This window comes from Ictidomys tridecemlineatus, chromosome X, assembly GCF_052094955.1.
Source record: "Ictidomys tridecemlineatus isolate mIctTri1 chromosome X, mIctTri1.hap1, whole genome shotgun sequence".
NCBI lineage: Eukaryota > Metazoa > Chordata > Mammalia > Rodentia > Sciuridae > Ictidomys > Ictidomys tridecemlineatus.
The window spans coordinates 84301098-84410801 of record NC_135493.1 but is presented as its reverse complement, the minus strand read 5'-3'; the positions used below and the strand labels follow the sequence as shown (position 1 = coordinate 84410801).

General features: G+C 39.1%; 1 protein-coding gene, 1 non-coding gene and 1 pseudogene across 3 annotated transcripts; all 3 read right to left on the bottom strand.

Moving 5' to 3' along the window:
- Positions 1–2758: 2758 nt before the first annotated feature.
- Positions 2759–83717, bottom strand: LOC101964735 (RNA-binding protein 3 pseudogene; annotated as a pseudogene).
- A 6466-nt stretch (positions 83718–90183) lies between these two features.
- Positions 90184–97339, bottom strand: LOC101967732 (melanoma-associated antigen D4). 2 transcript variants are annotated; one of them, XM_005341368.4, is made up of 13 exons: positions 97184–97339; positions 95972–96212; positions 94901–95728; positions 94320–94523; positions 94162–94225; positions 93967–94046; positions 93524–93615; positions 92839–92918; positions 92713–92755; positions 92301–92363; positions 91224–91338; positions 90574–91004; positions 90184–90392 (listed from the first exon to the last, which is right to left on the bottom strand). In XM_005341368.4, exons 2-13 carry the CDS (start codon positions 96179–96181, stop codon positions 90383–90385), a joined length of 2220 nt encoding a protein of 739 aa, XP_005341425.1. In that variant the 5' UTR covers positions 96182–96212; positions 97184–97339; the 3' UTR covers positions 90184–90382. The 2 variants fall into 2 exon arrangements, with proteins under 2 accessions (XP_005341425.1, XP_077890936.1); XM_078034810.1 differs by lacking the exon at positions 90184–90392 and having other exon boundaries at positions 90570–91004.
- LOC144371803 (small nucleolar RNA SNORA11) lies at positions 91557–91685 on the bottom strand. The gene has a single exon (XR_013431932.1). It is a non-coding gene; the product is annotated as a small nucleolar RNA SNORA11 (small nucleolar RNA).
- Positions 97340–109704: the final 12365 nt, after the last annotated feature.

Genomic DNA, 109704 nt, shown 5'->3' with positions numbered 1-109704 from the left:
CTCATATTTCTTCATCAGCATTTTTAGCATGCAACTATTGTATGTATTTTGTTAGTTTAGACCTTTTCTTTGAAATAACTGTAAATGGTATTATTTTTAATTCCCATTTCCACATACTTGTTAGTAAATAGACAAGTGATTGATTTTTGTGTATTGAATTTATATCTCATGAACTTCCTAAAGTTAATAAGTTATGGTGGTGCAGGCCTGTTATTCCAGTGGCTCAGGAGGCTGAAGCAGGAGGATCACAAGTTCAAAGCCAGCCTCAGCAACTTAGTGAGGCCATGGGCAATGTTGTGAGACCTTGTCTCTAAATAAAACTAAATGGGCTCAGTTGTTAAGTGCCCCTGGGTTCAATCCCTGGTACCAAAATCAATAAATAAATAAATAAAAATTTAAGGATGAGCTTACTAAAGTCACTTATTAGTTATATGTGATGTCTTTTTTGCAGAATCCTATGATTGTTTCCTCTGGACAATCAGATTATCTGCAAATAAGGTCAGTTTTGTTTCTTCATTTCCAATCTGAACTTTTTTTGGTATCTTTTTATTGGGCGGGGGGAGGGTTCTTATTGCACTAGCTAGAATTTCCAGTACTGTGTTAAATCAGAATAATGAGAACAGATAACTTTGCATATTGTTAATAATGTGGAAATACTTCTGAATTTCCACATTTTAAGTATGACCTTAACTATAGGTGTTTTATGGATGCTCTTTATGAAGTTGAGGAAATGTTGCTCTATTCCTAGTTTTCTGAGAGATTTACTATTAATTGTTGTTGAATTTTGTCACACTTTATTTAACATCAGTAGATATGATTGTATGATTTTTCTTCTTTTAGCCTTTTTGTGAGTTTTTTATTATAGCAAAATGCACATGACATAAATTTTAGCATCTTCACTATTTTTAACAGTTCAATGGTGCTAATATATCCACTTTATTGTGCAACCTGTCTATAGAACCTGTCCATTTTGCAAAACTGAAATATTATATCCAATAAACAAATCTCCATTTTCCCCTTCTCTAGTCCATGGAAACAATTTATTTTCTGTATCTATGAACTTTGACATTCTAGATACCTCGTATAAGTTGTATTTTACACTGTTTATCTTCAAGGAACTGGATTTTTTCACTTAGCACAATGTCCTCCAGTTCATCCATGTTATTGAATAGTGTGATTTTCATCTTTTTAAAAGTTGAATAGTAGTTATTATTTTAAAAGCAGAATATCAATCCACCTTTTTTTTAAAGAGAGAGTGAGAGAGCGAGAGAGAGAGAGAGAGAGAGAGAAAGAAGAGAGAAAGAGGGAAATTTTTTTAATACCTATTTTTCAGTTTTCGGTGGACACATCTTTATTTTATGTGGCACTGAGGATGAACCTAGCGCCCCGCGCATGCCAGGTGAGCACGTTACCCCTTGAGCCACATCCCCAGCCCCAATCCATCGTATTTTTAAGGCTGCACAATACTCTATTTTATGAATGTACCATATTTTTATCCATTTATCTGTCATTCACATTTGAGTTTCTTCAACCTCTTAACTATTGCAAATAGTGCTACAATGAACATGGATATGCAAATATCTTTTTGAGACCCCGATTTGAATTCTTTTGGATATATAACCAGGAGTGAGAATTCTGAATCACATGGTAATTTTATTTTTAATTTTTTGAGGAGAAGCCATACTGTTTTCCACAGTAGTTGTACCATTTTACAATCACACCAGCAGTGTACAAGAGTTCCAATTTTTCCTCATCTTCAGCAGCACTTGTTATTTCCTTTTGTTATTGTTATTGTTTTGCATCGTAATATAATTGAGGTGATATTACATTCTGTCTTTTATTTGCATTCCCAGATTGATTAATGATGCTGAGCATCTTTCAAAATGCTTGTTGGACATTTGTATAACATTTTTGTAGAAATGTCCTTTCCAGTCCTTTGCTCACTTTTTAAATTGGGATAATTGATTCTTTTTGTGTGTTGTCTGGTTTTTATGAGAATGTGTGTGTGTGTGTGTGTGTGTGTGTGTGTGCACAGGTTTCATATTTTCAGTCAGTTCTGTGAAGGATATCCTAAACACTATATAAGTCACAAAAGAACATTTTTTCTTCCACTATTAAAATAATGACATTCACAAACAATTTTTTTAACCTTTATTTTATTTATTTATTTATATGTGGTGCTGAGGATTGAACCCATGGCCTTGCATGTGCTAGGTGACCACTCTATTGCTGAGCCACAACCCCAGCCCCTTCACAAACATTTTTAAGAAGCTTGTCTGCATCATCAGGGTGGTGATCTTGAATTTTAAGCAAAAGTATCACATTCTTGACACAGATTGCTTATAGGTACATTTGGAAATTGCTTTCTAGTCATGATAAACATTGTATACAAGTTTTAAAAATATCCCCACTTTAGCTTTAAAAAATTAGTTGGGTCAAACATTTTTTTTTCCAGAAGCAATGATATTGAGGACCCAAACTAAAAACCTAGTAAATGGAGAAATACCTGGTCTCAATAAATGTCCCAGAATTTGTCTTTAAATGAGAAAAAATTTATATGGAGCTTTTTAAATAATTTTGTAAGTAGCTTCTTTTAACAAGCTACCTTGGGAGCTCAATTCAAAATAGAAGTTGATGTACTAAAACAGATGTTTCAGTGCAGCTCCAAAAATCTTTATAAGTACAGCGATTTGGAAGGACAATCCTGGATCAGAAGTGTTATTCCTTGTGTATCTACTTTATGTGTGCATGCCTCAGCTTAGTTGTCATAATTGTTTCGGTAATTTCCTCCTGAGTAGTGGTCATAGCCACCCTGGCTCCTGCCACAGTAGTCTCGGGACCATCTGTATCCATATTCATAACCTCCAGGTCATCTGTCATACCTGCCATCCCCATACCCCTGGTCCCCACCACCTCTAGAATAGCTGTGACCATGATCTCTGGTGCCACGGGAAGATGTGCCTGGATGGTCCACATGGATCTGGCGATCATCCAGGGACTCTCCATTCATGGCTTTCATAGCATCTGAGGCATGTTCTGGGTTGGTGATGGTGATGAAGCCAAAAGCCTGGGATCACTGGGCCTCCTGGTCCTTGACAACAACCACCTCAGAAATAGGCCCAAAGGTCTTCAGGACCTGCTCATCATCAGTATTGAGGGTGAGCCCTCCCATGAAGAGCTTCCCTTCTTAAGAAGAGATGGCAGTGAATCTGAGTCCTGAAAATTAAAAAGTAAGAAAAGACAAGCTCTGAAGAGCAGGGAGAATAGGGCAAGTTATGGGATTTATTTATTTTGTTTATAACCCCCTTATTAGATATATGACTTGCAAATAGCTTCTTGCATTCTATGAATTTTCTTTTTTAAAATTTTTTTAGAGAGAATTTTTTTAATATGTATTTTTTAGTTTTCGGTGGACACAACATCTTTGTTTGTATGTGGTGCTGAGGATCGAACCTGGGCCGCACGCATGCCAGACGAGCACGCTACCACTTGAGCCACATCCCCAGCCCTATGAGTTTTCTTTTCACTCTGTTTATTTTGTCCTTTGTTGCACGAAAGTGTTTACATTTGATGTAGTGCCATTTGTCTATCCTTGATTTTGTTACCTGTACTTTTAGTGTCATAACCAAAAATTCATTGCCGAACTCAATGCCGTGAAACTTTTCTGCTATATTTTCTTCTAGGAGTTTTATATTTGGGGCGCTACCCTTAAGTACATTTGAATTGATTTTCATTCATGGTATATTATTAAGGGTTCAATTTCACTTATTTGCATATGGATATCCAGTTTTCCCAACACCATTTATTGAAGAAACTATCTTTTTTTCCAGTGAACAATCTTAGTATATTTGTTAAAGTTCATTTAGCCATGTATGTGAAGATTTGTCTCAGACTCTCTATTCTATTTCATTAGTTTCCATGTCTATCTTTATGCCACTACCACACCATTTTTTTAAGTTATTGTATTTTTTGAACCTTTATTTATTAATTTTTATGTGGTGCTGAGGATCAAACCCAATGCCTCACATATCCTAGTCAAGAGCTTTACCTCTGAACTATAACCATCGCCCCTACCACACTGTTTTGATTACTATAGCTTTGTAATAAATTTTGAAATCAGACAAGGTGAGTTTCCATCTTTGTTCTTCTTTTCCAAATTGTTTTGGCTATTTAGGGTCCCTTGAAATTCTACATGTAATTTATATATTTTTTTCTATTTCTGGAAAAATGCTGTTGGGATTATATTGAATCTATAAATCACTTTGAGTAATATTAACATCCTATCAATAATTAGTATTGACTTTATTCCATGAACACAAAAATCTTTCCATTTGTTTATGTCTATTTTTAGCCATTTTTTTTTAGTTTTCTTTCATCTCCTTGGTTAGGTCTGTTCCTAAGTATTTTACTTTTTTTTGATCATATTGTAAATGGAATTGTTTTCTTAATTTCTTTTTTGAATTGTCTATTGCTATTGTATAAAAATGCAGCTTATTTTTGTCAGTTGATTACATATCCTGCAACTTTGCTGAATTTATAGCAATCTGGCTAGAGCAGGCATTCTTGAAACCATATGGGCCTGTACTTTCTTCTTAGGGAGTCTTTAAGTTATAAATCATTTTCTTTAATCACTATAATACATATTTTTCTTGTTTTATCTCTTTTTTTGGTATCTCATTCTTCCAAGATTTTGTCCAGGTCTAAATTATAGATTTTATGAGCACTTGGGTTACTTGTTGGATTTTCTGTAATCCTCTATACACTTGTAGTGTAAAAAGTATAAAAAGGTGATGTTTCTTATTTCATTTTTTTGGGCTCATCCCATCTCTCCTCCCCACACAACTCTTATTTCATTCTTGGTATCTATTATTTATCTTTTTATTTTGTTAACTTTACTAACGCTTCATCATTTATTGATAATTTCAAAACACTAGCTTTTGATGCACTGATTTTCTAGATCATTTCCTTTGCGTGTGTGTGTGTGTGTGTGTTGCTGAGGATTGAGCCCAGGGCCTTGTACATGTGAGGCAAGCACTCTACCAACTGAGCCCCCATTTCCTATTTTTAATATTATTGTTTTCTATTCTTATCTCTATTATTTTCTTCCTTCTCCTTGCTTTATGTTTATTTTCTTCTTTTTCTAGTGGTTTGAGATAAAAAAAAATTAGGTCACTGATTTGAATTGTTCCTTTTAAAAAAAGTTTTAATTATTTTTAGAGGGGTACTGGGGATTGAACTCAGGGGCACTCGACCACTGAGCCACATCCCCATCCCTATTTTGTATTTTATTTAGAGACAGGGTCTCACTGAGTTGCTTAGCACCTCACCATTGCTGAGGTTGGCTTTGAATTTGCGATCCTGCTGCCTCAGCCTCCTGAGCCACTGGGATTACAGGCATGCACCACTATGCCTGGCTAAAACTTTTATTTTATTATTTACTTTTATGTGATGCTGAGTTTCGAACCCAGTGCCTCACACCTGGTAAGCAAGTGCTCTACCATTGAACTACAAACCTACCCCAATCTTTCATTTTTTTAATGTAAGCATTTAGAGTTAGAAACTTCCTGTTCTTCACTATTTTATTGTATTGCACATACATTGATTCTTTTGATTTCATTTTCATTCAGTTCTATGCATGTGTGTGTGTGTGTGTGTGTGTGTGTGTGTGTTTTGTAGATGGACACAATACCTTTGTTTTATTTATTTATTTTTATATGGTACTGAGGTTTGAACGCAGGACCTCACACATGCGAAATGAGCACTCTACCACTGAGCCACAACCCCAGCCCTCTATGTATATCTTTAAATTTCCTTTGAGACTTCTTTGATCTACTGATTATGCAGAAGTATGTTGTTCAATTTCTAAGAACATACAGATTTTGTTACTTATTATTAGTTCTATTTTTATGGTTAGAGAACATACTCTGTATAATGTTTTAGTGTTATTGAGATTTACCTTTAAGGCATGATTTATTCTGTTGAATTTTCCATGTGTTCTTGTAAAAAACATGTTTTCTGCTGTGTTTAGTGTAGTGTTCCCTCCCCCCACAGTTTATATATCAGTTATCTCATATTGGTTTATTATATTGTTCACTTATTTTACATCCTTGTAGATATTTTGCCTTGTAGTTGTATCTATTTTTAATTGCTTTTATGTTTTGAATACATGACAGTGGAATGCATCACAATTCTTATGACACATATAGAACACAAATTTTCATATCTCTGTTTGTAGTTGTATCTATTGCTGAGAGTGTACTTTTGAAGTCCCCTGGTACAATTTTGGATTTTTCTACTTCTCCTTTCTGCTCTATCAGTTTTTTTGAGGCTTCATTTGTTTGATGCATATGTGTTTAGGACCATAATTTCTTCCTGGTAATGGATGCTTTATCATTACTTAGTGTTCCACCACATCTCTAGTATTTTCCTTTGCTTTTTTTTCCTATTTTACCTGATAGTAACATCAACATGCCTGCTTTCTTTTTATTTATTTCTGCATTATATGTCACATTTCATACTTTCACCCAAAATATTCTTTGAATTTCCAGTGAATTTCCTTTTTTTCCTTGTAAGCCATTTTATTTTATTTTTTACTTTTAAATAAATTGTATTGTATTTAATGTATATACCATGATATTATGGGATATATAGATAGTAAAATGGCTACTATAATAAAACAAATTAACACACTCATAATCTCAAATAGGTTCCCATTTTTCTGGGTCTTTGTAACAAGAATAGTTAAAATCTGTTCATTTAGCAAAGATTTCAAATGCAACATCTCTCATTGTATATTAAGTCTGTAGACATGTTCATTCCCCATATCTGGCACTTTGCATCCTGTGGCCTACATACATCTCCCCATTTTCCCCATCCCTGCTCCTGCCTCTTTAATTTTTTTAAAAAATCCCCGCCCCCCTCTCTATATATATATATTTGATTTTGATAAAATTCCATATATCAGTAAGATAATGCATTATTTTTCTTCCTGTGCCTGGCTTATTTCACTTAGCAGAGGACCTTCCAGTTTTATCCACAGTGTATCATGGCAGGATCTCTTTATTCAAGACTGAATAATACTCATACTTTATCCATTCATCTGTTGACAGTCACTAAGGTTGTTTTCACTTTTTTGCTGTTATTAATAATGCTGCAAGGAACATAGGAGTACAAATATATTTCCAGGGTGATAATTTCATTTCCTTTGGGTATACAACCAAAAGATGTTTTCATGGGTCATAAAGTCATTCTATTTTTAATTTCTTTAGGAACCTGCATACTCTTTTCCATAAAGGCTGCACCAATCTAAATTCCTGCCAATAGTGTGCAAAGTTTACTTTTTCCACACTTTTTCCAACATTTGCTATCACTTGTCTTTTTGATAATAATCATTCTTACAGGTATGAGGTGATAGCTCATTGTGGGTTTGATGTGCGTATCCCTGGTAATTAGGGATGCTGAGCATTTCTTCATATGCCCGTTGGCCATTTCTGTGTCTTCCTTGGAGAAATGTCTATTCAGGTGCTTTGGCCAGTCTTTAATCAGCTTACTTGTTTTTCTGCTATTGCTTATATGGGCTCTTTATACATTTGGATATGAATCCCTTTTCAGATATCTGGTTTACACATATTTTCAACAAATCCATATGTTACCTCTTCATTTTGTTTATTATACCAAAGATGAGCCAGTGCTGATATGAAATCTGGACTTCAAATTATTGCCCTTTTTTGTCACTGGAGATTTGGGGCTCTGTCATAACTGCCCAGTATGACTCAACTAATGGTAAAATGTAGAGTTAGAGAAATAAAGAGACCCTGCTTCATTTTTGTGCCTGCCTGGGCTTCTTCCCAGCTATACCCTGAGGGATCTTCATTGAGAGGCACTGGGAGCTGACCCAGTGAACAATAAACCAGTTCTGTGGGTCTGAGTCTCCTCAGGGAAAAGACATGGGAATGAACAGAATGACTACTGTATAGGGTAGGAGTGGGGCATTCTTGTGTCCTCTGGATAAATACTAGCCCTACACTGCTACATTCTCCCTCATAATGACACATATTCTGATGACTCTCATTCTGTTGCAGATAGTGTACACACCCATCCAAATGTCATAACTCACCCTGAAATGCTATATGTATCCATTCAAATAGACCTACATTCAGTTGTTGAGCTGCCCCCATAGAGACAGCACTGAATATCTGCAGGCATGATTAGTGCACTCTATTTATGAATAGGTAAGTTTCTGTAATTCTTAAAATTTCAACCATCTAAAAAGTCATCTTTTACCTATTTTTCTTTCTGCGTTGTCTCCATTTGTTCCTTGAAATGTCTTTCTATTTGGCCTTTCTGGCATCTGCTCTCATTTTTTAGTTCATATAAGAATGTTACTGGTGGGGCTGGGGTTGTGACTCAGTGGTAGAGCGCTTGCCTAGCATGTGCCAGTCCCTGAGTTCGATCCTCAGCACCACATAAAAATAAATAAATAAATAAAGGTATTGTGTCCAACTATAACTAAAAAATAAATAATTTTTTAAAGAATGTCACCAATGCCCTTCTGCCTTCCTAGGGCTTATGATGATGCAAAAACAAGTCTACCAGCAACCTGAATAAGAAGACTGATTGTAGTGGTGGTGGGAGAAATTGATTGATAGGAAGTCTCCTGAATTCCAGTAGTTTTTCAATTCTTTGTCCTCTCTGTGTTTCTTGAAGCATCCTTATGCTGTTAAACCAGTTTCTGGTTCTTAATCTATTATTTCAGTAAGCAAGTTGTTCTCATTTAGACAGCATTTTATCTCTTAGTAGTTTGACCTTGACATTTACACTGTCCAGACAGCAAACACCTAGCAGGCAAAACTGTTGGTTTCTGCTATTTCTCAATTGTCTTAGTTACAGTTAGAATTGGACACTTTAGTTCATCATTTATAACTATTCCCACATCTCTATTTATTGACTTTCTTCACATACAATGTCATTTTATGTACCTCACATTTTACAATTTTGTTTAAATAGAAAACACACTCTTAGTCCTTTTGAGAAATAACTCTCAGCTCTCAGTAAGTTATGTATTTGAGATTCTGTCCTGTAATTTTGCTACTATTGTTGCTTGCACAAAAGATTACATTCTTAAAGGCTCACATTCACTGTTAATATAAGCATAGTCAAATAGGATGAATAAATTATCTATCAGTGGCTAGTTTTCAAGAGGACATATTTGGGATGATTTGTCTACCTCTGGAAAATAAAGCCTCTGTTCCCTTTAGTAAAATTGTATTCTTCTGCCATCATGAAATAAATCCACTACTCAGATCAAACCTATATCATATGGAACCATCACTCCAAATAAGCCTTAAAGTAAGTATTCTCTAATATGTGGTCAGAAAAGGAGAGTAGAAGAACCTCATGATAAAGATAAGATTGGTGCAATAAAGTGGTTTCAGGACAGGAGGCACTTTCCATTTTAGCTAATTTAAACACTCAAAGTCTTGCCTAAAATACTCCTTACCAGCCTTGTTAATAATCCTGGCTCACAGTGAATTATAACACATGATATTACCTGAGAAACATATAAAAGCCATTTTGTACCTTTGCATTAAGATTACCTTGTCTGATTGTTAATAGCTGTTAATATTTATTTGTGGCAAGGGACTAATTTTATCATTACTCCTGAATTTATGTTCCCTATTTAGTCGTTTCATTTTAATTTTTTAAATTGCAGTTGTACACAATACCTTTATTTTATTTATTTATTTTTATGGAGTGCTGAGGATTGAACCCAGTGCCTCATATGTGCTAGGTAAGCAGTCTATCACTGAGCCACAACCCCAGCCCTAGTAAATTCATTTTTATCTAATGAATTAAAATATCAGCAAGAATATCTTCCTAAGAGAGAGGATTAAATAACATCCCAGAGTCCTAGAAAAGGGCATGGATACTTCATCATGAAATATTTGAAACATTCCCAACAGAAACATTTAAGCAATGACAAATGCAGTAGTTGATACTATGCACTAAGTGAGAAAAGAGGCGCTACCACTTTTGTCCACTCCATAAAGTTCTGTCAGTATCAGTTTTGTAAAAGCATGCTCCTGCTAAAACTCTTTCAACATCTCCTGCAGGATAAACATAAAACTATGCCATGTGAGTTTTAAAGACTTGCTATGTTTTGATCAAACTACCTTAACAGCTCTATGTCTCTTCTTGTTCTTCTAAGAGCCATCACTCCCCCCTAAAACACCCACATCAACACAGAACTCTCTGTCCTTTTCAAAGTCACAAATGTATTCTCCCCTAAAGTCTCGGACTGTGCCAATTCTTGGTGACTTTGCTCTATGTTGCAGCCAATTTGGTGATTGCTTGTCCTAAATTGTCAGTGCTTTTTGATTGTTCACCCTGGAACCTGGGTAGGGGGATGGTGCGGGAACCACAGTGCTGTCCTTGGGTCAGGCAGAAAAGATCACCCTCTAAGTATCGCTGCTCCAGGCAGGGTTGGCAGCAGAACAATGGAACTTTCACTTATTTTTCCTGTGTGGGCCCTCTCTTTGGAAACATTATGTCTTTGGCTTCTAAATATTTCCAAATTGGGGAAATTGGACTCATCTCAACACCCCAAACATGGAAAACTTTATTAGGAACTTCCCATTGAAAGCCTCCCCGTCTGATTCTTTCTGTCTTAATATGAATTTCTCCTGGTCCCTGTTTTTGATGTTGTGTTTGTAATCTTCTATATTTCTTTAAGGCTTTTCAGTTCTATGTGGAAGGTGTTGGGGCAGAAAATTTAAGACAAGGTGCTAGGCAGGTAACATTACTTCCCTGCAGAACAGTTTGTATGGTAGATGAGGGCGAGTCCATTACCCCATTCCTTTCCCTCCCCTGCTCAGCTGCCCTGCTGGATAGTCTGAACCACTTTTTAATCTCCTAATTGGATGATAGGAGAGATGCCAAGGCCACCTCAGAGATATGAGGTGCCCTTGTTTTGGGTGGCTTATTGTTCTGCCTCTGAAAACCACAAACACTGATTTTTAGTCCCAGCACTAGGGCAGAAAAACAGGAAAGAGGAAGAAGGAAGTTTAGATTTAACAATGAACTAGAACAAGGTTTTTACATTACTCCCCAGAAAATGTTGTGCCTTAATTTTCTTCAATATATGTAAATTGAGAAATAGAAAAATAGGAAAAATAACTGATCGCACCAAAATTCTATATCATATGTTTGGGGGATATATATATATATATATATATATATATATATATATATATATATATACACTTGAGAAATAAGTGTGAATTACAAGCTTTTTATGATGAATGAAGGCTGAGGAATCTAGTCATCAGCAGATCAGTACTATAAATAATGCCAATAAAGTACTTCAGATTAAAGCAAAATGAAATCCAAAGAAATTTTGATCTGCAATGAGGAATAAAGAGCACCAGAAATGCTAAGTATAATATATTATCTTTTATTTTTATTGAATTATAAAAGAGAACAGATTATTTAAAGCAAAAAGAAACATTATTTAGGTGTCTGTAACAAATACTATGAAAAAATATACAACTGCAACCACACAATTGAGAGAAATGAATGGATTTTGAGTATTGTAATTGTATTATTTTTATGTGGAACGACATATGTTAACTCTACTACATTGTTATAAATTAATGATGCATGTGGTAACCCTTAAGCAACCACTAAAAATAACACAAAAATTATAGCTATAATACATTAAAGTGGAATACTAAAATGTTTAACCCAAATAAGTTAGTAATATGAAACAGGGAAATAATAAATGTGAAAAAAGTGAATACAAATTACAAATGATATTCTTAATCTCAATCACATACATAATTGTATTCAATAGAAATAGACAAACATTTGAGGCAGACATTATTAGACAGCTTAAGAAAGCAATACCAAACTATTTGCTGATGAAAAGAGAAGCACTTAAATATAAAAACCCAAATAGCTTGAAAATAGAATAATCGGAAAGCAAAATGTAAATCTAAGAATAATGTTGGGGCTATATAAATATCAACCTAACTTCAAGAAAAATAATATTGCAAGAGATAAAATGAGTAGCCATGAATAAAGTCTTCCTTGCTATGTTAAAAAACAGATAAATTGAGAAATTTCATAAAGTTAGCAGGTTAATAAATAATGACATTAAATATGTATGCACCTAAAATCAGTTCTCTGAAATTCAGAAATTTCAAATGCAGACAGTACTAAAGAGAGAAAGAGATACATTCACAATCACAATTGATGATGACCACCTCTCAGTAATTAATAGAAGAATGAAACAAAAAATCAGTAAGGAGTTAGAATATTTGGATAATGCTATCATCCAAATTAATATATTTGACATTTCATATAGCACTACATTTAACAACTGCAGAATTCATACTATTTTTAAGGGTACATGACATTCTCACAAAGGTTGATTTTATTATGGTCTGTGAATCGTGTCCAAAAATATAAAAATTTTGAAATCTTACACAATATATTCTCTGCCCCCAATTAAAAATCTTTAAATATGAAATATCTAGAAATACCTACAACCTCAATAGTTAAAAATGAAATAATATGCTCCTAAACAAAATATTAATCAAAGATGAAATCACAAGGGAAATGGAATATATTTTAACTGAATCTTATGTAATCACAACATATCAAAATATATGGGATACGGTAAGGTCAGTGCATGAAGAAAAACTTAGTCTTAAATGCTTATATTGAAAAAGCATAAAGTCTTATCAGTTATTTAAATGTCCACCTTCAAAAGCTAGCAAAACCAGAACAAATTAAGTCCAAGTAGAAGGAATGAAATAATGACAAGAACAAAAACAATTAGACTAGAAAACAGATCAAGAATATAAAAAATTAATAGTCAAAAGTTTGTTCTTTAAAAAGATTAATAAAATTTATATTTTCCTAGCAAGATTGACCAAGAAATAGAGAAAATCTCAAAATATCTAAAACAGGTATAAGAAAATATATGTCCCTACAGATTTTATAGATATTAAACGTTAAACTGGGGCTGAGGCTGCAGCTCAGTGGCAGAGTGCTTACCTAGCATGAGTGAGGCAAAGGGTTCAGTCTTCAGCACACATTAAAAAAATAAATAAAATAAAGGCATTCTGTCCATCTACAACTATAAATTTTCTTTAAAAGAAAAAGTTAAATCTATGTATGTTTTCTGGTCACAATGAAATTAAATTAGAAAGCAATATTATTATAATAATCAGTATTTCCTCTAAGAGTGGGAGATGCATTTCTTTCCTCACTTTTATGTCTTATTGGCCTTTGTACTAGTTGATCTGATTACTTATTACTTCAGTAGCAGAAAAGAGCATTGGGGAAAAGCATTGTGTGAATTGCCTGGCAGAAAGGGGTTAGGGAATGTCATAGAATTGGTAAACTGAGAGATGACATTGAGGACTATTATCTTTCTAGTATTGCAATGATATTTGGATGCATAGCTAAAACATACATATAATAGTGGGAAAAGTTACCAACTGGAGGTTCCTGACCAAATCTTACAAGGGACTTTCAACACTTAGGAAAGCTACAGTATGGCAAATCCCTCATCAATAAGATGTGGTTACAGCCTATTGTCATTAAGCGTCTTGACTATGAGTTAAGAAATGAGTTAATTCAATAATAGAGTAGGACTTGAAAACTAAGTCAATTGAGTAAAATTTGCTTGTCCTTTTCTCTCCCTTTTTCTATATCCCATGACATATGCAGGAGAAAGCAAGTGGCTAAAAGGGACAACAAAGGGGAGAGAATGTGCAATCTCTGACTTCTTCACCTCCTCCTACAAGTTATGAGATTGAAGTCACAGTCTGTTCTAGAATGACCTGAGCTAGGCAAGGAGATCTGAGATTCACAGTGTGTTCAAAAATAAAATTGTAAAATTAGTGAGACTGACTCATAAATATCAATATGAGATCATTCTAGTAACAATTTTACCAGCAAGTTATGGAATTTGGCCAAACCACACAAATGTGAAAGGAATATTTTCAACTTCACTAGATGGAGAGCGCCTACTGGAAAAAAATAGAATCATTTCATGTTTGTATTCCAATGAGTTGAGAATCCTTAATATAACCACTTGTAGTGGAGATGTGACTATCTCAGCTATTATTATACTTCCTGTTACTGTTCTGCTTGTTCCTCAATTTGCCCATTTATTTTGTCTGTGTTCTTAGTTGCCCATTTCACCTTCTCAATTTTTATTGTACTTCATAATCTCTTCTCTTCCTGATTTTTTTCACTCTTCCTTCTCTTGAGCTTTTATTCCATTTTCCCCTCATTCCCTTTCCTCTTGTCTTCTGCCTTATCCATACCTTTTCTTGGGGGTATATTGAACCTCTTCTTAGAATTCACCACATAATTTAGCAACAAGATTATGTCACCTTTGAGAGAAAATGAGGATACCAAATTGATAATTTGGCTAATCAGTAAACACAAACTAGTACTGTCTAAGGCAAACTGGGATTTGTGGTCATACTTGCTGTAACAAAGCCATATTTTACACAGACAGGTCAGATAGGCAGGGAAGATCAGTAAGAGAAAATGACTAAGCTCATTTCTGTAGGATGCGTAGGAGTTAGCTAGGTGAGGAACAGGGAGAGGTGAGTTACTGACCAAGCAAATGGGGATACAGACATTCTGAAGTGAGAAAGAAGGATGTTTTAATTAACTGGAGAAGGGGAAGAGTTGGCATGGACTGAGGCTACAGATGCAGATAGTGAGAAGCCAGATTAGGGAAGGAATAGAATAAAAGTGTTTCCAGAATATCTGCATGTAGTGAAGGGGAGATAGAATGAGGTTCTCTGTGAGGAATGAGACCAAAGTGCTAGATGACCTGCAACAAAGTTATACTTTCATAGTAAGCACAGGAATTTTATTCAGAATTGCAAGTCACAGGTCAATAAAAATATCACCATTTCTGGAGGTGCTTATATTCACAAAATTGCATCACCAGAGAAATGTATGGGTTCTTACTGAAGACCACTGATATTCTTACTGAATGAAATGACAGTGAGGGATGGAGAAGAGGAAAACAGAAGGAAGTTAGAGCCCTGCTCAAGCCACAGCTTTGCCAGAGTGAAGATTCTAATTGTAATGGGAAGGGAATGGGACACTCAAGTGGCAAAGTGACAGGATTTGATTTGCATCTTAAGAGGATTACTTTAGTTACCCTGTGGAGAACTGATTGTAGTAGAAAAAAAGATTTGAAGCACAGAGGCCATTTAAGAGACTCAATAAGCCAAGATAGAGACAATAGTGGCCTAAACCAGGATGGCAGAAAGGGAAAGATAATGGTATAAAATTGAGGTAGACAATTTAGGATTTGATGGTGGTTCAAATAGGGAAAGGGAATTAAGGAAAAGGAGTGGTGATGAGCAGCATGAGACTCTGAGTGCATTTGGGTGGTATTTGCTGAGTTGGAGAAGTCATGTGAAGCAAAATATAATGTTTGTGAGAAAGATATACCATAAAATGTCAGTTTCAGACATGTTGATTTTCAGAGTACCGAGATATCCAATTGCAGAATGGAGGTAGGCAATTGGATTTGGTCTAAAAGTTACAGGTTAAATCAGGACTGGAGATATAGAATTGAGAGCAGGAAACATATAAAATGGTGTTTCAGATCTCCTTTCCTGAGTCTGATCACGTCTCACTGCAGACACTTTACAGAGGAAGTGCTGAGGAAAAACAGGCAGTTGACAGGGGAGGTTGCTATGCAACAGATGAGGAAAGTCATCCAGCCAGGCAGAATTGATGTTGGCCCTTGGGGACCAAATGCTGCAGTCCTTCCTAGCATTAGCTTCCTTTCGTATGCAGGCTCCTGGCAGGAGCTGATGCCAGAACAAATGGGAAGTGTACAAAGATCTGCCTTGGATTCTGGCAAAGTATCAGTTCGGTTTGAGTCATCTCACATGTGTCTACGTTTTCTGGCTTTTTGAGCCTCTCCAGCCATCCTGGAAGCAGAGTAGCCTGTGTGTCCTTGAGCAGGACCCCATTTTCTGTGCTTCCCACTCTGCATACTGAGAAAGCAGGCTCAGAAGTCAAGTGACCCAAAGGGGTTCAGCTGCCAGGGACAGAGAAGCCAGGCACTCCATCTCTGGAATTCTGAAGCCCAGCCCAGCTTCTTTCTGCAAGACCACAGCTGTCTCAGGCCTCAGGCCTGGAAGGAAGCAGGAGGCCATTGACTCTGAAGCAGGGCTTGCCATGGCACAGACACACAAGTGCCTGACTTGTGTGTTCCGGGAAAACGTTGGGGGGCAGGGTGATGCTGTCACTCCTAGGAAAGAGTCTTGAGAGTGGGAGCAGAGAGAGGGCCCAGTGTAGGATCCAGTCCTACCACATAGAGCAGGCATGGTTCTGGGTCTTGAATGCAGAGCCTGAGCTTAGGCCTCCTGGAATGCAGCCCTTGCTTGTTTGGGGGCAGATGTAGGGGTGGGGGTGGTCTGTTTCTCAAATGGAGGAGGGAAGCTTGCCTTGGTCCCCAGGCCAGCACAAGCAGAACAGAGGCTTTGCATTCAGGAAAATCCATACCCAGATTTTGAATTTCTATTTACTGGCTCTGTGACCTTGTGTGGCCTATGCACCCTGTGTCTCAGCTTCCCTGGTCTATAAAATGGGGAGGCTCCCATCCACCTTCCAGGGCTGCACTGATCCTGCTGTGAGGTACAGCTGTGCCCTTCCCTCTTGCCTCTTTGAACTTGCAATCCTCCTGCCTCTGCCCTGTTTGAACTTGCAATCCTCTTGCCTCAGGCTCTTGGGTCGCTGGCATTACAGGCATGTGCCACATTGCCTGGCCAAAATAAAATAAAATAAAATAATATTTTCATGATATTAGGAGAGGGTGAGGGAAAAAATCAACATTTAAGGAATGAAATGAGACACCTTAGAGTCAAGCCAAGAGAGCAACTGTGGATGTAGTAAGGAAAAAGACAGTCACTCAACCAACACACAGCAAAATGCATCTATGGCTAAGTCCATACATAAAGCACTTCATAGGGTAAGGTGTGCGTATGGAGAGCCAGTTGGTGGTCACAGAAGTGTCACCCTCAAATCTTTGTTCTTCCTTTTCTTGACCCCAGGGATGAGGAGATGCACAGGAGGTGTTTGGTGTAGCACTTCGTCCAGACAGAAGCTCTCATAGAGGTCTCTTTAAGATATACAGCTGACTTTTAAACTAATCACCTTGTGGCAAGTCCTGTGATTACCATGTTTCAGGTTGTGGACATTGTGCAACTGTCCAGCCTCAGGAGGCTGATCCATGTCAATTGGACTCACATAATACTAAACATATAAAACAGAAGCTAATTATTTTACATATGCTCATTTTGAGTGACTGGTGCTGATTTGTGTGCACCTTGTTTTCTTTTTTATGTTTAATATTTTCAAAAAAATTTAGATGTCGGCAGACCTTTATTTTACTCATTTATTTATATGTGGTGCTGAGAATCAAACCCAGTGCCCCACACATGCTAGGTAAGCACACTACCACTGAACCACATCTCCAGCCCCATATTTAATATTGTTTAGCTGATAATTTTATTTCTTAATTTATCATATATATGACCCAGATTTTCAGAAATTCATGCATGCACATAGCAAAAAGTACTTCTTTGATAATCTTCCACACTTAAAAAAAATGTTACCTTGAATACTTACCTAAGAAGCAACAGGCATTAACTAAATTAATGCATAGATATTTTTATGTTAAGGTCACTATTTGATTTCTTTCCCAGATTGAAATCAAGTGAAAGTTGTTACCATCTCTTTACTATTTGTTGGCCAATCTTCAGATGCACTTTTTTTTCTAATAAAGGAAAATAGCTACAGGCAGCTTGAAGGCCTCAGTATCAGGGTGAGGGGTGTGGATTGCTCATCACTGTGGCTGGAATTCTTGTGTTCTGATTCTCCATATACACAGTCTCACAGGGAATTTCTGGTTACGAATGCCAGTGTTACTCTCAGCAGCCAGACCACTGAGATCTCATAGGCAGACTGCCTCAAAGGGACACATTGTTTAGCTGGTTGGATGCCCCCTTACAGATTCCATGCTGACCATTTCCTTTTGTTTTGGGAGGATATAGCAGGGATTGAACTCAGGGCACTCAACCACTGAGCCATATCCCCAGCCCTATTTTTTTCTTTGTATTTTATTTAAAGACAGGGTCTTATTGAGTTGCTTAGCGCCTCACTGTTTCTGAGTCTGGCTTTGAAATCACGATCCTCCTGCCTCAGCCTCCCAAGCTGCTGAGATTTCAGGTGTGTACCACCATGCTTGGCCAACCATTCCCTTTTGCCTGCACAGTCCTTTTTTAAATGGGATATAAAGTCACCTATTTGGTATTCATTTCAGTAGAGCCCGTCTTTCTCCACATGACAGTCTGGCCAGTTGGTGGACTGTCTTTTTCCTTTCCACATCCACAGTTGCTCTCTTGGCTTGACTCTAAGGTGTCTCATTTCATTCCTTAAATGTTGATTTTTTTTCTCCCTCACCCTCTCCTAATATCATGAAAAGATTATTTTATTTTGGCCAGGCAATGTGTCACATGCCTGTAATCCCAGCAACCCAAGAGGCTGAGGCAGGAGAATTGCAAGTTCAAAGCCAGCCTCGGCAACTTAGTGAGACCCTATCTCAAAATAATAATAAAAAGTGCTGAGGATGTGGCTCAGTTGTTAAGTGCGCCTTGGTTCAATCACTAGTAGCAAAATTTTTTTGGTTTTGTTTTGTGTCACAGCAGAAAAGTATTAAAGTATTTCAATTATGGATCCTCATTTTACAATTACATTATAAAAGAATCCCACATTTTGGATGTACAGATGTTTTCCAATTTTCACTATTGCATATGAAAAATCAATGTTTCTGTTCCTAAATATGAAAGTAAATCTCTGATTTTTCTTGCAGCTAATTCCTTAAAGTAGAATTATTGATATGCAATTATATGAACATTACTAAAAATCTGCATATATATTTCACTTCAGAATGGCTGTACTGATTTATAGTACTGCAGTTTTGTGTGAATGCTAGATTTATATCATCATCAACACTAACAACTATACTCTTTAAAATATGCCAATTCTATATTTGAAAAATTGATTTAATATTATTATACTTTAAAAATACCTTTACTCTCTTCTAATTATAGAAACAATTTATGCTTAGCCTAGAAAATTGGAAAATACATAAGGAAATGAAAAACAAAATAAAAGTCTATAATCTCACACCAATTTAATCACAGTTTAATATTTCATTTGCATTTATTTATTTATTTATTTCTCCTTGACTCCTTTCTTTTTATATCCATCATCCAACCAATCTGCCAAGAAAATATTTTGGTTCTATCTTCAAAATATATTTCCAGGCCTGGGGTTGTGGCTCAGTGGTAGAGCACTTGCCTAGGACACGTGAGGCACTAGGTTTGATCCTTAGCACCACATAAAAATAAATAAATAAAATTAAGATATTGTGTCCATCTACAACTAAAAAAATATTTAAAAAATATATTTCCAATTTGACCACTTCTTACCAATTCTACAGTTATCACTCTTATTCTAGCTACTATCGTTGTTTATGTGGACCATGAATAAAATCCTCTCACCCCGGGCTGCCCGCTTGTTTCTTGGCCAAGACAGTCTTCTCCTCACAGTGTTCATAGAAGATCCTGCTAAAATCTCATGTCACTCTTCTGCTCACAACCCTTCCATATCTCTTATCAAACTCAGAGAAAAATACAGTCTTCAGAGTGGTCTATAAAGTCCAACAGGACTTTGGCATCACATCTCTGACCTCATTGCCTCACCCTCTTGTTCACTCCACTACAGCCGCATTGGCTACCTTCCAGATCCTTAAATATACCAGGCTTGCTTCCACTTTAGGTGTTTGCTCAGCTGTTTCCATTGCCAGGAATACTTTTCTATAATATAGCTGCATGACTAATTCCCTCACAGTGAAGTATTTGCTCAAATAAGCACCCCATACTATTCTGATCCTCTTTGCTCTGTTCTATTTATCTTTCCCTTGTAACTCTTATTTTGTAATACACTATATATTTTAGTTCCTTTCCATGTTGGTTGTTTACAGAATGATTCCCCTAGTAGAAAATGAGATGCAAAAAAGCAGAGATAATTGGGATTTTTTTTTTTTGGTACCAGGGCTTGAACCCAGGGGAGTTTAACCACTATGCTATAACCCCAGTCATCTTTTTAATATATTATTTAAAGACAGGGTCTCACTGAGTTGCTTAGGGCCTTGCTAAGTTCTTGAGACTGACTTTGAACTTGCAATCCTCATGCCCCAGCCTTCTAAGCAACAGGGATTACAGGCATATGATACTTCACCCAGTTGTTTTTGTGTTTTGTTTTAGGTTTCCAAGGAACATTGAACAAGGACTGGGCACTCGGAAGACACTCCATAAATATTTGTTCTATCATCTATCTATCTATAATCTATCACTCATTCTACATCTCTATCATCTATCTGTATTAATAAATGCTTAAGAAAAGTAAAAAGTTCCTAGTGACCCTGCCTGAGCATAATATAAGGGGAACTCTTATTTTGTTGTTCTTTAAAGGATCAGAGTGGTGAGGGTAAAAAGGATTACACTACAGGGCGGGGGCTGGGGCTCAGTGGTAGAGCGCTTGCCTAGCATGTGTGAGGTACTGGGTTCAATCCTCAGCACCACATAAAAATAAAATAAAGGTATTGTGTCCACCTACAACTAAAAAATAAATGTCTTTTAAAAAGGTGTTACACTAGAAGTCATGGAGATGGTAGAAAGCTGTCTATGTGTTCAATGCAACTCCTTCCATTAAACTCCAAGGTCTTTAGTATATTTCACACATTCTCAAGAACTCTTGGGAATGAGTAGCTATTTTAGAGACTGAGGTTGGCATATGGGAAAAGGAGGAGTTGTGAGTTCAAGAGACATGAATCAAAAGAGAAGTTGATTCAAAGTGACATCAACAAGATTGCAGATTAGGCACTTGTTCCTTCATAGAGCAATAAATTTAACAATATATTAACTTGAATAATTCTGTGGGAACCGTAGGGACAAATCGAAAAGATCCAGCACCCAGGTCAATGAAAAACTGAGGAGGGATTCCAGCAAAGGTCTCAGAAAATTCCAGGATTTTGCACACCTATCTGTGCCCCTCCCCATACCTGGCACAGTGTGATATATCCAGGAGGAAACATGTCACAACAGAGCTCCTCTCTTAGGATGGAACAAAAGAGTGGACCATATGTCCAACATTCCTATTTGTCTGAGGGATGACCAAGGGATAGATTTCTGTCTTGCATTACTTAGAGTACTGACAACTGGTGGTAAAATTAGGAACCTCTGAAAACCGAGGAGAGAACTGGAGCATGTTAGAGCTTCAGTTCTGTAGGCAGACACCAAGGGGAGCAAGCAATAATGAGCTGAAATGAGGGACTGACATGTTGCTTGGGGAATCTGAAACACTTAAAAGCACTCGCAACAAGCCCAGAGAAGAATCCTCCCAATGGTTTCAGAAGTCCTAGAACCTCTTTTTAAAAAATCTTTATCATTTATTATTTTTATTTGGACAACATATAATCATTTATACAAAATGCCTACTATCCTAGAATCCCCTTTTATAATTTTATTTGATTTAAAAAAGAAGACAGCAAAATAACTCAGGTCACTAATACTGTATAAAAATGAAATTGATTAAACAGTTTCAAAGACCAGCAACTTACAGTATTAAAGACCATCCATTGTAAAAGAACATCTCTGTCTACCCAGAGTGATAATTTGCTAAATCTATCTGCAAACTGACAAAACTAATTGGTTTCTATAATTATAACAACCAAAATTCTACCTGGGCTTATTGTTAAAGGACTTGGTCTGCATGAAGGCAATATGTAACAACTGGAGGAGGGAGAAGTAGTTGTTTATTCAAACAGCCAATTCAAAAAAAATTGTAAGGAATACAAAGAAATATTGGAATATGTTTTAATAAAAGGAACAAAATAAAGTCACAAAAACTGACCATAAAGAAATGGGGACAAAAAAATTAAAATAACTGTCTTAAAAATAAAGCTAAAAGAAAATGCAACTACAAAAGCTAAACAAAATCAGGAAAGTTATGCATGAACAAAATGAAAATACCAACAAAATAGTAGGAACTATAAAAAAGAGCCATATGGAAATTATGGAGGTGAAAAATACAAAAACAGCTTAAAAATTCACTGAGGATTTAACAAAAGACTAAATCCAGCAGACGAAAAAAAAAAACTCAGGAATTGAATATGGGTCATTTAAACCTATTGAGAAAGAGGAGCAAAAAAATTGAATGATGAAAAATGAACAGATCCCAGGAGATTTTGGAATACTATTAAGCAGACCGATATATACATTATGGGAGCTAATGAAGGAGCTGGGGGAGCGGGGGAACGTGGAAAAGAGCTTATTTGAAGAAATAGTGGCCCTAAACTTCTTAAGTCTGAGAAAATAAGTGGACATGAAAATTCAGGAAGCTCAACAAATTTGAGAACAATTTCCCCCCTCAGTTTTTGTGTTCAAAATACAGAGAAGAGACCATGAGTTACTAGGTTCTCTTGAAGTTCTAGAAATTTATCAAAAAATGTAGAAAATACATATCAATATCATCTAAATGTCTGAAGTTCAAACTTAATATTAAGATGATGAAATATGGTTTACTTTTCCAATTTAATAATGAGAATATATGAGGATGTGGGAGATTCTCTTGAGCCCAGATATTCAAGGTCAGCCTGGAAAACCTAGTCATAAAATTTATGGATGATTTTTAAAGAATTCTTGACTTGGGCTGCGGATGTGGCTCAAGCGGTAGCGCGCTTGCCTGGCATGCGTGTGGCCCGGGTTCGATCTTCAGCACCACATACAACCACAGATGTTGTGTCCACCAATAACTGAAAAAAAAAATAAATAAAAAAGAATTCTTGACCTATTTATTATTGCTTTACATACCCAGAAAAACTTTTGATAAATGGATTGAAATTTTGACTAGTTCAAGTAGAACTTTTTTAAACATCATATACATACATGTATATATATATATATATATATATATATATAGTTGAGATTTCTCCACTTTATTTATATATTTGGTGCTGCACAATATTAGTTGTATTTAATGTACATTTAGTACTGTGTGTATATGTGTAGGAAGTTAATACTGTGTGATATCATTTTACATGTAGGTTCATATATCCATTACCACAGTGAGGATACAGAAGAGTTCCATCAACATGTGTCTCCAATACATTGTCTTTTTATAACCATGACCATTTTCTATCTCTCCACCTTAACCCCTAGCAATTGCATATATATATATATAGACAGCCATGGCAAGGAGAGGTGAATGTAAGTGCAACAGTCTCAGAGTTTCTCAAAGAAAAATGGAGCAATTATTATGGCCTCAGCATGTGCTATTAACAGTGGTCTTAGTGCACACTCTGGTTGTCCAAGATATTTTGGAGAAAAGGAGGTTGAAAGCAGGGAAAAGCACTGGAGAGTAAGGAAGGTACTGCATGCAGCTAAAAGGCAAGGCCTCTATCTGGGGAAGCAGAAAACAATTTCCTGGAGCCCTTGTCATCCCCACACTATGCACCCAGGATGAGACAATCACCAAGCTCCAGTTCCTACACCAGAACAAGAAAGAGGATATTCCATTACTGGAGATCAAACATTCCATTTCTGGCATGGATTTCTATGACTCCTTACTTTCAACGCATATTTTTTAAAAACAATACTGCATAGAACAATCATAAGTCCTGGTAGATTGAAGACTGTGATTTTGACTGAGTGACCTATTCACCAATGCATTAATCAAATATTTCTGGACCTCATATTATATAGGTGCAAGGTGACTTCACACACATCTCATGGAACTCATGGCCCAGTGTTCCAGGATGTTTGCTGCTTGGTTGTGGCACAGATTTGAATCATGTACCACCAGGACTGTGTCCAAGCACTGGGCTGGTTAAACACTATAGTTGTAGATAATTATAGATTCTGATGCTGTTTTAATAATCCAGAGAGATTCTGTATACTATTTACCCATATTTTTCATTAATAATCAATCTGCAAATCTATGGTCAATATCACAACCAGGGTATCGACATTGATGCAATCCACAGAACTTGTTCAGATTTCTCCACTTTATTTGTATATGTGGTACTGTACAATATTAGTTGTATTTAATGTACATATAGTACTGTGTGTGTATGTGTATGAATTTAGTACTGTGTGATATCATTTTACAAGTAGGTTCATTTTATCTATTACCACAGTGAGGATATAGAAGAGTTCCATCAACATGTGTCTCCAATACATTGTCTTTTTATAACCATGCCCATTTTCTACCTCCCCACCTTAACCCCTAGCAATTGCTTAGCTTTTGTACATTTCTACAGTTTTGTCATTTCAGGAAATTTATATACTTGCAATAACAGATTATGAAATCTTTGGAATGGGTTTTTAAAAATATTTATTTATAGATTTTAATTAATTATATATGAAAGTAGAATGCATTTTGATTCATTGTATGCAATTTCAGCACAACTTTTCATTTCTCTGGTTGTATACAATGTAGTGTCTCACCATATGTGCAATCATACATGTACCTAGGGTAATGATTCCACCATCTTTCCTGCCCTATGTCCCCTCTATTACCCTCCCTCTCCTTTGACCAATCAAAGTTCCTCCATTTTTCCCATGCCCCCCCCCCCCCATTATGGATCAGCATCCACTTATCAGAGAGAACATTTGGTCTTTAGGCTTTTGGGATTGGCTTACTTCACTTAGCATTATCTTCTCCAACTCTATCCATTTACCTGCAAATGCCAAAATTTTATTCTTTTTTAATGCTGAGTAATGTTGCATTGTGTATATATACCACAGTTTCTTTATCCATTCATCTATTGAAGGGCATCTAAGTTGGTTCCACAATTTAGCTATTGTGAATTGAGCTGCTATAAACATTGATGTGGCTGTTATCACTATAATATACTGATTTTAAGTCCTTTGGGTATAAACCAAGGAATGGGATAACTGGGTCAAGTGATGGTTCCATTCTAAGTTTTCTAAGAAATTTCCATACTGCTTTCCAGATTGGTTATACCATTTTTCATTCCCACCAGCAATGTTTGAGTGTGCCTTTCCCCCCACATCCTTGGCAACACTTATTGTTGCTTGTAATCTTGATGACTGTCATTCTGACTGGCATGAGATGAAATCTTAAGAGTAGTTTTGATTTGCATTTCTCTAATTATTAGAGATATTGAACATTTTTTCATATATACTTTTCTTAGAAGTGTCTGTTCAGCTCCTTAGCCCATTTATTGATTGGGTTGTTGGTTTTTAAAAAATTTTTGGTATTAAGTTTTTTGAGTTTTTTATATATCCTGGAGATTAGTGCTCTATCTGACATGTGTGTGGCAAAAATTTGCTCCCCAAATGTAGGCTCTCTCTTCTCCTCATTGATCGTTTCTTTTACTGAGAAGAAGCTTTTTAGTTTGAATCCATCCCATTTATTAATTCTTGATATTATTTCTTGTGCTTTAGGAATCTTGTTAAGGAAGTTGGGGCCTAATCCAACATGATGAAGATTTGGGCCTACTTTTTCCTCTATTAGGTGCAGGATCTGTGGTCTAATTTTTGGAATGGGCTTTTTCACTCACCAAAATGGTCTAGAGATAATTATTTAAGTTATGTGTGTCAATAGTTCATTTCATTATATCGCTGAACAGAAATATATTATAAGGATATACCACCATTTGTTTAACAATTTACCCAGCTTTAATTCCATGATTTGGCACTATAATTACTGCCTTGTAAATTTCTTTGCTTATCTCCTCCTTTATCAAATCACTTAATAAGACTGAAACCCTTCTTGAATTCTAATATTCTCAAGTTCCCTACTTGTACCTGAGCAGATGAATACTGCTTTTAATGAAACTGTGCAGTAATGCTGATGGTTCTTATTTAAAATTTATGACCATAGAGCTCCAATGGGAACTCAACACTTCTTCACAGTCCCACTTCAACTTCTAAGTAATTTCACATTGCCATTCCTGGAGAGGACAATTTAAAACCTTATCCTCTTTCCTCAAATTTCTAAACCCCCCTTCTCTCACATTTAGAGGAAATAACTTCACAAAAACTTGAGAAAATAGATAGAACTAAACCATTTATATAAAAATTATATAAACATTAAAAGAGTGCAAAGGTGATAAAAAGAAATATCTCATTTTCTTAATGCCCAATCTACCACCTCACCTGCATGAGTGCTTATGGATTTCACCTTTTTGGTTTTTTTAAAAAATTATTAATTATTGATGGACCTTTATTCATTTATTTGTTTATATGTGGTGCTGAGAATCGAACCCAGTGGCTCATACATGCTAGGCAAGCGTGCTACCACTGAGCCACAAAACCCCAGCCCACCTTTCTGGATTTTAAAAATATTTTTAGTCGTAAATGGACACAACTTATTTATTTATTTATTTATTTTTATGTGGTGCTGAGGATCAAATCCAGTGCCTCACATGTGCTAGGCAAATGCTCCACCACTGAGCTACAATCCAACCCCACATTTCTGTTTTGAAGAAGAGTCACTCCTGTTGCCTGTGGCCAACCCCTATCCCTGTGCTTTGTATTTCATCACATATTCCAGGTAGTATTACATTGTATTCATATTTTGTTTGTCCAGATGATACTTGGATAATTTCCAGTTTGGAGCCATGATGAGTAAAGCTTCTGTGAATACTTACATACAGGGGTTTGTATAGACTTACATTTTCATTTATGTTGGGTAAATACCTGAGAACTTCATTATAGTGGCACCCCCTCCTCCACAGAAAATCTTAATTAAGCTTCTCCATAAATCTTCAACATAATTGATCTTAGGACTATCAGCACAAGAATCTCTACAAAAGTGTTAAATGTAGTTAGATTTCTTATTTCCTGTTGCTCTCTCTTACTTGGCCTGGAAGAGATCAGCACTCCAGATGCTGGACACCCCGTTACTAGTTTTTCACAAATATTTATAGACTATCCAATATAAATGACAATATATATAATAGTTTATAGAAGTGTGCTTGCAAATGCAGAGTATAATAAGAAAAACAGATTCTTTTAACTAGGCCTCTGGCTTTTGGCTGGAGCTTCACAGAGATATTTACATTTCTAAGAGAAGAAGTTACCAATTGGGCTCCATGGTAACGGCTGTCAGGAGGAGGAAAGAAAGGGGAGAAGAAGCTCTCCTCTTCTCAACCTTTCTTTGATGGGTTAACTTGCCTAGAACTGTGAAGGAAAAAGCTGCTTTTATGTGAACTTCTGCAGACTGTGAACTTCTGAGCCCCTCCCCTTACACACTGGGTATAAAGTTCTGAAACTACTTGAACTTGGGGTTCAGGGGGATTGATTGATTACAGCAAAAGCTTTGTCCTCTGAATCTGGCTATAGCCAAATAAACCTGCTTCCTGTTCCTATTTGGTGTCTTGCCTCGTCTGTCCCCTGCAACAGTATAGTTTTATGATAAATGCTTCACAATTTAAGGTACTACCATACTGTTTTCTAAAGTGATTGCAACATTTTGCTTTCCTACCAGCAATGCATGAATGTATGAATCTTCAACACTTCATCTTCAGTCTTTATAATTAGAATCATTTGAATGGGTACGTAGGAGTTTGCTATTATGGTTTCCATTTGCCTTTCTCTGATGACTAAAGATGCTGGATGTCTAATCACACACTTATTGACCATGATTTCATTTCTTTTGTTCAAATGTCATGCCTATTTATTGAAAAGAATTTTTTAAAATATTTGAATTGCTTTAGATCCACAAAGAAGTTGTCAAGACAGTACAGAGTTGTCATGTTCTTGTGGTTTCCAGCACTTTTAATATCTCCAATTTTTATCCTGTATTTGTCACATTAGTAAGTGTTGAAATATTAACAAACTAAAATCAATATTTTGTTTGTATTTTACTAGTTTCTCTCTAATGACATTTTCTATCCTAGGATCCCATCTTGCACCCCATACTACATTCAGATTTTGTATATGCTCAGGGTACTCTGGACTAGTTTCTCAGACCTTCCATGAATTTGATGGCCATGACAACATTGAAGAGGATTCAATCTGGGTTTTTCTGATATTTTCTTCATGGTTAGTCTCTCCTCTTTAGTTACTTCTCACCCCTGCCAATCTTTTCACAAGAGCACTGTTAAGATGGTAGTAATGTGGAGGTAGGGAAGAGGGAGGTATTCTGAAGTGCTCTGATTAGGTCTCAGTGGGATTGTGCCCACTGTGACCTTCACAAATTCTTCTCAGCTTTTTTCCTTTTGTTTTTTATCGATGCATTAAAATTATATATAATAGTGGGATTCATTGAAAAATATTTGTGCATGCACATACAATAATTTGGTCAATTTCATTCCTCAGTACCTCAGATTCTTAGCTTTTTTATCCCTTAAGTGAGACAGAAAAATTAGTGGAAACTGGATATGGGTATTTCTTTTCCTCATAAGGATCAGTTATTTCCCTTAAGGGCAGATGAACAATAAAAAGCTCTGGGGATATTTCAACATGATTACTTTCCCCCTGGGCATATTTCAAAATGGTAACTTTTCTTGTATCACTGCTTGGAGCACTAGAGGATCTCTAATCTTCTCATGTGAAACTGGAAAGAATGCTGAGGTGGAACTCATCAAAGTGTGGAAATCCCTCTGCTCCTGGGCCCTGGAGAGTTTTTAACACACACACACACACACACACACACAAAATAGTCCACACTTAGCTTCCAGAAACTTGTCTTATAGTTGAAGTTTTCTTATTTATTCTTGGGTCCAGTGGCTTCTGTTCTTCAGATTTGTTGTTGGTGGTGTGTCCTATGACCTCTGTTAGCTGATGGGTCTAAAAAGAATTGTTAGTTTTATTAGGAGGGTAGTAAAGATGCCTTCCAAGTTCTTCACATAACAGAGTGAAGAAGGTTGACTTATTTTCCACCTTATTGAAGTGCACTTGAAGACAATTGACTTCTAAAATTTTATAATTGGATTAAGATCCACTATTTTGTAATATTTTTTGTTTACTTCATTTGTTTTCTGTTTGATTGCCTTCTTGTTCTACGTTTTCTGGTTTTAATCAGGCATGTTATGTGATTCCATTTAGTTTTCTCACTTACCATATTATTTATACTTCTTTTGTTAAGATTTTAGTGGTTGCTCTAGGGCTTACAATATATGTTTTTAAATAATTGAAGTCTTCCTTCCAATAAAACTGAAGTACTTTGTAGTGCTAGGCCTTATAACAGAGTGCTATAAATTTATTCTCTTTGGGTCACTTGTGACATTGCTGTTATTTATTTCACTTTTCCATATGCTATAAGCCTTCCACATATTTTTTACTATTATTGTTTTAAACATATGGTTATTTTTTAGAACAACAAAGATGAGAGATTAAATAATTTGTTTTACTTTTACTGCTTTTTAGACACTGTTTTTCTTTTTAGATATAATTTTCTAAATATATTGTATTATTTCTGACTGAGGGACTTTGTATAAAAATTTTCTTGCAGGGCCAGGCACAGTGGTGCACCCATGTAATCCCACCAGTTTTAGAGGCTGAGGCAGAAGGATTGAAATTTCAAGGTCAGCCTCAGGAATTTAGCAAGGCCCTAAGCAACTTAGTAAGAGCTTATCTCTAAATAACAAAAAATAAAAAGGGATGTGTGTGGCTTAGTGGGTTCAATCCCCGGTACCAATACCAAAAAACAAACAAACAAACAATAAATAAAACAAAACAAAAACCTTGCAGATATTGAATTCCAAATTTATGCTTTAAATTTCAACATTAACAAGATTTCATTCAACTGTTTTCTTGTTGACATTTGCTCTAGTTTGAATGCTTGTGTCATTCTTCCCAAATTCATGTTGGAACTTAATCTCCATTGCAATAATTTAAAAAGGTGTAACTTTTGGGAGATGAGTAGGTCATGAAGACTCTGCTCTCAGGAATGAATTAGTGCTCTTATAAAAGAGCTGTAGGAAGACCCTTCTGCCTTCTGCCATGGGAGGACACAGTGTTCCTCTTGCCTGGAGGATATAGCAACAAGGCACCACCATGGATGCTCTCATTAGATTCAGCACCTACAGGTTACCAGATCTTAAACTGTATGAAATAAATTTCTGTTCTTTATAAATCACCCACTATCATGTATTTTGTTATAGTAGCCCTAATAGACCAAGAAAACATTGTTTCTGAAAAAAAGTCACATATTATTCTTATTGGTCCTCTCTAGGTAAGGTATTTGCTAAATTTTGGCTTCCTTCAATATTTTCATTTTATGTTTATTTTTCTGCTTTTTAAATATGAAATGTTTAGGTAAGAATATGTGTGTGTATATATGTGTGTGTGTGTGTGTGTGTGTGTGTGTGTGTGTGTATATATATATAGAGAGAGAAGGTCCTTAAAATATATTTAAGTCTTTAAAAAGTAGGCAATATGCATAATTGGAAAGATGGAAATTATAAGGAAGAATCAAAAATAAATTTTCCAAATACGAATTCAACAACAGAAATGAAGAATGTTTTTATCAAGTTCATAAGTTGAATCCACAGAGTCAAGAATAGAGCTTCGTGAATGGATTTTACATATATACTTTTGTCATGTATTTTATGTTTTATTTTTTTCTTATTATTAAACGTTAAATATAGGGGCTGGGGTTGTGGCTCAGTGGTAGAGCACTTGCCTAGTATTTGTGAAGCACTGGGTTTGATCCTCAGCACCACATAAAAATAAATAAAATAAAGGTATTGTGTTCATCTACCACTTAAAAAAAAAGTTAAATAGAGGGCTGGGGCTGGGGCTCAGTGGTAGAGTGCTCACCTAGCATGTCTGAGGCACTAGGTTCAATCCTCACCACCACATAAAAAATAACTATAATAAATAAAGGTATAAAAAAGTGGTAAAATCAATTTGTTAAAAAAATGTTAAATATAACTAAGTGCTGTGGCACTGCCTGTGATCCCAGCAACTCAGGAGGCTGAGGCAGGAGGATCATGAGTTCAAAGCCAGCCGCAGCAACTTAGTGAGGCCTTCAGCAACTCAGTGAGACCCTGTCTCTAAATAAAATACAAAATAGGGCTGGGGATATGGCTTAGTGGTTGAGGGCCCCTGAGTTCAATCCCCAGTACAAAAAAAAATAAGTTAAATATAGACTTCTGGTTTCCAGTTTTGCAGGTAAGGAACATGGAAATCCATGCCCTCCTAACAAAATATAAAAAGCTGAATGGACTGAAAAATCAGCAACTATTCTTAGATCTGTAATATAAAGGAGGACACAGGGAAGCCATTGCCCCAAAGGTTAGAGAAATAGGCAGATAAATACAGGGAGTCGTGGCTTATAGGAGCAGAGACTAATGAGGAGCAAAAATGGCCACAGGAATCAGTGCTGGGATAACTGATAACTGAACATTTCTGGATGACAGATAATTGAACAATTGCTGGAGGTTCAGTGTTGACAAGACTTAGAATTGTAAACTTCAGGAGGACTGTGACAGGAGGCCATCATAGTATTGTTCAATTTATCCAGGAGCTCAACCATATTCCCACCCTGAATATTGGAGAAAAATACCCTCATGTGTCAAGCAAGTAGAGGACAAAAAGAACTATTATGAAATATGCCAGAAGGGAAAAAATTGCCTTCAGGAGAAACTAGTTTACCAGTTTTAACCTGCTGATGTTTTCAGAGACAAACTGACCCGGGGGAAGGGAAATACTCAACTCTATCCCACTCTACTCCAGCCATTCTGTCTTTCTTAAGGAGGCTGAATAACGGATAAACCCTTGTGAAATTCAAAGTCCAGAAGCATAGCCTTACTAAAGGATAGACCAAATCATATTTATTGACTGCTTCTCCCCTCTCCCACCTTACCACCACATTACTGAAGGCTTATTTATAGTGGTTTCTTTTATATGGTACATCATATTTGGTTATCAAGAGAAAAATCACAAGACATACCAAAAGGATAAAAAATAATTTGAAGAGATAGATCAAACATCAGAATGAGATATGGCAAGGGTTTTAGGAACACCAGACTGGGAAGTTAAAACAACTATGATTAATATGCTAAGAGTTGTAAAGGATAAATTAGACAGTGTTCAAGAACAGATGGGCTTACATTAACAGGGAGATGGAAATCCCAAGAAAGAATCTAAAAGAAATGTTGTAAATAAACACTGTAACAGAAATGAAGAATGCCTCTGATGGGCTCATTAGTAGACAAGATGCAGCTGAGGGAAGAATTGCTGAGCTTGAGAAAATATCAATAAAAACTCCCAAAATGTAAAAGCAAAGAGAACAAAGACTGAAAACCAAAACAAAAAGAAATATCCGAGAACTGTAGGACAATTACATCACATGTAATATATGCATAATAGGAATATAAGAAGGAGAAGACCAAGAGAAAGGGACAGATGAAATATTTGAAATAATAATGATTGGGAATTTATTGAAATTAATGCCAGATGCCAAACTAAAGATCCAGGAAGCTCAGAGAACACAAAGCAGGATAAATGCCAAAAAAAACTACGCCTAAGCATATCATAGTCAAACTAAAAAATTACAGATAAATAAAAAATCTTGAGATAAGTCAAGGTTTTTTTAAACACCTTGCTTAAATAAGAATCAAGAAAAGTTATATCCCATTTCTCCTTGGAAACTATACAAGCAAGAAGAGAGTGAAATATTTTTTAAAAAAAATATTTACTTTTTAGGTGTAGATGGACACAACACAATGCTTTTATTTTTATGTAGTGCTGAGGATCAAACCCAGGTCCCACCCATGCTAGGTGAGTGCTCTATCACTGAGCCACAATCCCAGCCCTGAGAGTGAAATATTTAAAGTATTAAGGGGAAGAAACTCACCAGCTTAGAATTCTATGCCCTGCAAACTTACCTCTCAAACATGAGGGGCAAATGAAGACTTTCTTAAATAAATAAAAATTTTCAGAATTTATTGTCAGTAGATCTGGCTTAAAAGCAATGTTAAAAGAAGTTTTTTAGAGAGAAGCAAAGTATATACCAGAAACTCATATCTACCTAAAGAAGTGAAGATCATCAACAAAGGAAAAGGTAGAGCTAAAAAAAAAAAAACAAAAAACCTTTTATTTTTCTTATTCCTGATTGATCTAATACATAACAGTTTTTTAAAAAAAGTTTAAAGCAACAATACATTAGATTATATGTTTATGTACATATCATATATATGCTTATATATGTAGATATAAGTTAAATTAATGGTATTATTCATAAAAGAAATGGGAGGGAAGTATTAAGAATATTTTGTTATTATGAGGTTCTCATGGTACCCATGGAAAGGGGACTTGGATTAGTTTTAGATGCATTCTAAAAAAGTCTAGGCCAATTATTTATTTCTTTACCATACATAATTAAGTATATCCAAAATAGTGAAAACAGGTATTTAAAAACACCAAATATTGTACAGCAGCATTCATAGCAATGCTGGTCATAATGACCAAATTATGGAATCAATGCAAACTCCCATCACCTGATGAATGTATAAACAAAATATGGTATAGCTCTACAATAGAATATTATTTGGCCATAAGAAAGAATGTAGGTTTTCTTTCATATATAGAGTCTAGGGGAAAAAAACTAGAAGATGAGATTAAGTTAAAAGGAAGACTACTGGAGAAGAGGAAAGGAATTAGGGGGCTGAAGGAAGGGTAAAGGGAGGTAATGGGGTGGAAATGATCAAAGTATATTATATGCATGTACAAATATGCCACAAGGGAATTCATTATGCTTAATTAATATACACTAATAAAAATAAAACTCATAACAGCAGTTCTTGAGCACAGGTAGATAAGTTTCCAACAAGATATAAAAATAAAGGATTGTAGTTCTAATGTATGATGTAGCATAGGCAAGCCTCAAAAACACATGCTAAATTAAAAAAAAAACAGACACAGATGCCACATATTGTGTAATTTCATTTGAAAGAAATACCTAGACTTGATAAATCTATAGGGACAGAGAGCAGATTAGTGGTTGCCAGGGACTAGGGGAGCAGCGAGGGGAGAAAGGAGAGTGATTGTTTAGTGGGTACATGGTTTTCTTTTGCTAAATGCCTCTGGATGGTATACTTTCAAAAGATTAATTGTATATTACGTGCATTTTTTTCAATAAAGTTTTTGATGAAAAATAATGAATTGTAAACAACATGTGACAAACCTAACTCCTGATTCTGCTACTACCAGATCTGCAGTTCTCATCTTTTACACTCTAGTTAATTGCAAATCCATCCTTCCATTTGCTCAGGCCAAAAATATTGCAGTCATCCTTGACTCTTACACTCCATATCTAATCCATAAGCAAATATCAAATTCCATTTCCAAATACAACCAGAATGTGACAAGGTCTCACCATTGCCAATTTAATGCTGTTGTCTAAACTACTTTAATCTTTTTGCTGGATTTTCACAATATCCTCCTAACTGACTTCAATCTTTCCATCTCTTCAGCCTTCAGTACAGCCACCATAGTGATCCTATTACAACATGTTACAGAGTAGAACTTTTCTCCTTGAATAATTTCCACATATTCAATAATTTCCCACATCTTTCAGAGAAAAAGTCAATGTCCTTACAGTAGTAACCTGCAAGGCTCTACATGGTCTGAAATACCCACAAATATCTGGCCTCATCTCTCTTTTTTCCCCCTCCATTCACATTACTTCATCTACACCACCTTTCTTGCTGCTGGTAGAACTACCAGATAGAGTTTATCTTCATTGAAATTACAGTTGATTTCCCTTTACCTAAAATATCCACCACAACCACCACCATCATTGCCACCACCCTCTGATATTCAAATGACTTTCTACTTTACCTCTATCTGTGATTTACCCAGATATCACTTACACTGCCAGGCCATGTCTCACAACTGTATCTAACATTGTAACCCCCAGAACTTTCGCAGCCTGCTTCCATGACTTATGTTCCTCCTTGGTGCATATCACCAGGAAAATATTATTTATTTAAATTTTTGTTTATCTTTTTCAAGCTCTACAAAGTCAGGTAGTTTTAATTATATCATTCATTACTATATTCCTGGCTTCTAAAACAGTTCTTGTTATACTATAGAAGGTCAGTAAACACTTGTTAAATGGGACTGGATAAATGATATCATATGTAGAATCTCCTAATGGTCATCTATCTGCACAATATGGTCCTATAATTCCTTATTTGCTGCAGGATCTCCTTGCAGGAAGCTCATCTGCCAATTCCTTGCTAAGTTTTATTCTTTCAACTGGGGAATAGTTGTTTTTTCACCTATCCTAGGAAACACAAGGACATCACCCCCACAGAAATCTCAATGATATTTATAATTATATGGTAAATAATTCCAAACAAAAGGGGTTTTGCCTTACCATAAATGACTCAGGAAGACCCATAGGATCAAGATCAGTGGTTTAGAGAGAAAATATAATGAGGAACACTATCAGAGGAAAATCTAGGCCTGCTAGCAGGTAGATATCATCCAGTATGTGTGTGTGTGTGTCTCTGTGTGTGTGTGTGTGTCTTGAGAATTAAGTGCAAAAATAGACAATAAATAATTTCTATAGAAGAAGCGTGATCTACATTTACAGATAACTAGCCAAATTCTAATTACAAATATATCCACAATGACAAAATTCAGAGCAAAGAAAGAATAGAGATCAAGAAACAGGACAAAAAGTCATGTTTGGACTGAGCAAGGAGTGACTGGAGAGGCAGGGATGTGTTTAATTCAAGTTAAGACAAATCCATTTGTGGTTTGAAAACAGCGGGAGACTAAGGCAATAGCCTAAGATATCTATATATCTTGAAACTGAGGGAAAATCTAAATAAGTCCTCTAGCTTCACTTTCTTTTAGTTACTTGCTTTTTTTTTTTACTTTAAAAATCACTAATTTTGAAGGTTTTGCAGCTAAGCAATATGTTATTGGTCTCCCACTAGCTTTGCTGTAGATAACACCTCTGCTGTGTGGGTTATGATGATAATAGTTGCCTAGGTTACTTTTCAAGGATTTAAAAGACATCTTTGTCAAAAGAATTGACTCTTCACTTGGGACTGGGAAAGTGTCTGATGGGTGACCTTTTGACACCAGGAAGTTGAAAACTCTATCCTCAAATCATACTAATGCTATCATATTCTAAACTTATTTTCAATAAAGATCCATGAAGTTTTATTCTGCCTGTTCAGATCCCTTATTACTTCACCTTCAATAACCTTTCCCCATCTCATAAATCACCCTGCTTCTCAAACCCTATCCCTGGGGAGGTGGATTTGAGCCTGGAGGCTTCCCCTCCATGCTCAGCCACCTTGTGACCTCTTTTTCTTTTGCAAAACATGTTGTCTCAGTGATTGGCATGCTGTGTGACAGGAAAAACAGGGCGAGTTTTGGTAAAAAAAAAATCTTACCTCTTAGACTATCTTAAATAAGATGCAGTTGGTTTCACTGATCACTCTCTTTGAGATTCAGGATTTGTCAGTTTAGAATCTATTTCCCTGCAGAAGTTACCTCAAAACGTCAAAGATTCACTGATTTCAGAATTGCGCTTTCCCAATAAAAATAAAATTGGCTGCATCTTCTTTCAAATAAAATTTCTTAGCAGAGGTAGCCCTAAATAAATTATAAATATGATTTAAAGTATAGTGAAAATGTAACATAATCATTGAAAGAAAAACTATGTGATGATTTTTAAATAATAAGGACCTTCACACCATCACAATACTCTGTGATCTCAGTCCAAATTAAATCCCAGTCTCATAGAAAAGATATTCTTTTCCCCCAAACCCACTATATCTACTCTGTTCCAGTCACACTGAGTCACTGTGCTAATCTGCTTAGGAAAAATGCTTGAGTATGCACACATGTGCAAATATGTCATAACTCTTGTAATGAACATTTCTATTGGGAGTTAGAATTGTGTGTGAGATAGTTTCTATTCTAGCTTGTATCTTAAATTTCACTTACTGTGTTTCTGCCATGAGTCAGATAAAGTTTCATTTTCCCTGGTAGCCTTTCACAGTTCTTTGCCTTGACCTGTCATCACAAGAAATAAAGATAATAGAGAAACATTTTTCCTCCCCTGTTCTTGGCCTGTACTCACCAAGTTTCCTGCCTAAGCTGAGTGACCCATTGGACATGAAAAAAAAAATGCTTATCAAATGTATATACAGAAACTTTTTGTAGTGGTGAGACCCTTTTCTCACCCTTTTGCCTACAGAGACTCAGGTAAGAAAACAGGAGTCCTGTGACAAAGGGGCCACTGAAATCAGAAAACAAGTGGAGTAGAGGAAGGGGATCAGGGAGAGGGTGGAGAACAAAAGGGGAGATAATGGGGAATTAAATTGACCTAATTTTGTTATATGCAGTATGAATATCACAATGAATTCCACGATTCTGTATAATTATAATCCAACAATGAAAATATTTTAAATGGCAAAATTTAATATTAATAATGGTAAATCTGTCAATACATTGAAATGCATTTATCAAAAGTAATTCTTGGGCTAGGGTTGTGGCTCAGTGGTAGATCACTCGCCTAGCATGTGTGAGGCCCTGGGTTTGATCCTCAGCACCACATAAAAATAAAATAAAGATATTGTGTCCATCTACAACTAAAAAATAAAATATTAAAAAGTAATTCTTGAAGAATTCAAAAACTGATGAAATTTTTAAAAGATCTAATAATAGCATGCTTCTTACAGTATTATATTGACAAAATCAATTCAGGAAAAAAAGACAATGTGAATATATCAATAAGAGTGTGGGGAACTCTGCTGATCTGCTCCCCAGTGAAAATGGTGACAACTATATATTATTTTTTAATATTTATCGAACCCAGTGCCTCACACATGCTAGGTGAGTGCTCTACCTCTGAGCCACAACCCCAGCCTGACAATTATTTTTTAAAATCAAATATTTGAATCATCTGAAAATGTTTCTAAGGCAAACAAATGAAGAGAAATCTATTCAAGAAAATCTATAAAAATTCAGAAAGCAAGTTGTGAGCCTCATGAAAATAGAAGTAAGAACAATGGAATTCAGGAAGGGGGATGAGAGGAAGCAAGAAAGGATGGGAAAGGTGGGGCAAAACAGCAGAATGAAATTAACCTAACTATGTCATGTACATACACAAACATCTCACAATGAATTCCACTTTTAAGCATTATAATGTACCAATTAAAAATAGATCAATAAAAAAAGCTGAAACAAGACTGATCCATACATCCTTCTTTCCAGTTCTTCAAGATGGTGACTCAACTCTACCTCTGCAAAACAAAGGGTTCATCCTCCTTCTAGCTTCCAGTTGGAAGTGTTTCTTCCCAGGAAAACTTCAACATTCTCACCCTTTCCCACTCTGTTACTGACACCGCAGAAAATGCAATTGTCCAGTTGCAACTTGAGGAGTAGGAACTTTCTTCTTCCATATAATTCCTACTTGTGGATTGGAGGCTCTACCTGGCGACCAGATAGCTCTTCCCCCCATTCTTGCAGTATTGGTTCCATAGCAAGAAAGGCAAGCTGAGAGGGTCCCAGGCTTTTGATTCCTTACCTCTTCATTAAGAACTCTGACATAAAGCTGGGCACGGTGGCACATGCCTATAATTCCAATAGCTCTAGAGGCTGAAGCAGGAGGATTATAGGTTCAAAGCCAGCCTCAGCAACTTAGGGAGGCCCTAAGTAACTTAGCAAGATCCTCTCTCAAAAACAAAAACAAAACAACAACAAACGGGCTGAGGATGTGCCTCAGTGGTAAAGTGCCCCTGGGTTTAATACCCAGTACCAAAAATTAAAAAAAAAAAAGAACTTCAACATAAAAAAATAACTCAACTCTTAGCTGGACATGGTGGCATACACTTGTAATTCTAGTTCCTCAGGACACTGAGGCAGGAGGATTGCCAAGTTTGAAGCAAGACTCAACAACTGAGTGAGACCCTGTTTCAAAATACAATTAGAAGGGCCAGGGATGTAGCTCATTAACAAAGTGCTCCTGGGTTAAATATCTCAGTACCAAAACAAACAAATAACAAAAAGTACCCAGTTCTTAGAGTGGAAGCTGTCAATGGGAAGCTTGTATAGTTCCCATTGCCCAGCCCCAGAACCTGGCTCAGAAATTGAGCCTGGGGGGAGAAACGTGTTATAAAACAGATAATTCCTAAACTCTACTCAGAAAAACTGACTTTATTTGAAACAGAGTGTAGGGGTGGTTAAGCCTAAAGGTACCCCCCAAGATCAGTGGAAATTGTGGTAGAAGGCAATAGGGAGGATAGTCGTGGATCCAATGTAGTAACAGTTCAGAGGCCACCTGGTTCCCTGAAAAGAACAAGAAAAAAACAACAAGAAAAGCCTTTTTGGAGTCAGAACAAATCCAAGCACCAACTTCAGAAACTATTCCATTGGAGGAGTTACAACTTGATTGGCTCTGTTTATAGAGGCAATTTATGCCCTAGGGCCTTATTGAAAACAATCTTGGAAATGCTGGCAATTATTCAAGTTTAAAAGTTTGAGTTTGCTCAGAGAAAAGAGAAGAGTCCTACTTGACTTACTGTTATCCAATTTATTATAGACATAATCAAAGATTTGCCCCTCTCTCTCTCCCAGAGGAACAACATCAGAGGCTAAATACTGTGTACCTGAGGGAACCAGACTTCACTAAAATAATCCAGCCAGTTACTCAATGTACCTCAAAAGTTCCCAAATAATTTGAACCTAAAGAAACATACATACTGGCCAATTATAATGAAAACTGGCAAAAGTCAAAGGCAAATAGAATTTAAAAAGCAACAATAAAAAAGCAATTCATCAACTACAAGGAAATCTCCTTAATACTATTAGACAATTTCTTGGAAGAAAAATATAAAGCTAGGAGAAAGTGAGATGATGTGTTGAAAGTGCTGAAAGAAAAAAAAAAACCTGCCGACCAAGTATACTGTGCCTGGAAATTCTAAAAATATGAATGCATGGTAACCTTCCTAGGCAAAAACTGAGGAAGTTCATAAACACTACATGTGCCTTACAAAAAGTGCAAACAGGAGATTTTCTTAGTTGAAATGAAAAGATGCTAAACAGCAGCATAAGAGTACATAAAAGTATAAAACTCAAGTGGTAAAGATAAATATGCAGATAATAGAAAATAAGTAATACTGGAATGGTGGTGTATATATCACTTTTAACCCTAGTGTAAAAAAGACAAAAGTATTAGCAATAACTATAGCAACAGAATTTGATTAATAGATACATAATATAATAAGAAGCAAATTGTGATGTAAATAACAAAATTTGTGGGACAGAAGTAAGACTAAAATTGGTTAATGGATACACAATATGAAGTATAATGTACAGAGTTTTTATTTTGCATTGAAGTTAAGTATTTATGGGTCCAAAACATACTGTTGTAACTATCAGAAGTTTTAAGCAAGCCTCATGGTAATCACAAAAATGTAACATACAGAAGATACAAAAAAGATAAAAAGAATGTGAGTACATCATTACAAAATATCATCAAAAACAAAGGTGAGAGAAAGAGAGAGAGAGAACAAAAAGGAATATAACATAGACATAAAAAATTAAAAATGGCAACAATTAGTCAACTCCTAACACTAATCACTTTAAACATAAGTGTAGTAAACCATTAGCCAAAAATATAGAGTCCAGATAGAGCTAGATGGCAGTTTAATAAGATCTTCTGGTGATCATATCTCCATAGACACAATAATTTGAATAGCTGTTCCTGCACCAAACTGTGAAGGAAGCCTGATACTCTCCTAGTTCATATTGAACAAGACACTAATAGTGAATTTGGGACAATCCTGGGCTTGGATTGCCCTCTAGTGCTGAAATAGTAGCAGCACACCAACAGCAGACTCAGGGCAAACCATGACTTAGTGTGCCTTCTACTGCTGAAATAATGGAAGTGACTAAAGGGAATAAGCAACTTGCTTAGAATTTCTAAAAGGCAAAAGCAAAGGCAGATTAGGAAAACTGGAATAAATACTTAATATTTCAATGCCCACAAAGTATCACATATCAATAAGAATTAAGAATTTTCAGTAAAAGATTATCTTACTTAACTGTGAAAAATTAAATGTCAGAAACTGAACAGATAGTAACCAGTGTGGGAGAACTCTGAGAGAGGAAATTTAAAACAGGAATTTTAAGGAAACAGTGAACTTGAAGAAAACACAGAGAAACAATTCAATACTCTAAAGAGAAGCTTAACAGAGAAATGTAAGCAGTTTTTAAAAATCAAACAGATATTCCTGAGCTGAAAATTACACTACATGAAAGTAAAAAGCTGATAGAAGGCATCAAGAATTGGATAGATCATGGGGCCGGGGTTGTGGCTCAGTGGTAGAGCACTTGCCTTGCACACGTGAGGCACTGGGTTCCATCCTCAGCACCACATACAATAAATAAATTAGTAAAACAAAGGTAATGTGTTCATGTTCAATTTTTCAAAAAATAAAAAAAGAATTGGATAGATCAAAGACAATATAGAATTATTGAGTTTGAAGAAAGGCTTATTAAAGTAAACAGCTGGAGGAGAAAAAGAGTAAAGGATGAAAAGGAGGTGCTTGGGTCATGGCTCAGTGGTAGAACGCTCGCCTGGCACATGCGAGACCCTGGGTTCAATCCTCAGCACCACATCAAAATAAATAAATAAAATGAAAGATAGTGTGTGCATCTAAAACTGAAAAACTTTTTTAAAAAAAGAATGAAAAGGAATAAATAAAATTTACAAGAAATTTGAGACAGCATTAAAAGAACAAATATCTGGGCTGGGGTTGTGGCTCAGTGGTAGAGCGCTTGCCTAGCATATGTGAGGCACTGGGTTGGTTCCTCAGCACCACATAAAATAAATAATAAAATAAAGGTATGCTATCCATCTATGACTACAAAATAAAAATTTTAAGAGAAGACAAATATCCAGATTATTGGAGTTCATAAGGGACTTGAGGATGCCTAAGAGGAAGAAAGCTTACTCAAAGAAATAATAACAGAAATTTCTCAAAGGTGAAAGAAAAAGAGGAAGATTCTCAAGGCTACAAGAGAAAAGAAACAAGCAATACACAAGGATTTCCTAAGTTCTGAGACAGAGGCTTTTCAGCAGAAACCTTAAAGGCCAGGAGAAAGCAGCATGAAATTTTCACTGGAAAAAAATGTTAACCAAGAGTATTGTATCCATAGGACTGGGGTTGTGGCTTGGTGGTAGAGCACTTGCACATGTGAGGCACTGAGTTTGATTCACATAAAATTAAATAAATGAAATGAAGATATTGTGTCCATCTACAACTAAAAATATAAAAAGGTATTGTATCCACCAAAGTTTTATTTTACAAATGAAGGAGATAAAAATACATTACTAGATGAACAAAAGCTGAAATAATATATCCTCACCAGATCTTTCCTACAAGAAATATTAAAGGGATTTTTTTCAAATGGACACAAAGGGATTTTAGTAAGTAAAAAGAAAACATCAGAATGTATAAAAATCACTGGTTAGAGTAACCATACAGACTCATTCAAGATGTTCTAGTGTTACAAACATGGAACATAAACAATTCATGTTTTAGGTGTGAAGACTATAAAACAAAACAAATTAATAACTACAGTGCTTTATTAAGAAGCAGTCTAGGGCTGGGGCTGGGGTTCAGTGGTAGAGTGCTTGCCTAGCATGTGTGAGGCCCTGGGTTCGATCCTCAGCACCACATGAAAATAAATAAAATAAAGATACTGTGTTCAACTACAACTAAAGAATAAATATTAAAAAAGAAGCAGTTAATACAGAAAGAAGTAAAATGGAATATCAAAGATTCAAAATGTTGGGAAGAATGCAAGTGGAAAGTATTCCCTTTTTTTTGGTTGAAAGAGGTAGCAGGGATTAAATTCAGGGGCACTCAACCACTGAGCCACACCCCCAGCCTTCTTTTGTATTTTATTAGAAACAGAGTCTCACTGAGTTGCTTAGTGCCTCACTTTTGCTGAGGCTGGCTTTGAACTTGCAATCCTCCTGTCTCAGTCTCCTGAGTCACTGGGATTATAGGTGTGTGCCACCTCACTGGACACAGGCCCCACATCTTAATGGTTTTACCACTTCCCAATGGCCCTAGAGGTTACTCACCAAGCTTTTAGGGATACAGGCCTTCTAGGGATATTCAAGATCCCAACTATAGCCATGTCTGTACTGAATAATACTGTATTGTACACTTAAAAATTGTTAAGATGGGGGCTGGGATTGTGGCTCAGTGGCAGAGCGCTTGCCACACACATATGAGGCACTGGGTTTGATCCTCAGTACCACGTAAAAATAAGTAAATAAAATAAAGGTATTGTGTCCATCTACAATTAAGTGTTATTCCTATAGAAAAGGAGGGGATGAAAGAAAACTTTGGGAAGTGATAGATATGTTTATATGTTTACTTTGATTATAATGATGGTTTCATGGTGTAAGCATATGTTCAAATGTATCAAATTGTATGTTAAATATTTGTGGGTTTTTTTGTATATTAAAAAATTTTCACACAACCACAGTAATCAAGATAGTGTAGTATTGCTGTAATTACTGACATACAGAACAATGGAACAGAATTAAGCTTCTTCATGAACAAAATAATTTTATTATTGCATTTCTAGTCATTTAAACCACAATTCTTATTTATATTCTTGATGACTGTCATTCTAATGGAGTGAGATGGGATCTCAATGTAGTTTTCATTTGCATTTCCTTGATTGCTAGGGATATTGAACGTTTTATGTATATTTGTTAGCCATTTGTGTTTCTTCTTTTGAGAAACATTTGTTAAGTTCTTTTGACATATACTGATTGGGTTGTTTGTTTTTATGGTGTTAAGTTTTTTGAGTGCCTTATATATTCTGGATATAAATAAAGCAGTACGGAGTTTTCTCAAAAGGCTAGGAATGAAACCATCAGGTTACCCAGATATCCCCCCTCCTTGGTATTTATACAAAAGAACTAAAATCAGCAATCTTTATAGTGATAAAGACACATAAATGTTTATAGTGACACAATTCACAGTATTTCAAGTTACAGAACCAGCCCAAGTGCCCATTAACAGATTAATGAATAAAGACAATGACACACACACAAATAAGCCATAAAGAAGTATGAAATTATGGCATCAGCTGGTAAATGAACAGATATGGAGAAATCATGGTAAGAGAAATAAGCCAGATTCAGAAAGCAAAGAGTTGAATGAATGTTTTCCTGTCATAGGCAGAAGCTAGAGAAAGCTAGGAAAAAAGGGGGAGTGGGGAATTCCATGAAAATAGAAGGGAGATTAGTGGAGCAGAGGATGGGGATTGAGGGGAGGGAGGAGGGACAGGAAAAGGGAGGAACTGCATAGTGAAATTGACCAAATGATGCTATGTACATATGTGAATATACCAAAGTGAATTATATATATATATATATATATACACACAACTATAAAGCACCAATTATGAAAAAATAAATAAAAAGGAGGAAGACCAGTAGAGTAGAGAAAGGAGAACAAGAGGAAGGAGGAGGGGAGGGAAAGGGGAAGTATTGGGAATTGAATGGAGCAAATTATATTAATTACAATTATGATTATGCCAAATTGAACCCCAATATTATGTATGACTATAATGCACTAATAATGCCACATACAAACAATCCTAAGAAATCAAAAATATGATCTGCAAATTTTATTCCTTTATATCTAAAAAATGGAAATAGAAATATTTGCCAATGGAAATCTTTTATATGGATGTTTATAGAAGAAATATTCACAGCAGTTACAAAGTAGAAATGTCCAAATTTCCATCAACTAATGAATGGATAAAACACATTCCTCAAAAATCTGGATTTGTTAGTCTAGAATAAACTTCATTACTCAGTCTGGATCTCATGAACTTCAAACCTGATTCTGTCATCCTTTGGACATTTCTGCTTTGGCAATCATTCATGCTCAATTTGACCATCCATAGTGCTGTATGCTATCAGTGTATCATTCATGAAGATTATGAAGCAAGACACTGTGGATCGTAATTTAACAAAGGTGCTGTCTCCAGTTCATTGGATCTTAACCTCTTACCATTTAAATTTTTAATTCCTACAGACAACCACTGTAATCTCTAGCATCTTTAAATTCTCTTGCTCATCATTTCCATCAGCATGCAATTATGTCTCACTATTTTCCATTTTATTTTATTTTTATATTTTTTAGTTGTAATACCTTTATTTTATTTATTTTTATGTGGTGCTGATGATCAAACCCAGTGCCTCATAGCATGCTAGGCAAGCACTCTACCACTGAGCTACAACTCCAGCCCACTTAAAATCCTGTCTTCTCCTGTACTCTATGAAAATTCATCTCAGTCTATGCAAACTCTTTTCTTTTATTTGAATATTAGATCATCTTCTACTAAACATCCTGTAGATGTTGATGTGTTCCAAGTTATAGTCCTGAACTCTCTTCTACATTTTTCTCTTTATGAAATGTCTTTTTCACTTTATGATTGTTCATAACACATCTTCCAACTCCTGTATAAGTCAGGGTTATTGGAAACAACAATAAAATATTCTAGGTCACTCAAATAAAATAGAATTTGATGCAAAGATATCAAATTGTTCACAAAGTCATCAGCGACCCCAAATTAAAAAGCAAGCAGGATCCATGCAAGGATGTAAGGTAAGATTCACACCTGAGGAAGAGTCTAGTAACAGTGTTACTCTGGCTAGCTGGTGATACTGACATTTGATCTATAATTCTGTTGTTGAATCCTTTGGGTTCCAAATATATACAATTTCTAAATTTTACCTAGGTTTTCAAAATCCTTAGCAAGTATATTCAGTGTGACAATCTATACTAGCTTCCAAAGACTGAGAGTGAGAATGCCTGGTTTAAGTGGGTTTCTGTTGTGGGAGATGAGGGTAATGTCTCTCATTATGATTTAGACAAAAGGTGAAACACTGTAAGTGTTTCAGATGCTTAGAATACTGAAAATAAAAGAATAAATGGAAATGGCCACAGCATTTGGAAATTTGTGTCTCTAACCCTGATCACTGCTTTGGGTTCAGACTTAGCATCTCAAAGTTAGCATAACTAAAGTTGAACTCATAATCCTCCCCTAAACAAAGCCAAATATGTAACATTTTGTCATCTTCCTGTCAGTAAAGCTACCACCCATCATCTCTGATATAAAGCCCAGATTACTTATTTTACCTTTATATCTTACATTAAATAAATCAGCATATCTTGTCAATTATGACTTGTAATACATCCATATTCTATTTCCACCACTCTCCATCTCCATGAGTCCCCTAGTTTATGCTGCCATGATTGTTCACAAAGTCAACATAAATTAGGAGATAATCAGCCTCCTAACTGAATTCCCTTGCTCTATTTTTTCCTCACTGCTTTTCATACTACAAAGTGACAATTTAAATCCAGGGTCATAGGATAACTCAGTTGCATAATTTCCACAATTGGCTTTCTATTTTAATTAGAACACAATCTAAATTCCTTGACATGGATAGCAAGACCATAAATGATCTGTCTCCTATCCAGTCTCTGATCTTATGTCATGGTTCTTCCATCTCCCCAATTGACCCTACTACCACCCATCGATTATTTTAACTATTGTCCAGTAACTCTGGCATTCTTTTAGGTCCCTGAAATTAGGCAAACCCTTTATCAATTTTTTTTCTATTGAATGCTTATCAATTTCATACCAGTGTAAAGTCAAAAAATCATAAATGAAACAACCAAAAGTCAGAGATTATTAATAGTGTGTAAGATAAGTGTATAGTTTCATTCTTTGGCATGCAGATGTCTAGTTACCTCAAAAACATTTATTGAAGGGACTACATCATGGTGTTTTCTTGGTTGCCTTGTCAAATAGTTGACCGTATGTTTTGGGGCTTATTTCTAGATCCTCCGTTCTGTTAAATTTGACTCTTTTTGTTCTTATTTCAGTACTGTTTTGACTACTATACTTTTGTAAAATAATTTAAAATCAGAAAGTGTGATGCTGGCAACTTTGTTTTTTTTCTTTTTAAAGATTATATTGTCTGTTTAAAGTCATTGTGATTCAATAAGAATTTAGAATTTTGTTCTATTTTTGTGAAATGTATGATTGGAATTTTGATAGAGATGGCATTGAATCTGTAGATTGCTTTGGATAATATGGAAACTTAAAATTTAAATCTTCTAATCTATGATCACAAATCATTTTTACATTTATTTGTGTGTTCTTCAATTTCTTTCATTGATGTTTTGTATTTTTTGGGTACAGATTTTTACTTACTTCGTTAAATTCATTCGTAAGTTTTTTATTATTTGATGCTATTTTTAATAGGATGGCTTTCTTGATTTCTGTTTTGGAGAGATTTCTATTGGTATAAAAAAATAAAACTGATATTTGTATGTTGATTTTTCATTCTGATTCCTTACTTTGTTTACTAGTTCTTTTTTTAATTGACATTTGATTTGCTCTTTGACCCAGTACTTATTCAAGAGTGTCTTATTTAGTTTCCATGCATATGTGAATTTTCCTATTTTCTTACTGTTTTAAATTTTTAATGTCATTCCATTGTGGTCAGAACAAATACTTGGCATGATTTTTTAAAATGTCTTTTTAAAATATTTTTTTTTAGTTGTAGTTAGACACAATACCTTTATTTATTTATTTTTATGTGGTGCTGAGGATTGAACTCAGTGCCTCACATGTGAGAGGCAAGCGCTCTACCACTGAGCCACAACCCCATCCCCTTGGCATGATTTTTGTGTGTGTGTGCTAAGGACTGAACCCAGGAATTATCTACCACTGAGCTCTTTTTGTAAAAAATGTTTTTATTAGTGCACTATAATTATAGCAGGGTTCATTTTGACATAATCATGAATGCATGGAATTTAATCCACTTCATTTCAGTCCCCAATGCATCCTCTTTCCCACCCCTCTTGCCTCCCTCTGTTACCCTTCCTCTACTCTACTGATCTTACTTCTATTTATTGATTATTTTTTATTTTGTTTTGAGACAGGGCCTCACTAAGTTGCAGATGCTGGTATCAAATTTATGATCCTCTTATCTCAGCCTCCAATGTATCTACTATTACAAGCATGTGCCTCTCTCACCCAGCTTAAATTTGATCTTAAATTCATTAATGTTCATTTTGCAACCTAACATGTAATCTCTTATGGGAAATATTCCATGTGCACTTGAGAAGAACATGCATTCTGCTGTCAGAAAAAAAGTTATATATCTATATTAGATATTATATGTATAGAAATATAGCTTATATAATATACATTATATATATGATCTATCTAACTCTACATATGTTTGTTTACTTCATATAGTTATTTAATACCATTACTTATTATTATTTTTTAATTAGATTCAATGTTTTCTTCTTTTTATTGTCTTTTCTCATTCTACTTCTCCCCCCTCACCCTTTTCTTTCTTTTTTTCTTTCTTTTTTTTTTTTGGTACTGGGGATTGAACCCGGAACAGTTAATCACTGAGTCACATTCCTGGCCCCTTTATTTTGAGACAGATTGTCCCTAAGATGCTGAGGCTGATCTTGAGTTTGTGATCCTTCTGACTCAGCCTCATGAGTCACAGGGACTATAGGCATGCACTACCATGCCCAGCTTTTTATTGTTTCTTGAAGTATAACATTTGAGATCCTTTCTTTGTAATGTAGGTATTTATCATTGTAAGCACCCTTCTTAGAACCGCTTTTACTGCATTTCATAGGTTTTATTTATTTGTCTGTTTTTGGTACCAAGGATTAAACTCAGGGGTGCTGAACCACTGAGCCACATCCACAGGCCCTTTTTTTATTTTGTAAAACAAGTTCTCACTAAGTTGCTCATAGCCTCATTAATTTGCTGAGGCTGGCTTTGAACTTGGGATAGTCCTGCTTCAGCCTTCCCAACTGCTGGGATTACAGGCATGTGCCACTGCAACTTGCTTGTATTTTATAAATTTTGATATGTTGCATTTTCATTTTCAATATGTGAAGATATTTTTAATCTCCTTTGTTATTTCTTCTTTTATACATTGATTATTAAGAAGCATGTTGCTTAATTTTCATGTATTTGTGAATTTTACGATTTTTTCCTGTTATGATTTCTGGTTTTGTACCAGTGTGGTTGGAAATGATATCTGATATGATTTCAATCTATTAAAACATGTTTTGTGCCACAACCTATGATTGCTCCTGTAGAATGCTCCATGTGTGAATGAGAAGAATATGTATTCTGCTGTAGTAGAATGGAATGCTCTGTGTGTGTCTTTTGGGTCCATTTAGCCTATAGTGTAGTTCAAGTTTAATGTTTCCTTATTGATTCTCAGGATGGACAACCTATCTATTATTACATGTCAGGTATTTAAGTCCTTTACTATTATTTATTACCATCTACTTTTCACTTTAGTTTTGTTGATTTGCCTATACCTTTAGATATCCCATTTTTGGTGCATGTATACTTACAATTGTTATACCTTCTTGATGTGTTGACCCTGTTATCATTATGTAGTAATAATATTTCTTTCCTTTTGACAGAAAGCCTGTTCTGACTGTTATCAGATAGCTACTCTTACTCTCTTTTGGGTTTGATTTGCCTGGAATATTTTTTCTATCCCTTCACTTAGGTCTACATATATTTTTAAAGCTGAATTGAGGCTCTTATAGGATATTGTTGGGTCTTTTAAAAAGTCTATTTAGCCACTTTATGTTTTTTTTTTCAGAATTGAATCCACTCATATTCCAGGTAACTATCAATGGGTGGGGACTTGTGATTGCCATTGGTTCATTATTTACAGCTTTTTGGGGATTCATTGTTCCTTTCTTCCCCTGTGGCTTTCTTCCTTCGTGATTAGATGAATTTTCTTACTGTAATGCTTTGATTCATTTCTCTTTGTCTTTTTAAAAATATATATTATAGATTTTCATTTTTGGTTTTCATGAGACTCATATAAAACATTCTGTTATACCTGTCTATTTTATTTTTACTTGGAAATGTCAAAGCTCTTTTAAAATTACAAATATTAACTCATGTTAATCATACAAATTAATGGCTTTCACTATATTTCCATACATTTGTATATTATATTTTAATTGTATCTATCCTCTCTACAAGCCAATTTTGCCCTTCCTTCTGTTGCCCCTCCTCTGAACCCTGACCCTCTTCTCTTTCCCTAATAGTTCTTCTACTTTCAGGCCATCTTTTTTCTTCTATCTTTACTTTTCTTTATTTTTAATCTCTTAGTTTCCACATATGAGAGAAAACATGACAGACTTGTTTTTCTGTGTCTGGCTTATGTTTCTGAACACAGTGATTTCCAGTTTAATTCATTTTTCTGCCAATGAGAGGCATCTATACTTCCTTATGGCAGAATAAAATTCCATTGTGCATACATGCCACATTTTCTTTATTCATTCATCCATTGATGGGTACCTAGATGATCCATAACTTTGCTATTATAAACAGTGGCACAATGAAGATAAGTATACAGATATATTTTTTTGTATATTGACTTCAGTTTCATTGTGTACACAGTAAAGAAAGCTATAGGTGGTAGTTCTATTGTTAGTTTTTTTAGGAACCTCCAAACTATTTTCCTAGAGGTTATACTAATTCACATTCCCACCAAAGTGTGTAAGGGTTCCTTTTCTCCATATTTCCAGGATTTTTAAATAATAGTGATTCTGACTGGGTAAGGAGGAATCTCAAGATACTTTTGATTTGCATTTCTCTGATGTCCAAAAATATTGAGCACTTTTTTCATATATTTATTAGACACTTTTATTTCTTCTTTGGGGAAAGGTCTGTTTGGGTCATTTTCTTTTTTGGGGGGTGGTGGTTCAGGGGATTGAACTCAGGGGCACTCAACCACTGAGACACATCCCCAGCCCTATTTTATATTTTATTTAGAGATAGGGTCTCACTGAGTTGCTTAGTGACTCACTGTTGCTGTGGCTGGCATTTAAATTTTAATCCTCCTGCCTCAGCCTCCATTTGTCTATTTTTTGATGAGATTCTTTTTTGTTGTTCTTGAGGATTTTTAAAATATATTATAGATATTAATCCTCTGCCAAATGAGAAGCTATCCAAGATTCTTTCACATTCTGTAGGATGTGTCTTTATCTGTTGATTGTTTTCTTTGCTGTGCACAATATTTAAAATTTAATGTAATCCAATTTGTCAATTCTCATTTTTGTTTCCTGAGCTATTGGAGTTCTATTCAGGGAATTATTCCCTGTTCCTACACCAAATCTTCAAGTGTTTGTTCTATGTTTTTCCTCTAAGGCTTTCAAAGTTTCAGACCTTACATTAAGCTATTTGATACATTTTCACTTGATTTTCTACAGGGCAAGAGATAAGGATCTGGGTTCAATTTTTTATATAGGCAGATGTCCAGTTTTCCCATAATTTTTTTGTGGAAGAGATTGTCTTTTCTCCCATACTTATTTTTGTCACAATTGTTGAGAATCTGATGGTTATATGTACATGGATTCATGGATTTATTTCTAGGTCCTCTATTGTATTTCATTGGCCTACTTATCTGTTTTGTGCCATGCTCTTTAATGCCATGCTATTTTTGTTATTAAGGCCTGTAGCATATTTTGAAATCCGATATTGTGATGCCTCTGACATTGATCTTTTGCTCAAGATTGTTTTGCTTATTCAGGTCTTTCATGGTTCCAAATAAAGTTAAAGATTTTTTTAAAAAATTCTGTGAAAAAAGAACATTAGTATTTTGATGGGGACTTCATTGAATCTATGGATTGCTTTTGGAATGTAGCCATTTTAACATTAATTCTCCCAATTCATGAACAAGGGCATTCTTTTCAAATTCTATTTTTAAAATATATTTTTTTACTTGTAGATGGACACAATACATTTATTTTATTTATTTATTTATTTATTTATTTTTAACTTCTTGACAATAGGTTACTTTATTCAGTTTTTAAAACATCAAATGACATGAATAAATATAAATGAAATTTGTTATTTCTATAGAAATCTGAGACTACTGCTACAGATAATTTTAGTTTGGCAAATTTTTACTTGGCAAAGTACTCCTTTAAGCTCTACATTTAACTAAGTTTAACTTTTAAAGTACAATTAACAATAATCACAGTTCTGCCAACCCAATTGAGTCAAATGTATGAAAGATGATATATCATGAGCTCTGTAATGTTTTGAACAATCAATAAGAAAAATGGAAAAAAATAAAAAAATAAAAAAAAATTAAAAAAAATAAATTTAAAGTACTGATATGAAGCAAATTCTGAAACATTGATCCACTCTTATTTTATTTATTTATTTTTATGTGGAACTGAGATTTGAACCCAGTGCTTCACATGTGCTAGGCAAGTGCTCTACCGCTGAGCTACAACTCCAGCTCTTTTTAAATTCTAGTGTTTTCCCCTTTGATTTCTTTATTCAGTTATTTATAAGTTTCATTGTAGATAGATTTCACCTCCTGGGTGTTTATGTATTTTCTGAGACTAATATGAATGGGACATAATAGTATATTTTAAGCTGATAATAATTTCAATCACATTCAAAACCTGCACTTTTACTCTCCCTCACAGTTTGTATGTTTTTTTTTTTAAGACTTACGCTTTTATTTACAGGAGGAAAATATTTACACTATTTCTTATATTCTACATTGAAGATGACTCAGATTATCTGTTTACCAATTGTTTTCAATTCTGATACTTTTCTCTTTTTAAAATTTGTACATTTTGTGTGTTTATGTTGTAATTTGAGTCTTTTTAATATTATGTTTTAGTTGTCAATAGATCTTTATTTTATTTATTCATATGTGATATTCCGAATAGAACCCAGGGCCTCACACATGCTTGTCAAGCACTCGTCCACTGAGTCACAACCCAGCCTTGCATCTTATTTTTATTTTTATTAGGGGACTGAACTCAGGGATGTCTTACCACCAAGACACAACCCCAGCCCTTTTAATTTTTTATTTAGAGAGAGGGTCTTGCTAAGTGGTTGAGGGTCTCACTAAATTACTGAGACTGGCTTTGAACCTGCAATCCTTCTGCCTCAGACTCCTAAGCAGCTGGGATTACAGATGTGTGCCACTGAGCCCAGTAATTTACACTTTTAACAATGTGTATTCCATACCAAGTAATAGTAGCCACAATTATTTTAATACTTTTGTGTATTTTTATACTAGAGATGTAGCAATTTACATACTTCCATTATTGTATTAGAATATTCCTGAATTTGAGCATAGATTTACTATAACCAGCACATGGAACATTCTCCAATATAGATCACATGTTAGGTCAAAAAAGAAGTATCAAAAAAGTTACAAAAATTGAAGTCATTTAAAGTATCTTTTTCAGTCACCATGGAAACTAGAATCAATAACTGCATGAAAACTGGAGAATTCACATAGTGAAAACTAGACAACAGTCTTGAAAAACCATTAGATCAAAGATGAAATAAACAAATTTAAATCTCAGTACAAACAAAAACAGGGTATTCCAAAACATTTGAGATGAAGTTGAGGCAGTATAATAAAGGAAATTTATACCAAGAAATGCTTATGTAAGAAAAGAAAAAAACCTCAAAAAGTATAACTTTCCAACTCAAGGAGATAGAGAAATAACGACAAACTGAGCCCAAAGTTAGTAGAAGGAAGGAAATACTAAAGATGATAACAGCAATAAATACAAAATTTCAAAATAGAAAAACACAACAAAACTAAAAACTAGGTGGTTTAAAAATCTACAAACCCTTTGCTGGACAGATGAGTTGAGAATTAAATCCTTAAATTTCAGAAATTAAACAGGAGGCATCACAGATGATGCCTCATGCTATGGTTTGAATATTTATATCTCATCCAATTCACGATGAAAGATTAAATGCCAAGGCAATAGTATTAAGGTGGGGCCCCCTTTGTGCAATATTGATGAGAATGCATCAATTACCAATTCAGTATTGATGAGAATTGGTAAGTTGTCACTATCCGCGTGACTCAGTTTTCCTGAACCAGATGATGAGGAGATTGGAAAGAAAACACAAAACTAGAAATAGCGGCCCACAGGGTTCAGGCCAACTCCAGAGAGGAGAAGATTGACCACGAGCAGGCGTGGGGGGGTTATTAGACAGGCTTTTCACATAAAAGGGATTCCATGTAAGAAAGTTACCTGAACACAGAACCGAGGTCAAAAGTTTGAATGGCCCAATTAGAGTCATCAGCTGGAGAACTCAATTCTCCACCCCAGGGTGGCTGGCTTCTGAACCCTGGGTCATGAACTCCAGGGGCAGCCACGGAATTTCCCCTTGAACAGGGCAGACTTCTTGGCACCTTTGCACCGAGAAATTAACAGGGGAGGTGTATTCACCACTCAATAGTAAGTAAGTCACTATGGGAAAGACCATGAAGATTCCTCAAAAAGTTCTAAATGAAAAAAAGTTATATGCAGCCTTCCAACTCCTGTGTATATAGCAAAAGGAATTTAAATTAGTATCTCAAAGAGACCAGCACCTTCATGTTGACTGCAGCATAATTCACAATAGTCAAGATATGGAAAAAAAAACCTGTTTATCAACAGATGAATGAATAAAGAAAATGTGGTAAATGTTATAAAATGGAGTATTATTCAGCCTTTAAAAAGTAGGCACTCCGGGGGAAAAAAAGGGGGGGTGGAGTGCTTGCCTTGCATGTGCGAGGCACTGAGTTCCATCTTCAGCACCACATAAAAAAAATGAATAAAATAAACGTATTGTGTCCAACTAAAACTAACAAAAATGTTTTAATAAACATAGGGGTAGAGTGCTTGCCTTGCATGTGCGAGGCACATGAGTTCCATCTTCAGCACCACATAAAAATAAATGAATAAAATAAACGTATTGTGTCCAATTAAAACTAATAAAAATATTTTAATAAACGTAGGCAACCTGCCATTTGCAAAAACGCAGACAAATTTGGAGGATATTATGACACATGAAATGAGTCAAATACAGAAAGAAAAATTTGCACGATCTCATTTACATGAGGAAGTTTTTAAGAAGTTCAACACCTAGTAACAGAGTATAAGAGTGGTTAACAGGGGCTGTGGAGTCAGATAAAAGGAAGTTGACCAAAGGGTACCAAAGTTCATTATTAAATGAGAAAATACTAGAGACCTAATGTACAGCATGATTAGTAAAAATGCTAGTAAACAATGTTGGAAGAATTGAAGTGTGCAAAGAGAGTAGAACTCAAGTGTTGTCAGCACAGAAAAGGCAACTATGTGATGTGATATTCTAATTAGCTTGATAGTTGCAAGCAATAAACCCGTATGTCACAACATGTACTTTCTGTCTCTGTTTCTGTTTATGTTTACATATGTATATATTATATATAATGTATCAATAACACCAACATAAACATAACAACACTAGGGAAAAAGCAAAATCAATTTTTATTCTTGGCCTAATTGGTCTACAGTCAGATCAGACGGTATGCAAGCATTAGTACTCTTGGCCACTGGGAGGGGAAGAGGTTTGTGCTTCCTCTGGCTGTGTGCTCCAGGGAGGGCTCCTTTTCAAAGCTCTTTCCTCAATCCTCCCTTGGAGGAAAGAAGACTGATATGACGGGTCAGAATCAAAAGTATTCTCTTCACATTCTTGATTGTTTCCTTTGCTGAGAAGAATATTTTTAGCTTCATACCATCCCGTGTATTGATTCTTGATTTTATTTCTTGCATCTCAGCAGTCTTGTTGAGGATGTCCATTCCTAAGCTGATATGATGGAGAGTTGGGCCTACATTTTCTTCAAGGAAGTATAGGTTCTCTGGTGTAATGCCTCGGTCCTTAACCCACTTTGTGTTGAGTCTTGGGTGGGGAAAGAGGGGTTTAATTTCATTTTGCTACATATAGATTTCCAGTTTTCCCAGCACCATTTGTTGAAGAGGCTATCTTTTTTTCCAATGTATGTTTATGTCATGTTTCTCTAGTATGAGGTAACTGTATGTATGTGGGTTTGTCTCCGTGTCTTCTATTATGTACCAATGTTCTACGTGTCTGCTTTGGTGCCAATATCATGCTATTTATGTTAATATCACTCAGTAATATAATTACCTCTGATATTGTCATGCCAACTGCTTCACTTTTCTCACTAATGATTGCTTTGGCTATTCTTGGCCTCTTATTCTTCCCAAAGAATTTGCCTTTTCTATTTCTATGCAAAACTCATTGGAATTTTAACAGGAACTGCATTCAATCTGTATAAAACTTTTGTTACTAGGGCCATTTGGACAGTATTAATTCTGCCTATCCAAGGACATGGGTGACCTTTTCATCTTCTAAGGTCTTCTTCAATTTCTTTCTTTAGTTTCCATTGCAGAGGGCTTTCACCTCTGTTGTTGAATGGATTCCCAAGTGTTTTATTTTTTGAGGCTATTGGGAGTGGGTAGTCCTCCTAATTGGTGTTTCAGCTGATTCATCATTGGTATGTAGGAAGGCAATTGATTTATGGAGGTGAATTTTATATCCTGCTACAATGCTGAAGCTGTTTATGAGTTCTGGAAGTCTTCTGGTGCCTTTTTCTGTGGCTTCTAAATATAGGATCCTGTCATTGGCAAATACAGGTAGTTCAAGCTCTTCTTTTCCTATTGAATCCCCTTAATTTCTTTCTTTTGCCTAATTGCTCTGGCTTGACTTTCAAGGATTATGTTGAATAAAAGTATTGAACAAAGGCACCCCTGTCTTGTTCCAGGTTTTGGAGGGAATACTTTCAGTTTTCCTCCATTTAGAATGATGCTGATCTTGGGATTAATATGTATAGCTTTTACAATATTGTGGTATGTTTCTATTATCCCTATTTTTTATTGTTTTGAACAGAGATGGATGCTCTATGTGGTCAAGTGCTTTTCCTGTATCTACTGAAGTAATCTTGTAATGATTCGCTTTAACTCTATTGATATGGGGAAAATATTGATGGATTTCTTTTGTGGAACCAACCTTACATCTCAGCAATGAACCCCACTTGATCACGGTGCAGTGTATTTTTAATGTGCTTTTGTAGGCAAAGGGAGAAAATCTTTCCCTCTTGCACCTCAGACAGAGCATTAATCTCCAGGATATATATACAAAACTCAAAAACCTTAACACTCCTCCAAAAATTTAGTAACCCAATCAATAAATGGGCAAAGGAACTGAACAGATGCTTCACAGAAGAGGAAATGCGAATGATCAACAAATACAACAAAAAACAGTTCAACATCTCTAGCAAGTAGAGAAATGCAAATTAAAACTACCCTCAGATTGCATCTCACTCTATTCAGAATGGCGACTATCAAGAATATGTTTTATCTTCTTGTTACAGTGATTTTGAAAAGAAAAAATAAATGAATACAAGCAACAAGAAATGTTAGAATGTGGAGAAAAAAAACGCACTTATACATTGCTGGTGGGACTGTAAATTGGTGCAACGACTCTGGTAAACAGTATGTACATTCCTCAAAGCACTAGAAATGGAACGATCATTTGACCCAGTTACACCTCTCCTAGGTATAGGGTATAGGGAGTTCAAATCAGCATCCTACAGTGACCCAGCCAAATCAATGTTTATAGCAGCTCAGTTAACAACAGCTAAATTATGGAAACAACCTAGGTGCCATTCAAAAGACAAATGGATAAAGAAAATGGGACACACACACACACACACACACACACACATATGCCAACACTGGAATATTATCCAACCATAAAAAATGACTTTACGGCGTTTGCTGATAAATGGATGGATCTGGAGACTATCATTACTATGTGAAATAGGCCAATTTCCCCAAACCCAAGATTGAAATGTTCTCTCTGATATGTGGATGCTACCAAACAACAAGGTGGCAAGGGGAAGAACAGAATTTCAGTAGATTAGACAAAGGGGAATGAAGGGAAGGGAGGGGAACAGGAATAGGAAAGTCAGTGGAATGAATTTACATTCATGTACATATAAAGAATAAACCACAATGAAGGTCAACATCATTTACACACAAATCTGGGATCCTATTAGAATAAGACATACTCCATGTTTGTATACATATGTCAAAATACACTCTACTGTCATGAATAGCTAAAAGAAACAACAAAAAGTGCATTATGAGAAGTACCACCTTTCATTCTAATATGACACCCATGCATGTAAAATACTTCCATGCTCTTCTCTATCACAACTTCAAAGCCGTAAGTGGAGCCACTGCCTACCTGTGAAACCTGGGTTCTTCTCACTGGAGAATTTTGGGCTCTGTTGCTCTTGAACACTGTGGCTCAGCTAGTGGAAAGTTGTAGGATTAGAAATTGGAAGAGATCCTGCTTCCTTCTTGGGGCATTCTCACAATCTCTTAACAAATAATAGTTTTATACTGTCAGATTATCACCACTGACCCCGCATATTTAGAAGTCTCTCAGTTATGGATTCCAAACATGAACACATAAGGCATATTAACAATAGTCAAGACATAGCCTCTACCTTATCTTTCGTACACAGATCAACCAAACATGCCTGAATACACCAGATGTTGATTTGCACAAGGGTTACCAATTGATGAATGATAAGAAGAGGTACATAGGATCTGGGGTTGTGGCTCAGTGGAAGAGCGCCTGCCTCCCACGTGTGAGGCATTGGTTCAATCAGCAGCACATAAAAATAAATAAATAAAATAACAGTATTGGGCTGGGGTTGTGGCTCAAGAGGTAGAGTGGTCTCCTAGCATGCATGTGGCACTGGGTTCGATCCTCAGCATAACCTAAAAATACAATGAAGATATTGTATCCACCTATAACTAAAAGATAAATATTTAAAATTTAAAATAGATGAATGCATTGATTTTTTTAAATGAAGTGGCCCATAGGCACAACGGAATACTGCTCAGCATAAAAAGGTAGATCTTGTCTTCTGTGACAACATGGATGAACCTGGAGATTGTTATGTTAAGTGGAATAAACCATGCACAGGAAGACAAGTTCCACATAATGTCTCACTCATATCAGCCTGAAGGAGCTGATCTCACAGAAGGACAGAGTACAATGGTGGTTCCCCAAAGTGTGGATGATTAGAGGGGGAGAAAGGGGATTTGGAGATGTCAGTCAAAGGATATAAAATTTCAATTGGATAAGAGGAAGTAGTAAAAACTGGCAAACTTAGAGACAAAAAATGAGAGAAGTAATGCCCTGGTGCCAGGAGGCAGAGTAGAGGGTGGGTGGATTGTGGTAAGAAATTGGAAATGCCTAGTAATGTTTATGGAGTTCTTTCTTAAATGAAGAAATGCTCTAAAATTGTTTTTGGACATGTCTACAGAGCTCTGAGAAGACATTAAAAACCATCGGACTGTAAATTTGAAATGCATGGATCATATGGTATATGAATTATCTCCCCCAAAAGGTATTGATATATAAAAATATGAGGCAGATGTCTGTTAATGGGGAAATGCCAAATGCTTGAATCAAATACTTCCTGAATCCCTGTGGTTTTACTACATCTGTCTTTTTCTTCAGGGTCCTCATGCACAAAAGTGAGGCAACAAGAAACCAGTGTTCTGATTCTGGAACTGGTTTCCTAGAAATCAGTTGTCCTCATTTAGGCCTCCTGTCACCTCTCAGAAGTTTGTCCTTTACATTTAGATGGGGAAACATCCACAGTTAACTCAGTGGTTTTTGCTATTTCTCACTTAAAATCAGAAACTGCTGGTCATCTTTAGTAACAATTCTCCCATGTCCAACTGATGATTAGATTTTTGTATCCAATGGTTTTTTTAGTTTAAATTTTATTTATTCAATGTAGTTATATATAACAGCAGAATGCAATTCTCTCATGTTACACAAATAGAGCACAAGTTTTCATATCTCAGGTTGAACCCAACCTGAGACCCTACATAGACTTAGGGTAATAATGTCCATTTCATTCCACCATCTTTCCCATCTCCTTGCCCCTTCTCTTCCCCTCGCTCCCCTTAGCTCTATCTGAAGTTCATCTATTCCTCCTATGCCATCTCCTATCCCCATTATTAATCAACATTCTTATATCAGAGAAGACATTGAGCATTTGGTTTTTTTAAAGACTGGCTAACTTCACTTAGCATTATGTTCTCTAGCTCCACCCATTTCCCTGCAAATACCATGATTTTATTCTCTTTTCATGCTGAGTAATATTCCAGTGTGTATAGATACCACATTTTCTTTATCCATTCATATACTGAAGGGTATCTAGGTTGGTTCCACAATTTAGCTATTGTGAATTGTGATTGTATAAACCTTATGTGGCTGTGTCCCTGTAGTATGCTGTTTTTAAGACCTTTGGATACAGACCCCAGGAGTGAGATTGCTAGATCAAATGGTGGTTCCATTCCAAGTTTTCAAAGGAATCTGCATACTTCTCTCAAAAGTAATTGCACCATTTTGAAATCCCACCAGCAAAGAATCAGCGTAGCTTTCCCCCACATCCTTGCCAGCACTTATTTTGCTTGAATTCTTCATAATTGTCATTCTGATTGGAGTGAGATGAAATATTAGAGTGGTTTTGATTTGCATTTCTCCAATTACTAGAGTTGTTGACATTTTTCATATATTTGTTGATTGATTGTGTATCATCTTCTGAGAAGTGTCTGTTCAGTTCCTTGACTCGTCTGTTGATTGGATTATTTGTTTTTTTGTGTGTGTTAACGCTTTTGACTTCTTTATATATGCAAGAGATCAGTGCTCTATTTGATGTGTGTGTGTTAAAAATTTGCTCCCATTCTGTAGGTTCTCTATTCACTTCACTGTTTTTTTTTGTTGTTGTTTTTTGTTTGTTTGTTTGTTTTTGGCTGAGAATCAGCTTTTGAGATTGAATCCACCCCATTTATTGCTTTTGATTTTAATTCTTGCACTATAGGGGTGTTAATAAGGAAGTAGGGACCTAATCCAACATGATAGAGATTTGGGCTGAGATTTCTTCTATTAGGTGCAGGTTCTCTGGTTTAATTCCTAGGTCTTTGATCCACCTTGAGTTGAGTTTTGTGCATGGTGAGAGATAGGGATTTAATGTTTATTTTGTTGCATATCCATATGAAACATTTGCAGTTTTCCCAGCACATTTGTTAAAGATGCTATCTTTTCTCCAACAGCTCTTTTTGATGCCTTTGCTTAATATGAGAGAACTGTATTTATGTGGGTTTGTCTCTGTGTCCTCTATTCTGTACCATTGGTCTACAAAGGTTTGGTGACAATACCTTGCTGTTTTTGTTACTATTGCTATGAATTATAGTTAAGGTCAGGTATAGTGATGCCACCTGTTTTACTCTTCTTGCTGAGGATTGCTTAAGCTATTCTGGGTCTCTTATTTTTCCAGATGAATTTCACGACTGCTGTTTCTATTTCTATGAGGAATGTCATTGGAATTTTGATTGGAATTGCATTAAATATGTAAAATGCTTTTGGTAGTATGATCATTTTGACAATATTAATTCTGCCTATCCCTGAACAAGATAGACTTTCCATCTTCTAAGGTCTTCTTTAATTTCTTTCTTTAGGGTTCTGTAGTTTTCTCTGTACATGTTTTCACTTCTTTTGATAAGTTCATTCCCAAGTATGTTTTTTTTTTGAGGCTATTGTAAATGGGGTAGTTTTTCTCATTTCACTCTCACAGAATTTGTCACTGATATACAGAAATGCCTTTGATTTATGCGTCTTTGCACACAATGTTAATTTTTCATTGCACATTTTACATTTACCTTGTAAGAGACAACACATGACCACTATCCTTTAAGAAGTGCTTTTCAGCTATCATTAAACTGTATATTTCTACTTGTCTCCCTTCTTAGAGGTAGTCCAGATGTCCTAGAGAATCACTATCACTTGTCAGTATATAACAATGCCCTTGTACAAAAGTATCACACGTACAGAGCCATGTCAATTATTAATTATTTTCACAACATTCCCCAAAGCTTTTATGGATATGTTCCTTAAAATACCATCTATTGTTACTTATTTAAAACCAAAATCAGTTTCCCAAGATGCCCCCACATAAACAGGTGGCATCTTCCCTACAGTCTGTATAAAATGTCCTATTGTGCTGATTCTGAAACTTTTACTCCACCGCTGGAAAGACAGTCCTTTGTTCTGAGAGGCTCTGGTCAATCCTACAATCCTCTGCCATCCTACAGTAAACCCACTTCTGAGATCACACCCATGTCACATGCTGCCGTCACTCAAATTCAGCCCTCCTGGAATAGTTACAAACTCAGTATTCCCTATGAGAATCTCAGGAAAGAAGAAAAGATGATCTCATTGCAAAACATAGATGGATGAAGTAAAGTTGTTCCAGAATAACAGACACTTTTCTAAGTTTATCTGAATAATGATAATCTTGGTTAAAATAGTTGCCCTCCACTATTAGAGATACCTGTTGCTATGAATTATAATACAGCGTAACTTGAGAAACACTTAGCTTAGTGATTACTGGTCATAGTTAGTGTTTATGTGTGCCAGGGAATAACGTTTCCAAGGCTACCAAAATGTCTCGCTATTTAGCAAATTAATTTTTATCTAGTAAATGAAAAATACAAACGTAAGTATTTTGGTAAGAGAGGGAATTGGCCAGCATCCCAGTGTCTCAGAAAGGGGCATGGATACTTCATGATGAAATATTCAGAGAATTCCCAACAGAAATTCTTAAGCAATGACAAATGCAGCTACTTACTACCTAAGAGAGTAAGCCTCTGTTGCTTCTCTGTTCCTAATACAGCTTCCATTATGAATTTACAAAACACAAAAAACCCGCCTTTGTTAAAATAATTTCAATCATGAAGGTAAGTTTAAAGTCCTTTGCCGTGTGACTTTTCTATTGGTCCTGGGGATTGAACCCAGGGCTGCCTTACCACTGAGGGAAATCCCCAGCTTTCTTTCTTTCTTTCTTTCTTTCTTTCTTTCTTTCTTTCTTTCTTTCTTTCTTTCTTTCTTTCTTTCTTTCTTTCTTTTCTTTTCTTTTCTTTTCTTTTCTTTTCTTTTTCTTTCTATACCAGGTTTGAATGCAGAAGTACTTTGCCTCAGTGCTACATTCCTAGCCTTTTTCATTTTTCATTTTAAGTCAGGATCTTAATAAATTGCTTAGGTCCTTGGTAACTTGCTTTGTTGCTGAGGCTGGCTTTGAACTTGTGATCTTGCTGCCAGTCTCCTGAGTTGCTGAAATTACAATCATGTGACACCAAGCCCAGCTGATATATGACTTTTAAAAAGACTTTCTAGGGAAATTACCCAGGGGAATAGGGGAGATGGCAGATTAATTGGACTTAACTTTCCTAGCCTTGTATTTGTATATCTGAGCAGGGTAATTCCACATCATGCATGCCCACAAAAGTGGGAACCAAAATACACTAAGTTATACTTTATGTATGTATATTCTGCCAAAGTAAATTCTATTATCATGTATAAATAAAAATAAAAAAATGAAAGTATGAAAAATACTTCTATATTTGCATCCAATACTTTAGCAGGCCCATGCCTCACCCTGTACAGCACCACTTTACGTGACACCCACATTGACCCAGAACTGCCTGTCTTTTTGAAGATCACTGATATATTCTCCCTTAGGGGTCCTAGTGCCTTATTTCTGGTGAGTCTGCTCCATGTTCTTATACTTGCTTTAGCTTGGAGCTCGTCTGTCCTAAATTGTCAGTGCTCTTCAATTGCTAACCCTAGAATCTGTGGGGAATGATGGTGTCAGGATGCAAAAGCAGACTTTGATTCAATGATGCTGGGCTGGGCAGAGCTGGGGTCTATGCAAAAAAGTTTTCCAAATGTCCATATGTTGCTTTCTCTTGAGAAAACATTGGATCTCCATTCTCTAAGTATTCCACATTGGGGAACACTGGGGAAACTACAAGCACTTTAATTTTGGAGAAGTTTATCAAGAACTCACCAACTTAAAAGTCTCCCATGCTTATCTTTCTGTGCTAATGTGAATTTCTCCTGGTCCTGGGATTTGATGCTGTGTTTCTAATCTTCCATGTTTCCTTAGAGTCCCTCAATCTTCTGTGAAAGTTATTGGGGCACAAAGGTGAAGTCCAGGTGCCAGGCAACTGACATCAGTTCCCTGCAGAATGGTCTGTGTGATGGATGAGGAGCAATTCCACTGCCCCAGTCCTGTCCCTCCCCGCTCCCAACCAGCCTCTGGGATACTCTAAGCCACTTTCTTAATTTCTAAGTGGATGAGAGGAGAGGTGCCAGGGTTGCTTCTGGAGTACTAGATGCCCCTACTTTGGATAGGCGGCCTATTGTTCTGCATCTAGAAACCGCTAATGCTTTGTTTTTAGTCCCAACATCAGGGCAGAAAATTATGAATGGAAGAAGGAAGGTTTGAGCTTGGCCATTGAGAGCTAAAAGAGGATTTTACATTATTCCCAAAACACTTCCGCTGCATTGATTTTCTTTTTGAACTGATTTCACAGGAGAAATGATTGGCCTGCATTGAACTGGGTTTCTCAGATCCACATGAACAATGTGACTACCCAAATAAACCAAAGGAGGACATAACACTTCCGAAGCCTATGTGTGGTGCACACATGCAACTTCATCTAGGTTGGTGATCAGCTGATGACTGAAACTTGTAGGTAGTCCCACCATCTCCATTCCATGTCACTTAGAGGAGCAGCTTGCCTTTGCCATTGCCAAGGTCAGAAGCCTTTGGTGAACACAGGTTCTTATCAATGTCTGGTAGGCCCTTCTATATGTTTAATGTTCACGGTTTCTATTTACTGGGCGTGCTCTGGGACAGAGAGCTACATGTCTACCTTCAGTTGGTGAATTGTGCATAAGACGCAGGGAATTTCAAAACTTGGGCAGGGCGGTATTTAGCAACATTGACCAGCTTTTCCTTTCATCATTCCTTGTTCTGCTCCTCATTTTCAGTTTCTTAGCCAGGCATTCAGTTCCTTGGGCAAAGCAGAAAAGAGAGGTAACCCCCCAGTCCCTCACATGTGGAGGTTGTTTATGAGCCAGTGAAGGCTCCGTGTGGCCCCTTCCTTCCCAAGGTTCATTTTATGGACTCATAGACTGTTTCTCTGACAGGCCATGGTCAATAACCTTTTCCTGGAAATGAGTCAGAGTTTATAGATTCCACATTTTCTCTGAATTAATATGTGTTCTGCAAAAAAGAACACAAACTATCAAACTGAGTTGGAGATGAAATTTCTGCCTCTCCTAGAATAGTGCCTGAGATTTGGAAAACAAGTTATATTAGCTGAGCTGAGCTGTGACAGAGTGACTGGCCCCCTGATATGCACTTCCAGTACAAACAACGATAAAACGACAGAATTCATTAAGAGACTGTTTGGGGGCATTGGACAACAGGCAACTCAAAATTGTGATCTTTCAGAGAAATAAAACCCATGAAATGAAACCAATGTTTTCCATGCATACTGCCTGGGGGCATATTCCCAATGTTCCCTTCTTCTGCCATTTTCAAAACAACTATCACTACTAATCCCTCAGAATCAAAGACAACTTTGTGAGATGTTCCTCAAGGTCAGACAGCCAGTGGTGGAGCTGGAAGTCAAACCCAGAATACCACTACACTGGTATTTGTAATTTTTTTCTTCCAATGCTTTGCATCAATTCTCGGGTCTCATGCCTGCCAAGAGAACACCCTACTACTGAGCCACATCATAGTCCTTGTAATCATTTTTTAAAAAATATTTTATTGTAGATGGACACAATACCTTTATTTTAATTATCTACTTTTTTATTTTGGTGGTAGGTTCAAACCCATTGCCTCACACCTGCCAGGCATATGCTCTGCCACTTAGCTATAGCCCCAGCCACTGGTAATCATTTTTTTTAACTTGTAGGTGTACACAATACCTTTATTTTTATGTGGTGCTCAGGATCAAACCCAGTGCCTCACGTGTGCCAGGTGAGTGCTCTATCACTGAGCCCCAGACCCAGCCCTTGTAATTATTTTTTAAAATACATTTTAGTTGTAGTTGGACAGAATGCATTTATTTTTATTTATTAATTTTATGTGGTGCTGAGGATCAAACCTAGTGCTTCATGTGTGCCAGGTGAATGCTCTATCAATGATACCCAGCCCAGCATCTGTAATCATTTTTGATGCACAAATTTCTTTCACACTTAGGAATTTTGAAAATAGCTTCCTCTATTTTGTATAGTGTACAATGCAATAATAAATCAGATATCTTAGATATTTTCTAATTTCATTTTAAAGCATAGAGAGGGAGAGAGAATATGATCCTGTGTTTTAAAGGGAAGGAGAATGGGGCCCTCCCCACTCCCGGTGTTGTTCCTCTTTCCCCTCTGCCTCTAATGTTTTTTCCTTTGGGCCTGGAATTGAGTTCCAAATTCAAAGTCTTTCCTGGTAAGGGGGCTCTTCTTTCATACCAGGAATTTTGAAAATAGCTTCCTCTGTTTTGTGTGGTGTAAAATGCAATAATAGACTGAAATTATACTAAATCAGATATTTTAGATATTTTCTAATTTTAAAGGAGAGAGAGAGAGAGAGAGAGAGAGAGAGAGAGAGAGAGAGAGAGAGAGAGAGAGAGAGAGAGAGAGAGAGAGAATATGATCCGGTGTGTTGAAGAGGGGAATGGAGCCCTCCCCACTCCCTGTGTTGTTCCTCTTTCCCCTCAGCCTCTATTATTTTTTTTTTCTGTTGGGCCTGGAATTGAGTTGCCAAATTCAAACTCTTTCCTGGTAAGGGGGCTCTTAGGTTTTCTCACATGCAGAACAACAGCCTCACATTGTTAGCCTGGGCTGGAACAGGTCCAAACATCCAAACATCTCTTTGTGGATTGAGAGGATCTGTTTTATACGTGTTATGGGGAAGAAGCCCCGGGATGTAGAGGGGACAAGATGGAGCCTTAACAGCTGGCCCACTGTAGCATGTGACACAGTCCACACCAGGCTCATTCATCCCGACACATGCCGCTTTCATTGCCAACAGAATGCTGCTCTCCTTGGCAACAGGCAAGTGCTCTATCAATGATTCCCAGTCACTTGGCTGTACTGAGATGCCATACCACAGTGAAACCTGAGAAATTTAGAGACTTTACAAAATATCCAAGTGCAACATCAACATCAACACTTTAGAACTTTTCAGAATCTAAAGTGAACCAAGATCCTTCAGAGGAAATTCAGAAAGCTGACCACCTCCTTAAAAATCCTAACAGGAAACAGAGGGAAACGTGGCAAGGAAAACCATGAGAATTACTAGGCTAGTCCTTGTGACATAGTCAATTCACCCTTCTTAAGAAAAGACTTGCAATGCAAGATTCTTCCTGGGACCTAGGTTCACTATGACAAAGGAAGGAGCATTGACCTGAGAAATGTTCGTCACAAGTTACATTAACAATGACAATAATGATAGCTATATTTATTGACCGCTTGGTGTGTTCAAGATATCTTACTAAGTACTTCACAGGGATGCTCTCCTTTAATTATGTCAACTGCCTTTTGAGTTTGGCAAGTATACAAATTTCATAGAGGAAGCTTTTGGATTTAAGAAAATAAAAGCAATTATTTTAAGGTCAAGTGGCCAGAAGTGATGGACAAAAGATTAGGGCAAAGGGTCTCCAGCATTCTCACTGTTAAAGACAACATGGTTAAAAACCAACAAACAAAAAACAAAGAAAACAACAACAAACTATGGTAATAGCACTCCTTCAAATTTACAAAAATATCTCATTTGCACTTGTATACTTTTGCTCATCTATCTCACATTGACATCCTCCTTATTGAGTTTGGAAGGCCTAATATTTCTCCATTTAACTAATTAATATAAAATACATGAAAAACATATTTTCAAAGGAAACATTATATAATCATCATAAGTGGAAATCCATCCCTTGACCATAAAACAAATTTAAATCATATACCATTTTAAAAATGACTAAAGAAGCCCTAACAGTTATGAAGTTTCACTCAGTGTACCACCTGAACTCATTTTGTGTACCATATGGATATAATTTTGCTTGATTTTATTAATCTTTCACAGTCCTTTGTAGCCCAATTTCTTCTGGTTGTATAGAGAAAAAAATCTAATTTCCAAACCTACAAAGCTAGGAATCATGGTGATTATACTTTTGTACTCACTGTCCCTGAAGCGGAACTGACGAGGTAGCAAGATGGACTTCCTCATGCATCCTCTGGAAATTATGCCTTTTGAAAGTATGAGAACTGGTTTGTGAAAGTTTTCCTTACCAGTTGAGGGCACATGAATTCATTAGTGAACAGAGGCCATGTTAATTTCATCTGAACCTTTTACAGTATTTGAAGGACAAAATGTTCTCAGTAAATATTTGTCAATCAAGTTCCCTTGAGTTTTTGCGAATTCTATTTCTTCTTCCTGGAATGTCGCGCCCCCATGTTAGACAGCTGAGAAGCTACAAATAATTCCTTAAACTTTGTGCAAGTGTTCTAGGCTCCCTTAGGAAGCCATTTGTTCCCTCCTGTCTATTCTCATCAAATATTACCCATAGCTCTACTCTAAGTATTGTTTTGAGGTCTGTACTCACAACCAGACTCTGAACCCTTCAATAGTAGTGACTATATCTAGTGTAGCTTGTTGAAACTTCTTCAATTTCTATAGCACCTTTTATTACATTACATAGCATCATGTGTTGGGTATTTTTCAAAACATATTGGGAGTTCCTGTGGTATAAGAGAGTCTGACTATTCCTTATGTTTGTGATGTAATTTCTTAGCTATAATCCTTGATCCTAGAGCCCCACCAAAGATTTTCTTTATCACTAAATTCTAGAGATTGACAAAATACTGAAACCTCAGGTAAGTCTCAATTCCTTTTTCCATGTTTCAAACTTTGCATTCAAGGATTTACTTATGTACTTGGAAAACTAAATATGATTTCTACTGGGTGGAAGAAAGAATAGAACCTTCAAAGAACATTTATTTCTTAGTTAAACCATGTCATCGGAAAAACATTTGGGTACGGAAATCATCTTCTGGACCTCTTGTCAAATTTTTGGAGAACTTTGATCTAAAGCTTTCTCAAACATTTTTGAGTTTGTTATGGTAGACGTCAATGAGAAAGGAGACAGTTATATACAGGAAGGTTTCTTAAAGATGGAACAAGTAGATAAATCATGTGCAAGGTGGTATACAAGCCTCACTGTCAGTCAACTCTTCGTTACACCTTTTGTAGGTGACTGAACCCCACAAAAAGGAGACAATGTAGAAAAATGAAATCCTGGAAAACTTAGCTCATTAACGTGTACATTAGGCTCTGAGGTTGAGAAAAGTTATAAAACTTGCTCAAGCTCATGGAGTTCATTCTGTAAGACCAGTATTTCCCAGAAACCAAAGTCAGAAAATGACACCACGAGGAAAGCATACTAGAGAATAATTCAATTTATGGATATACTTGAGAACTTTTTCAATAAAATCAAAATCAGAGGATAGATTTTTTTAAATGTTTCACTCATATGCATGTGGAAGAGGTACACTTCACTGTCAAAAACACAAAGATCTTGAAAACAAAATGATGAGGAATTTAACTATAGAAACAATAATGAAAAGAGGACTATAATGGCTCTACTAGTATGCATTGCAGCAAAGTACACTTCAAAAACAGATCCTAAGACAAAATTATATTTAGATACAAGGAAGGGTACTGTATCATGATAAAATGCTCAATGTATCAAGAAGACACATTAATTAAAATGAGTATGCATAGATAATAATAGTGCATGATGATACATGAAGCAAAACCTGACACAATTGGAGGGAGAAAAAGAAGATTCATGAATAATAGGGCATCCAGGGTTGGGGTCGTGGCTGAGTGGTAGAGTGCTTGCCTGGCATGTGTGAGGCACTGGGTTCAATTCTCAGCACCGCATACAAATAAATTAATTAAATAAATATTTATGTACAACTAAATATATTAAACAAAGAATAATAAAGAATTCAAAATCTCATTTTCAATAACATTGAATTATAGGCCAAAGATATCAGGAAAATAGACTACATAAATAAAAGTCTATATTAAACCTGAGTACTTTATTTTCTGCTCTGGAGATGAAAGTTAGGGCCTCATGGATGCTAGACCAGTACTGTAGCACTGTGTTACACCACCAGACAAAAGAAAACACTAGAACTAAGGATGGGGTTGTGGTTCAGTGGTACAGAGCTTGTCTCACATGTGTGAGGTACTGGGCTTGATCCTCAGCACCACATAAAGATAAATAAATAATAAAAATCAAGGTATTGTGTCTATATACATACACACACACACACACACACACACACATACACACACACCTTCAGGTCATACATCATCTGATTCATATATAAAAATATATATAAAAACAACCAGACATCTGTGGAATATTTCACCTGTAATCAGCAGGATACACATTCACCTCAACCAAGCATGCATGATCTATCCTCCAGAACAGATCATATGGTAGGTCATTACATATACTTGAACAAATTTCGAAAAAATTGAAATCAAACAAGTCAGATTTTTCAAAAACATTGAAATGAAAATATAAATTAATAACAAAAGGAAATCAGATAATTCAAAAGGATGTGAAAATTAAACAACCTACCTCTAAATAAGAAGTTATTGGCTGCATATGTGGCTCAAGTGGAAGCACACTTGCCCGACATGCATGAGGCACTGGGTTCTATCCTCAGCCCCACATAAAGAAATAAAATAAAGATTAAAAATTTAAAGAATGAAATCGCTGAAAGAAGAAATTCCAAAGGAAACTAGATATATTTCTTTGATAAAGAAATATTGGGGATTAAATCCAGGGATTTGTGTGTGTTTGGCAAGTGCTTTGCTACTGAGCAACAGTCCAAATTCCTAATTTTGTGTGTGTGTGTGTGGTGCTGGGGAAAGTACACAGGGCTTCATATGTGGTAGGCTAGTGCTCTACCACGGAGCTGCATCCTCAGTGTCCCTTTTTATAATTTCATTGGCAAACCTCACTAAGTTACTCCGACTAGCCTCAAATTGTGTTCCTCCTGACTGAAAGTCCCAGGTAGCTAAGACTCAGGTTTGCACAAGCATGATTACCTAGAAACTATTTTTATACGAGTGGAATAAGCACAAGACCTCACACTTTAAAGAATGTGGTTAAAGCAGTTCTTAGTAGCAGATGTATAGTTGCAAATGCTCATATTCATAAGAAAGCAATTTCTTAATCATCCTAATTTTCATGTGGCGACTTTGGAAAAAGAAGGATAAACTAAGCCAAAATAAAAAGAAGAAAGGAAATAAGAGAGGTTAAAATGACTCTGAAGGGAAAGTAAATAAAAATAATAGATAAAATTGGGGCTGGGGTTGTGGCTCAGAGGTAGAGCGCTCCCTTAGTATACATGAGGCACTGGGTTCAATACTCAGCACCATATAAACACACAATAAAGATATTGTGTCCACCTATAACCAAAAAATAAATATTTAAAAAAGTAATAGAGAATATCAACAATAACAACAACAACAAAAAGAGTTGGTTCTTTGAAAAAATCAGAAACATTGACTAACGTTTGGTTAGATCAGGGAAAAATCTAGAAAATATAAAAGTAATTTTTAAAATACCTCAGAAATGAAAGATAGAACATTATCACAACCTTAAATAAATAAACAGATTAAGAGAAAATGAACAATTTCATGTCATCCGAATAGATAGCCTTGTTGAAATGGGCAACTGTTCAGAAAGACACAAAGTAGTGTACTGCCTCAAGGAGACACAAACAATCTGAAAAAAGACATTGAATAATACATAAGAAAACAACACAGGGAATGCCACTATGATGTACATCCACAAGAATGGGATCCGAACTGCAATAAGATATATTCCATGCTTATATAGTTATGTCAAAATGGATTCTGCTGTCATGCATAACAAAAAAAGAATCAATAAATTAAAAATAACATCCAAGTCGTGATTATTAATACAGTGGACAGCATAGCAGACACCTGCTGTTAAACACCTCATGTAGTTCTGGCGTTTTATTGTTGCTGCTATTGTACAATGCTGACTGCACCATTTCTGTATAAGTGGCAATTATTGTTAGATATGTCAAAGTAGACACCGGGCATTTACCTTCAGGTTGTACATCTGTTGCTGACATTAGCAAACATATTACCTCAAAGAGAGACTCAGGCATAACTGGTAAACTGTACTAGATACTCAAAGAAGATTTAGCACCCAAACTTCACAAGATTGCCCACAAATTGAAGACAGGGAGACACTACCTAATGTTAGGAGCCTAGATTTAACCACATTCCAAAACCAGAAAAGTCATCAAGAGAAAAAGTAAAAAAAAAATCATAGATAATATCCCTCATGAATAGAGACACAAAAAATGCCCCACACATTACACATGTATTAAATCCAACACCACCACCACCAACACATGCAACACATTATACAGAAAGATCAAGCAGATTTACTCTGGAAATATAAATATAAGGTTTATATGGTTCAACATATAAATATCCATCGATGTAATATAGTACATTAACTCATATTATTACTTCAGAGAGATGAGAAACACATTTGAGTAATAAAAAGTTCATAATTCAAAAATAATGGAGGAACTAGGAAAAGAAGGACACTTCCTTCTTTAATGAAGGGACTTCCAAAAATGCACATCCGCCTTGACTCTTATCAGTGAAAGGCTAAAAAACCTCACACTCCACAAGCAACCAAGCAACAATGTATACTCTCACCATTTCTATTCAAAATTGTACTGGAGCATCTACCTTTACATTTAGACAAGGAAGAGACCTCCAAATCAGGAAGAAAACAGAACTGTCTCTATTCACAGCTGACATGATCTTGTACATAGAGAACTGTATGAATGCCAGAAGAGAAAAAAATATTATCATTGAGTTTAGCTTGGTCGAAACACATAAAATGCAATGGGATTTTCTGAACACTAGAAATGAAAAATCCCAACACAAAATTTATGAAACAATTTCATCTAAGGAAAGAAAAAAACTTGTAAACACCTATTAATGACTTTATTGAAAGTACAATACATTTAGGCTCCAACTACAAAACACTGTTGAAAGGAGTTAGACATCTCAAAAACTGTAAAGGCATCCATTACTCATGCATGGGAAGACTGAAGTTAAAATGTTATTACTCCACAAAGAGATCCACAAGTGCAATGTCATCTTTATTAAAAATCCAACAGTCTTTTTTTGTTAAAATTGACAAGGTGGTTCTAAAATTCCTACGATAATGCAAGAAAAGCCATCTTCAAGGTGAACAAAGATGGAGTATTTAACAACAACGAGTGCTGGCGAGGATGTGGGGAAAAGGGTACTCTTGTGCATTGCTGGTGGGACTGCAAACGGGTGCGGCCAGTTTGGAAAGCAGTGTGGAGATTCCTGGGAAAGCTGGGAATGGAACCACCATTTGACCCAGCTATTGCCCTTCTCGGACTATTCCCTGAAGACCTTAAAAGAGCGCACTACTGGGATACTGCCACATCGATATTCATAGCAGCACAATTCACAATTGCTAGACTGTGGAATCAACCCAGATGCCCTTCAATAGATGAATGGATAAAAAAAAAATGTGGCATTTATACACCATGGAGTATTACGCAGCACTAAAAATGACAAAATCATGGAATTTGCAGGGAAATGGATGGCACTAGAGCAGATTATGCTTAGTGAAGCTAGCCAATCCCTAAAAACAAATACCAAATGTCTTCTTTGATATAATGAGAGCAACTAAGAACAGAGCCGGGAGGAAGAGCAGGAAGAAAAGATTAACATTAAACAGAGACATGAGGTGGGAAGGAAAGGGAGAAAAAAGGGAAATTGCATGGAAATGGAGGGAGACCCTCATTGTTACACAAAATTACATATAAGAGGTTGTGAGGGGAATGGGATAATAAACAAGGAGGGAAATGAATTACAGTAGATGAGGTAGAGAGAGAAGATGGGAGGGGAGGGGAGGGGGATAGTAGAGGATAGGAAAGGTAGCAGAATACAACAGTCACTAATAATGCAGTATGTAAAAATGTGTATGTGTGACCGATGTGATTCTGCAATCTGTATTTGGGGTACAAATGGGAGTTCATAACCCACTTGATTCTAATGTATGAAATATGATATGTCAAGAGCTTTGTAATGTTGTGAACAACCAATAAAAAAACATTTCCTGATTTCAAGATTTACTGCTAAACTACAATATACAAGGTGTTGTACTACTGTAATGAATATAGGTATATGCGTCAATGTAATAAAAATTGAAATTCCAGAAATAAATCTTTACACTGAAATTCAGATGGATTTTGCCAATCACATCAAGACAACTCAAATGCATCTATAGTAATGTTTTCAATTAATTCTGCTAAGACAACTGGCTGTGTGTGTGTGTGTGTGTGCAAAAGAACAAAGTTGGACACTCACCATCCCTCACTGTGCCTAAAAATGAACACACAATCCATGATAGATATCAGTCTAAGAGGAAAGTCTATCAAGTACGTAGGAGAAAACATTGGGATAAATCTTCATGTCCTCGAAATTGTCAACAGTTTCTTAGATGTGGCACTCAAATCACAAGTGAATATAAAACACAGCAAATTGTATTTCATTAAAATGAAAAACTATTTTGGAAGCCCACGTTTAATTGCAAAGAAGCATGGGATGGGAAAATATTAACAAATCATATATCTGATAAGGTTTTAGTCACAATATGTAGAGAGCACTTATGACTGAATAATACACAAATAGTCCAAATAAAAATGGGCAAGGTAGTTTAATAGACATTTAGCCAAAGACGATTTTCAAGCAACCAATAAGTAGAAGAAATGATACTCAATATCATTAGTCATTAGGGAAATGTAAATAAAAAGCCAAGATACCACTTTCCTCTCACTAGGTTGGCTGAAATAAAAGATGTACCAAAACAAACGTTGGAATGGATGTGGAAAAATTGGAATTCAAATACATTTCTTGTGTGATGGTACAATAGTTCATTCACCATGGGGAATAGTATAGCAGTTCCTAAACAAGTTAAACAGAAAGTTTATGATGTTACAATTCTATTCTAGATATATCTATGCAAAGTGAATGAAAAATTATGTCACAAAAGCCCATTTAATACTGGCCAAAAAAAGCCTTATTCTAAATGATAAAACATGGAAATAGTCTAAATGTCTATCAACTGATGAATGGGTAGACAAAATGTGGTATTTCCTTACAATGTAATATCATTCACCAGTTAAAGGAATGATAGACTGAATGATATGATATGTTGTTAAAGGATTCAAGTTACAAAAGTAACTAATTTGGAAAAGACACTTAGTGAAAGAAGCCAATTGAAAAACAGACACCGATTATACAAGCTGATCTATATGAAATATTCTTTATATGCAAATCCCACAGGGAACAAGGGGATAGATTGGAGTTTCTGGGGGCCAGAGGAAAGGAATGGATTTGAAGTCACTTAAATATATACAAACATTGTGCTGAGTGAGAGTCATACAACTCTTAATTTATTTTATTCTGGTAAGAACACCTAGCATGAGATTTACCCTCTTAACAAAGTTTTACATGCAAAACACAATTTTTGCTAATGACAAGCTCATCATAGATCTCTAGAACTTATTCATTTTGAACAACTGAGAGTTTGTACTCATTGAACAGCAACTCACCATTTCCTTCTCACGGCAGACCTACAGCTGACATTCTGTTTCTACAAGTTTTGACTACATTAGAAAACTCAAATAAGCGGAATCACGTAGTATTTATGATCCTGAAATTGGCTTATTCCAGTTAGCATAATGTCTCTGGGTTCATCTCTGTAATCTCACATGACAGGATATCCTTCCTTTTAAAGACTAAAAATATCCCAGTGCATGTATATGCTACAGTATTCATCTGGTGAGGGGCATTAGGATGGTTGCATACAGTTTCTATACCTTGGCTGTTAGGAATAATCTCCAAGGAAGATGGGAGCACACACATCTCTTTGATGTCCTTATTTCTATTCTTTTGGAAATATACCCCAAATGGGATTGCTAGACGATATGGCACTGCTCTTTTTAGTTGTTTGAGAAATCATCACACCGTATCCCATAGTGTCTATGCCATGAATGTTGCCACCAACAGTTTACCAGAGTTCCAATTTCTCCAAAACTTGTTATGTTTACTTAGTTTTCATGATGCTCATCTTCTTTCCAATGAGCAGCTATCTTGTTGTGGTTTCCATTTGCACTTCCCTGACGATTATACATAATGGTGAGGTTCCTTGTGACATTCATATATGCATTTAACATAATTCGCATGAGGAGCAGCTGCTAATACACCTTCTTTTAACATGTCTTCTTTGGAGTAACGTTTAATCATAATGAGTATCATTTCCTTTTTTTATTATTGCTAATATATATTAATTCTACAAATGAATGGGTTTCAGTGTGACATTATCATACATGCATATATCATGCTTCCATATAATCCACCCTACATGCTAAACTCATTTGCCATCATTTGCCCTTCCTCTCTACCCCTAATTCTTATCCACTTTCCCTTCCCTTGAAAGTCCCACTTTTTCTAACAGGTCAACTTTTTTTTTTTAAGTTTCCACAAATGAAAGAAAACATGACACTTGTCTTTCTGTGTCTGCATTATTTCCTTAAGATCATTTCCTCTAGTCCCACGAATATTCCTGAAACTGACATGACTTTGTTCCTCTTTATGACCAAATAATATTTCATTGTGTCTATATACCATATTTTTATTCATTTATATGTGGATGCGCACCTGGGCTGATTCCACATCTTGATTATTATGAAGAATGCCTTGAAACATGGGTATGTGAGTTTTTTCTTTAGGGTTTATGATCATTTCCTTTGGATTATACCCCCAAATATATAGCTGGGTCCTGTAGTACTTCTACTTTTGTTTCCTTAAAAGTTTTTATTAGTGCACTATAATTACACATAATTATGGGTTTCATGGTGACATTCATATATGCATATAACATAATTTAAATAACTAGCACCTGTTAATGTATTTTCTTCTTTTAATATGTCTTCTTTGCTTAAATGTTTATTCATGTCCTTTACCCACTTGTAAATCATTTTTTTGCTATTGAATTGCAGTAGTTCTTATTTATTATGGATAGTAATTTCTTATTACATAAATTGTTTGAAAATATTTCCTTCCAAAAAAACTCCTAGAAGAAAACAGGTGAAAAGTTTCACAACATCGGACTTGGCAATGAATTCTTGGATATGACGGAGAGGCACAAATAAGAAAAACAAAATTAGACAAGTGGGAAATATGTTAAATTGAAAAGCTCTGTGATGGAGCTGAGAGGTAGAGCCCTTCCCTGGCATGTGGGAAGCCCTATATTCAACCCGCATCCCAGGATACAAAGGTTTCCACAAAACAAATGAAATAATCAACATAGTGTAAAGATGATATACACAATGGGACTTGTGTAACTCTTTGATGAGCCTAAAACCACTGCGCTGTACACAAAAGGTCAGTTTCCTGATACATGAATTATATGTCACTAAAGCTATTTATTTTAAAGAAGGAGAAAAACTCTAAAGGATTCCAAATTGATCATTATTCATCCCTAAATTGGCGTACATATATACAGGCAAACATACCAGCCTGCAAGTTACAGAATATCTATGAAAACCTTATCTTGTAAGATAAATATGGAGAATTCTATTGGGAAATTAATTGTGATAGGAGAAAATAAAAACCATTTCTGCCAGAGAAGAAATATTGGAAAACAATGATGTCATATTTCTCAGGCATGATCTTCATGATTGTTTTCAGCTCTCAAACTTCCAGGAACCCTGCTAGTCACATAGCCCTGTTTGGATGGCATGTGCAATGTGACACTCTTGCATATGATTTATTTGAGGCTGGGAAGCCTGAGTCTTTTTCTGTTGTTTTTTCTTTTAAACCAAAGATGTGATTGATGTAGGAGGTGGTAGAGGCAGGTAGATGCAGGAATTTCTTAGAAAAAAAAGGTAGAAAAGGAGGAAATGAGAGCTCAAAGCCACGACAGGGAGCAAATGCACATGCCGAGGAGTTGGAGCAAGAAAAGCAGCAGATGACGTACTCTTGGGATACAGAACATTCCAAGGCAGAGATGGGGCGAACATATCCAATGCTACTGGGAGGCCAAGCAGGAAAGAGAAACGACATCTTGACTCTGCAAAGATGAACGTTATCAGAGAACATGGGGAACGCAGGTCTAGACAACACAAGGTGATGGGCAACATTGGAGATATAGAAAGAGATGAGGCAGTCCTGATTACTCCTTAAAAAACTCATCAGAAAACTTTTGCAATGAAGGGCAGCAGATATACGGAACAATAGGTAATACTGACATGCAGATCAGGGGAAGGTATTAATAAAAATGGAGGCTAGCAGAGCATAATTGTATGTTGCTGGAAATCACCAACACAGCAGGAGAATTTGGTGATTCAAGGGAGACAGCGCATATCGATTGAAGCGAACATTTTACACAGTGAGAGCGAAACATTACATCGCATTGAGACACAGATTTGTTAAAAACTATGATCCATCAAAATCTTGCTTCAAACTCTTGGTTCGTAGTGAAAAATATGCTGATAATCTGCATCTTCATGGATGGCCTGATTGATAATGAGGTATTGGTATTGCGAAGATGTCCAGAAGATGAGACAATGAGGTTTGAGGACTAGGACATGCGGACTGAGTAATGCACATGGATGGAGATGGTGGACACATTGAGAGTAGATAAATGTATTGGGGAGGGAATATTCTGTGCCACTCATACTTTATGGAATTTGGGGCAAATCCAATTTTCAGAATGAGATGGCAATGTGGATACCCACAAATGTAAAGGAAAAGAAAGATTAATGGAGGGGTCTTTCTCCTTTGCAGAGAGATATAGGGGCAGTCCTTAAGGCAGAGGAGAAAGCTGTGAACAGGGATCAATTCAAAGTGCAATCTCCCAGAAGGTCTAAAGTTTCCTGTGGCAGGCAAGAGATGGGAAGTGTGGTAACAATCATTTATAGCCATGTGCTTCCAGTAGATTTGTTCCACACTCTAATTCCCACTGGTCCCTTTTCACTGTTCCTTAAAGTCGCTTGCTCACATGAAGTCTACTGTCATGGGAGGGGTGTTTGGTGGGATTGGAGGAGCAGAGCCATTCACATAAGCACTGCATTGCTTACATTAACCTTCCATTTTGGTACTTCTCCAAGGGGAACATTCTTAGCACCTGGAGACAGAAGAGTGGCCACGTGGACCTTGGTTCCCCTCCGAGGGGTGGAAAGCATAGAGGAGTCCATAAGAGGTAGAGAACCAAGAGTGGATATGTGGCAAACCCCTTTCCAAACACAGACTGGACGTCCCAGAGACACCCTGGTGGTCAGGAAGATAACAAACCTCTGTGTGGGACCTAGGACTCTAGGTCATGGCTATATGTGAGTGTTGATAAGCTAGAGAGAAGGTGCAGTTGTTAGCGATTTTGGAGCATAGGGATCCAGGTGAAGGGAAGTGGGAGATGGCTACATCTCAGTCAATAAGAGTGTGGCAGCACAAATGGACTTCCAGAGACACACTGCAGTAATGAGAGAGAAGGGGGGAGAAGTCATTGACGTATGCCCAGCTAGTGTGTTTCCATCAGTGACAACTTCATGCTGTGGGACCCCTCATTTCCTCCCTGGAACTGTGTGTGTCCAGCCTTACAAACATGGAGCAAACACACAGGAGGTAGTTCTCTACTCAGGAAGGAGAAGGGAGCAGGGAACAGGCCCTGGATCAGTTGGTCTGTTTGCAGAAAGCAGAAAGCTACCAGAAAAGTCCCTCCTCTCAGGCTCCCCAAAGTCTGGGTGGAAAGGGCAGTGTGGAAGAGAGAGCCTTGCACACTGGTCCCAGGGTCTGGGCAGAGGTCTCGCAGGCTACAGAGGAGAGGAGGAAGTGGACTTTCCTGTTTGACTCTGTTAGTGAAAGGTCTGGAACTCTTCTGCACACAGCACTTTCAAATTGCACTGGGTCTCACTTTCATGAAATTGCAGATGCTGAAAACCTCTATCATATGCAGAAGAAAGAGGGTTTGGAGAAAGGGAAGTAGAGTTGGGGGAGCAGGAATGCTCTGGTAGGACATGCCTTAGTAAGCCCTGCATGGGTCAGAGGATGACTGAACTGAGGTGAGGAAACTAGCCACAGAGAAATTCGTTACCAGAGAGGTGAGTCCTGGCAAGAAGAAAGTGAACATCACTAGGGGCTAGCAGCCTAGGAAGGAGGGAAATTAATGGTTCCCGTTCCCTGGTCTGAGTCTTCAGGGAAACAGGGAATATTTCTGAGGGGCTACAGAAATCAGCATTTCCCCGGAACGTGATCGAGATGGTCTGGGGTTTTGACACCCAAGAGGCCCTGGTGGAGGGGACAGTATCCTCCAGGTGGGCTGTTCTTATCCTGAGGACAAGGTGCTCCAGAATGCAGGCTGAGGCCATAGCCTGGGATTGAGAAAGGGAAAGGGAAAAGGCCGATGGAGACCCTGCTCGCAGCACCCTGTTACAGGGGTGAAACAAGTTGGTGGTAAGCAGGTGGCTAAAGGACAAGGAAGCCTCGGTCTGGAAACCACGCCAGTGCAGTGTGGGGGTGCAAAACACATCTTGGATCCCTGTACCTTTCTAGCCTCCTCCAACATTGTGAGGGGAGGGCAAGGTAGAACTAAATAGAATGTCCTTTTTCATCTGTGAATAGGGGCTTGTGCACCTCAGAGGAACACAGAGCAAGCACATTTCTCTGCATTTCCCTTTGTCTCATCCTTAGTCCCTAGACCATTAGCCCGGTTGCCATGGGAACGGAAGCTGAGTGTCTGATGCATTCATTGGGCTGTGGGAGGAAAGCAGAGCTGGTCCTTGAAATGGAGGACATTGGGGGCAGAGATTTTAGCAAAGCGCGCCATTGAAAGAATTTGCAATTTCCACAGATATATTGATCCCGGAGACTATTATTACACGCAGCCCCTGCCCGCCCCACCCCAGCTTCCTCCTGAGCAGATCGAAATGGTGAATCACTCTGGCTGGCCCATAGCTCCCTTGTGAGTGAGGCTGAGACATGACCACGCAAAGGGTGGGACTTTACACAAAATGCAAGTTGCTGGGTGCGCAGGAAGGGGAGTTGTTCAGGGAGGGTTGCTTGCTGGCACCATATCGCACAGAGGAAGGAAGGATTGGGTGCCGAGCTTGGCCTGGGCAGACGTAGTCTGGAGGTAAGGAAGGTGGACCTGTTGTCATGGAAGGCCCTGATATGTCACATGCAGCAGGGAAGAGGCACTGTGTGTGCCTCTCAGTCTTGACTTGTGCATCTCTTCCCTCTGAGAGGGTGGCTAGGAGGAGCCCCAGGCAGAGCTGAAATGTAGCCTCCTGTTTTTGGAGGCAGGGAAGGATACCCAGACCTGGGAGATGGTTTCTCCTGGTTCTGTAAGCATCACAGCTCCCTTTACCTGACTCTACTCTTTCTCTGTGCTCATTTATGATCCCTTGGGAGGGACCCCTCAGACTGTCTTTCCCCTTTGCTCCCATTCAATTCCTCTCAAGCCCTTTCCACTGTCCTCTCTTCCTGCCTGACCTCTCCACCCATCATGGCCCCTCCTCTTTCCTCTCTACCCACTCCCTCTCTCCTCCCTACAAGGTCCTTCAGTTTGTCCTTCCTGTTTCCCCCATCCCTCCCCGCCCTTTGGCTTTCTTTCTCATTATTGTGCTCAATTGTACCCCAGTTTCCCCTCCCCCTTCAGGCTAGGCCTTTTGTTCTCATCAGCCCCCTCCCACTCTTGGTACCCTGCCCCTCATGAAGTGAATGATAATTCATTCATTTGGATACGATGGGCATAATATGGGCCACGAATGTGCAGCCCACTGGGGCAGTGCTTCATCAAATCAATCACAGACATAATTGTTCCCTTACACATTACCATAAGTGATATGGTGCAACATGACAGGGAGCCGTGAGGGTGAATAATGGGAGAAGTAATTTCCACAGCGGGGTGGGCTCAGTGAAGACAATGACATGCACATTCATCCTTATGCCTCCCTTTTACCTTGGTCAACTGTCCTCTTGCATTGTTGCAGGGTGGTGGACTCTAGTTCACAGAGTCCTGGCTTTCACTAGTTGGGGTGTGACCATAAAGTCCACCCATTGTCCACTTCCTACAATCTGGTTTACCAATGGACCGAAACGGGGTGAGGAGCTGTTCCCACATTTCCTTGGGACCTTATTCCTGTGACCAGGTCCCCAGAGGCACCTCTGAGCATGGACTCACTCACCCATGCTCTTTCCCAACTCACTTCATCTCTCTTCCTCTACTCCCCCTCAATTGCCTGCATCTTTTTTGGAGGCTCAGCCCCAGGAAGACAAAGGGGCTAGGCAACAGACAGTAACAGTAGAAATCAAATGCCAGGAGGTGGAAGAGAGATGAGAGACATGTGCTTAGCTCATAAAAGGGAGCTGGGACTCCAACTAGCAGGAAGGAAAGCCCATCAGGACTGAAACCTGTCTCCAGGTGTGGAGGGCTGCCTTGCCCTATTTGAGTAGTGGTGGGGGCTGTAATTGCAAGAGTGCTCTAGAGTGAAATTCTGAGCAGATTCCATGCATACCAGGATCTCCTCTCAACTCCTCAGCTTGGGAAATCTCTCTCCCTCAGCTCTGGAGATGGAAGAAATATTTGCCCTCTGCAGAGGATGACTCGGCAGAAGTATAGACTTTGTCACTTCAGGTTCAGTTCAAAGCGTACCCATACAACCAAACCCAACTCAGGGTAGAAGCTGACGTCCACAGAGTTCTTCAGCCTCAGGACTCATCAGGATCTTGGTGTCCAGATTGCCAGCGACTTGTCTGGTCCCACAGATGTAGGAGATCCTTCCCTGGGTAGAGGAGCCTTCCCAAGACAGGAGACTTAGTAATGTTGGTAGACAAAGGCCTCTCCAATGGTCACCATCACTGAGTTTCAAACATTTCTCAACTCCTTGAAACTGGGAGGAGAATACCTCCCCAAGTAAAAATCTATGGGGCATCTTCTATACTGACCTTTGTTACTAATTGCTAAATACATGGCACTGTGGTCAGAGAGTTTGCTTTTGACACTCCTGGGTTTCTATTCACTTACTATCTTTCTGTAGATTTTAATGGAATGTGACTCCAAACAGATTTGCACAAAACACAAAGGCACCATGTGATAAATTGTGACATGGCAACATGACAGTCATGTCCCTCAGCATCAAGAAATCCAGTGCTTCCTGCATTGGAAAGGTGGGCTCCTGCCTCCCTTGGGTCACCACCAGCCAACACCTCAGCAAGTGGGATCACTCCTTTGACTTCTACCACTTCAGTGGGTTCTGCCTCTCTGAAATTCATTGCTCCAAATCGCTCCAATCCTGATGGTACCTCTGTTTATAATGTGGCTTCATTGTGGAAATATCATGTTCCTATTTACCACTGTGCATTTGTGCCGTCATGGGCAGTCGTACTTCATTGGTTTTCATTACTGAGGAGAGAGTTTCAACGTCAGGGACGCTGCACAGTGGAGTGAAGAGTTCTATTTCTGAGTGGCATCTCAGTATTTCCCAGTGCTGGAGCTTAAGGGCTGTTGCTGTGGCGACGCACATCCTCCGCTTGAGTCAGTGGGTGTTGAAGTCTGACTCCCAGGGTCACTTACATCGCTGTCTGCCCTGATGGCATGGTGTGTGTTGAAGGTGGAAATATCCAGATGTTTTTCTGCTGTCACAGGGAAGGTTTGCAACATCTCACTGTTCAGTGTGAAGGATTTGCGGGTTCTGGGACACTCTGATTGGATTAAGAGACTTAGTTTGCTGAGAGGTTTTATCATGAAGGGATGTTCACTTTTTAAAAGGCAATTCCTTGCTGTTCCTATAGGCTCTTCTGCTGTCTTCTGCTTCATACATGACTTTTGTGAGATACACTGATTTTTCAAGGGCTGAACCGCCTCATTGGCGGCATGTACTGGATTTCCAGGTGGCATTTTTCTTTAAAGGTGTAGTGCTGGCTTTGCATTGGCAAAATTTCATTCAAGACTCTTCCCAGGGTGCTTCTGTGAAAGATAGGATGTGTGTATCATGTGACGTGTACTTATGAGGTTGGGGTCTCATCAAAGGAGAAGGGATGTGGCCAGGCTTGTGGCTCAGCGATAGACTGCTTGCCTAGCACCTGGGAGGCCCTGGGTTCAATCCTCAGCACCACTTTAAAAAAAATATGAATAAAATAAAGCTGTTGTGTCCAACTACAACCAAAAAATAAATATGAAAAAGGAGAGGGGAAACGTCTCCTCTCTTTGATATGTTCTGGCACGTTGTACAATTCACATTCCTTCTTCCTGAAGTGTGTGGTGGGATAATGTTTGGAGCCATCCACGTCTGGAGGTGATTTGGGTTGTTGTTCTGCCTGTGGCTCTCATCATACTTCACACGTTCAGTGCTTTTTGGACAATTGTAATGTTCTGTTTGCTTGTGTTTTGTCACTTTGGTGTATTTTCTTGAAATCTGAATCTCCTCTCCACATTGAAATCCTGAGCATTGGACTGGGGTTGTGGATCAGTGGCGCGCCTACCATGAGCGAGGCACTGCGTTCGATTCGCAGCACCACAGATTAATAAATTAAATAAATGGCCATGAACAACTAGAAAAGTATTTAAAAGGAAAAGAAAAAAAGATCTGGACTAATGATCTTCTTTTTTTCTAGTTGTCAATGGACTTTATTTATCTGTGGTGTTGGGAATGAAACCCAGTGTCCCACACATGCTAGGCAAGTGTGCTCTGCCACTGAGCCACACCTCAGCCCAGGACTCAGGATATTCTTAACATGCTATTGGTGAGAGCCACATCTCCCAGTTCATTCCAGACAGTGGCCATTCGTGATTTCTCTCTTTTGTGGAGGTCCCAAGGAGGAGGCCTGTGTCCGTGGAGTCACTGAGAACTGATTTGGGCTGTTGTGCTTTATCTGAACTGTTATTACTTTCATCCTTACTCAATTTCTTCTGATGCCTTTAGGTGATATCTGTTCTTATACTCAGTTATGACAAGGATGTCTGACTCTTTCATGCTTTCTTTTTTCATGCAATACAGACATTTATTCAGTATCTTTCTTATTCACATTCAGTTGGAAACATTTTGTCAGTTAACCCACGAAACTTCTGAGACCTATGGACCAGGTTGAAGGGTATTTCCTTTCTTATGAACACGTTGAGGGTAACATTTCTATCTTTTATTTTGGGGATTGCTCTTTTTGAAAGGTCCAATAAACACCGTGTGAAGAAGTGGCAAAAGCAGGCACTCGTGCCTTGTCCCTGGTGTAAACGGAAGAGCTTTTCCTCTTTCACTCTTGGGTCTGATGTACACAGTGGGGATGTTATCAATGGATTTCTACTGTTTGGAGGGACCTTCCTTTATGTTCCCTTACCTTGCGTGTTTTTATCCTGAAAGGGTGCTGATTTGGTTAGGTGCTCTCACTGCCTAGGTTGAGGTGATTAGCAGGTTGTCGTCCTACATTTTGTTGATTCTGGGTATGACATTGCTTTTCCCTGGTTCAATCTCCCATGTGCTTTCCAAGGACATCCCACTTGTTTGTGGGCTCTAAATGTGCGGCTAGTTTTTGTTTAATATTTTTGTATCAATGTTCTTGCAGGGTATTTGCTTCTTGTGTTCTTCCCTTGTGGTCTCTTTGTCTGGCTGGGTATCAGGGTGATGCTGGCCCCTTGAAATGAATCTCAAGCATGCCCGCCTTCTCTATTATGGGAAGAGACCGGCATTCATAATTGCCAATTTGTGACATGTTTTGTTGAATTCTTCAGGGGAGCCATCTGGTCCCGGGTTTTTCTCCATAGGTTGCTTTGTGATTAGGATTTGTTCTCCTCAGTGGGTCAGGTCCCTTCTGATTTCTCTTTTCTTCACGAATCACTCTTGGTAGTTTGTATGTTTCTCAGAATTCATTTTCTCCATTCCCTCCCTGTCCTCTGAGTTCCTGGGTGTAATTTGATGGCAGGAGTGTCTTGTCATCTCTTTAATTTGGGCAGCGTCCGCTGTAACTCCGTGATTCTCATTCGGAATTTAGTTAATTGAGTCTGGTTTATTTTTTTCCTAGTTAATCTACTAAAGAGTCGGCCCATTGTGTCGTTGGTGTTTGTTCCAAAGAGCAGCTCTTTATTTCACTGATTTCTGCTACTGTTTTTCTGTTCTCGCCTTCATTTCTTCCTGCTCGAATCTTCACTCCTTTCTTCCCTGGGCCACCTCGGGTTTAAGGTTTTCATCCTCATGTGGTTCTTGACACACAGAGTGAGCTTGTTGAGCTGAGATCATTTTTCTTTGCAAATGTAAGCATTTACTGCTCTCAGCTGCCCCCTTAGTGCCGCATTCCTTGTACCTCGTAAAGTGTGGTCTGTTGGGCTTTTGCTTTCATCTGTCTGGAGATATTTTCTAAGTTCCCTTGTGGTTTCTTCCTTGACCCGGGGGTGATTTGACAGGGTCCTGTTCAATTTCCACAATTTTCTTAATTTTCCAATTACCCCTCAGGAATGGGTTTCTGGTTTCTTTCCACGGAGGTCAGAAATGAGACCTCGCGTGGTTTCAGACTCATTAAATTTGTTGAGAGTCTCAATGTAAACAAAGAAGTTAAAATCAAAAACGTCTGGAAGGAATGTAGGATTAGGTCTTGGCGCACGTGGTGTGGGCCAAAGACTCACTTCCAACGCACACAAAGTCACAGAGGCCACACACGCCAGAGAGGTTGCCTAGATTTCACCAAACTCAGCAACTGTGCCCTTTGCCCTTAGCAGAATGGAAAGGCAAGCTGTAGACTGTGAGAAAGTGTGTGCGAAAGGGACACCAGTCAAGGACAAAGCCTGCAGCATCTATAAGGCCCTCGCCAACCATTGTTGAAGGAGAAAACCCAATAGTCAAGGGCCAAGCATTCGAATAAAGGTGACTTGGCACACACACGTACGTGGGAAAGGATATGGAAAGGGCCAGGAGAAGAGACTGGGCCAAAGACAGTCACTGAGGCAGTGTCTGAGGTGGGTCTGAGCACTCAGGCAAGTCAAATCCCTTTTATGGTACTACTTTTCTCATGTGGACAGTGAGGGTGGACAGCTGCCCAGAGCATCAGTGAGGGTGCAGTGGGATTGGGTGTGTGTGGCTGGATGAGTCCGAGGCTGGCTATGATGAGACAGTGCAGAGCAGGGGGATGTGTTGCCCAGGGACATAGGAGCCCCTTAGGGTCAGGAGCAATGGACTGCAAAGAGCAGAGCTGGTGACTTGTTATGGATTGCATTTGAAAATGGCTCCCATTTAAAATCGGGAACCAGTGGCACAGGCCGGTACTCCCAAGGACTCAGGAGGCTGAGAGAGGAGAATTGCAACTTTGAGGCCAGCCTGAACAAAGTGGCGAGACCCTCAGTAATACTGAAAGATCCTGCCTCAACATAAACAATTACAAAGAGATTGGGTACATAGAATCCCTAGGTTGAGTCTCCAGCACCCTCAAAATGTCCCCAGAGTGCTCATGTGTTAGGCAATGACGCAGTGTTTGAAAGTGAAAAGATTGGATGATGAAAGCTGTAGCCTCCTCAGAGGATTCACCCACTTGATGGATTAATAATTTGAATGGACCACTGGGTGCTACGTGTAGGCAAGTGAGGCATGGCTGTGGGGAGTAGGTCACTGGCGGCATGACCCTGTTACTCTATTGCACCTGGCTCCTCTCCTTCTCCCTCTCCTTCCTGGGTGCTGAGACCTGAACTGCTGTTCTCCACCATGCCCTTCCACCATGTTGTTATTCCTCACCTCAGGCCCAGAGCAATGCAGTAATCTGACCATGGGCTGAGCCTCTGAAGCCCAAAGTCAACATTTCTTAATTTCACTTCTTCTTCTCAGGTGTTCTGTTCACAACAACAAAGAGTTGACTATCACACACTTTGTCCTCAGTGGGTCTAGGGTTTGAGTCCCTGTGCTGTCACTTGCTGTTACTATGACTCCGCCACCCTGTCTTCCCTCTCGGAGCCTCACATTTCTCACCCTTTCACTGGGCCTAATAAGCCCCTCCTTTCGGGGCTGCCAGATGGATGGAAACATGGGCTCCCAAAAGAGAAGGTAGGTGAACATTCAGAGCAGCATTCCACATAACCATGGATACCTGGAAACCAGCAGAGCACTACTAGTGTGTGAACAAGTGCAGAAGGACTCCAGAGTCCTCAGATGAGGAGAAGGCTGTGGGTAGGTTCAGGTGCCTTGTGTACCACAGCCACAGACCTGCCACATCAGAGGGTCTCTGAAAACACTTTGCCAAGAGAAAACGTTAACCTCTGTGGTGAGGGTCCTGTGGAATGGACTGGGGATGGAGGAAGGTCTGACTTGGTGTTCTCTTGACACAGAGAGTGAGAAGGCGTGGTCTCCACATGGGCCCAGAAAACCCTCCAGTGGGGCCCACATTTGCCAGCCATCTCTGAGGCCATCTTCTGCTCTGCTTCCAGACTACTCCCATTCTCCCGTCCTCCCATGCTCTTAGCACAGCATCACAGAGAGTGTGGAGCCTTGGACCCTGGTGTGGACCATTCGGGGAAAGGGAGGCGGAAGGGGGAGCACCCTGCAAGGCTGGAAGGCGGGAGGTGGAGGCAGGCCAACCACCACGTCCCTGAAGGCTCCTCACTCCTCTCCCAGGGAGCTGCCATATCAAGTACCCTCTGCACTACAGTGCTCCAGCTCACACCTGTGGCTTATGGGAATTTCCCCCCCACCCTGATCCTGGAAAAGGCCTATTGTCTAGGGCATGTGGGAAGTGGCCTGGACGGTTCTGGTCACCTTGGGTACCACTCATCACACCAGGAGCCTACAATCCCACACACCTCTTATCCCTCCCTCCATCGCAACCATGGACCCACACAGAGAAAGGGAAGAACACTCCATTACTCTGTGTGTTTGTGTGTGGGGGGCGCATGCGTGAATGTTCAAATTAATCACTGAGGCTCGGTGAAGGTCAGAATGACAGAAGGTCAGGCACTGCGGCCCTTACTTCACACAGAAGAAATCAGGCCCCCATCTGGTACACGCACCCGACTGACCTGTGTGAAAAACAGGGCCAAGTCCTGGATATGTGACCTATGCGGCCCCACCCAACCTCAGAAGAGCTCCAATGTGGAATCACCTTCTGCTATCACTCTCTTGAAATTCTTAATCATTTTCAAGGAATCAGACCTTGGTTTTCCTTTTCCACTGAGCCTCCAAATAATGTGGGCAGCCTGGGTCTAGATCTGGGTCAGGCTCTGGGAACTCACTGGGACAAAAGAGGCTAGGGGGCGGCAAGGACACTGACACCACTGCGTGCCTCCTAGTCCTCTGGGCTGTGTTCTACCTGGCGATGGCCATTACTGGAGAACCCCAGGAAGCCCAGGGCACCATCTCTGCCACGGATGGAGCTCTTCCCAGGGAACCAGCCTGTCTCTTCCCTCCGCATCTTGCTGGAAACGGACTGGCCTGCTTCAGGATGAGAGGGGCAGTGAAGCCCCTATCCCTCGCTGGCCATGGGCTGACTAAGCTTTTCTCAATTTGTCCTCATTGGTCAGCAATTTTCACTCTTACCCTCTACTGCAGGGCTGAGGCCATCAATACCCAGGTCCTTCCTCACTGGGCTTAAGATTCCGTCCCGGGGTGAGGGTCCTGAATTGCCTCATGTTGAGTGAAGGGTTATGGGACCAGGTCTCCACAAAAGTGGGGGCTCCGGTGAGTGAACCCTGTGGTTGCCCACGGGCACAATCATTCTGCGGTACGGTGGCACTAACCTCCAGGCCCTCCATTCTCCTGCCGCCTCTTGCCTACTAGCTGCTGCTACTTGAGCTGCCCTCGTGGGGCATCACAAAAGCACTTAAACTGGGGCCTCCTCCAACTCACTGTCCCCCCTCTCACCTGGAACTGCCACACCTCCCTGCATTCCACCTGTAAGGGTAGCCGTGAGCTTCATCTGCAGGGGCGAGGGCCACAGATCCAGGACAACCAGAAGCGACCTCCTTACCAGACCAGCCAAAGGCCAATCATAGCCACACGTGCACAAGTCAAGCAGGAGACAACCCAATTCATTTTGCAACTTTAATGTAACACTGATACCAAAACATGAACACACACACAAAAAAGCACACAACAAAAGCAGGAGCAGCAAGGGGAGCTTCGCGTTGCATGGCCCCTCCGACCCACAGGGAGAAGCGCCTGGAGTGCTGCTTAAGAGGGACTCTGCAGAGGCAGTCTGGCTGGATGAGGAACATCACGGCACGTCCTCAACGCTGTCTGGAACACGAGGAATAAAACGGAAACGGATGGATGGAGGCCCACAGCAACCAGCCAGGGGTAATACACAGGGCAACGGGTGTCATTCCATGTTTCCATCAGGCTTGCCACCGCCCTGCCCCTAGCCCTCCCCTTAGCCCTCAGCCCTCCCGCAGGTCTCAAGGCCCTGGGAAAATCTTACTGGATCCAGGAGAAGAAGCTGGCGCCAACTCGGGCGGCATTTCTGGTCCGGATGGTGGAGCTGGTGCTGGGGCCATCGAGGATGCTGGTGCTGGCCCCGCCGTTGGTGCCGCTGCTGACACCAGCTCTCCATGTGGCTCTCCTGTTGGCACGGTTGCTATTCAGAATGTACTGATGGTACCTGGCCCAGAATGCAAAGGGGATCCTGGCCCAGGCGTCGCCGAAATCCCCGTCCTCATCCCAGGTCAGCAGCTCAGACTGTATGTCGTCCCAGCTCCACCGCCCAATCAGAGCTTCGTCCCCGATATTCATCTGCGCCCTCATCTGGGCCCTGGCATGTTCCTCGGCCATCTCCACATCCATCGTCTTGAAAGCATCATCCACAGCCTCCAAGAAGTGAGCCTTCCATTCCCGGGGGTCCCGGTTCTGGTTCTGAGGTGGGAAACAGCAGCCTCAGTGCCAGGGCTACCCCACAATTCGGGCAGCACCTGCTGCCGGCCACATCCGGCACAATCACGACCCCTGTGAACTTGTCTTTATCGGCTTAGGAACCGCTCAGCATCCACACGAGGAGGCCGTGACCAAGAAACGAACAAGGCATGCAAAGTGCCAGCCCCCGAGGCCTGGCACCCCACACAGGTTCCCAGGTACCTGGGCAATGAATCTCAGGACCCTCATCTTGCTGGTCTCGTGGCGGGCTCGCAGGCCCCACAGAAACTCATACTCAGGCGGGCTGCTGTTGGGGATCTTCTTGTACTCCAGGTACCTGAGCGAGAGAGGAAAATGTCCTTGGCTTCTTTCCCAGGAGACCCCTTGTGGAACCCATGGGTCCCGTCGGGGTCCTCCTCTACCCCACAGCTGCAGCTCGGCTGGCAGAGGAGGGCTGCCCCGCCTGCCCCCAGTCTCACCCCCAGGACCTCCGCCCCCAACAGCGTGGCTCTCACAGCTTCACAGCAATGGGCCACGTGCAGTTCAAGAGTGGACGTGTGTAGGGCTATGCTCACGGGGAGGCCACAAGTGTTGTGCCTCTCATCATCATAGCTCCAGAATTCCTGTTGGGTGTGTTGTAAACAGAGGAGCCATTCTTCGGGCCCCCTGCTCTGAGCACACCCCCTCACTAGTGGCCCCAAACAAAGAAAGACTGCCGAGCCCCGAAAGATGTACCATTGACAATGGCGGGAAATAAAGGGAAAAAAAAAAAAGAGTCAGCCAAGAGAATCTCCATGGTTAGTCTAAATCCCTGACCCTTTTGTGTGTGTGTGCATGTGTGCCTGTCCACACACCTGCCCACCTGCCTGTGCACATGCCTGCCCGTCTGCCTGCCTGTGTGCCTGCTTGTGTGTCCTCCAAGAAACAAGGGCAGGTTGGGTCTAGGCCTGGAACCCAGGAGAGCTGGGCTCCCAGCCTTTCTGGCTGTGGGTCATACTTGGAGACCTCCCTTCTCCAAGCCCCTGGCTCCTCAGGTGTACAAAGAGTAGGGGAAATTCCTGTGGCGGTCCATAGGGCAGGTGTTCAGTGACACGGTGGCCCTAACACACACGCCCTCAGCACACTCCCAGTCAACACAGGCTCCCTGTTCCAGAGACAGCCCCAGAATTCTCCCCCTGTCCTCACCCAGGCTGGGCCCTGCTCGTGCTGGGTTACAAAATGGGATGTGGATGTCTTCTACACCGGACTGGCACTGTGGAGTACCCCAGAGTGACGTGAGGTCAGCTCAGCAATACTTACTTCTGCTTCACGAAGTCATCTGTGATCAGCTTCCTCAGATCACCAAGGAAAGGGTGCCTCACCCTGAAGGCAAGCAAAGACATCCGCGACCAGTGAGGGTTGCAGGGGCAGACACGGGCGGCAGCATTTCTGGGCACCTTCACTGGCTTCCCAGCCCGTGGGCACTGCCTTCCCGGGACAGGGCACACAGCAGAGGCCAGGTGACCCGGTGGATCCCCTAACTCTGTCTCTCTGAGGTGTCCTCTGTGGACAGAGCTCTGAGGGGGCTGAGAGATTGGCATCATTACCGCATCCATCCCTAGGGAGACCCTCTGTTCTCCAGCTAGCCCGGGCGCCCCACTCCTTTCTAATCCCGGGACCTCCTCTGCCATAGAACAGCACCCAAGGGCAGGGGCCGAGGAGCCAGTCATACCCAGGGCGCAGTCCCATCTTGCGGAGTGCCTCCCAAAGGATAGCTGCGAGGGGAGACGGGGGACGAGAGATTGGCACCCAAAGATGAGACCGTGACCAAATCCCCAGGTGCAGAGCCAGCACTCACCCTCGCTGGCACGGTTGCCGTTCATGAAGATGATGCCCAGAATCACCAAGAGGAGACTCAGCCGAGGAGTATCCTTGGTCCTACAGGTGGAGAAAGAGGGAAGGGATGCTGTGCAGAGGCCACTGCCCTCAAGGATGCATCCAGCTCACCATCCACCCTCTCCCAGGTTGCCCATGGGGAGGGGAAATTCTTGGCAGGGATACACAGCCTGCTGCCCCATGGATAACAGGCAATTCGCACCCTGAGGAAAGAGACTTAACTGCCTTGCCCATAACTGGGGCATCTGATACCCTTCCACCCAGGGTTCTGCAGAGCATGGGGTGAGTCAGGGAACACGAGCTGGGCAAGTGGCCATGGGGTGTCCAGAGGCGCCTTCAGGTGGGCCATGCCCACCTCAGGATCTGCACTCTACAGGAAGCTCTCCCTGGAGGGCCACCCTGCTGCACCCATGCCAGCAGGGATGCAATGAACCACCCTCCTCCCACCCAGGGGCAAAAATCCCGACAGCAACAAGGTCTCGCCCCCCAGGACGCTGCTCAGTTTATACAGCGGTCCCCAGGCACTGCGACCTCCCAGGGTGGGCCCTGCCAGGGGGCCCTCCAGCCCTGTGTTCCTGGACCCTCAGAGGATGCAGACAGGGACAAGACATCCCCAAGGAGGTCACGACATTCTTTCCCCTCCTTACTTCCCGAGAAGACGAGCTGAAGAATCCCGGGTGCAGATGAGAATGTACAGGTGCTCCTCCTTGTCGATTTCCTTCAGGTGGATCCCAAACTTCTACATGGTGAGAAAACAGAGTGAGATCTACCCCCACGCCGGGCACCGTGCAGCCAGCCAGTCAAGCCCCATGAGACACGTCCTCCTCCCCTAATCCAAACCTGTGTGTGAGGGCGGTGGGGGGGGGGGCTGAGGACAGGAGACCCACCATAGGAGACAGACTCTCAGAGCAGGGCCTGGGAAGGGGCAGGTGTCGCCCTGCGGGGGCAGTGGAAACTCACAGGTGGAGGGCTAGCGGAGGTCCCCAGAGCAGGCAGGGTGGGAACTGGGCCTCCAGGGGCCACAGGCCATCCCACTGCTCCACAGCTCTAACATCCAGTCGCGCGGAGCAGCTTCTGTCCCCGCACCCACCTTTTCCAGAGTGTAGGTGGCTCGTTCAATGATCTCAGGGAAATGTTCGTCATATTCCCGGATGACGTCCTTCATCATGTCTGTGGGAGGGGGGCAGTTAGGGGAGGCACCCGGGCTGAGCAGGGTCCTCATAGCCGAGCTCCCTCAGCCAGTCATGCTGAAGGCAGCGGGTCGGGGCCCCTCTCTGCCGCCTACCTGAGCGCTTGATGGGGATCTTCTTGTAGTCCTTAATCATTAGGTATTTCACCAGCTTATTTGCCTGGAGGAGGAGGAACAGGGCATGGGTGGCCAGACAGTGCTGGCCCGTGGGGTAGGAGGGCATGGTGACGCAGAGTGTGGACTTCTTATCTTACCCTCTCTTGCAGAAGGGTCACATTGCGAGGGGGCAAGCACAGGACATGCCTCGAAGGTATCTGGGACCTTGGGGCCACCGGGGGCCGAGGGGCCGACTGAGCCTGTGCCAAAGAGGGGGGCTGCGATGCTCTCCAGGTCGGTGGCACGGCGGGGGGCTCTCTCTCCTCCTCGCTGCTCTCATAGTCCTCGACAAGGTGCTTGGACTGTATCACGAGAGAGAGAGGAGACAAGCGGGACTAGCAGAATTCCCGTGCCAAAGCCCCCGCCACACACCTTCCCCCCAACAGGCGCTTGGAGGCGAGAGTAGTATGAGCAGTGGCTGGCACGTGCTGAGAGCTTGCTCAGTGCCAGGCTCTGAGCCAGCCTCTTCTCCCACCAGCCCCGAGGGCTGGAACTACGTGGAGTCAAAACACACTCAGCAAGCAGCCTTGTGCTGTGGAAGCATGGACTAAGCTGGGATGGGAGTAGGGGGAGGGTGTGGAGGAGAGGAGAGGAGAGGTGAGGTGGGGAGAGGAGAAGGGGGAGAGAAGGGGCAAGGCAGGGGAGCAAGGGGCTGTGTCGATGGCACAGGAGTCCATACCTTCTTTGTCCTCTTGCCTCCCATTCTGGTCCAGGGCTCAGCACTGTGCTGGGCAGTGGCAGCTGCCCCCTCCTGCTCGGGGATGCTTGTGGCCGCCTTGGCCTTGGCAGCAGCAGCTGCAGCCACATTCTGAGGCTCCACCCACCGAGTCTTGGCCAGCGCCTTCCCAGACTTGGTGGTCTTGGGCCGGGTGGCTGACCCCTCCCTGGCAGGTGCTGCCTGGGGCACACAACAGGCAGCACTGGGACCCTGTGTGGGGGCCTCTTGGGCCGGGGCAGGTCTCTTGGGACGAGGGAAGGCCATGCCACTGACACCTGCCGGCTGAGTGAAATCAAAGACATCCTTCTGGCCCAGGAAGGCTGTCTGGGGCTGGGTGGCATCCCTCTCGCTGGCACTTGGAGCCTGAGTGAAAGCACAGGCGGTGCTAGGGCCCTCTGCAGCGGCTTCCTGCGCCAGGAAGGCTGTCTGGGGCTGTGTGGAGGGTGCTGGAGCCCCAGGGGCAGCCCCCTCACTGGCGACTAGCGTCTGGGAGGTCTGCTGAGAGGCATGGCTGGTCTCAGGGGTGGCCCCCTGAGCCTCGGCATATGTCATTGGCTGGGCGTCCTCTACTAGGGCCTGCTGTGCGGCCCTCATCTGGTTGGAGATGGCCTGGTTGAAGGACCTGCGGGCAGCAGAGGCAGCAGCCCGATTGGCTCGGTTGGAGGCGGCAGAGCGGGCTACGTTGGCAGCGCGCGCCTCCGTCTCATTGGCAAGGGTGTCCGGATCCAGCTGCAATGCCTCCACCAGGGTCTGGGCCAGCGCGGGGTTTTCCAGTTCCCAGGGCTCATTCTGCAAGGCCAGAGGAGCGGGGCGCGAGAGGGGAGGGCACACACAACTCTACACACTGCCATGGTGCTTCCCTGGTGGCCCCGCCTCCTCCCACCAGCTGGCCCTGGCCACCCCTCAGCAAGACAGGGAAGGTTCGGGAAAGCTGGCCATGCCTTGCCCACTCGGCCCTCCCCCTTCCTTCACCCACCCCGCTGGGCAGGGGTCAAGGCTCAGGGCAAGCAGGTGCCCAAGAAGGGGCCTCACCGCTAAGAAGCGAAAGCCTGAACCCAAGCTCCCAAAGGCTCTCAGGAGATGGATGTCAAGGCTGGTGAGGGTGCCATAGCCACCGAAAGCACCAAATTCTTCATAGTCGTTGCCTCCAACCATCTCTTCCTCCCTGGCTCGCTGGCTCCCCTCATCCATGTCTCCAGAGTTGGAGTTTCCCGACTGCCCGCTGCGGCTTCTCTCAGCCATGCCGCGGGTCCCAAGGAGGAGACAGCTCAGCCTGAGAGGGAGGGTGAGGCAGCTTCAGGGGAAGGGTGCGGGATTCAGGGAGGCGGGATCTCTCGCGAGCTGAGGGGCCGCAATCATCAGGTTACTAAGCAGTACAAGGCAGCACAAGGAGGTGGTGGTGGCGCAGCGGCGGCGGTGGCAGCGAGGGGGTGGGGGTGGGGGTCTGACCGGGTAGCCGCGGTCAGGGGCAGAGCCCCACCACAGGGATAGAGGAGGCCCCGTCCCCAAAGGGCTGTTGAGCACCAGCAGGCTCCCCATCCCTGAGGCTAGGTTACAGCGTTTGAACTGGGGGTGCACCTGAGAGCTCAGGTCCCAAGAGTCCCGAAGGGATGCGTTGAGAGAGGGAGAAACAAAGGGCTTGGGCTTGAGGGCCACAGCTGGGGACCACGACCAAGGGGGAGCAGATGCCAGGGCTCAGACGACAGCGACAGCCCCAAGCTCTGGGAAACCGAATCCCGGGGACCTTGGGGCCAGGTCCCCGCCAGGGCGGGGGTGGACGGGGGATTCAGCTGATTCCGGTCTAGGCTGGGCTCGCAAAGGATGGCTAGGGCTGGATGGTGCATAGGATGAGGGCCTTGGACTGAGGAGGCGAGGTTCCAACTGGAGCCCTGGTGAGCTCAGGTCCAAGGGGCCGGGACTCCGGGAAGGGGGCAAGCGGTCAGCTCCTCCGGAGTCATCTAGGAGCCTCAGAGTGGGGGTGGGGCCTCGGACCTAAGGAAGCTCAGCTCTGAGCACACGGGTCTGCCCCACGGGTGGGGAGCATGGGCTCTGGGGCCGGTAGGCTGGGGTCTGGGCGCGCGGGCGGGATGGTCATAGCGGGGGTGCTCCTATCTCCACCTCGGGTCTAAGGGGGTTCCGGTTCCGAGCGCTCCGGCTTTGTTCAGATCCGGAGGGCGGGGGCAGGGCGCAGCGTGTCGGGTTGCACTCGCCCTCGCCAGGTCCTGTCTGGGGCTGGATCCTTACCTTCCCTGGGGCTCCAATGGCGTCGGTCCTGGGCACCAGGAACCCCGCAGCCGCGCCCTCGTCTACTGCTGCCAGCACAGCAGCTCGGACCACCCCGCCCCTTTTCTCTGCGCACCCCCGGCGGCTGAGGAGCCTGCGCATGCGCGGACCCCTCCAGCCCTCCCGCTTTCCCAACAAAAGCCCTTTCCTCCAGGTCCCCAGTGCGCATGCGATTCCGCGGATGGGTGGGTGGGCAGGGGGGCGGCGGGGTGGGGGTCTTCTTCCCGCCAGATGCCCCTTCACCCCTCCTCCTCCCACCGCAGGCGAGCTCACTGTACCCCACAGTACAGCTCCACGCACCCAAGTTTCTGTTCTCAACCCACACCCCTCACTGTTGCTCAATGCTTCTAGCTCCTGACCTTTCACCCAAGCTCCTCCAGCCTGGTCCTGGATACTTTATGCCCCATTTCCCCGACACGTCCCCATTGGCCACGTTAAAGAGGTCTCTGGCAGCGTCTGGAACCGCAACAAGTGGGAAACCCTGGACTTGTGACCTGTGGGGCCAGGAAACTGTTGTTGGCCAGGGGATGGAAGCGCCCCTCGCGCTGCCCTCCACCATCCATCTCTAGGACCCCCAGACACTCTGGCTACATCTGCCACCTCCACTGCCTTTCTTGCAGCTTGGCAGGCCACAGCGGGATCCGTTGCCAGGCCTGTGTTCCTCTCTCAGCAGCTCTGGCAGGTGCATGGAGCCTCCCCATTTGACAGACCAGGAAACAGAGGCACAGACAGACACAGGGCAAGGGCCAGACAAGTCCCCGGAGCCAGTGAACAGAATGTGCACCATTTGGGCCCGGTTCTTTCTGACAGCAAAGTCCCTTGCTGTGCTCCTGCAGGCCTGGGGACCAAGGCACCCTCCTCTCCTCCACTGGAGCCATATACCTCCCCCACCACCGCATCTGCCCCAGAGGAGCCAGGGTTGTGCTCTGGGAGGCCTAAGCTCATGCCCTGAGCTCCGTGTGGGCCCATCCATATGTGGCCCTTGTTCCTTGGAGGGGGGGTGTGGGGGGTCTGGTCTGCTCTCTGCTGCCACTGCAGAGCCTCTTGCCTGTGACGCCCTCAGGCTGCCTTCAGAGACCTTCCAGGTGCCCTGAGGGAGCTGCCAAGACAAGTGGGTGTTTCTTGACAGTCTGTGCCATGGCAAGCCCTGGTTCAGAACCAACGCTTGCCTGCCCCCTTCTACGCCAGGGGTGGTCTTGCAGAAAAAAGCTACGTCCCGCCCCCGGCTGTGGGAGCCTGCTGGGGTCACTAGAGCCCACTGAACCTGGCTCTCCAATGTGAAAACATGGGAAGCACAGTAAGGGGGTCCTGCCCAAGGGCTTCTTACTCCTTCCTAACTGTGTCTCATCACCCATTGACCAACCTATCCCAGTCCCTCCTTCTCCCCTTCTCTCCCAGACCTCTGGAATCCACCACTCTACTCTCAAGTTCTGTCAGATCACACTTTTTACATTCCACTTATTGTTTCCATTTCACTTGTTTCATAAGCATTATTCATATATAGTCAAGGGACTCCAACAAACAAAACAAAAAACTTGAAAATAATGAAAACTTGGAGAATCATTTTTTATTTCAAAATGTATTTGTGAAACTACCATAACCAAAACAGTATAATACTAGAAAAAAAACAGAAAAATGAACCAGTGGAATAAAATAGAGACCCCAGAAATAGTCCTTCATATCTATGGACAATTTATTTTAGAAACGTGTAGGAAGACTATTCAATAGGGGAAGGAAGAGTCTTTAAAGCAAATGGTATTGGGAAAATTGGGTATCTACATGAAGATAACTGAAGTAGTACTCTTACCTTTCACCAAATGTAAAAATAACTCATAGTGAATAAAGTAACTAAATGTAAGCAGATAACTATAAACCTTGTAGAGGAAAACTTAAAGGATAAGTTCCATACCATTGTGTTTGCAATGATTTCTTAGGCATAATACCAGAAACACATGCATCAAAAAAAGTTGGACTTAATCACAATTGATTTTTTTGCATCCAAAGACACCATCAATAGGTAGTGAAGTCAATGCACACAGTGGAAGAAAATATTTAAAATTAATATCTTATAATAAATATATTAATTTATTATGGATATTCCATAATATAAAATGAGATTCTATAACTCAATGACAAAAATACAGTTAATCTGATTCAGAAATGGTGAAAGAACTTCGATAGACATATCTCCAAAGAGATACAGATGGCCAATAAGCACTTGAGAAGATGCTCAACATCACTAATCTTTAATGAAATGCAAATAAAAATCACAATTGGATACCCTTATGCACCGTTTCAAATAGCTACTATGTTAAAAATACACACTCCTTCACACACATAATCCCCCAAATGCAAATTAAAACCACAATAACTACAATATCCCTTCACATGTGTTAGATTTGCTATTTTAGAAATATAAAAGGTTGCAAGTGTTGATGAACCTGGAGACAAAGGATGGTGATGTAAATCACTTGATGGTGATGTAAATTAGTTCAGCCATTCTGGAAAATGGTATGGAGTTTCCTCAAAACTTAAAAATAGAATTGCCAAATGACCTAGAAATTCTAGTTCTTCTATCCAAAAGAAGTTAAATCAGTATGCAAAAGAGATATCTGCATCCCCATATCAATTGTCACATTATTTACAATAACCATAATGATATGGAATCAACCTGAGTATCCATCAATAGAAGATCTGACAAAGAAAATGTGATGCATATACATAGTGGAGTACTTACTATTCAGCCTTTAAAGAGAAGGACATTCTATCATTTGTGACAACATAGAAAGACCTGGAGAACTTTGTGTTAAGTGGAATAAGCCAGGCACAAAAAGACTGGGATTTTAAGAACTAAAACTCATAGAAATACAGTAGAATGGTTGTCATCAGGAGGTAGAGGAGAGAGTTTGGGAGGTGCTTATCCGTGGATACAAAATTTCAGTTAGAAGCATCACAGATCTGTTATACAATATGTTGGATGACTATGATAGCGGTATGTTGTGTTCTTGAAAATTGCTAGTGATTAAGTGTTCTTACCACAAAAAAAATCAGTATGTGAAGTAATGCATATGTTAATTAGCTTCAATTTAGCCATTCCATAATGTATGCATATTTCAAAACAACGTGGTATACACAAAAAACTATATATTTTTGTCAATTAAAAAATAAAATGTAGAAAAACACACAAACCAGAAAATGACAAGTGTTGACAAGAATGTGAAAAATTACATTCCTGGTGAAAACATAAATGGTACAGTCACTATAGAAAATAGTGGGGCTTTTTTGTAGTGGTCATTCAAAAAAATTAAATGTGAAATTAGGACATAATATTGCAATTTTACTTCTGATTATATAACCAAAACACAAAAGCAAGGACTCAAACATATATTTCTATTCCCATGCTCAAAGCAGCATTATTTGTCAATAATCAAAAGTAGATAACTGGGTAAACCAAGAATAATTATATACACAGTAGAATACTATTCAGCCTTCTGAAAGAATAACATTTTGGTACACTTCATAAAATGAATGAATCTGAGGACATTAAACTAAATGAAATAATCCAGACACAATAGGAAAAATGTATGATGTCACTTAGATGAGTTATTCTGAGGAGTCAAATTCATAGACAAATAAAATGTTGATTGCCAGAGGTTGGGAAGAGGGGAATGTAGAATTATTTTTAAAGTATACAAAATTTCGATTTGAAATGATGAAAAGGATCTAGAGATGGTTTGTAGTGATGGTTGCACCAAAGTATATACATGATGCCACATTTATGTTACATACATTATAACACTATGAAAATATTAAACATAAATACTATCACATGCCCAACTCATTTCCCACATTAGTATGAAACAGAAATGAAAACCTATATCCACATCATAATATATATTTGATATATATTTGCATGTTTTGCAAGTTTATTCACAATTGCCCAAACCAGAAGCAATGCAAATACCCATCAACTGTTGAATGAATAAAGAATATATGGTTTCTTTATACAATGGAATATTATTCATCAATCAAAAGAACAAACTATTCTTACACATTACAAATGTGTTCTTGCAGATAGCTCATTTGTTAATCAAATTTCAATGATTTATTTATTTTGCTATTGAGTTGTATGAGTTTCTTATGCATTCATTTGTAAACTCCCTATTGGGTATATAGATTGCAAATATTCTCTCCCATTTCATTGATTGTCTTTCCGTTTGTAGACTGTATATTTTTCTGGGAAAAAAAAACTTTTTAGTTTGATATAGTCTCATTTTTTTTTTGTTTTTGTGTTTGGTGTTATATTCATAGGATCATTGTGAAAACGAATACCAAGGAGTTTTCCCCATTTTCTTCTAGGAATTTTTATGGGTTTGGGTCTTATATTTAATTATTTAATTGATTTTGAATAATTTTTGCATACAGTAGAAGATAAATATCTAATTTCAATCTTTTGCATGTGGATATCCAGATTTCACAACATTTATTGAAATGACTATCATTTCCATATTGTGTATTCTGATCACTTTTATTGAAAACTGGTTGACTGTTATGTGTATGTTTATTTTATGGATTCAGTTGTCTTCTATTAGCTTATGTGTCTGTTTTTATTCCAGTACAATATTCTTTGGATTATTATATATTTATAATATACTTTGCCATCAAGTAGTGTGGGCCTTCTTTTTCATGATTGCCTTGGATATTCAGGGTCTTCCAGGTATATGAAAAGTTCTCAACATCACTAATCATGAAGCAAATGCAAATCAAAACTATAATTGAAATGGCACCCTCATACCTGTTAAGATAGATAACATCAAAATGTCAAATGATAACAAGTATTGGTGAGGATGTAGCAAAAGGGAATGCTTATGCACTATGGTTGGATCATATGGTGGTACAGCCACTAGGGAAAACAGTATAGACATTCCTCAAAAAGCTAAAACTAGAACTATTATTATGATCCAGCAAATTCGACTTCTGGGTATATATCCATAGAATTGAAACCAGGATCTTAAAGAAATGGCAACACTTCCATGTTCATTGCAGCATTATTCACAATAGTCATGATCATGGAAACAACCTACGTGTCCATCAATGGATGAATGGATTAAAAAAGTGATATGTAATGGAATATTATTCAGCCTTTAAAAAGAAGGAAAGTATGCCATTTGCAATAATATGAGTCAAACTTAAGGATATTATGCTAGGTGGAAATCATCCAGACACATAAAAATAAATACTGAATTATGCATCTCCATTTATATATGGAACAAATTTTGGGGACCTAATGTACAACATGATAAAAATACTTAATAACAATATATTGTATGATTATTTACCAAGAGGGTAGGAATTAAGTGTTTTCAGTACCAAATAACTTTATGAAGTGATGGATATTTTAATCTACTAGATTGTGAAAATCAATTAATAATTTATGCATATATCACAATATCACATTGAATACCTTATATACATTCAATTTTCCTTGCCAGTTATACCTCAATAAATCTTAGAAAGGGAGAAAAACTAAGTAAAGCCATGGTATTGCTTGAGGAAACAGTAATGACCTTCCATGTAAGCCAATGAGGATTCTCTTAGGGACTTATCATTACCACCCATCTTCTATATCTAAGACTAGACTCAAGCACCAGCAAACTCAAAAAAAAATAGGTATAAATTCTTATGCCTGAAAAGATGTGCCACACTCCAAAAGAACTACTTGAATTTTCTAATTCATATAGGTAGAAATCCAGAGAATATGTGAGGGAATAGATAGGAGATAATGTCAAAAGAAGCATAGAGTTGGATCATGCCAAATATATTAATGAGGGCTCACTTAAAGATTCTGAATTTAATGTTGTGGCTTGGGGAATTATAAAGGGCTCTAACAGCTTAGATAATGGACAGAAAACATGAATCAAAAGATTGCCCATTTTGAGTCAATTGGATATGTTCAACTTCCTGTAAAGAAAGAGAATCAAAGGCTTAGGGAGGTTGGAATATTAGAGTACTTTTGTCATTTAGGACCTACTCATCCATGCTGTCAATATTCAGAAGACACATCTTAGATCAATACCTTGAGAAATAAATTTGAGGGGAGTCCCAACATCCTTGAAGAGCTCCTTATCCCTCTTCTCTGTATGCCAGATCTCACAGTAGGAACCACAGCTGCTCAACTGGAAAATCTAAATGCATTAAATGTAATTGCATCCCTGAGTATCACAGATAAGTAGCATTATTTAACCACCGAAGGCAAGATGGTCAGAGTTACCATAATGGACTAAGAGTTGAAGCAGCAATCTGAATAATCTGAGTCATACTGACCTATGGCATTGAGAAGTGAATCATGGTTTTATAGAAGTAAAATAGATAGAAATCCTACTAAATTATTACCTGGTCTCTATAAGAAAAAATGTTCTAGGTCAAGTGAACAGAAAGTGAAATCATAAAAGCAGGCAATCATTGCCCTTCAATTAATTCTCAGTCTAGAGCCAGTTTACAAATTTATTCCCCTGGAATGAAGGGGAGGCTGAGCCTCCTTAAGGAAGGACTCCAGAATACTACAGATAATTAACACTGCTAATTTTTTTGCACGGCTATCCCCAAAGGGGCCCACAGCCTTTTGCCAAGGTACATATGCTTTGGGGTAAAGGAAATAACTGGGGACAGCTGAACATTGACTCTGGACTGACACTAATTACAGGAGATTCAAATGTCACTGTGACCCTCCAGTCAAACTCAGGGCTTGTGGAGGTCAGATGATCAATAGACTTTATGGACTAATTTGTAAGGCACTTTAATATCAGAGGGTGGGAAATAAATCAAACTGAAGTTCAGTAGCCTTCTATCTCAGTGAGATTTCTAGAATCCCAGTTGTTTGGCACCCAGCAAAAGACTTCAAAACAGATCCAAACTGCTGTGCAAAGTTCTCTACCACTTGGGCCATATAATACAGTATATCCAATGTTGCTTCACTGATATGCTGTTTGAAATCTTTTGAAGAGTGTAGTTGAATTACTGTGTAATATTTTAGTACCTTGAACCAAGGCCCTGCCATAATCCTCAAATACTACTCTTCTTTTAAGAAACAGCTCATGGAGCATGAAGAGAGAATCTACAGAACGGGAGAAACTTTTGAGCAGCTACTTCTCTGGGATTAATATCCAGAAAAGATACAAAAACTAAAAAAACTTAGTAGCATAAAAACAAATTTCCCAGGCTGAAGCTGAGGCTCAGTAGTAGTGTACTTGCCTGGCATGTGTGAGGCACTGGGTTTGAGTCTCAGCACCGCATATAAATAAATTTTAAAATAGAGTTCTATTAACAACTAAAAAAATAAAAATTACTTAATAAATAGGCAAAAGAACTAAACAGAAATTTCTCAATAGAAGAAAGAAAAAAGGCTCATAAATATGAAAAAATGTTCAACATCTCTAGCAATCAGGGAAATGCAAATCAAAACTACACTAAAATTTCATCTTACTCCAGACAGAAAGACAATTATCAAGAATATGAGCAGCAATAAATTTTGGCGAGGTTGTGGGGAGAATGAACACTTGTACATTGTTGATGGGACTGCAGACTAGTACATCCACTCTGGAAAGCAGTATGGTGATTCCTCAAAAAACTGGTAATGGAACCACTACACGACCCAGCTAACAACACTCCTTGGTATTTTCCCCAAAGGTCTAAAATCAGCATACTACAGCTATACAGCCACATCACTGTTTATAGAAGCACAATTCACAATAGCTAAAATATGGAATCAACCCAGATGTCCATCAATAGATGAATGGATTAAGAAACACACACACACACACACACACACACACACACACACACACACACACTGGAGTTCTACTCAGCCATTAAAAAGAATGAAATTATGGCATTTGGTGACCACAGGTCACCAAAGTTTCTATGCAAGCTAAGATTCTCATTTGCTGGTAAGTGGATGGAAATGGAGAATATGATGCTAGGTGAAATTAGCCAAACTCAGAAACTCAAAAGTCAAATGTTTTCCCTCATATGTGGAAGCTAGAGCATAAAGTACCAATTAAATACAAATAGACTAGTGAAAGGAAGGCTAATAGACTAGAGGAAGGAGAAGGGGAGCGGGGAGGAAAAGGGGAATCGTGAACTGAAATAGATTTCTATGCATGTGTGAGTATGTCAGGATGAATCTAACTATTAAAAATAAAATGAGGGGGCTGGGGTTATATAGCTCAGTGGTAAAGTGCTTGCCTTGCCCATGTGAGGCACTGGGTTTGATCCTCAATACCACATAAAAATTAAAAAAATAAATAAAGATATTGTGTCCATCTTAAACTAAAATAAAAACGAAAAGAGAATCACATCGGTTACACATCCACAATTTTACATAATGCCCTTTTAGTAACTGTTGTATTCTGCTACCTTTCCTATCCCCTACTATCCCCCCTCCCCTTCCCTCACATCTTCTCTCTCTTCCCCATCTACTGTAATTCATGTCTCTCCTTGTTTATTTTCCCATTCCTCTAACAACCTCTTATATGTAATTTCGTATAGCAATGAGGGTCTTCCTTCATTTCCTTGCAATTGCCCTTCTCTCTCCCTTTCCCTCCCATTCTGCAATCTGCATTTGGGGTAAAAATTGGGAGTTCATAACCCACTTCAATCTAATGTATGAAATATGATATGTCAAGAGCTTTGTAATGTTGTGAACAACCAATTAAAAAAAAGAAGAAAAAAAAAACGAAAAGAGAAGAGTTCTTGACCTGCTACTGGGCCTTAGTAAAAACTAAATATTTGAACACGGGTCACCAAAGTTTCTATGCAAGCTAAGATGCTCATTGTAAAATGGTTGTACACAGCAGCACTTCATCATCAAATGAAATGGCATGTACATGATTGGGCCCAAGCAGACTATGAAGGCACAAGTAATTTACATGCAGAAGTGGTCACAAATGCCCATGGCCTCCACTCCTGCAGTACTATCTCTTCTATCTCAACCTGCACCTATGGTCTCACTAGGGAGTCCCTACAATTAGTTGACTGAAGAAGAGAAGACTCTGGCCCAGGTTATAAATGGTTCTGCATGATATGCAGTTACTACCCAAAAGTGAACGTCTATACAGTTCCATTCTGGGACATCCCAGAAGGAAGTGGTAAAGGGAAATCCTGTCAGTATGCAGAATTTCGGGTTGTGCACCTAGTTGTATATTTTACTTGGAAAGAAAAATAGCCCAGTATGCAATTATGTACTGATTAATGGGATATAACCAGTGGTTTGGCTTGATAGTCATGAATATGGAAGGAAAGTGTTTAGAAAATTGGTGATAGAGATTATGAGGGAAGAGATATATAGACAGACCTTTTAATGGACAAAAATGTGAAGATATTCGTGGTCCAAGTGAACACTCACCAAAGCATGACCTCAACAGAGAAAGAGTTATTAATCAAGTCGATAGGATGACACATTCTGTGGATGCTAGTCAGACTTTCCCCAGCCATCTGTCATTGTTCAATAGGTTCATTCATAAAGCAATCATGGTGGCAGGAGTGGAGATTATATACAGGTTTAACAAAATTGACTTTCACTCACCAATGCTGATCTAGCTATGACTATTTCTGGATGCCTAAATTTTCAGCAGGAAACACGAACACAAAACCCAGTGGGATTGTCAGCCAGCAACCTGATGGAAGGCTGATTATATTGCATCACTTGCCTCATGAAAGAAGCACCATTTTGTCATTATGGAATAGATATTGCTCTGCCTAAATTTCCACCATAAACCTTTTTTTTCCTGTACAGGTACTTAATTTATTGGGTGATTCCCACCCACATTGGAGAAAGCTATCTTCTTTACTTGGTCCACTGATTCAAATGCTAATCTCTTCCATAAACATCTTCACAGACATTCCCAGAGACAATGTTTTACCAACTATATGGGTACCTGTTATGATTAGATATTAAGTATTCCCCAAAAGCTCAGGTATGCAACAATGCAAAGTTTAAAGGTGAAACTATTAGGTTATGAAAGCCTTCACCCAGTTAGTGAATTAATCCCCTGATAGGGATTAACTGAGTTCTAACTGAAAGCAGGTAGAGTGTGGCTGGGCGAGGTGGCTCATTGCAGGGGGTGCCTTGGGGATCCATATTTTTTCTGCTGTGAGGTAAACTCTCTCTGCTTCTTGATCATGTCCTGAGCCGCTTTCCTCCACTACACTCTTCTGCCATGATGTTCGGCCTCATCACAGGCTCAGAGGAATAGAATCAGTCATCTATGGACTATGACCTCTGAAACCATGAGCCTCAAAATAAACTTTTCCTCCTCTAATTGTTCTTATCAGGTCTTTTGATCACAGCAGTGAAAAAGCTGACTAAAACAGTACCAATTAGCCCAGGCACATTGACATATAAAATTAATCATCACAACATATCTTTTCATTTTCCTTGGATAAATGCCTAAAAGTGGAATGTCAACGTCATATGGTAGGTGAATATTAACTTTTTGAAAACCAAGAAAACTGTTTTCCAAAATCACTATATTATTATACCTTACTACCAACAATGTATAAGAGTTCCAATTGATTTAACATTCTCAACAACACTTAATAAGGTCAATCAGCCTAAGTTTAGCCATTTTATGGTTATGTAGGGGAAGCTTATTTTGTTTATAATTCGTATTTCCCTAATAACTAAAGGTGTTAAACACCTTTTCATGTCCTATTTCCCATCCACTTATTTGTTTTGTGAACTATCTCTTCAAATCTTCCCATTTTCTTATTGCATGCATTAGGATGTTTTTGCCATATTTTTAAATTGGTGCATTATAGTTGTACATAATGGTGGAACTTGTTGTTACATATTTATACATGCATCAATATAACAATATTAATTTGACCAATAATAGTCCCCAGTATTTCTTTGTTTCATCCCTTCCTCCTTCCCCGAGTCCCTTTCCTCTACTCTACTGATCTCCCTTCAGTTTTCATGAGTGGCCTGGCAACTTTTCTTTTCCTTTTCTCTCTAGCTTTTACATAAGAGAGAAAACATGACTCTTGACTTTTATTTTTTTTTAGTTTGGTTTATTTTACTTAACATAATGTTCTGAAGTTTCACCCATTTTTCTCACAAAGGACATAATTTCACTTTTCTTTATGGCTAAATAAAATGCCATTGTGTATATATACTGCATTTCTTTAATCATTCATCCATTGCTGGACCCCTAGGTTAATCCCATAGTTTGAATATTGTAAATTGTGCTGCCACAAACATGGATATATATGTATCAGTGCAATATGATGACTTTCATTCTGTAGGATAAATACCAAAGAGTTGTATAGCTGGGTTATATGGTATATTCTTATTCTTTTGAAGAAGATTCATACTTATTTCCATAGTGTTTTTACTATTGTACAATCCTACCAATAGTGTGAAAGTGTTCCTTTATCTCCATATCTTCTTCAGCAATTATTATTGTTTGTATTTCTGATGGCTACCATTATAACTGGAGTGAGATAAAATCTCAATTGAGTTTTGATTTGCATTTTCCTAATTACTAATGATGTTGAACATTTTTTCATGTATTTATTGACCATTTGTACTTATTTTGATGTATCTCTTTAGTTCATTTATGCATTTATTAACTGCGTGTATTTGTGTGCATGTGTGTGTTTTAAGTTTTTTTTTAGTTTATTACATATTCTGGATATTAATACTCTGAAGAGTGTCTAGCAAATATTTTTCTCCCATTTTTAAGTTCTCTCTTCATATTTGTAGTTGTTTCCTTTGTTGTGCAAAAGCTTTTAAAATTGATTTATTAACTCAGGGAATTATTTTCTGAGATTTAGGGGTCTGTTGATAAAATAGTTGCTTGAACCTATGTGTTGGAGTGTTGACCCCATATTTTCTTCTAGGATTTGAATAGTTTCTGCTCTAAATCCTAGATCATTGATTCATTTGGGGTTGACTTTTGTGCAGGGTGAGAGAGATCTAAATCCATTCTTTTCTGTGGATAACCAGTTTTCACAGCACAATTTGTTAAGACAACTCCCTTTTCCAGTGTGTGTTTTTGGCATCTTTGTCAAAGATCAGATGGCTGTATCTGTGTGGGTGTGCATGTGTCTTCTATTCTGTACTATTTGTCTTTGTGACTGTTTTTATGCCAGTACCATGCAGTTTTTGTTACTATCCCTTTGCAGTATAATTTGAGATCAGGTAATGTGATGCCTCCTTTTTTTACTGAGAATCACTTTGGCTACTCTGGATCTTTTATTCTTCCAAATGAATTTTAGGACCATTTTTTCTAGTTCTGTGAATAATGTCATTGGAATTTTGATGGGGGTTGCATTGAATCCATATATTGCTTTTCATAGTATGGCCATTTTAGCAATACTAATTCTGCCTATCCATGAACATGAGAAGTCTTTCCATCTTCTTGTGTCTTCTTCAATATCTTTTTTCAGTGATTATAGTTTTCAATGTACAGGTCTTTCAT

What these genes read in the sequence shown, in the direction of transcription:
- LOC101967732 (XM_005341368.4), bottom strand. Translation starts at nt 96,181, where the DNA reads ATGGCTGAGAGAAGCCGCAGCGGGCAGTCGGGAAACTCCAACTCTGGA. An exon ending in GAGGCAAGAGGACAAAGAAG is followed by an intron (nt 94,524 to 94,900) that starts GTATGGACTCCT and finishes CTCGTGATACAG; the next exon opens with TCCAAGCACCTTGTCGAGGA. An exon ending in TGACCCTTCTGCAAGAGAGG is followed by an intron (nt 94,226 to 94,319) that starts GTAAGATAAGAA and finishes CTCCTCCTCCAG; the next exon opens with GCAAATAAGCTGGTGAAATA.